Source organism: Solea senegalensis, linkage group LG4 (assembly GCF_019176455.1).
Source record: "Solea senegalensis isolate Sse05_10M linkage group LG4, IFAPA_SoseM_1, whole genome shotgun sequence".
NCBI lineage: Eukaryota > Metazoa > Chordata > Actinopteri > Pleuronectiformes > Soleidae > Solea > Solea senegalensis.
The window spans coordinates 11446829-11570700 of NC_058024.1; the positions used below are offsets into that span (position 1 = coordinate 11446829).

At 41.9% G+C, this 123872-nt stretch overlaps 1 protein-coding gene across 3 annotated transcripts; it reads left to right on the top strand.

The window, feature by feature from the left end:
* Positions 1-16948: 16948 nt before the first annotated feature.
* On the top strand, positions 16949-117880 carry pdzrn3b (PDZ domain containing RING finger 3b). Of its 3 annotated transcripts, XM_044024310.1 has the most exons (10): positions 16949-17805; positions 25569-25655; positions 27722-27829; positions 110506-110759; positions 112231-112318; positions 113694-113792; positions 113956-114018; positions 114200-114301; positions 114714-114830; positions 115444-117880. In XM_044024310.1, exons 1-10 carry the CDS (start codon positions 17092-17094, stop codon positions 116953-116955), a joined length of 3144 nt encoding a protein of 1047 aa, XP_043880245.1. In that variant the 5' UTR covers positions 16949-17091; the 3' UTR covers positions 116956-117880. The 3 variants fall into 3 exon arrangements, with proteins under 3 accessions (XP_043880245.1, XP_043880246.1, XP_043880247.1); XM_044024311.1 differs by lacking the exon at positions 25569-25655; XM_044024312.1 differs by lacking the exons at positions 16949-17805; positions 25569-25655; positions 27722-27829 and adding an exon at positions 97597-98026.
* The last annotated feature ends 5992 nt before the right edge of the window (positions 117881-123872 follow it).

Consider the following 123872-nt stretch of genomic DNA (forward strand, 5'->3'; position numbering starts at 1 on the left):
GATATGATTTGCTAAGAATCTAACTCATCACCTATTATATTCGTCAGTCATGATGATTTAATGATGTGAAAACTTTCCATCTCATATAGGCCAGATCATTCAAATTTACCACAGATGTTGCTGATTTGTTTTTTAGCACAGCAAGTGGTTCTCTGCCGCTCTACTCGAAGAACAAAGTCAACGAACTTAAGCAGATTTGTAAGGAGAAATGGGAAACTGTTCTGCTTTGTAAGAGAAAACACGTTTTATGTCAAAGCCATGCCTTTCTTGAGGTTTTCGCTGTGTTCGCATGAGCAATGACGCTGACATGGCTCTTTATAACAAACGCTCGCCTGGCCACAACACTGAGAAGCATGACATCACAGACTAATGTTGAGCTATGCTGGAGAACATCCAGATAAAAGTGGCAGGATATGCAAGCTATTTAAGCCCCATCTGGTATGCGGACTGTGTTCGCAGCCTCGGAGCTTTATTACATGTGGCATGAAAGGATTACAGCACAACGCCTTATTTAGTCTCCCTTGAAGATCACTGACTTGGACTCGCTGCATAGTCAACATTTGACCCGGAGGGCATCGGGGCAGCCAGATGGACAGCTCACACAGACCAGAAGACACATCGCTGCTGTGTATAAACTGCTAATTCTTGGCTTCCACACAGTAATATCATGTCACTTCACAGATAAAAACAAGTAAAGTTAAAAAAAAACACACATCATGAATATGAATGTGTTGGTAGCACAACTGAGATAAAAACAAAAAGAAGTCAGATGGAACTTTTAATTTCAATCAGGTGCACAGAATGCAAAGAAAAACACTCCTTAAGAGTATAGGGATTGTTTCCATCAATGATTAATATCAATCTCATTACATGCTTGTAGTTTTTCTTACAAAAACAAAACCACTGGAGTCTGTCCGCAAAGGTGTCATCTATATTAAAGTGAATATGAATAGTGTTATCGATCAAAAGACACACAAATCATTTTGAAATAGAAAAGGCTGGTTTTGATAAGCATCGCCGTGCGCGAGCTGCCATTCTCAGAGTTCCTAATGATGTCCTGATGGACCTGCGATTGTGTGAGAACACATTAGTTCTGCTTGAGTTCAACATTCAACCTGTCTCATTAAGCTGACACTCACATATCTCCACTCCCAAACAAACTTTTATTAAATGTACCACTTGTCCTTCATTTGCATAACAGTAAATCCTCAAGAATCGATTCACCCAAATTTCTAAAGAAATATTTTCACCTCGACTAGTTTCCTGTTTCAGATTTGAAGGTCCAGTGTGTTTCGGATATTCCAAAGAAAGCACTATAAACAGTTTTACTTGGACGGTTTTGTCTGGTAATTTTGGCCTACGGTATAAAAGTAGTTTTGATTCTGAGGCAATAAAAAAGCACTTTCCAACTTTTTTAAAAATGTCATTCCTCATTTTTCTTTCAGGAACACACATACAGTTTAAGTCGCATCACATCCATGTTGAAGCAGAGACACTAGTGACCCTTTTAACTTTTCACATAAGGAAATAGCCAAGAAACTAGAGAAGCATTCAACAAATCAAAAGGATGAGGAAGAAAAAACATGGTTCCTTATGATGCATACTTATTAGGTCATGGGCCAAATATCATCATTTTAAGATATGGGTCATCGCTGTTTGAAAGGATGGATGTACAATGACGTACCACATGCTTTAACTTATTCCATCATGGGTTGTATTAATGTCACCAGGATTGTGTATTATTATTATTATTGGAGTATTGAATGACTTGATTAAAACCATGCAGGGGCTATGAATGCATAATGGCATTTTTTCATGTGTTCATTGGACTAGTTCAGTCAAAAAGCTCCCTGCCCTTTGTTTAAATATCAGAAGTGCATCCAAGATAAGCAATGTGTCTATTTTGTGTTTGGATTAAACTTTAAATGTGTATTTTTACACCTTCAAGGCCAGGGATAGGTTAGGTTATTTGAAATGTCACAGTATGGCACGCTGACACATTGTCAGCTCGCTGTCACTGGAAACGTGGCTGCAAGCCAGGGACGCAATGGAAAACAGATTATAGCCATTTAGCAGAAGGCGTAGCTAATAAAATCAATACCTGTTTTATGTGACGTTTGTGAACCTCCCCCCTCTCCCAGTACCAACGTCCATAGAGAAAAACACTGTTTTTAGCTCACAGAGTCACATGAGCTGCTGGTGTACTGCTGCCTGGTTTGGTAAGTTTATACCACTTAATTAAATCCGAACAAAGGAGTTCATACACTGAAGTCACAAAATAACCCATATGATCTTACTTGTGAAGGCAGCAGTGCAGCAGCAACTTCTGTGTATACCGTGATACAAAATTGTTGATTTTCTCAATGAAATTTTGTTTGGAAGTGAATCCTTGCTACAAGCTAGCCATTGGTTTTCACCTAGATTCATGTTTTGATGAACTAACGTCTACAAACTTCTACAAAAGCTTCATGCTCATTGTGAAGGACTTCACAACTCTGTGAAGTTGAGCGAGTCAATGGGAATGAATGGAAAAGATTGCAGGCTGCTGCGAATCAATTGTGTTGCATCTCGTCACGTAATGTAAATGTTGTAATGTAATCAGGTTTAGAGTTTCACTGTTTCGTCGTGTCTTGATGAGTTCCTGTTGGTCCTTTGTGTCTCTTTATGTTGAGTTAAAGGCACTATCATGTCCAGTCTTGTCATGCACTTCCTGTTTTATTTTGTACTCATCTTTTCCCTCTGTTTTCAGATCCTGACTTCCTCCCCTGTGTGATTTTTCCCTCCATTGATTGCCAACCCTGCCCCTCATTGTTTTCACCTGTGTTCCCTTCCCTCATGTATAAATAGTCCTTGTTTCCCTTGTCTTGTGTCAGTTTGCTTTAGTCTGTCTTTCTTCACAGTCCTCCTGTCGTCCACATCACCAAGTAAAAGTTTCTGATCCTCCTTGAGAGTGAGTGTCTTTGGTTTGTGGAATAAATTGCTTCTTTTTTTTTACCCTACTTTGGAGTTGAGCATTCCTTGTTGTGTTTAAAGCCATAACAAATTTATAGATTTGACCTATTTGATGTTGTGAGACATTTGTCTCACTACTGTTCGTAAAGCACTTTGTGATATTTACATTACATGCTGTCACTGCACAGCATTTAAATGAGATGTACACTATCTACAGAGAGAAAAACTGGGATGCATGATTAACATTTCTATATTCTTCTAGTTATTCAAACCATGCTCATTTGTGTGTAACAAGTAGGTCGGAAACCAGAATGCTAAATAGGATATTTGTGTTATGTACAATGTATTAACATATTTTTGCACATAATATGCTGAACCAAAGCTGCACCGTGTTATTTTGGGCCCAGCCCACACACTGCTCCTTTGTGAAATTTATCACAGACCATGATCCACAGAAGAGCAACCAGCATCTAAAATATCCAAATAGGGAGTGGGCACATTTTTTTTTTGTTTTATGAACAGTGTTTACAGGAAGCTTGTCCTCCTGGAGTGGAGCTGTGTTTGCTTTCACATTGCTCCAGAGAACATAAGCGGTGATGTTATCTCCATTCCCAGGTAGAACAACAACAGCAGCAGCAGCAGCAGCAGCAGCATTATTGGCAGGCAAATGCTCCTCTGGACCGAATGGAGTTGAGGTATTTTCCTCTCAGGCATGTGAAGTAGGACAGTGAGAGGTGTGTGAGCGGCCCCACTAAAATGTGAGCGTGACAGGGTCTTGCACACACACACATATATATATACACGTGTGTGTGTGTGTGTGTATGTATGTATATGTATGTATATAAGTATATGTGTATGTATGTATGTGTGTGTGTGTATATATATATATATATATATATATATATATATATATACATATATACACATTTATATGTATATGTGCTTTCTTTGATGAGCATAAACAAAGGAATGACTGCTGCAACCATATGTGCCTCTGTGGTTAAGATCAGCTGATCAGCTGCTCTTAATTGTCAAAAAATCACAGATGAAGCTCAGAGGGGATCGGGCCTTTTTGTGGAATGGATTACACATTAGGCATCACTGTCAGTTTTCAGAACTCTCTTTTTAAGACTCACCTAATTCTCCTTTGCATTTGACACAGTGTGAGTCTGTTGTTCTGCATTTTCTGGGTGACATGTTGTGTCTACTCACATGCACTTTGGTCAGCTGCTGTTGTATATCGCTGTGGCAGCATGAGTCGGCTCTTCTTTCTGTTTCTTTCTTACTCACCTTTAGGGAAGTTAAAAATTGTTGTAGGGCTTCCTGCATGTTTTTGTATTGAGGGAAAAACATTATCAGGCAGTAGCGTAAGAGCAGGTGCAGTAATTCACGCGTGAACAGATGAAGCGCGCTGAGGGTTTCTAGCGTTTTAGGTGGAGATATGCCAATTATAGCTCCAGTGCATCATCAATTCCATATTTTTTTTCTGCAGTACTTTGCTTAGTTCTGTGTTCTGTCATTTACCGTCACATTATTCATCCAGATTGCATCCAGAGAACTTGGAGCTGTGTGGAGGCGTGTGAGACAGATTAGCACCCGCAGACATGTCGCCAGGCAGCAGTATCGGAAGATCAATTTCGTGGGAAGCTAAAATCGTGATTGTGATAAACAAAATAGGATTGTGAAGTCCGACTGAACTTCTGGGTAAGCTGCAGAATCCACTTCTGAAACTTGTCGTGGCCGCTAATTGGTATTTCCAGGCATATGAACCTGTCTCACTTCACGCTGTGTGCTGTTATGTTTCGTGGGAAAGTCGCCGGAGACATGAAAGCAAAACACCATTAAAATGAGAAACACAGAGAGAGGGGAGCTGACAGACTTAATCAGCATTGTGTGAACTCATTTGACAATGGTTTAAATGTAGCAGACATTTGTTTGTATAAGTTATGCACTACAGCTGTTCTAATTGAGGCAGAAGACCATGTGTGTTCCACATCGCTCATAGGAAAAGTCTTTTTGAGAAAACAGGTCTTTTAAAAATAGGGCCTTTAACGTTTAATCGCTTAGTAACTCGCTCAGTTTTTTTTTCTCAGATCCGAAAATGTTAATTGCCTCACAGCTGATCCCTCAAATCACTGCACATACACTTGCGTTAGAGACAGAGGACGGAGCAAAAAATAAAATAATAACACAATAATTAACAAAGATTTGTATTCATATAACAGACGTGACAATCCATAACATCTGAGAAGATGACAACAGTCACTTGATTATGGGGACATCTGTTCCGATGAGGGCTGCAATTAAAACATCGAGTCTAAAAATACCTCAATTCAGCAACTGTTCAAATTGAGTCAAACGCAGACCAGTGCTGTCTGTACGGGAAAGCAATAACTATGACCTCAGTCTGTTATTTTGGTAATGGCTAATTAGAGGGGGCTTGTTTCCGATTAGCTCCTAATTTTACTTACACAGACCATTGCCTTGTTTCCGTGTATATTGAGTTATCCCTCAGTGAGCCCCTCGCACTCCTGCACTGCTTGAATAACTGCTTTGGTGTTTCCAATCAGACTGTTTATTTTTTTGTCCTTGATCACATACGCTGTCATGACACTGTAGGTCCATTATTCTTGGTGGTTTTTAATCCCAGTATTTGTCACCCAATGTGTGTTTAAATAATCACTAGTGTGAACATGGACTGAGAGAAACAGCCCCGAGAAACGACTGATATTTAGAGGAATGGTTTTAATTATTCTCAGAAGACTGTCCGTCTGTGGTCACACTTGCCGACCTCGCTGAATGATGGAGTGTGTAATTTCTCTGATTTCCTCTCATCATGTTTTGTTTTATTAATAAGGATTAAAGGATACTCATTACATTCCTAGCATGATGACAGAGGACTGTTTATCAAGGATAAAAAATCAATGCAGCAGAACCAGTGATATGGATTTTTTTTCATTACATTTTCTTGGGTTCTTGATTATCCACATTGCAAACTAACATGAATTTACACCTGATGTCTTTATTGCCTTCTAGTTTTTACACCCCAACATTGCCCTCACACAGGGTCTCAGGGGCTACATTGACAACACTGTTTTTTATTTTAAAAACATGTGAAATCTGCTATGAATAAGCCTGCCTCCCACAAGATGATGGCATTTTCAAGCCCCAAAATGTGTGGATTTCTGTGTGACTGGTTCTTATTATTGCTTGCATGGATGTAGCCATAGATTCAGAGAGGCAGTACCACAGCAGAGTTCCTGGAAAGTAATCGGAGTTTTAACGATTCATGTAAGGGAATTGAATGAGACTGTCCTCCAAGGAAACGTACATATAGGTCGTATGCAGGAATTACGACCTATGTTTACGTTTTCAAAACCAGCGCAAACGACCTATATGTACGTTTCAGTTGGAGGACAGGTTGAATTGAATTCTTGTTTTGATCAGGTCCTTTCTGTGTGGAGTTTGCACATTCTCCCAGTGTGTTTTGCTTTCCTCCGAGTATACCAGGCCACGTCCAAAGTTCAAAGACAGGTAATTGGAGACTCTTAATTGATCGTAGGTGTGGATGTGAATGGTTGTATGTTCTGTGACTTGCTGGTGACTTGTCCAAGATCGTTTCAGCTTCATCCATGACCCTCAAAGAATAAGTGATAGATAATGACTGACTGTGTGAATAACTGAATGATCATTCATTGAAAAATGACTGTGTGTCTTGAACAAAACAACACACAGGCTGAAAATTATTCTGTGAATTTTATGTATCTATAGATATATATATGAGAGCCCAAACAATAATCCTGAGCTCATCTATTTTGAATATTACAAGACTAGGACATGCATGAACTGAATTAAGGCCAAAATAACCCTTTAATGCACAGTAGATATGAAATATGAAAGTGTTGCATGTGAAAGTGTTGTTATTTTTGTCTCATTGCATAGTCAAAAACAGTGTAATTCATATGATGAGTCACTTTCAGGCTTATAAATAAAACAATGGCAGAAATAACGTTGACAGTCTTCGGTCATTACATTCAGATTTTGACCATGTTTGCAGAGGAAGAGAAATTGCATGGCAGAGCTAAAAGAAAAATGGAGCATCAATGTTGTCTGCTTTACAGAGAGGATATACTGTCAAATTCATCGACAGTTGCGCTCATATGATGTGACACAAATGTAGGCAGAGTGGTCACTGAACAGCTTGTGGCAAGCGAGTGGCACAGAAATGTTACTTCCTGTGCAGTCAGATCATCTGTTTCTGTTGAGTTGCAACCTGCGCTTTCCTTCCTGCAAGAGCTCATGAAAACCTTTTCTGGGTCACTGAAGTGTGCTGCTGATAAGAATTCCACTCTCATCACAGAACACACGACAAATATGAAGATAATTGAATGCGATGTATATACCTCAACTATACCAGGATTTGTGTTTGGCGCTTAGAAACTGTGGTGTATGTTAAATGTCTATTTGATTCAAATGTCAAATGTTCCGTGTTTAGATTTTGTGTTGCCCAGCAACATTCCTGCGCTGTATACGGGGAGTGATTTGTATTAGACAGACAAAGGCAACAGCAGTATTGCACTAGTAAAGCAAGACGACTGCAAACGGGTTGGAGTATGACTGAGGTGAAAGAGGTGAATGACCAGATAAATGCCTCGCCAAAAGTGAGCATCCCCTGTCTGAAGCTGGTTCTCAGCACAGTAATGAAGAACCTCATATAACCAAAAAAGTTTCATTATTCCTTTAAGTATAAGCAATCAACTGTGGTTTGGTTGTGTTTCCAGAAGTGAAAGGACTCTAGCTCCTATCGCCCTCATGTGCAAGCCTGAACCATGGCTCTTGGATAAGCTGTCAGCACTATTGTCACAGCTTGCCGGTTCATCGCTGCTCTCATTTTCAACAAGCTTTCATCATAGCAGCTTTTATCTGCAGCTCCAATCCTGCTGTCACCCTGCTTCAGGTGTTAGACAAGAGCAAAAAAACAACTTCTCCAACACCTCAGACTGTTCACTGAAGAGGGAGAAGCTGTTCAAACAAAACACCTAATATGATGATAGAGAATCAGAGTGCGTCGTTCACTTGGATGTAAAGATCCAATTAAAGCTGCGACACCGGATTGTGTTCGGCCACGTGGGAAATCAAAAATAAGTTGTGAACAAAGCCCTGTCATATCTTTGCCTCTTAAAATTAGTTTGTGAACTTGTTAGCAAGAGGTTTTTTATTTACATATGCAGCAGCAACATTAAAATTCATTTGGAGTCACAATTTTTGCTGACTTGCAGTATATGGTTATTATTCACTCTCTGTTTAGATCTGTTCTTGCTTTCCACGAGGTTTTGTGAAAATTATTTGATTGATTAGCTGCGAAGTTCTCCAAAGTTCTGTTGTGCAGGGGTGAAAGTTGTTTTACATTCTTGCTGATTCTACTACCACAACCTTTATCGTTTCATTTTCATCAGTTTCATGCATCCATGAAAAAAAAAAGTAAATACTTGAATACTGAAAATATTAACAGCATTAAAGTTGTTCTCAACCCTTTAACACCAAGCGTAAGCGCACTTTGCATCACCGTAATTACGGGAAAAATTCCAACGGTTTTTAAAAGCTGAGGAGTTGCACACAATGTGTTTATTGCGGTAATTTCACTCATGCTGTTGCAGGAAGCTGGCGAATCAGCGTGTCTATCACAAGAGAGGAGAGCGACATTGAGGCAAAAACTCAAATGTTATTTTAAATATGTGTTCAAAATTCAAATTTAACACGCAAAATCTGGTGTTCGTGTACACCTTCCAGTGTTTGTTTTTCTCGATAAAATGTTTTTTTCTTCATTTTAAATTGTTACTTACACCATTTGCATTTGCATCATGCATTAAATTGTAAATGACTGCCAGATAGTGAAACTTATTCTGATAAATTGGCAAAAGCACTTACTCACAGGACATTTTTTGGTCCTTTTTATGGTTAAAATAAGCCAAAGGAGTCCAGAGGCTGAGGTGTTAAAGGGTTAAAATATCATTGGCTTAAACTGGCATAGTTATATGAAGTGAGCCTTTTGTTAAGTAACTAAAATGAGTATTTAAGTTGTCCATGTCCCAAACTGGATCTTGGTGCTTTTCCTATGGCCCCCTCAAACCTGGTATTAACGTCCGCCCTGAGTGATGCGGGAACATGCAGACATCAGATACAGATCCGATCACAAGAACCACATGCGGAGGTGGTTTGGGAATGTGTGTGGCCACATTCTTGAGCATGAATGAATACAATCCATCCTCGGGATGAATTAGAGACCGCCTTCTCAGCTGACGTCCTCGAACTTGCTGAAGTTTCAAAGTGAACTGATTTTTTTTTTTACACTAATCAGCGCTGTTACGTTATTTTCTGTCTGTATGTATTTGAATACAGTGCGGGTGAAGGAAAGGAAAGGGATCTTTATTGTGATTACGCAACTGAAATTGCAAGGTCAAATGGAGGGTTGATCAGAGCCGCTGCCTCTAAGCATGCCACCGCAAGGGACCAACCTGACCGAATGTGTGTCTAACATTCAAACATGATTTGATGGTGGTAGGAAACCGGAGAGCCTGGAGGAAACATGCGGGGAGAGCGTGCAAACTCCACACAGAAAGGTCCTAGACTGGGAATTTAACCTAGCGTCTTCTTGCTGTAAGGCAACAGTGCTAACCACTACTCCACCGTGAAGCCAGATCCAATCATGTGTGGTCACAGGAGGTGCATTCAGGGTGCATTTTAATGCTCGATGCTAACACTATCCACTTTTGATGGATGGATGTTACGCCAGCTCTCAATAGAGCCTCTGTGTCAACCACGCATGAAAAAAACCTGAACTATCCCTTGGCGTTGACCTTTGTGGCTAATGGGTCACATGTCTCATGCTAGTGTAACCATGAAAAACTCTCCAAACTAGTGTTGGATCATCGTCACCATTCCTGAGCCTGGCATACAGTTAAAAAAAAATAAAAAAATAAACTGAGACATACGGTGTATAAATAAAAGGTATTAAGCATGAAATGTGCCGTTTATGAATGAGGAGATGAAACACTTCCATATGGTTTATCTTTAAATGTCTCTCTCTCAACATTTTTTTACTTTAATAAGCCACAGAGATAAGATGTGCCAAGTATGGAGGTTATTTATGGAGCCAGTGAGAACAGAGCTTCTAGAAAATCAGCAGCTTCACAGGCTTCAGAGAGAAACTTTTGATTGGAGATTTTCAAGTGCCTTCCTCCCTTCCTCCATCCCTCCCTCCGTCCCCCTCCTACAGAGAGAATCATCTGTTCCTAATATTACACACTTGTGCCTTGAAAACCTCTGTAACGAATGCATTGTGCTTGTCCATCCAAAAAAAAAAGCTGAAGGCTTTGTACAAAGCTCTAAAGCACACCACAACCTGCTGTTAGTTTCAGGTAGAAACTGTTTTGTTTTGGGTTTTTTTAATCCGAGCATACGGTGTCAGACGCTGCTTATCACAGTGAGCAGTTACTCAACCATGAGCCATAGTGTTTTGGTCATAATTGTTCCATCAGGTCCATATGTTTTGTTCTTTTAAGAATAAAACGGATTTAGCTGCACTGTGGGACAGATGTGATCAATAGATTCTTCACACGGAGGGAGAAAAAAAACAAAAAACAGCGAGTCACTTTATTTATGGATGAGTCAGCTGTTGGCAAAAGTAGAAGCTTCTCCAAGAGGCTAAAGCTGTGTCATATGAACTGGGCTTTCCTGCATTTTATCATTCAAAACACATGATTATCTCCAGTAGACTTACGAAAACTCATGCAGAGTTTCAAAATAAACTATGAAATGAAACAGTTATGCTTTCCATCCAGGGGCCATACAGTGCATATAAATACGATACACATTACAAAAATAATAAGTCAGTCATTCATTATCTTATACAAATTGTTGACTGTACTTTTCTTGTTTTCATCACCGTCCTGGAAATGCCATGTGCAACATCACTTAAGTGAAACAACGATGCTGCAGTTCAGTCGGGAAGACTGATTTATGCTGTAATCATATTTTCGTTCTCGTGCTGCGAGTGCTGTGTTACTGCTGGGATCGGCTGGTCTGAACGTGCCGCAACGCACTTAACTCGTTATCCCATTGGCTCTTTGCTGTCTTTTTAATGACATATATCCCATTCGCACTGTTTAAATCAAGAACAGTTTAATCTTGATTTCAAACGCTTTCCCTAGTGTTTTAGCGGCATTCACTCCCAAGTTAGTTTTGGTTGACATGCATTAATTTTCCATCCATTAGCCATGAATGTTTAAAGCGAATTTGTAGGAGCAGTGGGGGATTGGGTGCCTTGCTCAGGGGCACACCACCCCTTGGCCCGTCCCAGGATTAAACAAGCAACCTTCTGGTTACGAGACCAATTCCTTTCCTCTAGGCCACAGGCTGACATTTTCTTCACACCTTAGAATTGTTCACTTGCGAGTTTGAATGAGGGACACAAGGAAAATATACAAACTAGTAACAGCTTCAATATTGCAACTGAGCTGATTTGTGTTGTTGTTTTGTTCTTCCTTCAAATAGTTTTGTTTGGCAACAGAATAACCAGCTGGCAATGGTGATGGTGTTAATCGCCTTTTCTGGTGGTTTCACAAAGGTTAATAAAAAAAAACCTGGATATACTGTATGTGCTAATTTCCGTGTGAACGAGGCTTTAGGCGCTTCATGACATGCTTTATTATCTCCCCTGTCATGCATGCAACACTGTTCAATTTGTTATAATTTCATTTTTAGCCACTAGTCTCTCCCGATTCAAATGACAAGTATTAAATGACCATAAATAATCCTGGGACAAATATGTGTTATGAACTATTTCACCCAAGAAAAAGGCACATTTTAAGTCGAAGTTTGAGTCAGTTGAAAAGAGGTGAACTCAATGGAAGTGTCCACCCTCCTTTGCAGCTCTTGGTTTCGTCCATTTCCTGTGGCTCTTGTGGCACTTGACCAAACTCCACCTTCAGACAAATGCATGGCCAAACCAGGAAGGAGAACTGGAATGTAGCGTAAATGGTCATGCACAGACAAAGAGATATAAATGAATACAACAAATAAAGACCAAACCCTGTGTATGGTCTCAAATGGGGCAGTAAACAAAAACTAAAACAAAAAGGCAGTCAGTGGAAAGTTGTGACTGCAGGAAAAAGAACAAAAACCTGGATATTAATGATGTCAGGGTGTGAAGCCATGAAGTGCACACAGTGTGAGGTTAAGAACAGTGAACATTCCTGTTTATTTTGTATTGTGTGGCTGTAGCTATGACCATCATACATGCAAAACCAACCACACTTACAACTAAACGGCACCTACATAATAATTAAGAACTGACAAGTTCATTCATGCATAAACCAAGAAACAAATGGCGTGACAGACAGGTTCTCTCACAATAATTATTATAATAACAGCAGCAACAGCAGCAGCAGCAGTGGTAGAACCAGCTATAAAAACTTGAAATAATGATAATTATTATTTTTCCTTTGGTCCAAAAGATCACTTCAGCCAGAGGCACGGTGTCTGCACGTCTGTACCATGAAGATTTAATTAGCTACTGGATGTGACTTGAGATTTAGGTCAAATTTTGTTTCTGAGACTTTGACTTAGTTCATTTAAAATTGGTAATTGTGCACTTTTGCTTTTGGGTAAATGCAGCTTCCAGTGACCCACATCCTGCTTCTAACCTCCACAAAAGAATCTAATGTGGGAAGTGGAAAAAAAAAAAGAAAATATTTCTTTGGCTTTTCTTCATAGAGGTTTGTGATCGTAATCTTCTTAGCAACTGCAAATATTTCTTTGCTGTGGATCTGTTTTGTGTTTTCTGAAATCGATTATCAATTGTGTTGAGCCAGACACTGCTCCCGTGGCACAGTGCGATCGAATCGGTGTGCATTTCAACAACACCGTTGATGACACCTGCATTGTGTAATCAGTACCAATTGCACTTGCATGTTCACGCCTGTGGGTATGTTGTGATGGTTGAGCTGCTGTTCTCTGTCATAACAATCTGACAAGGCCAGGGCGGCTGTTTGGATCACACCATCTGTCAGCTGTGAGGGCAAATGTGGTGCCATTGCTCGTCCATAAGGTCACGCAGAGACCTTTACCACAACAGCCTTTAAAGTTACTTGTTCATTAAAGCCGCAAATCAGCAGCACTCCCTGTGTGAAGGGCACAGTAAGTTACTGATGTTTGTAAGAAAAACAAACCGTACTATTGGCGAATAAATCATTGTTGGTCGAGACTCAGTTTTGACAATATTACTGACTCCCAAGGGACTCGCAGGCGCATGGGAAACCACAGGGAGATGGATAGTGTATTCCTTTTGTAAGTACATCATGTTTCAGCACAACATGAAAGGGCATCCCGAGGAGCAATAACTCATCTTTGCAGTTTCCCACATGGCCCTCATGTCTTTGACATATCTAAAGAAGAGTGGTGATGATTACTAAATGGCCCAACTCCAAGGCCTTATAGCCGCACAAAACGCCCTCATCACACACACTGAAACCGAGATCTCTCTGTTGCTTTACAACAAAGACTTCAAGTCTAAAGGTTCAGCAATAAAAGACACACATCACTTTGCTTTGAATACTTTCTGCTCAACTATTTAGATTTATTTTATTGTAGCATCTATAAAGTTCTCTAATTTAATAAGGTAATATACTCGACTCATAAACAAATGTCCGTTATATACAAACCACTGTCAGATGATTTCACATAATGCTGATTACGTCTATCATTTCCATCCAACTATTTCTGTGTGTTTCACTATAGCAGTGTTTAGGTCTTGCGTCACCTGGGTATATTCCCGTACTGCACAGCGGAAGTGTTTGGGTTTATGACAAGATAGATGGAGGCAACAGCAACGTTGCACGAGTCAAGTGAAACTGCTGCAACCGAAAATGACTGAAAACACAAAGAGCTGCCCATCAAAAGTTTCAGAAGTGAATCCTATTGCGCAAAAAAACCTTGTGAAGCCATATTTTTTGCATAAAATATCCCATAACACTGTGATCTGGTTGATCATAGGTAGCCTGGCTCTGTCCAAAAGTAAAACAAAAACATTATTTTTTAATCAACCTGGAATTTCGTGTGCAGTCCACACAAAAAACAACCTGCAAAGTCCAGAAAGTCCCTGCATATAAGAAGCCAATATAAATATCATATTAATATACATTACATGACGGACAGGACACACATACATTACTACATTTAAGAATGTGCCTTCAGGGTGTTTTATTCCCCCCCAAAAAAAGGAGACAGGCTAACATTCCCCTTGATTCCCTGCTTTGTGGAACAAAGCAAATGAAAAAGTGAAGGTTTATTTTAGGAATTGTGCTCCAAAATGTCAGACTTTTCCATTAAATATCAGCTGGAGCCACAAAGCCACTGGAGGCTTAAATTCTTCGATGGAAATAATCTTCAGATGTTACTTTGACCTGCCGGGCTGGTCAGAGCGTTTAAATCCTGTCTGTCTTGATCCTTCGCTCACATTTTAGGTTGGAGGAGAGGGATTAACTCTTATCTCTCCTGGGACGCTGTCTGTCTTTTTTTGCTGGACCCAACATGGACTCATCCAACCCTCTCGATCTGTTGCCACTTAACCCAGCATCATGGAAAACATACCTAAACAAACCATTCGTGTAGATACCGTATCACTTTCACTCAACGTATACTGTACCATAAACATCCAAATAAATTCACACTCATACACAGCAGCTTCCCGCTTGCTATGGCTCTCACCCAGCCTACGGAAACAACAGCTTATTCAGTCTGACTCCATTTTGAGAGTAAACATTTCTCCATCTCTGCCAGACCAAACAAGCGACTCTCATAGTAAACAGCCTTGCACAGACAGGCAGCTTGTTTGTTCTCAGACTGGAATCATAAATCACAGGCAGCAGGTTGGTCCAGAGGTCGAGAGGCTGAGTGTCCTGCAGCACTGACCACACATACTATTCCAGCGTTTAAAAAAGCAAAAACATCTAAAGTGACCTGGTATGAAAATAAAACATAAAAAGTAATCACCTCCTGGAAACTGGTAGAAACAGGTGTTCAAGCAAAACAGCAGGGCTCCCTTTCATTATATATTTGTAATTTTTTGTTTTCCTCCATCTGTCTCAGTTTCTCTTGGCACATCACATGTGTTAAGTGTGTTAAGGAAGCCATGACCTAGAGGAAGCCATGCCTGCAAGGAAGAAATATATGTAATCATACAAATCTCAGTATGAAATGGTCTCCAAACAGAACAAGGACCTTTGACGTGACTGCACTGGGAGGTTTTTATTCTTTCCACCCAAAGACATCCCATAACATCAGTATAAGATTACCCGCAAGCTCAGCTGTTCTTTGTCACACTTTGTTCATGGAGTCTTTGATAAGCCCTTGTATTTAGTTCTGGATAATGCACACATGGAAAGGTTTTATTGAGCATAGCATTGCATAAAACTTGGATTTCCGAAAGAGGAGAGCAACTGGTACTGAGGACAGGGTCAAGCCCAACGGGAGCGGGTTCTGTCTAGGGCAGAGAGCAGGAAACCATACAGTATGATTTACAATTCAAATACGTTCAACACTATAGGACCTCCTGCTGGGCCTCAAAATGTAATCAAATCAAAGTGTCTATGTTGGAAAAGAGAGTGACTGCACACTTTAGTCACATTACAAGTGAGCAGTGACAGGTACATTTTCATTTCCATGTCACACATTTGTGATCCGGTTCAATTTTCAATCAACTTTCACCTGATCAGCGTTCTGCAAAGTCTCACATGTGGTTTTGGTGCGAATGCCCCCACAAGAGTACTAAATGCTCACCTACAGTTACAATTTGTAACTTATGGCCATGTCCACTGATCAAACATTCAGGTCTATGTACTCAACTTTAGCAGTTTATCACTTGTAAATACTTCTGTGGGGTATTTAATGCACCATATCACAGTTTTGTATTGTGAAAGTATATTGTATTACTTTAAATTGTATTAAATAGACAGACCGCCTCCAGGGAAAATGCTCTGTTTTACTGAGGCAGTACATTAGTCAACAGTTTAGCACCTTCAGGCAGAGAGTGTTCCAGCTCTGCGACATTCAAAACACATCTGAAGATGTGGCCGAGGACAAGCCAGGTCTGTGGACAAGTCTGACCACAAGGTGCAATTTACACTGGCCATATACTATACCGTGACAATGTGCAATAGTGCATGTTGTTGTGTTGAAGATTTATATTACTGTGTATATTCATGTTTTTATGACTGCAGATGAAAATTATCAAGTGGCTACAATCTGGCACATTTAGATGTGAGAGGTCCCTAGAAACAAAAACAAAAAACCATAGACTGCATTCAAATCAGACTGTGCAGTTGGGAACACAGAGTCTCTAACATTGTGTCAAATTATGTCACATAAATTGAAAAAAGAAATGTTATATGTGGAGTAAAGTGCCTCCAAATCCTCAGCCAAATATCAACAATCTTACAATAAATTCACTTTATTTATTGATAAGTCTATTAACTTACTTAATTACTTAGACAGCCAACACACTACAGTCTATATTAGAAACATTTGGACAGAGTGTGCGCACTTAGTAGAGTCGTTACGGTAGCGAATCCCTTCACACTTTCGCCCAGAGGAGTGATGCCTTCACTGACCGCAAGAAATGCTGCTTTTACTCCCTTGTAGGCACGAGAAGAACAGTAACCACGAGTGCAGAAAATGATCATTAAAGAAACAGTGTATTGTATGTTGAAGCATAAATAACCACTGTCATCTTTCACTTGATGAATTAAGTTTAATAAAAGTTTACCTTGTTCCGGATTACCACTTATTTGTGTTCCAAATTTCTTTAAAAAGTCAGTTTCTACTTGAAAAGTGAATTAAAAGTAATTCTTTTAATACTTTAAAACTTTTCCCCAACTTTTTTTACGAGGCGCACCTGAAGGCACCAAGAGTCTCGGTCAATTAGTAGAGTTGAGACAGTGAAGAGAGCCTGTAGTCAGTGAGTGTGTTTGTGTGTGAGCTGTGAACGCTCCACCAATGACCAGCTGAAAACGCCCCACTGCTCCGACTCAGACCTGCGGGGGTGGGGAGCGCACAAAGTTTGGATCGGGACTTTTGAGAACCATGGGATTCGAGCTGGACCGATTTAAGGGGACCGTGGACCCGGATTTCAAATGCAACCTGTGCAATAAAGTCCTGGAGGACCCACTAACGACTCCGTGTGGCCACGTCTTCTGCTCCGGCTGCGTGTTGCCGTGGGTCGTCCAGCAGAGCAGCTGCCCCGTCAAATGTCAGCGGATCTCCACCAAAGAGCTGAACCACGTCCTGCCGCTGAAGAACCTCATCCTGAAGCTGGAGATCAAATGTGACAACCACGCGCGGGGCTGCGATGCCGTGGTGAAGTTGCAGCATCTGGCCGAGCACGCAGAGATGTGCGAGTACTCCCCGGCCAAGTGCCGCAACCGAGGATGCAGCGAGGTGCTTAGCCTGCGGGACATGGATGCTCATGTGCGGGATACGTGCGACTACAGGCCGGTGGGGATCTGCGAGAGCGGCTGCGGCTTGATGCTCAGCCACAAGGAGCAAAAGTCCAATGGCCACTGCTGCGTGAGAGCGCTGAAGGCGCACAACAGCGCGCTGCACTACAAGATCCTGAGCCTGGACAGAGAGCTGAAGACGCAGACCATTAAAGCCAACAAGAGGGAGAAGTCGCTGCTGGCGCAGCTTTCCGCCGTGCACAGTGAGCTGCAGATGACTGCGCTGAAATATCAGAAGAAATTCACTGAATACAGCGAGAGGATCGACTCTCTCACCAAAAGTGTGGCTATCTCGTGCAAGGTAAAAAAATCACTCATCAGGACGCACAAGATACTTTCACCCCCCTCCCTCCCCACTCAAAACTGATTTCTCCCTGTCACTCAAGTAGAACTTAACTAATTTACATGCAGTGTTTATAAAAAAAAAACCCAAGTGAAACCAGTAAAACTCACCCACTTTATCTCAAAATGTGTCTTGGAATAACTTTCAAAAGTTCTCTCTGGCGTGTTTTCTCTTTAAAGCTCCAGTGTGTAACATTTAAAAAAAAAAAGGAAGAAATTGGATCAACTACTCACAAGTATGTTTGTCAGTTTGAAGTACATATAATCTCATCTCATTTATACATTAAAATATGGAAAAGGTAATCTAAAAATCATCACACTTATTTCAGCCAAAATGTTTCCAACACCCTGACTTTCCTCAGCTCTGCTATAACTTTTGGAAGTTTTGGAACTCTGAATTGTCAAACACAGGTAGGAAATATTCAGTATTTTGTGTTTTTGTGTTATTGAGTGTTGCATAGTTTTATTATAGTATTTGTATAGTATAGTATTTAGTATATGTCATGACAGCTTGTTGCTGTTTTTCCATGCGTTCTGCCGCTAAAGCTCTCCGGGTAATGTAAGATAACAATTCCCATGATCCCAGTGGTGCATCCTTGACATCATCAAACTAGGTCTTTTGTTATTGTTTTGACTGAGAGACCCCTAGTGGCAGAAATGAGACTTTTATATGTACATAATCTAAAAGGTTGTGCTTTTGCACTGGCTTATTTCTACAACAGCTCGAATTGCTTCCTAAACGTAAACAAACGTTCTGCCTGGACAACCCTGTGCTCTAACCAATTTTCAACATCTTCATCTCTCGGGAACCTCATCAGCTGACTGACAACGTGGCACGCTTGTCGACAGTGATATTCTTTCTGGTATGCCAAGGCCACCATAGTTCTCTGACACCCTTGGATAAAGGGAGTAGTTTGTTGGGAACTGCAGTGTCACCTTGAGATGTCACTAATTCTTGCAGACTGGACCTTTAATCATATATCATCTCATTTTGAGTGACCCTCAGTGACACGCTGCTGTACAAATGTAAACTTCATAGGCTTTTAAAAATGTCCTGCTCTCCAGGTTTGCTTGCATTCTGGGACTTGGTATCTCTGTTTTATTGGGCCTCCATGTTGTTTTGGCCCAGGAGTTTTAACTCATCGCAGATGGAAATGGAAGTCAAACTGTTCTCTTCTTTTCCTTTTTTCTTTGTTCTGACTGTTTTCCCTCGTGGAGGAGCAACTTCTCAGGAGTTTGTTTCCTCACTGTCTGCTTTGAGACACGGATGTCAGCTGTGCCTCTGGCCAGCTGGCAGTCATTGGGGGAGGGCCAAATATTTACTGCAGTTCTGTACACAACAAGAGCCAGTTTCCACTCACTCTAATGTCCTGTTCGCAGCGTGCATGTTCGAGGAGCTCTGCCCTTGCAAGTTCACCCCTTTTTTCCCTGTGAGTGTCATAACAAATTAAAAAATGGTGGATGTAGCAATGACACCAAAGCTAATGTGGTGGAAGTATATAGACTTTCAACGGGAGCTTCAACAACGGCGTTAAGGACTTCTGAGCTGCTGAGAGGCCTTTAAAAGACAGAAGTATTCCTGATGCTTATGGCAATTTTCCACTGTACAGTTCTGGCATGACTTGGCTTGACTCCTGCTTTTCCATTAGGGATAGTACCTGGTACCTGGTGCTTTTTTTAGTACCTGCTCTGGCGAGGTTCCTAGCTTGCTGAGCCAATACTAACATGTGACCACTGATTGATCAGAGAGTGCCGTCACTGGAAGAGTCATGAGCGTGACGTCCGACACAGAAATCAAACTGTGGAACTGTAGATCAGTTAAAATGACTTAAAAATACTTAGTTTAGTTCAGTGTCGGACGGAGTCTGTGCTCCCCGGTCAAGCAGGAAGTACTGAACTCATCTTTTTAATTGACTGACTGATAACTGCTTTGCTTGTCACTATAGTTTGTCTGTTTTTTTTTTTATGTCACGTATAAAACAATGTCACAGTAGTTTCTTGTTGTCGTGCTATGACGACGACGCCCACGTTGAGGAGGTACTAGAGTAATGGAAAACTATGTGACATTAAAAACATTCAAATAAGCAAAAGCACACAGCTGGAACTTTTGTCACTCCTGTTACTTATGTCCTTAACTGATAAAGTTGAAGCAAGATACATTTTTAATGTTTGTTACCTTCTCTTTTAAGGGATTTATAGAAATCTCCATTAAAAAAAAGTACCAACATCAGGTAATGATACAATCCTATGCTTAGGAAAACATGCCAATAAGTTGAATGGTGCAAATAACAAAGCCTAATGACCAGTTATTAACATCGTTGAGAATACAGGGGTTCATAAGTCAGGCATACAGTTGCACTGCTGCTGTGATCAGGAAAGGGGAGTGGTCAGGTCAGAGTCACTTAAACTCAGTTATTTAAGAACAGGAGGAGGAGGGGCTCTCAGTTCACTACAAATTGCACTGATTGAACACACACTGCTGACAGTGAAAGATGAAAGGTACCCGCTGAGCCACATAATCAGTCCACACCGTAAACCTGTGGATGAAGGGGAACTTTTCTCGGGCTCATTTAATTTCACACATTTTTGCCAGTGAAATGTCTAAATTGGTTTCAGAAACTCAAAGGACTTCGCTCTCTTCTCAGTTATCTCTTTTTTATGCCAGGTGATTTGGTTTGTTCATCATATGTGGCTCTACTCCCTGCAAAAAATGTGTTTTCCAGTAGACTGGGGAATTGCGCAACAGAGAGCGCTGGTGTGGGGAAATGGTGAAATTGCTCACGTTGGTATGAAGAGGTTTGCTGAAGTCTCGAGGACAGCTGGTTGTAATTGTTCATTTGACTGTGGCATGGAGGTTATTGCACTGAATATATATACACTGAGTACATTATTCCCAGTGAAATCCAATGTAAACAGAAAGAATGGAGTTCTCTCTGCGGGCACACCTTTAACATACTGTACGTAGAAAACAAAGGACATCATAACGGAAGAGGAAGAGCAGGTTTGGGGGAGAAGAAATAACATTTGGTGAATGATGAGGTCAGTTTAGAAGCTTTTTCCTACTGGGTCCAGTCAAGCAGTGGATGGATTATTTAGAGGGAGAATCTCAAAGCACACATGGCAATATGAAACGGAGCGTCTCGAGTGAGATTAGCTGTGGGAGGCAGGCAACTCACAGACTGCCACTGAAACTCTCTCAGAGCGCACAGCTGGAGTTCCACTCCTTCCTCAATCGTCTGGGGCTTTCTTACATATGTAGGCTCCAAGGTTATGCCATAAAAATAGCTGGTTAGTCCGTGGCATCGATGAACATAGTAACCATGTAGGGACTAAAACATCTCTGATTGAGAGCTTGTGTTTTCATGTTAACATGTTTCTGATATCGATGAAGTTTAAAGAATATGAATGAGGCAAAATGTTGACACAATATACAGAGGTTACTTGTAAACTGGCACCAAATATTGGTATTAAACTTAAATGATTTGATCACTGGTGCTACAGATAAGGTTTGTTTTTAAAAAGCGGTTCCTCTGTAGACTACATTCTCCATGAAGTGACAAATCAAAATGCAAAAAAAATGGAGGAAAATGTCGAACGTTGTTTCCCAAACCTCAAAATGATGATGTCCGGAAATGTTTGTCGACCGCAAACCAAATGTAATATTCACTTAACTGTCATAGAGAAGCAAAGAATCCAGAACAGTTCACATTTAGGAAGCTGAAATCAGAGAAGTTGTTGTGTAAATCTCATACGGAACAATAAGTCGATCATAAAAATAGTTGTCTACTTATTTAGTAATTCATTAAGCGGGGCACTACTTTATGACTTCATGACTCCTTGTGGTGGCACTTAATCAAAGCACTAAGGGTAGGAAGTAGGCAACAAGTAGGCACTTCCTGCACTTACTATTTAGTTGGACATATTATGTTATAATGTATCATTATATGGTCTGACAATGTGCCACAGAATCCCTCCATATCCTGCTGTGAGGCACTGTGCAATTCCCACGTCTAATGAGGAAATAAATGTTTTGCTCACTATCATCAAAGCTTTGTATGAATAATTGAACATAAACATAGCTATTACAACACAACTGAGTTCTGCAATGTATTAACAATACACAGTTTGTGGCTCCAATTCTACAAATCAGTAAGTTGCAGAGTTGGAGAATTAAGGTTTGATATTAACATCCATCCTCATCCATCACAAAAAAACACCTTTGCTTGTGTTAAGGAGACACATGTGACACTTTATTCTTTTGCATACATGAACGCAGTCCATCCTCAGCCACCTCCTCAGCTGACATCTTTTGACCTGCTGGAGTTTCCCAGTATTTTTACACGTCTCAGAGCCCATATGTCAATGTTAGTATTGATAAACACAGGAATTCATGTCCTAATAATTCAAATAATACTTATTTATGTTATAGCAACATGAGTATAGCTTTGATTCACTCACCTTGACACACACACACACCTTGACAGTGGACACATTTGTCCGGTCAGACGTGTTCTCACGAACATGACATCCATGTTTATTTGCATATCGGGTGGGAACATAAACTCCAGTCACATGTGGTCACAGGAGACGTTATTGGTGTGAACACTCATCCTTCACACCGTCTACTTTTGATCGGATCTCTCTGGACGGATGTTGATGCCTGTGTGTGTGTGTGTGTGTGTGTGTGTGTGTAGTTCAGTAAGAACAAAACACACAGTTATTGCAGGGCATACAGGACACCATACAGCCCGATCATGTGTGTGACACAGGCGTTTAGTGTTGCTCTGCTGATGTAAATGTGTGAAATCTGACCCTCCAATAATAAATCAAAACCTATGATATCCCCACTGACACCTCCTATTGACGATGAATCCAGGTCAGATTAGATTAAATTAATGACCTATTTAACCACATTGACATTGATCATGGCATTCTTGAAAGGCACAGTGCAGGAACAACTGAACAACGTGCATCCCTGCCCTGCTGTGTTTCATTGTACAAAATATCTTTGGTGAGAGGGATCTCCGGCAGATTTGCTGTGACACATTTGTTCCTCGAATCACTGTCAAAGAGGGAACACAAACCCGTCATTTCATGCGACATTTGATGGGTAACCTACTTTAGTTTGTTTTTGAATCTCTTCAGTTTCTCTTCAGCTTATGCTTCGCCTGACATATGGAGATATTTTTTTTAAACTACAAACTATTAAAATGAGGCAGAGACAGTGAGTGGGGGGATCAATATGGCCCTAGCTATGTGGGATAACTGACTGAAGTTTCCAATTATAGTCCTGAAGTAATTTTAACCTTCTTCAGTGAGCATGGAATAGCAGTAAACCAAACAAGAACGCTCAGATCTCACTCTGGTTCACTTCAAGGCTGCTAGAATTGCTATCACACTTTCCATTTAGTGATTCTGTCTTCTTCTGTCTTCTTTTTCTGGTGTAGAGCGTCTATCAAAGTCACAAGATGTCAAGAACGCACTGAAGCTCCATTGAATTTGATCTGAGCAATGAGGGGTTCAGACTAATTAGGCTAATTGTGGGCTCATTTTAAAGCATGGACGCTATGAGATACTTTAATGGATTTATGTGCTCCATTACTTCACACTCATGCATGGGTGTCAATTGGATATGACAGAGATCACATGAGTAAACACAGCTTAGGTGTCAAACAAACCAATCCTTCCATGTTCTACCATATCCTCCTGCCTGCGCCCAAATGTCCAAGATGACCAGGTCACTGAGTTTTTCGCTTCTTGCTCACAGACCAAAAGCTCTTGAATCAATATTTCCCTTTTTCGCTCTACATTAAAGTATCCGACGCTGTAATTAGGCACACTATGTTAAGAAGAAGTGAAGCCAGTGGGGAAGGCAGCTTGACGGAGGGCAGACTCGGAAACTGTGACTGGACCTGAGGTAGAGGATCACGGCGAGTGTGCCAAGTCACCAGAGAGCAGAAGTCCACTGCTTTCTTTCTTTACTCAGCTGCCCCCTTTGTATACTTTTTTCCAGTAAGGTTAATGTTAAACATTTGTCTCCTTAGTGTTTGTCACCAAAGGATGGCTATTGACAATGATTGCCATTTGTGTCGGTTTTATAGACATACCTAATGTTTTAGGAAATGCACAGCCTCCTGAAGGATTCACTTTATTTTTCATGGATCAAGTGTTTGCAGATGTGTGTGTGCGTGTGTGTGTGTGTGTGGAGGGGGATCTCTGCTTAATTACTTCTTAGTTCATTGTAATGACTCTCACAGATGAAATGTTAAAAAACACCTTTAAAACTCTAACCGACTTGTTTTAAGAGTTTTGAGATTCTGTATCGCCCGCATGAAAGGAGCGGCCTTCCATGCTTTGTTTTTGCCAAATCCTCAGTAATATTCTACTCAACGTTTTCACTAAATGGCCAACTGTCTTCCTGTCAACAATAACGGGTGCAGGCGCCGTAATTCGGAAGAATGTGTCACTAACGTGGCCATGACAGGGTGCAGGAGTGAACATTCCAGCATGGCCTGACACGCACATGAGGGTCATTTTAGCCTATATGGCAGTCGGGCTACTGTACATGCCAATAATATCTGCTTTATATTTAGTCCCACCATGCTGCAGCATACTGGAGTGGCAGCTGAAATTATGTTGCCTCATAACTTCCCTCTAAGTCCTGCTTTAAAAAAACAGATTAAGAGCTGACTCTGCGATTCTCCCAGAGTTCCCCATGTCATGTTGCTACTGAGTAAGTGGTCCACTGGTGTATTCATTTACATAGGACAACGGTTTGTGAGAGGGAAGGGCTGAAAATGCTTCTTTGAACTGGTCACTTGTGCTTCGTGGATGAACTAATTATAATTTAAGACCACTTGCTTGCTGCAGTTGCCTTTTATTGTGGAGGAAATCCACAGCTGTCGTTAAATCTTTAATATCCTGCAGCTAATGGGTCATTCTTAATGGTGCAAGTTAAAATGTTAGCCCTCAGCTTAAAGCGGTGGTTTGTAATGTGTTTCTGAAGTGTAGTTTTATGTTTATGTGTAGTGGATCGACAAATATATTAAGTCATCTGAGTAAAAACAGGAAAAAGTCTCACGTTGCAGGAGAGTGGAAAAGGTTGCAATAGCAGCGCCGAACATCGCACCGTCTCCTGTCTGCTGTCATCAAAGCTCCACCCTCAAAACACAATATGAACCTTGCCAGTCGACATGACAGTTTGTGACACATATGCCAGTGAATCAATCTCTTTGAAGTGACATACTGTGACGGCTTCGGACGCCACACGGGATGGATGGATTTTATCAGGGACATGAAGAGGATTTCAACAGCTTTACATACACAGTGATTTAGAAGCTGATGGACTAAAGTTGCCGTCTTTTGAGAAGCAGATTTGCTCTGAAATAGATCAGCTGTTTTGGGCCTAATGAAGATGTGAAAAAAGAGGTGTCATTAGGCCTCTAATCTCTTAACTTACACTTTCCCATCACTCCTTAATGTGAAGGGAATTGCATCATTAACTTCCTCCTGCCCCGACACCTTGCTCCATTTGTATTTTTACGTTTTTCTGCCCCTCAGTTATCTGCTAACACGAATATATTTGTCTCTGATCTGTTCTTCCTCTCTACATAACCAGCTCAATCATTCTGCCACTCACCGGGAGTCGTTGATAGATTATCATCATGAATAACCTCCTGCCCTGTCTTTGTTCACGTGTCTCTCCTCTGTCTGTCTGTATAGGAAGGTGAGACTAAAAGCACGACGGTTGTCCTTCTCCGCGAGGGTGGATCTCTGGGTTTTAACATCGTAGGAGGAAGGCCATGCGTGGTAGGTTAAAAACCGAGAGTCTCAGAGAGGTTTCATCTTCCCCGGTGATCAGCCAAGTGTCATATGGCAACTCAGGAATGACTAGCACTTACTTAAAGCACCACAGGCTCTCTCTGTACTGACTGACACAGTTTAAGACAGTGAAGCATGTGTTTTCGACTCTGTGGATAGATGGACCGCATCTATCAAGTTTTATTGTGTTTATATATTGGTCTGGTTTAGTGGATTTGGCATGACAGATTAAAAAAACTGTAATTAGTTTTATGAGAGTTAAATCTGGGATTATGGCTTTGACCGCAGTTGTTTTGTCTCTAATTGAGGGGATTTTGGTGGTGAGGTAAACACAGAGAAGGGAAAGGGTCTTTTATCGTGCCCAACCTTTCACAGCCATCATGTTTCCTGCCTCGAGGCCCCGCAACGAAAGTCATTAATGATGCCTCTTGTTCTACTGAGTGAAGGGTTGAAAATATCTCAACGCCGGTTGCAATTCACTCTTCCGTACATGGATTGTCATTCTGCAGGTCCCATTGAAACAGGACTGTGTTCAACTGTTGCAGGGTTCTTTCTTACAGCCACAGTCACATGCTTTTCCATATATTATCACAATAAAAAAAAAAAAAAATCGGTTGCTGGAAAATTTGGAAAAGTCTTTTGGTAGCTGACCTCATGATCTTGCAAATTTGCAACCTTTCTCGCTGTTGTGACAGAACCCATGTATCAAACTCAACCATAAGAACGCAGAGATAATACTTGGCTTTTCCTTTGCCCGCGAACCTCAGATCAACAGTCTGTGTTAGAAGCCATTCATTAAAATAGAAATAGCTAATATCCCTGTAGTTTTTGACACACATGTTTCATGTGGCTGTTATTTTGGCATGGCTTGGCAAGAGCAATCAGCAGCCAGGGTTTGCGGTCTGGAGAATGAGCACTTTGTCCACAGCTCTCAAGATTGGCATAATTGTAAGGCAGAGTAGTGATCTTATTGAAGCATCGCTAATTCACTGTAGACGATGGCCCTGAGAGAGGAAGCAGGCCAGAAATTATTAATTAGAATCAGCACTGTGACTGAAGTTTCTTTAAGGATCCAATTTAGTTGCTGCTCTGTAGCGTTGTCCCTGGTCTGTTTTCATACCACTTGGATTTAGTGATAAAAAAGTGAATTAACTTGTTTTGTCTCTTCAAAATAGCTTCATTCTATTTATTCAAATGTCTAGTTACTCTACTCTTCCCGGGTTCCACATTTAACATTGAAACAATACAATACAGTACAATAAATCCACAATACCTCATAACATAAGAAATGATATAATGAACTGTCTTTTCTTGGCATCAGTGGTGGGCAATCCTCTGGCTTTATGTCATGAATTTGTATTATTTGATGATAAAAGTCATCATTAGCCTTAAATGTGGAGATCATGACTTTTCGTGCTGCTCCCCTCATAGCAATGAGCCATGTTATGCCAAGAACTTGATGTCAGATATAGCTTATGTATGAGTTTTACAGGGAAAGGAGTTTTACAGGAGTTTTTCACTCAGTTTGTTTCAACTCTTACAGCTATTTCTGTCTCCCTAAGTCCCAAAACATAAACAGTTACCAGTGCTCACTTCAATTCAGTGATGGAGCCAATCTACAATTATTGCTCTACTAGAGTTTTCTGTACTTTTGTGTAAAAAGCGGTCGTGTTATGTATTGATGTCTTTGTTTTATGTAACAGCTTTGTTAAAAATGTTAAAAATGCAATATTCCATCAGCAACTGTCGCAATAGTGTGTCGTAAATGGTGTAAATAGATAGTAGACAGTCAGTTCACAGACTTGGTTGAGTTTGGATATCCTTGACAGTAAATGTCAGCACTGGAAGCAAAGGTGACAATTCAAGTGGCAACTGTGAGTCAAAAAGATTGCGCTGATTATTTTTAGAAGATCGCCCACCCTTTGAAACCGTGCTAAATTTAGTGCTGACATCAAAGCAGTTGTCAAAAATGATTCTCCACTGCTCCTGTCCTCAGCAGTCTAAACACTGGGCTGTGATTATTTTGGAGCTAATAACTGCCATTTGTTCCACAGGATGATAATGACGGCACTTCAAATGAAGGAATCTTCGTATCCAAGATCATTGAGAGCGGTCCAGCAGACAAAGAAGGTGGCCTTCAAATCCAGGACAGAATAATAGAGGTACGTGGCCTTCCTCAAAGTGTTTCCAAAAGAAACAGAAGCTGATGTGCATGTACATGTGGAACTTGGCTTATATGACAGCTGCTGCCTGGCCCCCGGTGAGATGATGAGCGCGCAACGTTTCTGTTCCAGTGACCCTTGTAAATGGCACTCCAACTGAAAATAGCAAAAGTGACAAATCAAATGAGCATTTTACATGATGAGGCTTTTATTTCAGCTCAAGGATGTAACTTGTTTCCAGACATACAGTACTTCTACCAATCGCCAGTCAGCGAAAGGCTTTATAGTCGGTTGAGCTAAACCTGAGGGGAGGATGTCTGCCTTTGATTTTGCTGACTGAGATCATGGCCCTGTGTTCTTTTACTGTAAATCCCCTATGACAGAGCTGCAGCGCGGTATCCTCCTCTCGCCTTAAAACAGAATCTTGTGTGGAAAAGCCAACTCACCCTAAGGTCAACTGGAGGGATGATTTGAGAAACTCAACAACACAAAGGTTGCTTTTAGGGAACGGTTGTCCGCGACAAACTTGCACAATGGCTGCATTGAACACAGAGGTTTGTGTGGATTACAAGTGTGTATTACCACGTGCCGCGTGATGACAAATATGGTTTGTTGCTGGGTTTATTGTCAAACCTCAGCGAAATTGCTTCGGAGCTTTATGAGCAGCGCATTGCACACAGAGATGTTTGTGGAAAATGTTTACAAGTAAAGATGACTCCGACATCTGGACTGTGTTGATCACTACATTTATGTTGATTCGCTAACAACATAGTGCCACAAGTCCGCTGGCACATGCCTCGCCCCGGAGTTTGAAGTAGTATTGTATATACGGCGAACACCGTGACTAGGACGTGACATAGTAGTCCTCATTCATTCCTCCGTCTTCAAGTAACACAATCAAGGGTCTGGAAGCTCACTGCAACTTGAGATTTGTCATGAGATCCCTTAACAAAGGACAGGTTGAACCAGCAATACACTTGGATCATGGGGGTTTGAGGTCAAAAGAGTCTGCAAGTGGGCCACAAGCTAGAGGCCACGAGCTTGATGACGAAGTGGAAGTGTATCTTTGCGCTCATCTTTGCAGTGTCTGTTTTTATGAGCTTGCGTGCATGTGTGAGCACAAGACAGTCGGGGAGTCATGTTAATGGGCCAGATGTTGCCGTTACTTGAGATGATATCTTGTGTAGGATTTAGTGTTGCGATTGCCACTCGCAGCCATTTATTATGAGTCGGCTATATAGCTCGGGGATCATTTTGCACTTATGTTCGTCTTGTTGTCGAGCTATTGTAAATGAAGTCACGAAATCTTCCGAACAAGAACATATGAGCAGAGAGGACGTGAAGAGCCCGAGGAGGTCGCGAAGCACCCTATTAAGTGACCTGCTCTTTTCAGGAGATGACGGATTACACGACAATACCCAAACAAAATAAATCATTCAGCCATTGAGACAAAAATGTATAGAAAATGCAGAGTAGTGTTTTACATTTGTGCTTTTCAGTGGATAGGAAACCTGATAGTGAAGGTGGTTCATATTTCTAAGACTCTTTGTTGGGTGGTTTCAGCAAAAAAAAAAGGTTTTTTTAGACCACGATATGAAATGTAATGTTTGTTGTTGAGCAGGTTGCATGTTTAACCTCAGGTGATTGGATGTATATAGTCATTTATCAAGGGAATTTAATCCCAAGCAACCGAAGGCAGTTTCATCCACATGCTTTGAGCTTGTGGGATCAAACTAACAGTTTGTGACTTCAGCCAAGGGAGCATCCTATGCGGGGTGCAGTGCTTTAGAAAAACAGATGTCTTCAAATCAGGTTTCACATCACAAACCTCAGGAATGTCTTTGCAGACAAATACTGCCTGACCTCACACAGAGACGCATAGGCAATAAGAAATGTATTATTATTATTATTCAATACATTGATTTCTACCCCGCCTTTTGCCCTATGTTAGCTTGGATTGGCACAAACACCGCCCTGCAACCCTCATGTGCAGGTTAAGATAAAGCGGTAGGAGATGGATATTGATGATTTGTTCAAATAACATTTGACAACAGCAATTATCTAGAAATTAAACCAGTCATTTTATTTTATTGATGAGTCACTTCGTTGGTTCAGCAGGACTTAGCAATGTGATGGCGTAATTTCCCCCCAGTTGTCACATTTTTGCCAGTTAAACTTTTAAAATTTACCACTTTGTGATTCTCAATGAGTGAGTTACTATTTGACCAGTTTCACATTCCATTCTTTACTGTTGACTAGGGCTGCAACTATCAATTATTTTCATAACTGAGTAATCTGGTGATTGTTTTCTAAATTAACTGACTTGTTCGGTTCGTAAAATGTCAGCAAATTGTGGTGTTCTGGAACGTCTTGTTTTGTCCACAAATGAAAATGATTCAGTCTTAATGATTTATTTGTGATATGAAGCAAATATATATGTTCACTTTTAAGAAGCTGCAAAATCAGAAATCTTGTTTTAGTTCTTGAAAACAAAAAAAACTTGATTGATGGATCAAAATGTAGTTATCGATCCATAACAGATCAATCACTTCAGCAATACTGTTGACATAAAGATATTGATGAGTGCTGCGTTAGAATTGTCAATGTGTCATTCGTTGCGTCACTGCCGTCATTTTCCGTGACGGTGAAATGGAAAAGGTTTGTGTTCATGTGGAACACGTGAAACGTGGCTCACAAAAACGTACCGGGGTGAACATTTTGACAGCCTAGCATAATGTTGTTATGGGGATCAACCTCTTTGTAAAAGGACAATCATATTACACGGAGAAGTGAAAAGTGTTTCCACCTAAGCAGACAGAAAAACCACAGCTTTGACAACCACTACAGAGCTGTTTTCTCTTCCTGTAGTCGAGGTGTTAGTTCCACTAAGTCTACATGGAGGTAACATGTACATGGTGATCCACAGCTAGTCCTTCTATAACAGGCTCTTAGCGGGGGAGTGTGATAGCAGATGGCTGTCCTCTAACTGAGCTACAGACTGGTATAATTCAGCACATGAATGCCTCCTTGTTCAATCCAGACATTTTTCTCATAAAAACCTTTGAGCCGTGTTTGCTTTTGCTCCGCATGTTAAAACGTCTTAGCACTCTTGGTCAGGATCTGTCCACTAAGGTTTGATAAATATGTTCGGATTCATCAGAGGTTCTTGTCCAGAATGGATAACTTTCTTTGTATGTAATCACGTACTCTATCATTTTTTATTTTTGTTTTTTTTGTCCACTGAATATATGGAAGCAGTTTGTCTTCTCTCCTGTCTCACACCAAGCACTGCTAGACGTGCGGCAAAAGTTTGTTGCTTAGTATATTCCCATAGAAATGACTTTCCTCAATCTTTTTGCTTGTGCGATATGACTAAGCCGGTGTTGCAATCTCAGAATGTTCATGTCTGAGCTCTCGGGAAGAAAGTAATGCTTCTGTCTGCGTAGACTTCTGAGTTTGAAAATAGGAAGAGAATGGAGACGCCAGGCTGCCGTTGTAAATGTCGCCTTGTAAATCCTCCGCAAACATTTTTAGGTCGCAGAAGGTGACCAACAACAAGTGCTTTAAAATAAACTGACATTGGTAGATGTTTTTGGCTTGGACAGGGACCAGCCAGTAGGAAAGTGTCCTCGCTATGATGATGTTCACATCAATTTATAAACTGGATGTCATTTGATTTAAGAAGTGGGACTTGAGTACTGATTTTATTCAGTGTCTTAAACTTGGGCCAAAAATAGCAGTAATGTTTGTGCTGGCACAGTTCTGTCGCAGATGATGCAAGTCGAATTCACTTACAGTTACATCTGTTCATTTAACCTGTTTGAGATGCATAACGTTTTTTTGCTTGATTGCATTAAGGGACAGCAGGAGGAATGTAGTGGAAAACAGTTGGGGGTCACAATTAAACGTGTCTGCAATGCAAAATAAGCTGCTCTAAATACAGGGACTTCATTGGCAGGAAGCATTATAAGTCCCTATAGCCCAAGTTAACTGTGGTTGATAAAGTACTGTGTGGCTTAAATTATTGACATTGTTCAAGCTTTACACTTTGAGAAGAGGGAGATTACTTATTATATCAGAGATGGACGTACTCAAGGCAGCACATCTGTAGTTTCTTTCTTGCCATTAGCTGTGTGAGTTGCGAGGTGACCCACAGTGAGCCACTAAACACCTCAAACCTCCCTGCAGTTACTCATGTATCAAATCACCAGGCCTGAGACGGCTCAAAAGCCAGTGAGACAGCACTTAGCAGTGAGTGACAGACAGGCAAAGTGAGCTCTGTTGGAGGTGGGTCTGGAGTGTGCATGTTAATGAGCCTTTATCCCGTCTTTGGTGTCAGACTCTCCATCCAAGGTGAGAAAGAATGAGGTATTTGAAGAATTTTATGAGAAACGTTAAAGACAAAGCTGATAATTATTTCAAGATTTTTTTTTCCCCTCATGCATTCCTGATGATTGGAAGGCTGTTGGGTCAAAAAAGGCAGTTTAATCAGCCATTTAAAAAAAAACAAAGCAATCAGCATTGGCTAACGTTTTTGTTTTTGGGTAACTTTCACTAAATCCCACGCAGTCATTGGAACTTAATTTATCATCAACAAATTCATTTTACAAAGTTGTTGGTTTTTTGATAACCTGAATAATTATTATTATTATTATTTTTTTTTTATTATTATTATTTTTATTCATAATATGCAAGTGCACTGCAGTGAGGCACAACATCCAGATTGAAGAGACACATCATACATGCTGTTTAAGAGAGGTTTAAGTAGAGCATTTTTTTGATTCATATGTTTTTAATTAAACTGTTGTATTTTATCGGATGAAGGGGGAAAAAAACTAACTTTTTTTCCACCATCCTCTGTACTGGTTTCCAAAGATCGACATTGACCAGAGAAAAACCTGTTACTGTTGACCTCTAGTTAAATGGTAAATTCAATAAGAAATCAGGAATAAAATTGACAGTTACACAACAACTTTCTAACTGTGTATCTAGTGTTCCATCAGACGTCCTGGATTTAAAAAAAAAAGAAAGAAGAGGAGAATGGTGTGATTGACTCAGTGTCACGAATAACATAGCACATGGCACCCTCATTATGACATGTGCCAAAAGTTTCCCAGGTGTTATTTCTGACCCAGAGGGCGATGAGGACAGTTGTTACCCTAAGGGGGATCACATGTTGTTTGGCATTTCTGAGGCAAAAAGCAGATCTTTGTTAGGCTCTTTATTAAATTTTCGGCCCCGTGTGCAGGCAGTGTGTTTTTCCCTCGCACAATGTGGCCCTGCTCTGCTGCTCCTTGTCTGACCAAAGACAGGATGAATCCACCAGCCAATCCTTTCAAGCAAGCCACATTCCTGTGCCCCGTGGTCCAGCCGAGGCAGGAACGGGACATTAACAACAAATCTTAACTTTAAAAGAGTCTGTAATCAGCTTCTGGTGGAAGCTGCTGCCCTTTGCAGAGTTTGTTGTAAGAAGTGAGGACAAGTACATCTTTGTTTTGCAGCACTCCACATGAGGAGACGGGGAGTTTTTAAGATGTGGAGTCGTCTCAGTCGAGAGATGGTGTGAGGTGAACTTACACTTCACTCCAGCCAAAAATTTGCTTTTGTCTCACTCCCTCACCACACACACAGAATATTGTATTTTCCACTCAGGTTTAAACAGCTTGCGTCCTCAAAGCCGTGCCGATGCCTGATGATTTTTGTGGAGACGCACAGTCTGGGCCTACTGTAAATGTGTTTGCTCAGCTCCAACACGGTCTCTGCCGGCTCCTTGTTCGTTGGAGCTTGTGGCTTAATTTATGGCTTTTAAAAGGTTTTTGAAGGGGAGCAGAAATAGACAGGTGTAATTAAGGCTAATTTTCCTGCCAATCAATCACAGGCCTTGTGTAAATGGATCAGCAACAATCGGCTCAGGTTGCTCCGCCAGCTGCTCCTTGTGTCAGCTCCTGACCCCCAAGCACAGACTGCCCACTGACTCCTAATTAACTACCCTCAATTAAACCCTAATAGGCTGATTAACAGACCTTTAGTTGTGCTGTAATGGCCCGTCGTTTCCTCCCAGTGCCCCTCTGAAATGCATCCTGACTGCAGCATGTTAATCACCGCCCACTCTCTCTTTCTCTCTCTATCGCTCTCTATCACTCTCCATCGCTCTCCCCAACACTCTGTCCCTACCAATGTCTCCCTCCATCTCTCTGTCTACCGGGGCAGAGACTGGGCTTCGCACACTTGAATTCCTGAGACAGAAAGTCAGGCGCCATTTAAACAGATAAACAGACTGACAGGCAGATAAAGTGAAAATAAATAAATAAATAAGAAGTGCCTGTAACTCTATCGCTTTAAGCTTTTCAACACACTTTCTAACAAAAGTATGACAAGTGCCTGGGAATTTGAACTTACTATTAGGACAAACAGTAACATAGCCTCGTAACCAAGCAAAAGTACACGTTAGTGCAGTTTTACTAGCCAAAACATCCTCTAGCATGTGGAGTTGAGCTTTAAAGTTCCTTCTTTACCTTGGAAGCAGCATTTGGCACAAGAGTCTTATATCCTCCTCCGTTCGGTAGCTTTCAGTCCTATCTCAATTTTCAGCTTTCAGGAACTCCAGAACAGCTATTAAATCAACAGTCCCTAGTCTGCTACAGAGCTCTTAACTTCTTAACTTGTTTGTGGTTTTCTTTGTCATGTGTGCATGTTTTTTTTAGAGATGCAAATATTTGACAACCACTAAAAATGACATTTTCAACTAGTGTTTTACTGGTTTGTAATTATAGATGTCAGTCAAGCACGCATACCAAAGTATTTTCTGGGTCCAGCTTCTCAAATGTGAACATGTAATGCTTTTCTTTGTCACATGGTAGAAACCTGTACACCTTTTGACTTTGGAAAACAAATAATTGGCAGTTGATAAAAAAATAATCAGTATTTTCAGCCAAAATATAACCCATAAAACTCTGCACACGAGATATGTTTTGCCAAACTGACAGCAAAGAAATCTGTTAATATTCTATTCTCTCTGTCTATTAATTTTATGATCACAGCCTGTATCTCACAGGGGATCCCAACAGAAATGAGAGACAGTGGCACAGTCCTAAAACCATCGGCTTTTCATTAGAGTTATCCTTCTGTTGCGTCGGCCACAGTTTAAAATGAGTCTTGATCTAAGAAGTTGTAAATCTTTGCTTTCTGCTGCAGACGAGACAAAGCTCACTCATCTGTACATGAGGGACAGAAATGGCACTAGACAGTAAAATACTGTGACATTCGATCAAATGAACAGCACTCGACATTAAGCCTGTATGGAGAAAGTTTGCTGTATTCCTGTTAGAGTTGATGGCAAACATTAAAATTAAACTGGGACTGGTGATAGAGAAAATGCGCCTTGCAGAGAAATTAATTAGGTGGAGAAACCGCATAAATCACCAAATGCTGACAAGCATGCATCTTTGTCTTTTTTTCCCTGTTTGGACTGTTACATAAACTTATTTGTGTATAATTTCAGCCGAACAAGGCGCACACTTAAATGTCATCTGACTCAACAACTGGATTCTTGTGAGACTTGTTTTATGACCAGTGCCAACATCATGAGGATACACGGAGGGACTTTCCTGTTTTACTGCACAGATTCTGTCTCTGACTTGTTGGCAACAGTTTTTTTTTTTTGAAATGTCTAAAGGCCGACAGCAAACGAAACTGGGCTTGTGAGGCACTGTGTGAACCAGCATCAGCCCTTCAGTAGATTATAGGTTATGGATTTTGTTCATCTATCAAAATGCCAGTGTACGCTTGTCTCCCTCTCATATGGAACCACTACAGTCGCTGCTCCGTTGTGATGATGAAGTGGACCTCGTTTCTTTTCCCACTGCTTTGTAGGACTTTAATCCCAACTCAACGTTAATCATGTACAGTAGGTTCCAACTCTTTTTTTTTTCCTGTGACATAAACAGTCAAACATAAAAGGTTTATGAAATCTGATTCCAGCTCTGAGCTTTAACTCATGTCTGCCCTTAAAATCTCAATAAATCCCACTCTGAAGCACTTTGTCTAAACTTCTAAACTCATTAAACTTCCTCGCAAGTTAACAAAAAAAAGTGCAAGGCTGGCCATCTACAAGGGCAGTGGGGTGATTTACATGAGTACAGGGTCAGAGTTAATTATTTTAGCATTAATGCTTCGAGCTTACTTGAATTACTTACTTTACATTCTCAGGGAGGTGAAGGGACGTGCTTCAGGTTGCTGCCCTTGCTTCTGGGGGCAGACAGTGTCACGGTGTGATGAATGTGGTGAATTATATGTTACACATGTGCGTTCAGCAGTCCTCTGCGCTAAAGCTCAGCTAAATGTAAATGCGTAGGAGCAGCACAGTGCACTTGACCCCTGATATGGACATTCTGCCTCCTGTTATGGTGGTGGGGAATCTTAAAAGCCCATTTTACTTCAGCATACACAGCCTAGAAGTGCACCCCCATGTCTGAAGTAATGGCCCAGCAAAGGGTGCTGTGAGGGCAGCTTGGCTTCAGATCCATTTTGAATGCCAATCAGAAAAAAAGGGGGCTATATTATGTTGTGAAAATATAGGACACAAGTAACACAAAGTTTTTAAAACTTCACTAATGTTTAGCTGTATTCACTGACAGCGAAATGTGAAACATATGTTCAGCTTGTAGTTATTTAAATATGGACGAAATATTCGAATAAATAGATGTTCTGAACATCACTAACATCTTCTGGTATCTTTTATTTACTGAAACATTTCATAATTTAGTGGTGCATGACTTAGCCTCATATGAATAAGTAGAGTACTGGCACTTGTTTTTTTCCCTACTTCACACATTGCACCAAAGCATCTGAAAAGAGCCGTGTGCTAGTATCACGAGATATCCAAGACGGATGTTTCACCTCACATCAGCAATAGTAAATGACATCATCATGTTTGTGTGTGTGTGTGTGTGTGGGCGGGGAGAATAACTGAACGTCTTTAAAGAGTCACGTAATATTTGATCTTGAAAAAGCATCAGTGCTGTTCCTTGTACCTAGACAGTATGAACTGCCTGTGGAAATCTTTTGAAAGTTTTGGCACTAACATTTGCTTCAACTCATGGAAGAGTTTTGGAAATGATTATTTTTGATGGTCCAACATCAAGGTCAACCTGACCTCAGAAATCACCTATTTTGCCTTGTTATTGTGACGCCCCAGGATCAAAATGAGAGAATTTCATGACCTTTGGTATGAACATTCACGTTTACTTGGATTAAGAGATAAACTGAATAGATTTGTGTGGTCAAAGTAGATTTAAGTAGACGTCACATACCTTTAATGGCTTGCCAATGTGCTGTTTTAAGAATACAAAGAGCACACAAGCACATGTTAATTGAGTCTGAATTGCATGCATTGCTGAACTGAACTGAACTGAACTTTCACTTCAATAAAAAACTAAATCTCTGTACATTCAGAACAATAGCATGACAAAACTGTATCACCCTCTCACATCCAAAGCACCAGCCTGACCTTCAGAGCAAGTGTGAAAATATTCAGAACACTAATCAGGCTGCAACTCTGAGGTCATATCCGACACTGTTGCCAACAGATGTTAGATTTTATTTGGGCTTAACAGATGCAAAGCACACTGACATCACTGTACATAATTGTCCCTCCTCTACGTGACAGATGTTCACTAATATCTAAGCTAATTGGACCTCAGGAACTCTTCTATAACACAAATTTCCTTATTTAGTTCTGCAGTGTGAAATGGATACAAACACCTGCTGTCTTTTTTCCTCTGCTTTTTTCTTTGCTGACTAATGCTGATGACACACCACGCTGTAGAATTGCCAGTGCTCCCAGCTTCTCATGAGAAGGTCTGCAGCTCCCCTCCATTCAACAGCCATGTAGTGGAACCGTCCGCCGCTGCGCTGCCCTTTCTCATGCAAATGTGTGCAAATAGAAAACATTGTTCATAAGCGTGGTTCTCTGTCTGTTACGCCACCCTGTGTTGGCCTTTCTCTTGTTCCCCTGGGAGAGATGTTTCTTTTTCAACTGTTACCTCTTTGTCTCATTCAAGACTTCCTCTTCCTATAAAAAAAAAGAAAAAAGAAAACACATCCTGGAGGAATGGCCGGAGCTGGCTCATTGAGCAAGCTTTTCAGGGAGTGGGAGAGAAAAAAAAAAAAGAGAGACGTTCTCCAGGCGCCTCCCACAGACATCCTATCCTCAGAGGATGAGTTATTCTGTAGTGGGAAGTGAAGTGTTCTCTCTCCCTTTTACTCCCCTCTCTCTGAGAATATACAGTGCATGTGCTCTCATTGAGGACACTTTCCACTTTGCTTCTTTGTCACATGGAAATCACAGCTTTTTCTGAATCATCTTTCTGTATTTGTGGATATACTGTGCCAACTTGCCATGCATCATTTTGATAAGATCATGCAATGTCACAACATTTGCCAAGATTTTGGGGTAATGATTGAGTCTTCTCCAGCACATCCAAAGATTCTCATTGGGGCTCAGGACTGGACTCTAATAACTACAGGTATCCTGAACCATTCGTGTACACTTGGAGCCTGATAAATCCTGACATTTTGGGGCGCATGACTTTGCTGAACCTAGACCTGACCAACTGAAGCAACCCCATATCCTAACACTGCTCTGCAGGCTTCTACCTCGGCACTTACCCAAATATCACAAACAGATGTGACTTTATGTATAATTTGAAAGAAGCTGCCATGACTTTGAATCTCACTATTCAATACCCACTTGTGAATAGGTGTTCAGTTTTGTAGTAAAAACATGGAATACACTACTGCGTTTGAGCATGAGCTTGGTTTTAATAAAGGCACATGTTTAATAACTTGTCCCCTCTATTTGCTCTGATCTGCTCTGCATTTTGTCCTGCCACTTCGTACCTGGGGTTTAAGAGGTTGTGTCCACACATTCCTGTAGATTAGTACGGTAGTGCTTAGGCAGAGAAAATAACTGGCAGGCTCAGGAGAAGCCCAGGACCACCGGCCGAGAGCACAGAGCCCCGTGCCAAGGGCAACGCCAAGGTGTCAATAAAGGTACCTGTGCTCCCCGCTAACAGAGGGGTGCATTGATCACAACCTCAGCAAGAAGACACTATGTAGCTTTTAATCAGCAAGTAATGCCAGCGGACACAAAATGTCTGCCATTTTGCTGCGTCTTGGAGTGAAAGCCACAACGATTCCCCCCCCCACCCTTCTCCCCTCTGTGTTCCAGCCTACCACTTGGCCAAATGTGTGATTGATATGTGCAGGTGGTAAAGGATATCCCCCTGAGGAAGAAGTTCAAGCTAACTTAAAAGAGAATATTTTCCCTCCTCGCCATCTTATGAAAACAGTAGTCTGCAAGCTAAAGTCAGAGAAGGCCAGGGGAAAAAAAAGAGTGTAATTTAATGTCTAATGTCTCTCACGTCATGCCTGTCCTGGCCGGACAATAGGCCTTTGTAAGTCCTTTGAAGGCGCTTTTTTTAAAAAAAAACACACTCATAACACCATAAGCCCAGCTGCCTTGGGCTCACTTTTAAATACAGGGAAATTAAGCCTTTTGTCATTCGAGTTTCCACACTCCCCTCTACTGTGACAGTTGAAAATAAATGGAAGGAGGGTGCCAATGCCAAGAGAGAAGATGGAAAATTGTTTTGCAGTGTAAAGCAGGGAGCTTTTTCTTGTGCAGCGTGCACATAAGCTGGGAAGAAAACTTGGAGTTGAAATACAATCATGTAGCATACCTGGCGTAAAGATTACGTTTTAAGCTCCAGGTATGGTCCAAAAGGAAGCAGAATTGGCTTGTGAAAATGTTTAGGTTTTGTCCACAGAGGACCTATCCTATTGTATTTGGACAATTTGTCTGTAGCATTAGGGTTAACACACGTCTTGAAATTTTGATTGCTGCTCTGTCTGTATCTTTACTCTAGGTCACCACCATCCCTCAGACACAACCCAGATTTACACCAGATACCTATTTTCTCTTTTGTTTTCATATCCTATGCCATCACCGAGACTTATTCTGCCAGGACATGCACTTGTGGTGATAACACACAAAAAGGCATATTATGAAAAAAAAAAGAGAGCTCAGGAATCCTGCTACCTTAAGCAGGCTCAATGCAGATGAAGGGGAATTTGGCCACAAGAAGTTGGAAATGGCATGCTCACTTTTGCCTTGAAATCCCTTCAGTAGATGCTTTATTTTACAAATATGTACCAAAGAATCTGGAAGAATGGGAATCTAATTATCTTTTTTTTCTTAGCCATTATGAAAGGAGACAGCCTGTGGACTCTCTTTGAGAGGGAGGGAGCTTGTGAAAGAACAAGGTTGATTTTAACACTGTGGCCTCTCTGCTCCGTAGCCATGCTATAACAAGCCAACAGCTGCTGTCTCTCAGTAAAGGCATGCTGACTGCCGGGGCTTGGTTTCCACACTCCGTGGATCTTACACAAGGCCCTTTATTTTTGGGCTTATGACTTCGAGAAAGCACACATACGCACAGCTCTGCCTCTACCAGTTTTTATTGGTGATAGAGATAAAACGGTTTATTCATGTCTGACGTGAAACCTTTAGTGCCCGGATTGGCTATAATGTTGGCCGTGCTGCATTGCTGCTGTCTCAGTCTGGAGTGGGAGATTTTCAAACAAGGTATCTCAGGTAAAGGGTATGCGTTGTGCTCCACTACTCAAATTCCTTGAATTGGAGCCAAAGAAATGTAAGACCTCTCCCAGCTGTCCCCTGGCACATCCAGACAAGGCCTTTATCTGATTTCTTGTGCAGTTTCAGCAGCATTGTTGCAGGTTGGGTCTGTGCACAGACAGCAGAGAATGGAAGCTACTGGAATGTCAACTAGGAACATAGTCCCCTGCTTTTTATACAATAGGTAAGGGCCTTTATATGTAACCACTTGATAAAAGCTACTAAATTTGATGGTTGCAATCATACACTGACTGGTCAAAAAAGGGGATTAAGGAGTTAAGGTCTGGACTCTGAGGTGGCCAGTCCATGACTCATGCTCCCCGACTCATTCTTTCACAATTTTATTTGTCATCATGGAAAACCTGAAAAACCCACTCATTCATCATGTCAGTTGACCTTATTTCTTGTGGTCACATAACGTTGCTGAATCGAGACCTGACCAACTGAAACAACCCCACATCATAACCATGCCCCTACAAGCTTGTATGGTAGGCACTTAGCCAAATATTATGAGTATGTGACCTTTTTTTTTGGCAGGGTGTATTTTCAAACATTATCACCATGTGTTAAACTTAAAAAATAAGAACCACATGCTTGGTTGATTTCTGTTCATATATATATACATATAGGCTTAGCAAAACTGAAAGCCTGTCTGTCTCATCTGGACCTCCACCTAGTCCCTTACCGCCAAGTAGCCACTTCGCGACTGCAGACACATGCCACTTCTGCACAGTAGAATACTGACTCACTCTCCTGCCCCCAGAAAAGAAAAACCTTCCTTCTCCAGCAACAAAGATTTCCACTTCCAGAATTCACATAATTCAGACACTGATAAGGAAATGCTCTTGGCACCGACTAACCGCTAAGTTCATGATTCAGGTCGGGGTTGGAGAGAGAAGTGGTTCCAGACTGTTAATTTCTGTCACAGCAGAGTCAGAGCCCTCTGATTATTTTGGTGCAAAGGTCTAAATAAACCCAATGTGGGTCATAACCTCACTGATCTGAACCAAATGTGCACCACTTTGTGACCTTTGTTGAAAGACTTACCATGCTAAGTGGCTGGATATGAGGTGCTATAGACTTTTTTTTCCCCCCCCTTGTTCTGCCATCACCGTCTTGTAAACTCTCTGGTAACAACATTCCAACAGTAAGAACAGAGCTGTGCACAAACTGGCCTGTTTCTGCACTCAGGTTTATTTACACAACATCATTTGTCAAGGAGCCATCAGGCAGGTTTTTAGACAAATACACAAATCCTCACTTGAGCCAACCTTTGAAGGCTCCCTTAAAATGTGTCTAGACCAATGTGTTTCTGGTGAACGCCTGTCCCTTTGCAACCATCCTTTTGGTTTTCATTTCCTCTGTAGCTCCATTGAAACCATGGACATCAGCATGTACAGTATGTCACATACGTCATTCAAGTATGCAAACACAGTTCATTATCATGGGATTCCTCTGAAGGCTGAGTGATTCATCAAGTGATGAAAGTTAACACTTTCAAACATGTTCAAAGCCAAAAGGACTCTGTCAAGTGTGCCATAGCCACCTCTCTGCCTTTCTTCCGCAGGAACAATTTACATGGCCCTTCAAATTCAGTCAATATTTATGTAAGCGTGTACACGCGGGACTTGTTGAAAGAGTATGGATCAGACGTCTCTTTGATCCGTGGCTTTCTTCTGACTTGACTCATAGAAGCTTCTATCCAGGCTGGGGTTAATCAGATGTCAGGCTGGGTGTTCATGGGTGCAGCTTCATACATGGAAGCCAAGGCCATAGCTTACTTTGTCCAGTTAAATTCCTTTTGGTGTACAGATACTAACAAGGAATTGAGGATGGGACAGGAATGGGAGGATGGGAGCACGACTCCCTATCAAGAACACATGAGTCTACACAGATGCTTTGCAGCTTATTTCTAAACGGCCTCAAAATGCTTCTAAATCAGTTATTCATATAGATCATGTGCTGCCTTTTGACGCGAGTTAGCTTGAATCCTTTTCCACCCTCCTGTAACTGTAACAATCCATTTATGTGCCATAACGTCACCGAGAATAGCCAAGACGTGGCTCTGCTGGTTTGAAAAAACAAATCTTCACCTTCTTGTTCGGAGAAGAACATGCCAACACGTTGAGGTCAAGGCCTATAAAAAGGGCCACCACTGGTTCTGCAATGGCGAGGCCCAACTTGAAGATCTCACAGCGAGCTCATATTCTAGTGCTTAATATTTACAGACTAGAAAGGGGATTAGCTTCCCCCCTACAATAACTGGAAATGTTTTCTCAGATGTTTTTGCACTCATTTGTCTGGCAGTAAAAGCACAAAATCACCGTCATTCATAAATGGCGGCTGTGGTTGTGTGTCTCCGCCTCTCTCTGCTGTGTTTTGCAGCCCATGAATTAAATTACATGATGCAGAAACTCTAGGGGGCCAGACTGGAGACTCCACTCACTCAGCAGTGAGGGGTGGTGAAATAACACTCCTGCTTTGCCTTTTCCAAGAGCATTCTCTGCCATCTTGCTGAAATGACAAGTTGCTGCCTTTGAAAGCCTCTCTCTCACACACACACACACGCACACACAAACTCCCTCTCACTCTCTGTCCTCAGTGTCTCTTGCACTGTTTGCTCAGATGGTTCTCTCCTCATCTTGACTGCACATTTATTCCCTTTATTCTCCAAACCTCTGATTAATCAAGTATGACTCTCTGAGGAAAAAATGCAACTCGGTGGTTTTGATGCTCCGTTTCTTGTCAGTGTTTCCAAATATGGAATGTTTGGAGCTAAATATTAAGTCTAGATTTTTTGGAGGGAGGAAAAGCCAATGTCATTCTGTTGGTGCGTCCAACATGAACGGTGTCAATGTAATGTCTTATGCACTTATGATTCAGAGTAGATTCAGTCAATCCAATTGGGTCGACACATGACATGGAAGTTTAAAGGTATGTCTTGTTAATGAAGTGTAGCGCAGTGTGATTTTCCCAGCATGTGTCTTGTGGGCAAACACCTCAGGACTCTCCATAAAGTTTGCAGTTTAACATATTGTGGGAAAGGAAAGACAACTTTTCATGTGGGAGGTTGAAGTGCCAAAAGAGAGGGTTCATGTGAGGAGAAGCAACACTTGGCTGCATATTATTTACATCTCTTAAACGGGTTTTCACTAATGTTCAACCTAATGCACCTGGTAGTAGTGTGACCCAGCTGCTGCTTTTGTCACATGTAGTGTGGAAGATGTTACACAGGCTTTCACAGCTGACTGAGCAGTTTATCCAGCTCCTACACAAGAGTGAAAGTCAACACCGAGAGTAAAACGGCACTCCTCATCACCGGAACAAAAATCATTCAGGCGAAACCAGTGGAGGAACACTCGCCCACAAACACATGATTCACTTTACTTTGTGAGCTTGTTTGTTCAGAAAAGGTTTTTTTTTACCTCCTCTGTAGAAAAAAAATTATTAGTGCTGTTCATTCCGGAGCTTAATCTATAAATAGTCAACAAGCGTGTCGTATGGGAGAGGCGCTATGCCCTAACAAAGGAATGAGGCTGTCGACATGTCAGGAGAAAGTGATCAAGACTGCTCAAAGCTCAAGAGGATGAAACTTGGAGCTGAGAACCAGCAGCACCTGAGATGAATTATAAATTATTCAGAGTTGAGTCAATGATAAAAACAAAAAAAAACTTTTTTTCTTTCCCTCATAGCCACATCCCATTTATAGCTCTGCACCATGTTGCCATAAGCCTTGGACTGTGTATATTAAATCAAGGTTCTGCTTTGTTGCCAAGTAAAGGAAAACATCTTTGCATGTCAAGCTTAATAACTCGTGTGTCCACGTCTCGAACCTTATGGAAATAGTCTGACGAGGCATGCCCGAGGAATGCATCATTTACGTATTTGGTTTTTACGAAACTATAAAGACGTCTGTGTGCTCGGCTCAGGTTTTTAGGATTCAGTGAAAGGAGAGGATTCGGTTTTAGGGGCTTTTCATATGTAGTATCTTAAAATGCACGTTGTTTTTTTTACCCGGGTGCTTTCGGGGTTGTGTTTCTGTAGCATTCGATTTTACTAAGCATCCAAAAGATGGGAGTTGCTGATACCGCAAAGTTGCTGAAGCCTCACAGAATTAACAAATGAAAAAATAAAGAGAGTGCATATCTGGCATTGCGGTCCTACATCTAAAAAAAATATAATGGGGTTGGGTCAAGGGCTGGGGTGCCCCTGAGCAAGACATCCTATCCCCTATGCCCTCCAGGTGCAAATAAGTGCTGCCCACTGCTCCATGTTGACTAATGGCTTGTAAAAAGGATGGGTTAAATGTAGAGGTCAAATTTGCCATCACTAATTGGTGTGTTTGCAAATTTAAATAATTCTACTTCACTGCAGCTTTTCTGCTCCATTTTTGTGTTTCTACATTTAAAATCCAAAATTAGGGGGATATTTAAATGATTGAAGTTGGGGAAACACCAGTCAACATTTTTCAAATTTGGCTGACCTTGTCTGACCTTGTTTTTATGTGCCAAACAAATACTCTTAATCGGCAATATAATGGGTAGATGAATCGCTTAGGAAAATAACAATGATTTATGGCAATAGTTCCAGATAGGACACGTCTGCTTCTGGATCGGTCCGTCTATAAGTGACTTGGAATCGAGATGACGAGAGGTCCAAAGAGTATTTCCCTCGCCCTAATTTTAACCCCCAACTCAAAATATAAAATGTGAGTGCATGTGAACAGCCCCCTAAAAAGGCACAAGGGTGGGAGAAATAGCAAAAAGCTGATTTGTTTGAAACAAATTGTCAACAAGTTCTTTGTGAACACATTCAAAGAATGCTGAAGTCTTTGACACCGGTAAATGGAAACAAAGTGAGATGTTACAGATTTCTGGCTCAAGATGTTGGCTGTTTGTCAACAGCAACATGTTTTTTTTTTTCTTATAGGTGCAACAGACAAGTTTTATGTTGATTATCAAATGTGACCACGCCATTTTGTCAAGTCTGCACAAAAGGTCACGTTGAGGCACTGAAAGGAGCTTTGCATACTGTAAAACAAGCAGAGACAAAGGCGCTGGATAGTGTATGTCTGGTCTCCTTAAAGAAAGCCTGAGAAAACATCCCTGTACAGTTTCCCATGTGGTGCACAGGGAGACAAAAGCTCACACAACCATATTGGTGAAATAAAATATGGCGGAGGAAAAAGGCAGGGCTTGAATTAAAACAGGATCTCACTATTCCTGCTGGTTAATTCAAAACCTGTAGTTCCTGGACGGCTCTCTGTAGGCTGCCTGTCTGCTGCATCGCTCTAACAGGCAGATCCCCCCAGTTCTGCTTATCTAAGCACATCCAGTCTGGTCCAGTTTTAAACCCACTGCTCACTTTCAGCCCCAATGTTTCCTCCTTTTGAGCTGGATGTGTGGTCCATTGTGAGTGTGGTATAGGGCTGGCAGCACAGGGACCACCAGAGTGAAGAAAACGTTCAGTGGGCTCCATCAGCAAGGGGGGCATCAGTGTGGCCTGTACCAAAGATCGTAGTGGCCTGTTTTGAAAATCATAGTTAATACCATTAATGCACTGAATAATTAAATGTAGCAGTGGAGTTTCTTTTTTTAGGAACTGCCTCCCACAGAAATACTGTATATTATACATAAGTCACACAATCCTGGGCTGCTGAGCTACCAAAATGAGATATTGCTTTTTAAACCACCTACCAATGCTCCATAAGAAGCCTAGGACAAGAAAGGTGTATATTATATGTGGCACTGTCAAAAGTATTGCTTCAATCATTGTGGTGAATTTCAAAATTCATGGCACCATACAATCCACAGAAGAAGCAGCCACCAAACCCACCCTGGGCAGAGATGGATGTGAACAATAACAGCATTCTAAACTATTTTAAACTTAAATATGTTTAAGTTTAAAATATGTTTATGTTTGTTTTTATGTTTATGCTGTTACAAGCATGAGTATCACGATGAGAAGATGTCACAACTAAATAATTAGTTATTTGGATCAGTGATCCATATTTGGGAACATGTAAAAGAATGTCTTTTTAAATGCACCTGGGGCTTATCCAAGTGTAAACAGCACTTGTTTGTGGATCTTTGGCTTCTATAAATCATACCAAATGGATTTAATTCCTCATATAAAAGCCAATTTTTGTCATTTTTGTTTACATGAATCTTCAGGTCTTTTTGCTTTGCTTTGCTGTAAACTCACACGTGAGGTGGCAGAGTTAATGAAATTGCAAAAAATAGTAGTGTATGTTCACTGAAGTCACTACAGGTTCACTACAGGTTGTCCTCCCATCCACACAATACACAGTAAATCTAACAGTGTTAAAGTAACACCAAAAGACTACATGTCATTCTTTACATTTATAGTTATTAATATTTGGGAAATACAGACACAGTTGTATTACATTGTTCTAAGGATTTGTATACACAGTAAAGCAGTCAAGCAGTGTTAAAGTAACACTAACATACTCAATTGAACTCATTATGTTTGAATCTTAGTGTTATGTTAACGCTAAATTAAGTCTCCCCAATCAGAAATGGTGTGATATTGACACTTTAGGTGTGACTTTAAAAAACATACCATGTCGAGGAAGGCAGAGGAATGATCACATCATCTCATTTGAGGTGTAACGGGTGATGTTCCCACATGTTGAAATATCACAATCGCTCTCAGTGTTTAGCTTCTAGTTACCATAGAAAATGCTGGTTCTGCCTCGTTAGTTTCCTTTTACATGACTGATTTGATGTGAAAAAAGCTGAAACGAAGAAGATTCCAAAAATCGAATACAATTATATCGATTTTTAAGCTCATATTTAATTGATAGAAAGTTGCATACATAGAAATACTTTTGTGAAACAGCGGAACTGCATCCTTTGCCTAACTTGCACCAGTCATTTCAAAAGCGTAATCTTCCAACAGATATTCTGCTCCCATAAAGAAGAAATCAACAGCTGGTTTATTTTTGTTTACCAATATTGGATACCGATGAGTATCTGAGTACCGTACCAGCTCATTTCCAGTGTTGTAATGTAAGTGTAAGTACAAATACTTTGTTACTGTTCTTCAGTACAAAATTCACGTACCTGTGCCAAACCCCAACTCAAAATTAAAAACTAATTTGTTATTTGTTATTTTTACTCCATTACATTGTATATTTGTTACTTGTTACTACCAAATAAAATCAGAGGAACAATAGTTGGTAATGGTCTGTATTTATATAAAGCTTTTCTAGTCTTGAGCTGCTTTACACTACAGTTTTGCCATTCACATGCTTCAACATGGGGTTAAGTGTCTTGCTCAAGGATACATGTAGACTAGGAGGGGCAGAAATCTTACCCACAACCTTCCAGTTTGAAAGACGACTCGCCCCACCTCTGAGCTGCCATGGCTCAATCCTAACTCCTCACTTATTTCATACTTTTACTTCTAAAAGTCCTTTTTATATCATAAAATTACTTTTGATACTTCAGTACAGTAGATGTCATATACTTTAAGACTTTTACTTCAGTAATATTTTTAAAAGTGACTCCGACTTGTACCAAAGTTATTTTCTGGTAAGATACTTCATACAAGACTGCTCATTTCATATTATTTAAATTTTGTGGCGGTCACGACGTGCAACAGATCGAGAAATGAGGCTCAGATGTCACTTGACGGCACATTAAGCGTCACAGTGTTAACATATGTGCGCAGTTCGGTGTCCCCGCTGTGTTGGTCATCTTTCACAAAGACACAGTACAGGGGATAAAACAAGCAACTACAGTATGTGTGACATCCTTTCTTGTTCTTGACGCCCAACATCTGTCATAGCTGATGTCATGTAGTGCGATTCTGGCATCAGATGTTTCTCAAAGCTAACTTTATCTTTGGTCCAAATTTTCCGCTTCCTTCTTTCCGTCCTTTGAAATAAACGTCAGTGCAAATCACACTGGGGTCTGTTGGAAAAGTCACATCCCTGCTAATGAAAATATGCAGATAAGTTATGCCACATCATGTTTAATTCCACAGCCTGAAACTGTCTACACTTGATTTCCATGATAATGTCGATGCTTGTAGATTTTGGCGATTACTGAATCTTAACATGTCAGCAGAGAACTTGGCAGTGACCCCCCCCCCACCCACTCCCCCAAACCCCCCCGCGCGCGCTGTACAACAGATCTGCAGCCATACTCGCTTTCTTCCAACTTGTAGGAAGACTCATCCAGCCTCCACAGCTTGAGACGGGAACAGCTGGGAGGCTCGCATGTCACAAACACATTATTAATGTGTATGAGCAGAGCATCACTAACATTGCCAGAAGAATTCTTGCTCTTCACTGTGTCCATATCAGGGCTGTCAGGGTTTTTTTTGTATGTTTTGCTTATCTTAAATTCACATATCTGCTTGAACCCAGGAGGAGAAAGTTTAAACTTGAACCTAAAAAAAAAATGTACAGCCTAGACGCCCATCACCTCATCTGAAGTAATTTGTGCATCGTCCAAAAGAGGACACAGTGAGTGCAGCTTGGCCTCAGATGCACTTAAATAAATAAAAAGTAATTGAAATAAATTACAATTACTTTGTTCTAAAGACTGTGGTCAACTGGGGTTCCTGTGGGAAATGGAGGACACGCACAAACTAAACAAAGTAATCTAAATACCGCCACAGGAATAAAGTGTGTAATGTTGGTTCAAACTGGATTGACAGCCTGTGTCTTTTGAATAATAGGGAAAGAAAATGTCATGACCTGTTGTCTTTCAAGCAACATTTTTCAAGCTATATAAGCGGCTATGTTTCACAAGTTTGATGTCAGTGTTTCTTGTTAAGATCACATGAAACTGTGATCCGGAATTTAATTTTCTATCTGTTTGGAAAAGGAAACACCTTGGCTTAAAGTGAAAGGAATTGTTTTTACAAGTTTCTTCAAAAGAGAGCTGTCCCATTTTGTTCCACTCCAACGGTATCGTTTCCCTGAGCTTTTCGAGCAACATCAGTGCTTTGGTCACATTAGAACAGCTGCACGCAAGATGCAGCATTGTTTTCAGTTTTCCATTGAGGATTTACAAGTGTCCCAATTAAACTAATCATTTAGCTTTGTTTTATTTCAGTCGTCGGTATTTTTTCACACCATGAAAGAGACTTAATCAAAGACAAAGTTGTTGGTGAGTCGGCATGCGCTCCTAAATCAAGTCATCAGCCTCCGAACGCGGTGATGACACAGGCCCATATGACACCATACCACGCTCTGATATGCTTTTTGTCCACAGAACAAGAGAGTGTCATTCCACACATTCTTTAGCAGAGCCTCTGTTCTCTCAGGATGACCTTCAACTTATCTCTCCATCAGAGCATGTCTGGGAGAGAGGAGGAGGAGGAGGACAAGAGAAGGGGGTTGGGGTGAAGGGAATGATCACACACACACTAAACTGGTCTAGCTCGTCGGCAAACTAAACCCCAGAGAGCTTGTTCATGTTATTCTTTTTGTGAGTCTACTATGACTGCAAGGAATAAAATCTCTGTGTGTGGTTTGCGAGTGTGTTCTTGGGTTTTAATCTTTGCTAAAGCCCATTTAAAGCGTACGAACTTTGGAGTCTGGAAGTTTTGTAAAGTGAAGTATTTTTTTTGGCTGGTTCTTCCACCTCTCTGAGGTTCTATTTTTGGAGTTAGCCTTGGGTTTAGGGCTTCATTTACAAGTAGGTGTACGAGAGAATATGGAATCAATTTAATTATTATTGAGTTTCACAGTTGTTGAGGTTAACATCAGACTAGACAAGCAAACGCTCACACTATGATGTAAGATTGAGGTCATGAAATGGCTGATGTTGCTCCTGTGGACGACTGGCTCAACTTTCATTTCGGTCTCTCTGGTTTCTCCAGGCTTCCCACAAAGGAAGCCGACTTGAGAATTTGGAAATGCCTGCCAAGCTTGTCTCCACAGTGATTTTACCACTCAGTTACCCCCCAAGTAGAAGAGGGTCCTGAATAGTGCTGAACTATTTGGGTAAAATATCTAATTGCAATTTTTCTGCTATATGCTGCTATTACGATTTGATTATTACCTCTGCCAAGGATTTTTTTTTGCTTGTTAGAAGGCAGCATACATCAAAAAGCAAAAAACGGACAGATTTTTGGCAGATGTATTTTATGGCCATAGACTGTGTATGAAAGAATGGATGGAGTCCTTTGGTATCCTGGGAAGAATATATGAGTGAACACTAGTGTGATTCACAGCTGGTATCATAAATTTGAGCATGGTTGCAGGTGATGCCGCTGAACTCAAGCTCAAATGATCAAGAATCTGGAGGCTTAAAAACGGGAGTTCAGAATATGTTGGGTCATTCCATGGCCAATTTGGTTGTAGCCCAAGGTAGAAATGATTAGATTGTGGTGGAAATGTGGGAAAGCTGCTTTGTGCTCTCTGAGGGCATTCTCTGGTTTGTGATATCATTTGTAAAGTCAAGCTTCACTTTGGTTTTCACTGTGTTGTCAATTTTAAATTCAATAGAGCATTACTACAATGCGTCGTCTGAATATTAGCTAATATACTATAAATCAAGGACACAAACTAAAAGATACAAATTGTCAAAGTATGTGTTTTATTCCTGCATTATTATATGTAAGAACTGAGTTGCTGAGTTTGTGTTCAGCCCCTGTCTTGACACTTGCTTCATGTACTGTTGTAGATCAGGTTCTGGTGGTTTCTGCTTCTCCAATCACTCACGATTACATCCGACTGGATATAGGAAACGGTTCAGGATTTTCTGCTCCAACTTTCTCTATTTCATGCTTCCACTTTCATAGTCAAAATGTCAGTCTCACTTTATTAAGTCATTTCAGCTCTGTTGCCTTCAAGAGCAGCACTAAACCTGTCACTCGTGCATTATGCAGGCCAAGGATGCACAGAGTTCTGTTGCTAGAATATTACCTCCTGCCTCACAGTTATGGGGTCCTTTTTGAGGAAGTGAATCTAGGTGGCCACTGGCCTCACTGCCTTGTGAAGTTTGACTCGCGGATCTGCCATCATGTAGTAAATACTTTAACTGACTTGATATTAACACATGCTTTACTGCTACGGCATTATATCAGAACAGAGGAGAGTTACAAAATATGAAATGTTGCACCTAGATATGAGGTACCATTACATGGAAGCCTCCCTATATGGCAAGTTTAGAAATTGTTTTTAAATAATGTTCCTGAAATTGTAACTGTCTACAGATCCTACATCCTCCAAATCTGTTTTTTATTTTTTAGTTATGCTGCATACAGACAGACAAGCGAACAGAGAAACATGGCTGAGAACATCAAACCTTTGCCACTGGTAATTAACGTCAAAACACAAGGCAAAGCAAAACCAAGGGAAACATCGAATCCAAGACGGAATCAAAGAGCAAAGGAAAACTTGAGTCTAACTGAATTATAACACATCAAAAGTCAGGTTTCAGGGTCCAGTGAGCATGACATGATCAACACATTGACACATTTCTGAAGCTCTTTGTGTTTGCAGCCTAGTTTGAAGAGGGTTTGGCAAGAATGGGTTGATTATTATTGTAATGTTTAACATATTTCTATAACCAACGAAAAAGAAAGAAAAAGGAAAACAAAAAGGCAGTTGAAGCAGTAAAGCAGTGGATTGAGGTGACGCTAACATGGGTGTTCATGTTGTTTCACACCCACCACCACCCTGACTGACAGATTGAATAGCTTCACGCTCCCAATAACAGCTCAGAATTACCCAAGAATGGTTCATATTTTGTTTGTGCAGAAGGATAATAGTCGTGCGGTGAGCAGTCATGAAACAAACCAATCATTGTGCAGCTTGATTCTGAAAAAAATATACATTTCATATATATATGAAATTGCAATATTACCTAGAATATTGTGACGGGAAAATGTACAGTCACCATTGTTATCTTCTGGAGGTGGGGGGTGGGGGGCAGTTAACTAAAGCCTTGTAGGCTTTTCACATAACTCCCTCTTATTGCCCCGTAAAGCCTGATAGGCAAACGCCACAGGACTAATTGGAGAATGTGTGACTCTGTACTTGCCTACAGCCAAGGTCGCGGGGTGTCATAACCCAGCTAATCAACATCAACTGCTGGCAAATTACCAACACATGCTGCCTAGTTAGAGTAGAGGGAGGAGGGTGTGGGCCTGGGGTTGGTGCAGCAGGTGGTGACTGACTGACTGACTGACTGATGCACCTTCAGGGGCCGTACATGCAAAAATGGGTTCGTATTGGCTTTTTATTCACAAATTTTTGGAAAAACCTGTCCCAGAGTGGAACAATCTGCAAACACCTCCCATGCATTATTGATTTATATCTGTAGCAGCTTTTTAATGCCACGTACAGGCCTGGTATGCACTACAGCCCTTAGAGTCATATTGGGGAATCTGTGTGGATGAGGACATTTCTTGAAATTATGCCATGTTTATGGAAAAGAATGAACAAATAAACAAAAAAGAAAAGGATCATAAAGGAAAAGTTCTGTTTCCTTGTGGCTAAGGCCTTAGATTACATTTTGTGACGACATTTGGTTGTCAGCGCTGCTCTTATTTTCATACTTTTTTTTTTCATTGAAGACGCAGACTGTAATACAGTTGGTCACAGGATATTTTCCCTCTGAAGATCAGTGGACTTGAAAGACCTTGTTTTTTTGTTTTTTTTCGCAGGACCTGCTGCAGTGCAGATTTAAACAGTCATCCTTGCCTTGCAGTCGAATAGCAGAGCTAAGAATAAGCAGAGGCCATTATGCATGGATGAGTCCCAGAGCACATTATACATTTGTCAAAGCCATGAACAGCTAGTTGCCCTGCGCTTCCTGTGCAGTGCTCTGCCTGCTGAAAGCTGCCCAGACGACCGCTTGACTGTCACCAGAAAATCTGAGTTGGAGATGACTCAGCACTCAAGTTCCAGACGAAGCTCAGTGCCCATGTGACACTGCTGCGATCCATGGCAGAGAGAGGCTTGTTGTTTGTGGCGACAGGCCTACTGAAAACTGCACAGTCCCCAGACTTGCTCTCCACTGCACTTGTAATTAGCTTCTCGTCGTTTCAGTCGTGATTTAGACCTGGAACCAAAAACCCCGCTGCCCCAACAGAGACCATAAATCTGGCTAAAGCCAGCCCAGTCAGAGCGCAAAGCGGCCTGCCGAGCACCGTGAACTAAAGCGGCGTTCATGTCCACACAGATGAGCCATTCTTACTTCATTAGTACGCTACACACACACTCACTCTCTCTCTCTCCCTCCCCCTCCTCCCGTCCACCGATCTGGCTGAAAACATGCAAATGAAATATAACATCTCCTCAGGAGCACAGTTGATTTAGAGTGGTTCTGATTGAGGAACTGTAGCAGGCAGTCATGTTAGACTTGGCAGTGTGGGTCTGTGCCGGGCTGTGCTGGGCCAGGGAAGTGGCTGACTGAGTTAAAGCTTGCCTCAGCATCCAGCTGGAGCCGAGCTCGTCTCTTTGGTTTGACTCAGGCCTGAGTGAAGCAGCAGATGATGTGTGTGTGGGATTGGCCCAGGCGGAGGTGTATTTACATCATTAATATCTCCCTGCCCTGCGCGGTCACATTGTTGCAGTTGGACATCATCGGTTAGATCAGGAAGAGCGATGTTTAGTGGCTCCGGTAATGACCCAAATTTCTTTTGGTGTTTTCAAAACTGTCCGAATAAATTACGGTCCCGACTGCAAACAACATTTCAGCATGCTTGGTTTTGCTGCCTATTTTTTGGATTTGAATTGCAACTCGTTTGTTAAAACTAACTTGTTTAAATGTCACTTTTTTTAATCAGCATGTTAATATCAGTGACAGGCTCCTGGACTGTTTTCGTGCGTCTGTCTGGAGAATAATTTTGTCTGACAGCACAAAGTAGACCTGCTCGATTTTGGGTATAAACGTCTCACAAATAGGAGAGAGAGAAGTCGACTTCTCCAACTAAAGAGGAAACAAATCTAAGCGAGAGCTGTGTCAATATGGGTAAGCTTTCCGGAGATGGAGAGTTTGCCTTGGATCATTGTGTTGCATATGAAGTCAGTGCATCTGTCCGCGCTCATGATGAGACTCAACAGTCTGTTTCTTCAGCAGTCCTGCCCGCAGCAGCTTAAGGATTTGGATTGTTAATCACATCAGGAATTACGCAGCACAAAGACAATGACATAGTATCACCTTGAAAGATCAACCATAGAAAACTGTGTGTGATTAGCTTGCATGTGCAGTTACTGCACTGGCAGGAACTTTCGAGTCCAAAAGAGCTGCCGGCTGCTTCTGTTGGAGGTTCATGACCGTCGAGCATCTGGACTGGAAAACCAAAACATTGAAAGCACCGTTTATATTAGACAGTCATTAGACCCTCTGTTGGTAGAAAAAAAATGGTTAAGAGATTCGAGAGCTGAATTTAGACCTCTTAAGCAAGTTCTTTTTAATGTACTTTTTTTTTTTGCTGACACTGGTGATTTTAACACAGTGAAGCACTTGCAAAAGTAGAGGCTAGAAACATTACAAACCAGTTTATTACCATTAGCCATCATAAGTTACTGTGTGTATGGCCGTAGCAGCAAACCCCGTGAGTATACTGAACTGAGCAGCAGTTGTTTTTATTCCTGTGTGAAAAGGACTGCAGGTAAATAAAACATTTTGTATAAATAAGTAACCAACATAACTACTATTTTACCATAATAAAGTGAAAGTCATGGTATTTGAATTATATCTTAGGGTTTTACATACAGTCGAGACCTAATATACAATAATATCAGGTGTTGCTGCATCTGGTTTGGGATTTGATTAGAGTAAGATTAAAGGGAAAAATCCAAAAGTTTGAATTGGCATTTAGCAGTCTCTCAGCATTCTTAAGTCCAGGAATGGCTGAGTTTCTACACTTAAAAAAGTGACATGACATACATCACACTCTGATGTCTGGTCTGTTTTTGGTGGGACAACACCCTCTTCTATGGTGCCCACCCACTAACAGGTGCCACTGCTATTCTCAGTGTGTGTCGCTCCATCGCGATCGCTCTTGCATGTTAACGCACAGTGCTGGGGTCTGTGCCTGGGTGTGTTTTTTAGCATTTCCCGATGTCAGTTATCTTCTGCAGATCCCTGAAATTGCCAGACTGCGGCTTGTTCACACGCTCGCAGCCTGGCACTGAAACCTCGCCTTGAAAGAAGAGCTGTATATCAGCCCTTAATTTGGCACGAACACGGCCGATCTGTTTTGTCGCCACGCTTGGACGGCACGTAGTGTCAAAGCAATCAGCGTCGGTGGAAACTAATAGCACAGATGAACACACGGCCGTGAAACTTCATCTCCGTCCTGTACATGCCTTCGAGTGGATTTACCCTGATAACCACATGCATAAACTAGTGCTGAGTACATTAAAAAAATATATCCAAGAAGCAGTGTGACGGCTCGTAAACAGTCTTTATTAATAGCCAGCGCGTTCAGATGTCTGAGTTCCCTTTGCACGGCAAGCAACCAGGAGGTATTTTTGCCTCCTAAAACACTAGCATGCTGTTCACTCCGTCCCGTAGACACATAAACCTTCTCTCCTGCCCAGTTTCATGTTTATACTGGATTAGGTCATTTGTATCCTTGCACCTTAAAGCCCTGCTTTTAGCAGCAAAAACTGAGGGCTCTGTCTAAACGTCTGAAGCTTTTTCTCCTCTCGATTGTTCTCGGGTGAAAGACGCGGTGTGCGGTTTGCTCCCTCTCCCATCTCGGCTCAAGCTCTACTTGTGAATTGTTTGTTTATGCGATAGTCGCGAGTGGCATGTCGCTCACATCCAAACATCCTGCATGGGGGTTTTAAGCTAGAAAAAGTCGTAGCTGCCTTTTAGTGTGTGTTTTCCAACTGTGCCTGTGCCTGTGTGTGTGTGTGTGTGTGTGTGTGTGTGTGTGTGTGTGTGGTTTACTCTTGAAGGTCCACATTCATCCACTGAGGCCTAGTGGTGGCCAGAAAGCTCAGCGAGTGTACAACAGAGCGGCTGTTGTGTGAACGCTATGAAGCTGCGTCAGCTCCTTTGGGAGATATGTAAAATATTAAAAAAAAAAATTGCCTCAGTCAAGAATCCATTTTCTGTATTCAACATTAAGTCCTCTTTAATCCTGGACTGTGGGCCGACTGAATCAGCCGAGCACATTTTTGAAGAACAGACTCAGGCCCCGTTCAGGCCTGGTATGAAAATCTGCCCTGTGCGATCTGATCGCATGTGAATAGCATGTTGTACTGCTGTTCATTTAAATACAGTCTGGACATGTGAGGCTATGGCAAAAGATAGATAAATACCACGTAACCTAGTACTGTAGAAAAAAGTTGAGACAGCTCTGTTTGTGTCACTGCCTCTTTCTCTCTGTGTGTGACTGGGGTCAAACTAGGTCAAATCAGGCCCGCAGTGTTGTGTCAATTACTCCGAGGTCCACAGGGGGGGCAATAGCTATTCCACACTGGACCTTTAAGAAGACACATTTGTTAGTGCAGCAGAGATGTTTTGTCGTCAGCACTTGCCATGTTGTCAAATGTAAAGCTGAAAGTTTATCAGGGCGACATGAATAACATGCACGCCCAAGGAAAATCAAGGAGATGCAGCCGAATGCGAGGTGTTTTTAATCAGGCTGTGTTTATACTGATGATAACCTCACATAGATTAAAGCACCAACATGACAATCACTGTAATTGCCTTGAAAATGAAGTACATAACTACTCTCTAATTCTAGGGAAAAGTTGTTCTCCTGTAAACATCACACCATGGCGCGCGGCATCATAAACCAAGCACTTTTTTCAGCCCTGAAAAGTTAGGTTTACTTAGAAGTCAAGAGAGCGTCTCTGTCAACAGGAACACCCCTCTCACCAGACTCGGTTTACGAGCTCTAAGTGAAGAAAAACACAGAGATAAAATAATGAATGTTTATGTATTTATTGGTTTATTTAGCTGTTGTTGTTTTCCGGTCCGGAGCTATTCTCTTCCACAGAAGCCAGCGTATATAACTTTAGTTCAAACACATTCTGCCGTGTCAGTCTGCTGCTGTGTCAAGTTAGTTTGCTCAGATTAAAAAAAAAAGACGGCTGAACTCTGAGGCAGGGAAGACAGGGAGCAGCAGGGGAGAGTGATGGACAAAGGCAAAGGGGAAAATAAACAGAGGGAGAAGGAACAGTTACAAGCCAGTGCGACTCGCCACTGCTAATGTGTAAAACCTCATTTGTCTGCCTTCAGAGGTCACATCCTCCAAACGTTCCTCCTATAGAAAATCATTTTAAAAGTGACATTTTCTTAATAGTCGTGAAGCCATATGCCTTCCTCTGCCTTTGTTCCCTTGCTGCTAGAAAATCCATGAAATATATGGCGGCACCTTGGACATTGGGGAATTATCTGACCATTTTCATCGCTTTCAAAGTCAAATCCTGTAACGAACCAAAAACAAAGAATGTGAGAACTCTGCATATTGTGTTGTTATTTCCGCCAACACAGATGCATTATTCATAAAAATGTGGTCCCACTCTTTAATCAGATTAACATCAAATGAGTTGATGTTATACGCGATGGCTCCCAGTTTGTGGCTCCTCCAGTTTTGTTTTTTTTCCCCGTCTCTGTTGCTATTTTCACAAGAGCAGACGCTTTTTTTTCTCCTCCTCATTCTTCTTCCCTCCAGGTCCCTGTAGGTTTGATTTGTATTATATCTCTTAAATCCGCAGTTCGCTACGATAGCATAACTCTTCATGATGGCGGGATTTGGGTTAAAGCTGCTGTCAGAACAGGATATCTTGCTAATGGGTTCAGCAGGCCTTGTCTTGGCACAGGAGAGGACACGAGACAGAGACGGAGGGAGAGAGGGGAAGCGAGAAAGTGGCAAACGAGAACAGAGGGCTAGAATTTGGAAACGCACTGATAAAGTCTTTATTGGGCTTAAATTGACAGGAGCGTGGAAGATGAATTTGTGCAAGACGACGGTGCTCTGTTCTAAGTAGATTGTTCCAGGACAGTAGACCCCTCTCTCTACCACTCATCCTCTTTCTGTCCACCTTTCTTGCTCTCTTCCTGAGCGAGGGAATGAGCTGGCCTGACAACCATGCACAGCTGCGCCCACAGCTGTGCATCAGCCCACAGCAGACCCTGTGCTTTATCAGCTTGATTGGTCACATCTGGCATCATTGTTCTACCTTTATGTTGTCCAGCTTGGAGCAACAGGCTGAAGGGGGAGGGTGGAGAGGCAGGGTATTAGTGGACATGGATGGGTTGTGTTGTGGAGTGGGGTTCCTGGGGGGCAGTGGTACTGGAGGCTTTAGCAACAAAAAAGCAGCATGGCTGCGTGTTTCATATGACATTTGTTTTTGTTCTCCGTGTCCCTGAGGTCGTCCAGCACACGGGGACAAAACACTGTCTCCACTGCAACACTATTTCTTCACTCAGACGTGTCCCGTTCCGGGGGTCGCGTGCACAGTGTGGGAAAGAAGTTGCCGTTGGACTTTTTAGGTGATGAAAGCACTGAGGCAGAAAAATGTCCTTTTGCAATATTCGATGGCATTCCTGGTAGCTATAGGGCTGGGCATCATACAGTATCAGCACGATATTAACAGAATGTCACGAAAACAACCAAATCATAATGAATTTGCATATGTATCATGCAATTAACTGATTAGTACAAAAAAGGGTGTGTTTACAGAAATATCGAATGAAGTCCGATTTCGTCCACTTTGGTGATCACAGTTCTCATGTAGAGGTGGGAATTTTGGTCTGATGGCATTTGACAGGAGTGACCTTATGTACAACTTAATCACTAAGTTAGTTTCAGTTGCACTTTTCATTTACTTTACTGCCTCAGTTAAGTATGAAAGTGCTTGGAAATCTTTGACTTATTTTTGGATTTTTTCCCCTGGGTTTATATTTAGTAAAGACAGGTTTATTTTTTTGGCCTGTGCAGCACCACTTTGTGTATACCGGGTTGCAGGATAAAGTTTTGAAACTCTGACATTACGAGTTAAACTTTAAATGCCTAACAGTGTCTCAGATTGCAATATTTTTACAGTCCTGATTTAAGTCCCCGTCACGCTGACTTTTTTTCTACGTTGCTGTATTCATGACTTAGACACCAAAATTGATATTTGAGGGTTTTCCATACTTCTAAAAGTTAGCCTATAATCAATTCTGATTTTAACTTTTTGCTGGTGCAGTTTTTTTTTATATATAATTTAGTTTCAGAGTGTGAGAAATTTATAACCGCTCTCGAGGTTGTGGCAACTTTCTGTGGGGCAACTGGGAAAATGTACATGAAATAGGGTGCAAGAATAACAAAAGCAAGTGACTACTTGCTTTGTTTATGTTGGAAATTACTTTCCTTTGACACAAGCCTCTGACACGGGCTCCTCTCATCTTTCCTCACACAAGAATTTCTTCATTCCCAGACACAAAACCTCACACCCTTTGAGGCACAGACCCTTTATTTTCCATCGGCTTCATTTCCTGCTTTCCCTCTTTTTTACCACTCATAGTTGAAGTTGGCCACCTCGTTCAAGCTGCGTGCTGCTACCGCAGAACGCAGTGGAAGTGGCTTTCACTGTGAGATGCCTAGAAGCAGTAAAAACAAAGCCAGTAGTGACAAATAAGATCAGGACTGTTGTACACATGCAAAGCAGCGTGTTACATGGAGGCTAAGTAACAAAGGGGTTTTTAAGCCTCTGAACGCTGCGTAGTCGGAGCTAATTCTCTGCACATGTGCTGAGTAGTATCCCTCCGGCTCTCCAGTTGTGGAGTCGTGATCCAGATGCAGATACATGGCTCTGAACTGAGCTGACCTCTCCATGGCACAAGGATCTGCATCGGGGACTCGTGCCCGTCTGATGACATCGTCTGATGACGTGGTCTGCAAGTGAAAAATACGCACGCCGGCACAGACTGCGACTATATGTGAGCCATAGCTGCACGGACGAGTGTTGAGTGAGGAGGACAATTGTTCTGTCTGTACATTTCTTTTTTTCTCTCTCTCCAAGTACATGAAGTGTAAACCTCCAGCCCCCCCCTTACCCCCCAAGAGGAACCAGCTTCCTGCCATGCCTCCATGGCTGAAATCAGATCCCAGCTCTGCTCAGGCCTTGTTTTTCTTGGCAAGGGCCGCACACAGACACTCACACAGAACTGAGTCTCCCGACCGTTTCCACCCACCACCCCGACCTCTGTATTTTTCCCACTTGCTCCTTCAGACTCGCTCGTCTTCATAAAAATCACATGGAAACAAGGCCTTTATCTGCTTTCACATCACCCAGAGAGTGCAAATGTTTTGCTGACAAAAGCTGTGTGAGCGCCGGGTCTGGCTGTCTGTTGAAAAACAGAAAAAAAAAAAAAAACCTGTGATGAGGCAAGATGCTATAGACTCTGCTTGTTTCTCCAGCCATTTTTGGGCTGTAATCTGAGCCCAGCCCATTCAGCCAGCACATATTTTAATGACATTTAAACATCTCCAGATGTAATTTGAAAAGGATCCAAACTAATGCGCCATGAGACGTTTGAGATATTTTCTCTCTCTGTTGCAGACTGATGCAACATGTTTTACAGATAAGTTTTACAGTATGTTTTCCATCCTCCTTTGACACCTAAAAACCTCCTCAAAGGCTTGTGTTTTGTCTCGTTCACACTAAATTTAACTGTGTAACTGTAATTTGTAAATCCCAGATAACCAGTCTACAAAAGGTGATTGACACCATCCCCATTGCCAGTGGATGGTCTCATCTTTTCTACCCATCCTTCATAACAGTGTTTTGTATCCTTTATTTCTGTCCCTCTTTCGATCCATCGTTCACTTGATTTAATTGATGTAATAAAAAGTATTTAGCACTGTCACAAGTTGTAAAAAGTCTTGTAAAAAAAAGAAATTAGCATGTTCACTTGGGTATTTTGTTCCTATTGATGCTGATTGGAGTCAATCACGGGTGCATTGCAGAGTCAATTGAGTGAATGTCAAAAACTATATAACTATAAAAAAAAAATAGATTATTTGTCAAGCAGGGCGGTATTCCACAAGGTTCACACTTGGGATTATTTGTTTTTATTTTATTTTTTTTTGGAGCTTTAGTATCCCCTTGTCTTGGCCTAAGTGCAGCTAACTTGACAGAATATGAGCGATGCAAAGTAAGCGCATTGTTTTCCAGCGCAGCTCTGTGGCTTGTGGGAACGAGGCCGTAAAGAGGCTCTGAATGACAGAAGCGTGCACTCTGGTCAGTCTGCTCATTGTCGTCTGGTGTTTACATGCCTTTGGCCCTCGTACCACAGCCATTGCCCTGGGGCAGTTAAAACTGCAAGCCCGTGAGTTAGTGCTGTCTGTTGAAAAGGTGCTCTGTCTCAGGATCCCAGTGGTGCAGAGGAGTGCTGAATGTGTGTGTGTGTTTGTGTGTTCGTGTGTGTGTGTGCTTTTTCATGGCTGGGCGGCTACACAAAGCTCACATTCCCACTGCCTGTCTGCTTGTGTTTGTGTAGTTCTATGTGTATATATACATATGGAGGGGAAGGGGGTGTACTACAGCAACAAACTGGACTCATCAGTGACATTAAACAGTCCCATATTTCAGGCGGGGAAAGGCAAAGGCAACTGTCTGTCTCTCTGCATTTTCATTTATTTTATTCCAAGTGCATGCAAGTGCAATTTGGTTTTAGCACTTGAAGGAAGCTCCCGCGCCACAAGCACATTAAATCCCGAATCAAACTCATTGTTGCAAGTTTTAGTTATCTCAGGCTATTAACTCCAACAGCTCCCGCTGTGCATCTCTACCCCCCTCTTACCTACAGCAGAGCACAAATGAAACCCATATGCCAGTCGCACAGTTACTGAATCAAAAAATGACCCTATGCTTGGATTTCCATCTATTTGTCAAGTGATGTTTTCCACTGAGGTTCAAGCGAGCTCTATAAAGAGCGAGGACGGGATATCGAGAAAGAGAAAGGAGTCTCATCCCCACTCTTCTTACCCAGCCAATGACGTTATCGCACAATTATGGCTGTTTTAAATACATAAACGCGTTATGTTGTTATGTAGTCGATGTACACTGACCACAGGCCGCCGTCCTCACCGCCTCACTGGAGCTGTCACATGTCTCTGTCCCCCTGTTCATTATGCAGGGACACAGCTGAGACTCTTTTTCCACTTCTCCTAATTTGATTTCATGCTCAGCTAATTTTGCAGCTTGATTTGCACCGTCACTGTTAGAGGTACACTAAGTAATTAGTATGTCTGATTAATAGGGCCAATTTGATTAAATAATAATCAGCTGATTCTCAACTGTGTAGGTTGAAGTTGTGCATTTTTGTTTTCAGAAACTTTATAAATGCTGCTAATTGCACTAAAACTTTATTTTTCTTACAAGAGTTTATTAGACCGAGTTTATTTATTTTTTTTACCTTTTTTATGTATTTAATTTATATAATATTTTATTCAAGATCTATTAGCGCACTACAGAGGAGACACCAAATGCTTTTTGTAACGCAAGACCTTATTATTTGTCAATAAATGTTTGTTCAAGTTAAACATTTGTAAAGTAATTGTTATTATCTAAAGTAATCGTTGACCAAATATGTTTGGGGGGTTTTCCATGGCTCATGCCAATGCAGAGCTTTAGAAATCGGTGCAGCCAGTGGCAGATGTATGATGCCAGATTTTCTGTGGGGTTTCTTGAAGTGTTAAGGAAGTTACGACCAGAGACGGAGCTCATTCCTCATAGGAGAAGAAGACGACAGGGCTTAATGTGTCTGTGTTGTGTTTTGAGAGGCTGGCACTTTTTAAATGGATGCAATTAAATTGGTTTTGAAAAAGTGTCATTCAAGAATCGGGATCTAATTCCAGATAATGACAGCAATACTTTATTGAAAATTTCAATCATCATCATCATCATCATCATCATAAATACCCAGCCCTAGGCCTGACCTATTAGTCGGTTGTCAGCATCATAAATTGGCCATCGACTGCATTGATTTCTTTCTACATCAGCAGTGGCCAAAGCCCCAAAAAGGTGAACCCAATAATCACAGGATGTTGTTGTTGTTGTTGTTGTTGCGTGGTGTACAATGTTGTTGTTTTCCCAGCTTTCCCATGACTAGTAATCAAAGGCATGCGATGATCTAGCAGGAGGTGGGGAGATACGGTTGGTGTGGAGGTGATGGAGGGGATGAGGCAGGGGGCTGTCTTCTCCTCAGTCCACCCCTCCCGCTGTGTGTGTGTGTGTGTGTGTCTCCAGCAGAGGCCAAATTAAAAGCCTGTGCAGCTCACATTCACATTCAATTAAAAGCTCCCCCTCTGCGGCCAGAGAGAAACAGCTGCAGAGACTCCATGCTGTCTGTTCTCCTCAGTTGTTGTCGAGAAGGTTGTGGCTCGTCTCCCATCGGAGGATTACACCCCCTTGACAGACACACACACACACACACACACACACACACACACATACATACGCACTCCCACCCACACACACATTAGACACTGAGAGTGAACAGTAAAGATAACGTGAGCCAAAATGACATCCAAATGTTGACACAAGCGCCGGTGTCCCTGTTTCATCGTTCCCTTATCACACTGGCATAATAAGGCGCAATTACAGAACAGATAGCACAACGTGGAACACAAGCTGGTTAGAAAGGGAAGTGAGTAATAGCTTGTAAACAGATACTCTCTGGGTCGTATTCTTTGATGGAAAAAGATGTGTACCTCAAAGACCTGAATGAGCCCGTCCACAATTATGCATTATTTACTGATTTGAATGCCAGTCAGGCTTTCCACATCAGAAGCTCTGATAGGACATCTCGCCCATTATCAGTACCCCGGCATGAACCATTGTTTGCTCGCTGCAGAATTGTTCATTGTGTTGTGCGTCTTCTTCTGCATTTTCAGAGTGAACACAAAGGAGAAACTGGCAGTGAAAGCATCATGTGTCTGCTTATGTATACAGTGGAAATTCAGCTGGTGGTCTAGAACGTAAGAGCGTAATGTATACAGTGTGTTGAGATTTTGATTTGTAAGTGGGAAGTGCACGCTCAGTTTTAAACGGCGATGACTCAAAATGACACAGGAGAGTTAAACAGTGCAAATGTCTTCAAACACATATTCCTCAGAGGTAAACGGTCACTAAAGTTCAGGTAACGCTTTTCCCGTGAATTCACTACGGCACCGCTTATGAAGTCCGGACGTTTTTGGGTTTTTTTTCGTGCATCACTTCAAGTTTAATGTTAGGTGGCTATGTCTGAGCCACACATATAGGATGGGAGAGATGATGAGTGCGGTCAGTCATGGCTTCCACAAGGTACACGCCAGTTGGCTGTGAGGGCGAAAGCCAAAGTTTCACGTCTGATGCAGCCTAAATTTAAACCTGTGGACAGACGAGTCTAGCCAACGGCCTCATTCCAGCCGCTGATCATCCCCAGCTTGGAGGGAAGAAACAGAGAGAGAGAGAGAGACGGCTCTGGGCCTTTTAAGTCTGCCCTCCTACTCCCAACACTCCCTCCTCTGCTCTCCTTCTCTTTCCTCATCTGTTTTCTCCGTCACTTCTTCTTTAAACGTTCGCTTTGAAATGATACGTAAAAACGTATGTTCTCTGGCCTTCAGACTCAGCAGAAGTGCTTGGAAACTCTGTATATGTTACAGAGTACTGCTCGAATTGTTGAGGTGAAATATAGGGCTCCAGTGGGGACTCTTTATTTCCAAAGCCTTTCATGGTGTCTTTTAGCTGTGAAAAATGTTGTCATTTTTTTATTTTTTTTTACTAATTACCCACAACATTTCCCCCTAAGAAAATGCAGTACATCTGGCTTCTTTTAGCTTCTGAACACAAAAGATAGTTTTGAGCATAAAAGTTGTTTTCATTCATTATTTTGAACTCATAGGAGGAACGTTTCTAAAAGAAAGAGACAAATCCTCGGGCGCATGGGAAAAGATGTGTTTTATAGATTTAACTGGAGCCCAGTTGGTTTGTTTTCTCTAAACCAGTTCTTAAAATGTGAAGGAACAAAGAGGTACAGATAGACATGATAATGGACTAAAAAGAACATAGTATACTGAGAACAAAGCACAGCAGTTTTGAGCTCTTCTGGCGACTTGTGTTGTTCATGTTGTTTTTATTCTGCCTTTTATTCAGTTTGGTCACTGTGAACAGAATTGATACGAATTATTTGATATTACATTGCTTTGTCACTGCTGAAGGAGTAGAATTCACGTCCGAAACGTTCATATTGAATCTGTTCGCAGTTGCTGTTGCTTTACTGCATAATGCTGCCGTTAAAATAAATCACTTCCCCGGGAATGTCGCCTGACGACATGAGCTCTAAACACTGCTGTACTGAGAAACACAGAGCGAGTCTTGTGGAGCGAATACGTTTCATCACCATTGTGTGAAATAATGCTTCAAATTATTGGCCGCTTGATTTTGATGACTTCCAGTGAATAGAGGGTAGCCAGACACGATGCGCTGGACATACTTGTTTGGGGTTATAATAATAGGAGTGTTTCGTTCTGGAAAATGTTGGCTTCGACCTCCCTGATGTACTTGAGCCTCTCCTTATCTCCCCTCTGAATACTTTGGCTCCTCAAATCATGTAATAGATGGGCTAATTTAGACAGTCTCAGTGTAGGATTGGAAAAAGTTCAAAAACCACTGACAGATGTTCACAGAAACAGCACCACTATTATGCTGCATTCGTCTGCTTGGTTTTCATTGGCGCTCGGAGAGTCCGCCTGCCATTTACGTGACAATGGAAAAAGAGCTTTAACCCTGTTAGAGCGTGTGTGTGCCTCATACACCTCAAATGCAGCAGATTTGAGCAGAGTCCCACATGGCTTATGTCTTGAAGTAGCATCAGCTGGGAGCTCAACAGACCTCCAAGTCAGACAGCTCAGACACAGACGAGATATGTTTCCATTCTGGCTCTGTCCACCTTCCTTCCTTTCCTCTCTTCTTTCATCCCTGTATTTCCATTCTGTCTGCTCTCTCTCTCTCCCTCTCTTGCACTATTCTTCTCCTCCCTGTAATCATGGCTCTTTGAAGTGGGCCACAGAGATGGATTAGAGTGAGACCTGCGGGGTCTTTGACCTGGGGTGAGCAGGGGACGAGTAATTAGACGGGGAATTAAGCGGAAGCCCAGCCCCTCTCTGTCTCTCTCATGAATTGTATGCTTCTTTATCCAAACTATTACTTTGCAGAGCTTTAATGTTAGTTATTTGTAGAATGGTTTATTGCAGCAGCATAAGTGCTTTTTATATTTTTTTTTCTCAAAACAATGCGTGTACAGTGGGAAATGTGATTAAGACGTGGTGCCCCATGGGGCAAGGGCCCCCTGCAGCAACCCAAGTTAAATTATGGTACTTTGCTGTGTGTATCCCCCCGCACACTTATCTGTCCTATTTAATGAAGGTGAAAAAAAGAAAAACATGACCTCATTTTGACGTGCAGTTTCCATGTGGTTTACAAGTTATTTTACAGCTTAGTGGCATCAGGAATCAACCTAAGCCACGTATAGATTACTGGCCCACATTGTTTAAATCTGATTAATGTTACAGATGAGATGTGAGTGTCTTGCACCTGAATGTGACTATCTGACTTAAAATGTGTTTCTGGTATTGAATTGGAAGATACTGTAGATATGATGAGATAAGATGTACCTTTATTGTTCCCCCACAGGGGAAATTCAAAAACGGAAGCTACCGTGGTAAATTTATGTGTGAGATTAAACTCTTGACGATGACAAGCTCCTCCATTTTTTCATAGACTTTGCTGCGAGTGGTAGTTGGTGTTAGTTGCATGGATTATCATGTGACTGTAACTCTGCATTTCTACCCCAAGTAAAGCCCCATTAGAGTCTTCAGCTGAGCTTGAAGAACATGCTTACTATTAATGAAGTAGCTGACAGCTGGAGCTTGTTGAAGGATTTTCAGCTGGAGTAAATTACCAAATTGGGGGGATGGGGGAGATTGATCTCTAGTCAATTAAAAACAATGTCCAGATTGGCTCCCGTCCGATACTTGACATCAGGATTGGGACATCCCTAGTAGATACAAAGCTGTGATATTGGTAATGGGACATGACAATTATAGTGTCAAGCCATCTGTATTTATATCCTTCAACTTAAAGATAATTGTGTTCATTACCATGACAGCAAAAGTCATCTAACCTTCCTGAAGGAGGAGATATTGGAAAGGGAGGACAGATGAAGTTAAAAAAAAAAAAGTTGTCAGTTGTCATCCTTGTTAGTTTGTCATGGCAGTTTATATTACATTTACTTAAAAAAAAGTCAGTGGTGTTATATTTATACCAGCTTTACCCGTTGCTCATGCTTGAGTAAAATGCAGATAGTTGGCAAAAGATAACTGAGTTAACTGTGGAGAGAGAGAGAGAGAGAGAGAGAGAGAGAGAGAGAGAGGAGCAGTACCCAACAGCCCAACCAGCTGAGACGAGCCACCGTCATTAAACACAGACCGTCTAGCGCCCACACTTCCAAATATGGCTATTGAGACACCATCTCTGTCTCTTTAGGGGAGAGAAGAATGAACCCAAATCAACCCAGAGACAAGTGACATGAATACCCTGTGCTCAAACTCATTTTAAATTCTGCATCTCTGTGTTCTCTTCTTTTTTTTTGTTCTGCAGGTAAGAAAGAAATTCCAGTGGTAGAAAACCTGTGATCGCACATGTAAGTACTGTCACAGTTGTGGGCTTCCTGATACGACTGTGTGTGGGTGTGTACTTGTATCTTTGTGAGATACAAAAAAAAACGTACCAACCTATCCTTGTGGGGACATTTTGTCAGTTCCCCACAACTTTAATGTGCTTTTTTTAGGGTTAAGACCTGGTTTTAGGTATGAGGTGTCCTCACTAAGCTATAAAAAGAAGTTTGTGTGTGTGTACCCCCAAGGTACCTGTTGTTGTGACAGGCTCTTGACTCCAGCAGTGTTAGAAGACGGTGTGTAAATTGTCGCATGGAAGCTCCCATTCCTTAACCTGTGTCTTCCTAATAATGCTGCATGTCAGTCAGAGCTGGCCACTCATTACAGACACAAGCTGAGGCCTCCTCTCTTTCTATTGTGCACATGCCACAAAAGGAGTCATTTACCGGTGGTAATTTAGTGCCAGGAGGCAAGTATTGGCTGTGCGATAGTAGAGACTTAACCTGTATTGACTTACTTGTTTGCATAATCCTTAGGCTAGTGCCGGAGAGTTACTTTGAATTGGAATCTTGTGATTGTGACAGGTTAATAGCACAGGTGAGTGACACCGGCTGTAATCCATACTAAAGCTGGAAAATAAATAAGAGAGAACACTTTTCAGTTTCATATTGGCTATGTTTACATAGATTATAGAAGAAGAAGAGATTATAGAACATTTTCTGATTACCTTAACCAGTACAGGGCCCTATTAAACATACACAGTAATCAGATTGAAGCTATATTAAAGCTGTCAATACCTGTGTACATTTTGTATATGACATGGCATTACAACGTCCTATTCCAGCAGCATTTTCCAGTCGCTACTCAGGTGAACTCCATTGTCAAAGTAATATCTCCTTATGGGCCCTGTTAGAGCAAGCGTGTGCCTTTTCTTTTCCTGTTATTCCACTCGTTTCTCAAACCACTGTTTGAGCTCCAGAAATGTAATTGTACACAAGAGGTGGACTGGATAAAAGTGTCAAACTGTGTCTGTGTCTGTCTAGAGAGGACAAGGAGGTGTAGAAGGTTCATATAGATGTAAAGAAAAGCACAACAAACGGCACCGGCAAAGTTCATCCATCACGACAAAACAAACACACACAGACAAACACAAACCCATAACTCTTGCTTACATGACCCGCCTGTCTTTCCCCCCCGACCTCAACCACATCCAGGGAGCAGAGGAGGGGTAGATGACAAGGGACTGTTGAAGATAAGAATGTTTACTTTAACATTGTGGGGAAGTTGTAGACGTCCTTATCATGAACAATGAACACAGTCAACAACGGAATGAGCTTAATTTACGGTTGTCTGCAACTGTTTTCAAGAATCTGACAGGAACACATACAAAGACATTAAAAGGGAAGATGTCAGATGATTAAAACAACGCTTATGGAATATATGAAGCTTCTCCTCGATTAAGGTCTGTTTACTGCTGTGTTATATCAGTGCTGGATACGAGACAGAAGCCTTTTTTATTCCATATTGGCAAATAAAGTGTTTGCACAGTAGCATGGCTGGTCAAGAGGCAAGAATGACGTAGTGGTGTTTCACAGTCGGAGCGGTAAATCCTGATGTTCCATCTATGCTCAACCACAAGAACAGAAGCGGCAATTACTGCGCTACCATAACCAGGACTTTTTTTTCGTTTCATTCAAACTGAGGTGCCAAGTGCAAGAGTAATAGAAATGCACTCTCACTGTGATGAAGCCTTTTAAGACTTGACCTTTTGTCCCTCTGATGTCACTGCATTTCAAACCCAGGGACTTTCATTCATGACTGGATTATATCCCCGTATTGCCTGTGATGGGTGACATCATCACTGCTTTACCCGTGATGTTTGCGTCTCTTGAGAAGAAACAGCTGCGTCGCCTCAAAGACCATGTTGAGGGTGTATTTCGGTTCCTTGGGTTAATCAGATCATTTGAACTCTTTTCTCTATAGAGGACCTGCCAACCCGACGGCTGGGTTTCGGGGGTGCAGAGCGTGTTATGCAGGCTCACATTCAAACTCATTTCCCTTCCAAACCTTTATCCACTTTGGCCAGACCACACATCCTTTAACGTTGATAGTTGTGCTGGCTCGCTCATATTCTGCCTTACACACAACCACGCAGTTATGACCTCAGATAGGGATCACATTCAGCCTTGCTTTGCTGCTAACTAACCCCAATTGCAGTGAGGGTTTACAGCCGTGCTGAGATTGAGGTACCCCTCAGTATTTATAAACAGTTATGATCGCATTTGCGAAATGATGTGAAATTAGTATTTTTTTCTGTTGGATCAACAAAAACATGGCTGTCAAGCCAACCAAATTTGCACTGCATTTTCCAAGTTCAGGCAGTTAAAGCGGTTTCCTGCTGGCATGGCTGCCAGTGAAATGCACAGTGGATGGGTTGAGCAGAAGGTTACAAAGGGCTGCAGCAGTCATGAAAAAACCTCATGTGGGCAGCTGGTAAAGAGCATAGCCGGGCGCTTGTAATGAGTAATAAATCCAGGCCTGTTTTGGACGGCTTTGTGCGCTGAATAGCGAGGTTTTGGTAGGATCAGTTTACAGGGATCCTGCTATGAAAGTTGTGTATCTTAAAATGAAGTTGCACCTTGTGCTAGGGCCATGCGAAGACAAAAACAGATGGGTGAATCAATTGTCAGAGGAGCTCACAAAATTCTGAGACGGGCAATTTTGAAATATCCTGCCTCGTAATATTCAGACATCTACAATGAATTCTCGAGGGGCCAAATCCGATTGCAAGAATGAATTGTTGTCTTTCTAATTGGTGTGGGCAGAAGAGCCAGTCATATGGGGGTCAAGGCTCTGCCCTGTGCTAAAGCTGAGAGGCAGTGCTGGGGTGGGAGGAATGTGCTGTTATCAGACAGAAAGTGAGAGGTACGGGTGGTGATGGAGGATGTAGGGTTGATGTGCCATGTGATGCAGAGAGAGGTGATAATGAGCCTTATCTTATGGTTCCACATTCACTTTCACACTATCAATGCCATCTGCTTAGATTGTGCTTCACCTACACTACCAGTGACTAACTGGCTGCCAGTACGTATTTCTTTTTTCTTTTTCTGTTAAAATCCCCGAAATGAGTGCACAGTCAAATGTAGACACCAGTGGTTGGCATTTGCTGATCAGCTGATTCTAAAGAAAAATGATTACAGCTCTGGTTCTGGATGCTCATCAGCTCACCATCCTTATCTGGGTGAATTATGGCAGCACTTTGGCGGGTGAAATGACAGCTTGGTGTAAGTGGCTGGCAGCATTACTGTCAGATCTGGCTCAGATGCCATGTTACCCTTTAAATGTGTGAAACCCCAGTTACGAGAGTCAAAAAAAAAAAAAAAACATCATTAGCTTAAGTCGTTTGGAAATGAATACAAGGTCGGTGACGTTCATCATGGGAAAAGAGCATTTGAAAAGGAGCCAGGCAGTTGTTACTAAGAAATCCTGAGTTTAACAAGAGTGCCAACACATCGAGCTGTGTACCATGGCTGTTAATTTAACCTCAGTGGACTGAAGCACAGCTGGAAGGAGCCTTGTTTGGTGGATACAAATCCTCTGTTACAGCAATGCCTAACCTCCCCCCCCTGTCAAAGCAACTGGATACATTCTTCATACTCAGGACATGGATTGGTTACTGAGTCCCTCGCCCTATTTAAAACCTCCATCTAGCAACCAAACCATTATTTGATCCAGGAAGGAGTTGCTCAGAGAGTAAAAATGCATGTGGTTTTTGAAGACCAGAGGTACTTACAAAATAAATTTAAAAAAAAATTATAAACAAAAACTAATTCAAAAAGAATAAAGGCCTTTCCAGACCACATTGCTCTTGGGGCTTTTTTGGTTTGTGTCTTGTGTCATACAAGTTTGATTCAAGTATTGTTTGTATTTCTCTTTGGCTTAAAATTGAAGTAGGTTTAACAATAAAACCTTGGTTTGGATGTCCAAAGGCTTTTTTCATCAATTTATGGTTAAACTTTCAAAAGGGAACTCAAAAGAGCGACAACAAATTGCAACCCATGTGATTGCGAACTGGTGTTTTGAAGCCTTGAGTTTCTGAGTTTGGTCAGTGCCATCGTGGTTTATTAAAACAAGGAGAAAACCGGGGTTGTTTTAAGCGAGGGATAATGTGCAACAGGAAGATATTACTGAGAGTGCGAGAACAGCAGGCCATTGTGCCTTACTTCTGCTGTCAATCACACCCCAGCCACACCCTAAAGCATCCCCTGCTTTATTGTCAGATTTACTCTAAATGTCGTCATAACTTAGAAACTGGATATGTTGCATATGTTGCACCCATAATGTTGCATTACTGCTTCCCTCTTCTCTTTCTCTTTCTGATCATGTGTAAGCCTCCTACTGTACGGACTTAAGTCCAAAGTGAGTGCTATCGAAATCAGTGGTGAACTCTGTCAAAAACAATGAAGACAAAAACAAAACAAACTTTTTACAGCATAAAAATATATGAGCAGAGCAGAGGAAATGAAGACAATGGAAGGGATTTGAAAGGATGAAAATCTTAGGGTCTGATAGTGGAATCTAGAATGTGTTTTGGATTAAGAGATGATGATGGTCATGAATGTGCTGCAGCGTGTACGCGTGTGCTGTGCAATGCACAGGCTGCTTGTTAGTCCAATGTCAAACATGTCCATCAGTGACATCCCTCACTGTTCTGCAGGCGAGCCCCCCCCCCTGCAGCTCTGACGCACATTTCACCTTTTCTTCCTGTGTTTACCTCCTCAACCTCCTGTTTCTCGGCCTCTGTGCTTGTGGCTTCTTCTTCTCAATTACCTTCTGAGTTTCTCATTTTAAAAACCCTCCCCTCTTGGCCCATGCCTTTGCAGCAACTGCAAGTACAATTTGATTATTAAGCATCACTGGGAATAACTGACTCTATACATGGTGTTGTTGTTTTTTTTTAATAGTCATGCAGCAGCAGCATTTGTCCTGACCTCTTTCTTCCACCTTTGATCATCAATCTGTACAGTCTGTATCTCACTCTCATGCACAGTTTCAGCACAGACTGGAAAACTCTGTGTGGAAAGAAAAGAAGACTAGTACCATTGTCACCTCTGGCTGCGACTGAGGCTTTTGCTCCAAATCAAATTCACTTAAAGGGTGCAGGGTTAAAAAGACAGTACATGGCTGAGGGAAAGGGAAAGACCCACGAAAACTCAAGGGTCACATGGGTCTAATCCCGATCCTCCTTATCAGGTTTGACCTGTGGGCGGCTGTGTGTTGATATTGACCCTGCGGGGGCGCTTTTGAGGTTGAATCGCCTTTACTCCCCCCCATTTGATCGTACTTCAAAGGTGGCGCAGGGAGTGACAGCCACCCTTTCTTTCATTACCAGGAGCTTTACGCTAATCTTTAAGGGGGCCAACCTGAAGCCCCTCCCTCCCTGCATCCCAAAGAAACCCACACATCCTCCCCTCCTTGTCTTTACGTCACGGGGGGCTAAATGCTGTGTAATCTAGGTATAAAAGAGGCTTAATCTTGAGCAGTCCGCTCATGTTCTTGTCCACACCACTACCTGAAGCCTGAGCTTGTGAATTTGTTAATCAGAGCCAGGTTGCTGGGAAGACCCAGCAGGGTATGAGTTAAAGAAGTTGTTCGTAAAAGTACCTCTGACTAACGTCGTGTAAGATAAATAGAGAGGCATACATACAGTGGATTTCCATCAGAGATTGATCAACAGAGGTTGTCCTATGGTTGATAAGGATGCTGATCATAAGAAAGCAGGGCAGCAGATTGCTGACACTGTCAATATTCTGGCCGTTTTTATTTCTTTTCTCCATTTGATCAAATATGACAGTTTAATCATAACAAATGACAGACAATTGCTTGAAAAAAACATTCATTTAACAGCACATATGGGTGATCATACTGATCAGCATTGAACTTACTTTGAAATAACTTAAAATAATGCACCAACTACTGTGAGTATGAAACGCATGAAACAGTTGATCAATAAACTAACTGTCAAATAAACATTTGGTAGAAAAATTAAAGTCTTGAGGCAATCAGTAGCGTTTATCAATAGTCTGAGAACAAAAATGTGTTTGCTTACATTACAAGCTGTAATCAGCTAATTAATTAAATAGTAAATGGTCTGTGCTGATGATTAAAAATGTCAAAAATGAGTCAATCAGCAACATTACCTCCAGTGTTCATTGGCCTGTTTTCATGCGCCTTCCACAATTCACTGCACTGGAAAAATAGAGCGTAAGTGTGGACTGATATGGAAACATTTTCTCGACGTATATTTAAAAAAGCAAATATTTTGGAAAAAAAAAAAGACGGAAGCAGCAAACGATCTTGTTTTTGCGCCACCTACTGCTTATTAGTTGGACTACATTTGAATGGAAACCAAACTATTTCAGTTTTGGACTATTAATTATCAACTGTAGCCTTAACATGAATACACCAGTTCTTGAGATGTTTGTGTCCCAGTCTTTAAATCACTCAAACGTGAGACATGTTTGCCAAAGGGGCTCTTGTATTCTTCACACGGAAGTTGTAACTTGTCACTCAAAGTTAAAGAGTAACCTCTGATCAGCAGCTGTAGATTAATAGATTAAATAGAGTTTTTTTTGTTTTTACAATATCAGTTTTCAAAAGACGCCACTAATTAGCAGACATTGTCAAAAGACCTTTGTAATATGAAGAAATGAACAAGTAGAAACATATTAACTACAAAATAACTGACACATTTAGAATCACAAACTGTTCAGTTTTCTTCAAGGGCTGCGTAGTTTTTGTCACATGCACATAAAAACCAGTTCTATTTTTCCTTACTGCAAGTAACCGACAAGAGGATTTTCACTAACTTCATTTTCAACACTCAGACTCTCAGCAGCATGAGAGCTGATTTGCCAAGGGCCTCTGGAAGAGAACAAGAAGTGCTTGGCTTCAGAGTGCAGCACTGGTGTGAACTGCACTACTTACCCCAGGCCTGTTCTCTCTATAATTCCTTCCCTGGGACTCTGTGATAGATAAAGATCGATGTGAGGAATGGAACCATGGCCCCTTGCTCCAACCCTTTGCTTCAGCCCTAATGCCCCTTGTTTCATCCTGATCATCTGCTTCTTCCCTTACTCTAAATCCCAATTCATCTTCTTATGACTTGCGGTAATTACAGCAGCTCCTCAGCTTCGCCATCAGAATAAGCTGTTTACATTGGACCACTTGCCCCTGGCTGCTGTGGCCTGGCCTCTCATCCCCTTGGTGAACCCAGGAGGAGCAAGGAAGCCGATCAGTCCCACCCCGGTGTCCACCCGGCCCGTTGTGCTTTGCCCCAAAAGCTCACAGAACAACCATGATTTAATGAATATAACTAGGGCTGCAATGGAAGAATACGATATAACAACAAAAACAATAATAATAATAATAATAATAATAACAATAATAATGAAGAAAACAGCTTCAACCCACAGATCATCAATCATCATCAATTTCTTGGCTGTTTCTGCAATTGTATACATATATACATATATACAATATTCAAATGAGGCTTATTAATTATTTTACTAGTGGCAGCTCGGTGTAGTTTGGATTTGGAAAACACAGGTTTATTCATCGTCGGTAGGTCTTAGTGTAAAAGCCTGGCAGTGGTACCACATGCTGTTTTCAATGCCTGAGGGTTGAAAGAGAATGAAAAAGTGTACTACTCTCCCTTGGTACTGCCATGGAGAGCGGAGTTATGTTTGTTTACACACAGGCAGCCAGGGAGTGCTGTTTAGAGCTGCAAAAGACCCCTCTACTCGAGCTGATGATGTGTTGCGTTGGGTGGGGTCACCCCCCCGCCCCCACCCCAAATCATTTATCGGCCCTCGGACCCAGGTGCTTCCTGTCTGCCTGCTGGAAAAGTACGAAAGCAGCCCATGATGGGCCAAGTCAACCATGAGCTTTGTGCCGTTGCTGCTCCTGTACGGCCCTGTGGGACCAGCAAATGGATATTAAACCGCCAAACCAAAAAAAAATCTCTCTATTTTCCTGCTTTTCCCCATCCCACGCTATTTGCTGTTCACTTTCAGTTCAAAAGATACAATTCTAAAAACATCTGCAGAAATAGAGAGAGAGGGTTAACTCTTATGTATTTTATTTTTCTCCCTCCCTCCCTCACCTCAGGTATGGCCCGTTACCCTGGTAAAACAAGCATATTTTATACTTAAGTTCTAAATTAGCCTGACGGTGTGTTGTGCTGTGTTTGCTTTATGTTATTTTTTTTTCATTGTTCCCTGGAGGAATGCTGGAGTTGCGCTCCAGTGGTAATAATTCCAAGACAAAGGAATATTTCTGGCCAATATTCTCACAAATGAGAAGGGATTTATACGTTTTAGTGCCAGCTGTGGCAGTTCCATAAATTATGTATACGCTCCCTTAAAATATGTATTTAATATGGAACTGGTGCTGTTGTCTTTTTTAAAGAACACAGATCAACCTGGCTGTGCCTTATGTTTGTGTGTGTGTGTGTGTGTGTATAGGGGCTCAGTTCCGTGAAGCTCATTCTTGAGTCATGTCCAGCTGGCTTTGCCCTCATCTGCAAAAAAACACAAAACTGGAGGGAGGGACTGACCCCTGGTGGCCACAGTGTACACTTACAATTTCACAGTCAATTCACTGCTTTTAGCAGCCTGTAACAAATGGTAAAGTCCCATAGTGAAAAGAGCATGTCACTTTTAGTTGTTGTGGATTTTCTCTTTGAAGCCTCTTCACCACAGTCACATTCATCCCCTTCAATTTACAAGCTGACTCACCTCTCCCCACCTGCCATGCTTATGTTTTATGTCTGACACAAAAGCATTTAACCAACAAGCCATTGATTTATGGCTCGTCTGAAAGGTGTAATTTGAGGTTTCTGGTGGAAGCTCCGAAGGAATAAAACCTGGGTGTCTCTTTGCTGTCAAATCACGCAGCGACCAGACGCCGGTGTGATCATCATTCGCACCTTTTTTCCCTTCCCACAAAAAAAAAAACCCTGCAAAGGTTTAGGCTTCTCTCTGCCTACAGGAAAGTGGAGAGGTGACAGAATATATTAGTAACACCTCTTGTTCTTCTCCTCCTCCCTCTCCCGCTCTATAGCTCGAGTCACCACAGGAGTGTGTGTGAGAGGAGTAAGTGAACGACAGCAATAACGGACAACCATGACAAGCAGGGGAGTATATTAGCTGCTCGTAAAAAGAGCTGATGGCACTCGCTGGCATGCTGCTCCTCCATTGTCGGATGTTTCATTGCCCGCCCCCCCCGAGGATATCTCCTTGGTGATGGGTGTAGTTAAGGTGATGTTAATTTCCAGGTACGACCGTCAGACTCGTCAGACGCCAGTTGTCTGCGTCTGCTGATAAGGCCGAGACTGGCTGGAAACTCAAGGTTAATACCTGCACAGTCTGGGAGACGTTTGCTTTTGCCTCGGGCTAAAGTTGTGCAACCGAAACTTTGTTTTCCATTTGTCCAGTACAACCGAAAAGCAAAGGACTGAATTTCTTCACAGTCTTGTGAGGTAGTTAACAGCCTCTACTGCAACAAGTCATAAAAGTCGAGTAACGAACTATACATTGCGTTATTACGTGGTTTTTTTTCCTCTTAAACAACCATATTTTAGGGCTGGGCAATAAGTCAGTAATACATTAGGTTACTCAAAGGCAAAAATAAGTCATATTAATGTTTTTAAAAATATGTTCTGCCAATGGCTAATAAATAATGGGCTCATCTTACATCTGATTGAGTAAACAGTGTATAAATAACTGTTTTTTTTACAAAATGTCCTAACTCAAAGACACATTTATGGAACAATTAGGGTCTGTCTCTTTGATTTGCAATTTGTGTCTGCCCTGCGGTATATCTATTAGTTTTAAATAAGAAATACAGGTCATTAGAAATCTGAATAAAAAAAAAGTAACTAACCAGCATTCAGCAAGAACAAAATTGTGTAAATTTAGAATAGATATCTGTTGTCATTGCATATTCACACTGTATAAAATATACCTTTAATCATGTGATTTGAAAATGTTAATTGTGAAGACCTCATTGTCCTGCCCTATCAAATTTCCCTTGCATTTATTAGAGAATCTAAATGTTTTTTTGTTTTTTTTATGTTGGAGCCACATAATGCAGCCATTGCTTTCTAAAAACAGTACTTTAAGGTCAGTGGGGGTCACAGCCATTGTGACCCTGAGAGTCAACCCCACACCTCTGTGTGAGCAGTGACCTGAGCAGTGACTTGCCAAGGTCAGTCACTGTCCACGTTTGTCCCTGTCCTCCTCACCACCTCCCACAAATGACACTCACTTACTTTGACCTGCAGACCTTCAGCCAGTTCCAGTGGTGTCTTTGTGAGTGCATGAGCCGGTGAATAATTACAGTTTGCATGGAGGCAGGAGGGAGCGGTGACCCACTTTTTAAAGTTTGGCCTGAATACCATAACTGACGTATGTGTGACATAGTGCAGAATACATTGACATTTAGGACTTTTCATTTTCCACTTGAATGAGTTGAGGGATTTTTTTTTTTAATTTATTTACTTGGTTCGGCGCCGGGTCTAGATGTGCTGATAGACAGGTAGAACCCTCCTGGAGCTGGCTGTGGAAACACAAGATAGAGAGTGAGGAAGTGGAAGGGATTTGTTGGTGTGCGGGATCTGCACAGCTCTGCTAAGATGGAAGTTTTCATTTCCTCAGGATAGCACTGGCTGTTTGAACAGGTGGGCCATTCACCCCGCCACACCACCACCACCACAGGGCTGTAAATGCTCCAGGCTCTTTCATGTTGTCCAGTTTGTGCTCTCTCTTTCTTTCTCTCTCTCCCGGGCGTTGCATTTTTTCCAGTGGACGGCACAGCAGAGGTGCTCGTGCTGGGATGCCGACTAATCTTTGTTCCCAGCTTTCTCTGTATGATCCGTAGTGTGAATATTGAGATTTTGGATATTGTCATATCATCTTATGGCATCTGTGATGTCTTTTCCTCCTTTAAAGGTTTTGTCCAAAAGTAAATATAATTTATTTAAGCATAAAATCCCAAGGAAATACACTAGCTATTATTTCAAGTTGTATTTTGTTTGTAGTTTTCACGGTATTATTTGTTTTATTTTTTTGAGAATATACGTGTCCAGCTTTTAATTGAGTTGTATCTGCATATATTTGGAAATCTTCAACATGTAATTTATAAGACATATTTCCCAGGTCAGACTCGACTCTTATTCCCCCGTCACTGCTGTTGTTAGAGCTCCAAGCAGCCGGGCTGAGAGACACGGAGAATCCTTGTTAAAGGGGGGAAAGTGAGCATCTAAACACTGTGATAACAGAGCAGCAGTGAGGAGGAGAAGTGTGTGTTTTTGCGCGGTGTTTTGTGTGTTTTCCCCAGGGGCATGGATTCACCCAGACTGAGTCACGCTCGACTGGAGCCGCGGCTCTGGCTTGCTATGCTCCTATTCCCTGTTTTTCCTCTTTCCTCTCCTCCCACCGCCGACATAACCAGCTGGGCTTCTGAAACATCCAAACAGACAAACACACACACATACACATACACTTGATGGGAGAGCCAGAGGGAGGGAGGGAGGGAGGGAGGGAGGAGTGATGAAATGCCAAAAGTAGTAAGGGCAGGCGGTATGAGGCCCACATTGAGATTGATGCGCTGCTGTAGAATCTAGCAGGTAAACACTAGTGTGCCCGCCTCCCTCCCCCACATGACAGCTCTCTGAGACTACACCACTTGTTGAAGCCGTTTCCACAAATTCTCAGTTTGCTAAAAGCTACACGCCCCCTCTTACTCTTACTTCATGTTTGTGTGTTTTTCTTTCTTCCACTTACCTTTTCCCTCCTCACCGTCCCCTCTTCTGCGCTCTTCTACTCCTGCGACAGTCATTGCACATTTTTTCCGAGAGTGTTTTGAGGCTGCACAGTGTTAAGGTGTTCATTTACTGTATCACCAGTAGGTGGTGATATGACTCTTTAGAAGCTGTGTCAGCGCTGTCTATGAGAAACCTCTCTTGCTTCTTCCTTATTATTTCCTTATTACTCTCTTTCTCTCTCTTTTGTACTGTCTGTCTTCTTGTAATCAGACAGACGAATATGCATTTGGCTGTAGACACTGTAGAGCACACGTAGAATGCCATGGGCTCTGGGGGAGCATGTGAGGATAAAAGAGAGTTTCCTGTTCACGAGAGAGCCACAGAAGAAGAGACACACTGCAAGGGTGTTGACTAATGACCTGTTGTATCAATAATACACTGAAAAAAGAAAAGGGTTTTTACAAAATTGTCTGAATTGCATCCAAGTTGGAATGAACTAGTTTGTCAAACGTAGGGTACAGGCACATTCACTTGTGGGTAAACTGCAATATTTCAGCTATAGCACAGGTCATTATATTCTAAACAGTTCAAGCTGTGTGAGCATTATAAACGTTTTTTCTGAGAAGAAGAAGAAGAAGCTCTTTGACTCCTTGGAGAACCAATGTAGTGTTTGTTTTTTTGTTTTCTTCGTGGAAGGTGATAACCCGGTATCTGTCTGAAAAAGAGTTATTTTGAAGGATGAAGTAGAAACACGGGGAGAGTAGAGGGGAAATTAGATGACAAATGTCAGGTGACTGTGTCACAGAGCGGGCTGTTCATCATTATTCAAGTCTCTTTCTCCTTTTTCTTGTTGTCTCTGAATAGTCTGACCTTGTGGATATAACCTGAAGGATATAACCTCTCGCCTGAGTGAGAGAAGATGAAGCGATTGCAGAGGGTTTTTCATTAGTTGTACAACAGACCAAAACCTAAACAGTGAAACTCCTAGCCATTGGGGTGTATATACATATTTTAACTTTAAAATATGTATGTGTTTTAAATATTGTCATTGATTACTGTTGTGCTCAAAACAACGCTGGCAATAAAACTCCCTTGAATGGATGCTCTAATAGTGATAAAGATATTTATGTTTCTTTTCTTGTGTGGATTCTACAACCCTGATCACAGCGTTCAACACTGTATATTGGTGGAGGTCCGAGACTTGGGGCAGATTTGGGATGTAATCGGGAGTTAATCTCTGCCCGTTTTGATGGCCGATCAGCTCCTCGGAGGCAATCAACCCCGGCATGCATGTTAGCCTCCCACCGCAAACACGTACATATCTGCAACGCTGCCATCCTTCAGCCGCCCTAACTCCCATTTGAACCAATAATCTCATTACCAAAGTGAGCAGGCCGTGAGAACAAAAGCCCCGGTTCACCTGAGCCCTCGTCTCGTTTTCATTACACATCAAGAGCAGCATTAGTGCCTGTTGGACGGAGTAAATCATATTCTTGGCCTGGCGTGGGTTTCATTACATGACTGTGTGCGTAAATGAGCTGCTTGAGCGGCCAACATTTGGACACCCGACCCGTTGATATAGTTGAACTCCAATGCAAGAGGAATGATTTCATGATTTGCTGGCGTTTCTTGGCACACTGTCCGATTATTTCAGCATTCAAATTCTTCCCTTGCTAATCGGAAAAGATTATCTGAGATTGTTAAAGAGTTGAAAGGGTAGAGTGACCTCAGAGGGCTGTTTGCACAATATTTAATCGTGGAAATTTCCACACAAAATCTCATTGATTCAAGAATTTAACTGGAATTATAGCATCGTTTTAATTTGAGGCCCACTGAGGTGGACAGAGTGAAATCTTTAACAGTAGGACATTATTCCTCCAAGAGAGCCCTTGACACTTTTGGGATGCAGGTTGCCATGGTGATGTTGAGAAACAGGCTTTGTTTCCTTGGTGACTACACAGGTCTTGCCCAATGTGTGCATGAGATTCATTGTTGTTAGTTGCTGCCCTATCTTTGTGTGTCTCACAGGTCTGCATTAGGATTATTTGTCCGGTTTAAACCGAAAATAAAACATATTAAAATATAATTTTATGGAAAAGAATCTTTGTCTACATCTTCATCTATTATTCTGAGCTATGGTCTCATTAAGAAGACACTGGTTAATGGTTTTCTTTTTTTTCCCTGTTCACCTGTGTATTAGGAAGCCTCGGTGCAGTGAGGCGCACGGGGAAACAAACGGCATCAAAGCACGTGGGGGGGGGTTATTGAGACGTTAGTGAGACATGTTAACCTGTAGATCTCAATTAGGAGCAGGGGGAGTTATTCCCCCAGAATGGGCTAATGCAATGACCTACTGGGACATGAGAAAGGGGGAGGGAAGCTGCATTTGGCGAGGTTAGGAGATAAATTATGTCATTTTTTTACCCCCCACCAGTTCAGTTGAGTTGAGTTTTAGGCTTTTTGTTGTCTCTGATGCACTTCCTCTCTGTGTTTCTTCACCTAGTGAATATACACACACACACACACACACACACACACACTCTGTCTCAGAAAGCTGTTGGCACTTAAACAATTAAAGATGATTTCATTGTGAAGTCTCAAAAGGATTGTTCTCGGCAACAAGAATACAATAAGTCACAGAGAGGAAGGAAAAACGGGACTGGTGCAACGTTTTTCCTTGGTGTACACGTCGTATAAAGGCGATCCTGAACTCGTAGCTTTCAGAAGACTGAGGAATTAACCGGTTGTGAATATGATGTGTTCACATGTACTCGTCTAATGAACACAGAAATGAAACCCAGTTGAATGCAGCATGCTGTTTACAAACAGGATCCAGCAGTTGCAATGCAACAGTTCACTTACAATATTGAGAACATGTGCTGGTCTATTGTCCATGGTTTAAGGTTAGATCTTGTCATTGTGTTATCGACATACAAGTCTGAGTTCTGTTCAGCTCTCACATGGGAATAATCTCAGTCCTTTTGTCTCCAGTCAGTGTTTCCTTAGATTTTCTAATTTAATTTTACAATAGCTTGTGTATTCAATGTTGAGACCCAGGTTTATTCGTGTTACCCAGCAGCCATTCGCTCCGGCTGCCAGCACAGTCAACTGTGACTGGTGCATAATACCAACTCACCTCCACCATCCAGCGGAAAATATATTGATTTTTTTTTTTTTTTCCTGACTGAGGCACATCCACTAGCTCGGAAGCAGTTTAAATGATTGGTGCATTTGCAGAGAGCGTTAGCAGGGAGTGTTAGACAAAGCATTAGTCAGCGCTCGACTGAGTTCTTCATCGGGAAAAGCTTTGACAGAGACGGATGAGGCTAAAAGAGTTTGGAGTGTGAAGCTGAGTGAAAGAAAAACTCACACCCTGACAAATAGGCGAGAGCTGGTTTAAGAACAAAGGTAATTGCTATTGCATTATGGACTATGTCGCCGACACTGGACTGGACACTTGTAGAACATCTCTTATTATGGACTTGCAGCTTCACGAGTATTTCCAGCTTGAGACACGGATGCTCACTCTCACTGGAAACATTTTTGACAGTGAGGACACAATGAGAAATTGATTTTTGCTACTCAATAAATGGCTCACACAATAAAACCTGCTTGAGTCTCGAACATCTTATAAATATGTTTGTCGCTTTATTTTCGCATTTGACAGCTTTATGTGAAGTGGCCAAAGTCTGTATTTCTCTGTCCCTGCGGTGCAGCCGTGTTTTCAGCGAGAGCAGGCATTTGACAACAAACACTTAAACTGAGAAACATTTCACACCTCTGAGGTAATATAATTCACAGTCATTGTGTTTGTGTGATGCATAAACATCAAGTACAGAAAATAAGATTGTGATAATTATGGTTTTGCCAAGAGCTGCAGACATGGATGTATATTGTCATATAATGTGCATTTGATTCTGAAAACAAGAGATGTGCTATGACATAAAGTTGCTCAGTAAACAATAATAAGACACGTTTAAACACAACTGAAGGTTTCTAAGGATGCATGGTGCGTGTGTGTGTCCCGCACACGTCTTCTTTGCTGCAGCCGCCAGCTGCTCTGTCCTGTCCTTTGTTCAGGGAAGTTTTCAAGGGGTGGGGGTCACCTGCTGATGGGCGGTCAAGGACCTCTCACCTCGCCTGCTTCTAAGAGTGCCCCGTCCCCCGTCCCCCGTCCAACGAAACGCTGCTTGTGTCACAGCTTGACTGACAGCTACAGAGTAACAACTGTGTGCACCGAGGCCCTAAACTCACCCCTGTCACTCAGCTGTCCCAGCACAATGCCGGGTTGTCCCATCCAGCCCAGCCAGACTCTTTGTGTCCTCATTGAATTACAGAACCAGTTGTTTCTGTGCACTCCTGGAGTAATTGAAAGCATGTGATTTTTAAAACAAAAATAATAAAATAAATGGGTGGATGTGCACCAGTGAACATGACTTCAACCAACAGAAGCAGTAGGGGCAAATGGAGCCTGTGAAAGATGATATTGGCATGTGGCATCCTCATTACGGGGACTTAAATGTTCCCTTTGTAGGTGTTGAACGTGTAGTCAGGACTTTGAAGTTATTTGAAAGATTTTGTCGAGTTCGAGATGAAATGTTCTGCAGCAGACAGACCGTAGCCTTTTAACATGGCCTTGTCTGGTCGCCTGCTGGGACACTGACGGGCTGTTCTACTGTACCTCTGGTCCCTGCGGCACAGACTGAAATATGATTAAATAGTCTGCCTCCTCTGCCTCTTTTTATTTATTTAAGATTTCTTTGGTATAACTTTATTACTTTTTTATTGTATGCCTATTTGAAAATCCATAATCCAAACTAAACCCAACACATCACAGACAGTGTTCCGGTCGTGTTTCAGGATTATCTCAGGCGACGCCCACACTGCTACATTGGAATACAAATAAGATCTGTGTTTTTAGACACGTCATTTTTATTGGCATGGCACCTCCACAGGGCAGATTACTTCATGTAAAATAAATGAAATGGTCTGTTAGCTTTAATAATGTACTATCATTTTTGGATATTTTAAGTCAGAAATGTTACATAATCATATCTTTAATATGCAAATGAAAGTCACAAAACATCAAATTTGATGGTTTTGACTATATGATACAAACAAAGCAACAGAAAAGCAGCAAATCGTCCCGTCTCAGTGGATGGAATTTGCAAAAGTCAGAGGAGCTGTTCATTTTGTACGTCTCAGATTTCCACTTTCGGATAATTCAGTCCTGTCACCTTGGATTGAAGTGACGTCTCTACCAGTGGAAACACACGTAAGTGGGACAAAGGCTAGGTATTCCATTAACGGGGGGGCTGGGGTGATCCTGCGGCACGTACACACAGCTATATCTGTCTCTGCAGTGGCCCCCTTCTGTCACACTGAAGAAAAAAACGCCACAGACAAAAGATGGTGTGTAGGTTACAGGCTCATGCACTCAGTAGGGGAGATGGGGGTAAGGTGCCTAATTATTGCTTTTTGGGGGTGTCCAGGCTCATCAAAGTGTCCTCTGTTCTCATTAAGGCCCTTGATTACCTTAATCCTCTGTCTCCACTTAGGCCTGTCATACACACCGAAGGATCTGAGAGGTCAGAGATCAAACCATCCCCCTTGCTCACGCCAATAAAATCTGTGTCTCCTCATAACACCACAACCATCTCTCTGTCTGTCACTTTGGGGAGGGGGTTGATTGATTTGGGGAAAAATCTACTTTTGATCATTCTGACAGAGACTGCAAATTGCTATTTCATTTGCATTATCAAAAGCCTCAGTGTTAGATTTAACACAACAATTGACACATGAGAAGCCCTCAAATCACAGTTATGCAAGGATTTGATGAAGATCACAGCCTTTGCTAATATGGACATAGTCTTCTTATTTTGAAGCCTCAAAATTTGGGATTTGACCATCAGCTCGACAGGAAATTCACAGATATAACCTGCAATCAGACACGCCTGTCAATCACGCTGGTGTCTCCTCACATGTGTCGTACTTTATTGTCTAGTTTCCTCTACATTGTGACATAATTCACAAGATGTATCATTGTGGTATACTGGCAAAGACCTGAAACAAGCAATTTACACCATGAACTCATCAGGAAAATGTTTACATGTGTTGTAAATTAAAGGGAAAGAAGCCCATATTCCCATAGAGTTTACATTTTGTCGGCTGCTTTTTTGTTTTTTCGATCTCCGTTTGCTTTTCTTTAAATTTGAAGAGCCGTTTTAGCATCACCACATGATCACTGTGCTCTTAAAGGCAGCATTTGCAGGTTACTTGCTAAGTAAAAGCTGCATCTTGGAGAAAATGACAGTCATTGGTTCCTTGAAAGCCCAAGTCTGTTTTTCTCCTATTCCATTTGGAAGGGAATGGTGTGCAAAGCAAAAGAAGTGCTAGAGGCACTTATTCCTATTGCCATTCAAACAACTCTCTCTCTGAATCCATGTTGGTGGGAACAGTGCTTGAGAAACTATATTTGGGTTAATGGTGTTGCTCGGAGCATCAAAGCAAAAAAACTGCACTTTAGGGCAATTTTCCAATTCCCCGTTTGATGTGAAATACACTGAGCCCACTGGCTGAATCAGATGTGAAATGTTTTCAACCTGTACCGTCTCATATGCACTAAAATTAGCATTTCTTGGCAGCCAACTGTGTCTGTAATCAGTGTATATAATGTCTTCCATTTGGAAAGATGTGCACGCTAAAACAAAAATGGCAGTCATATGGTAAACGTCTGGTTTATCTGAAAGAAAAAAAACATGGAGAAATCATGATATATGAACCCTTATTTGCAATTTTTATTCACATTATGTTCATATTATATTATATACAGCTTTTGTGGGGTTGATGTAGTATAACCCTAAATGTTTCTATTTGCATCTAGGTTGCATCAAATCTATTGATGTATGTCACCAATTTATTCCCATTCAGACTAATGGAATTAGCGTTGACTGTGTTAAAATCCTCGCTGTTTTAGGCAAACAGGACATTTTCTTCCCCTGGATTCTACTGGTAGTTGATGATTCAATTTGCTTCGGGCAAACCTGGTTTGTATTGTCACGGACAGATGTGTCACGGAAGCATTTGAGAGGAGTTTATTGACAAAATCGAATTCATTACAGACTGCTCATGAACGTAAAGCTTTAAAACTGCTTTTGTAGCAGTGGAACCCTCCTTCTTGATTCTGTCGTATCTCTTGTTGCCGTCTCCGGAGCTGTGGACCAATTTGGAGCTTAATGAGCAACATCCTATGTTGGACAGATGAGCAAGGAGAGATGAGCTGGAGTTGTCATATTGGTCTCAAAGTGTCATTGGATGTTGTGTTTGAATGTCTGCTAAATACACAAGAGTGGTTTACAGACCGTTTGCAGTGTTACAGTGTTACAGTGTTACAGCAATTACATGAATTTTACAGGCATCTAATAACTGGATGTACAATATGTTGGTGGGTTTTACTCCACCTGGGAGATGTATTGTAGTTTTCAAAAGTTCAGACATGAAATAATCTCAAATATGTATTATTTCTCTACTCCCTTTTACACAAATTACCTCGATGGACACATTAAGTGTTGAATGTTGTCATCAAGCAGCCTCGGGAGCCTGAAACGTGAAGAGTAGTGCACATCTTGCTTTGATATTGCTCACTGGCTCAGCTAAAACAACAGGGAGGCTCTGAATGTGGTCTCCATTGGCCATAAGGCCTGTGAGGTCATTGCATCACCCAGACTAATGGGTCACAGGTCGTGTAGCCGGGAGATTTACTGACTGGCCAAGACGTCCAGTTAGCACCGCTACCAATTTCATCAACTTTCCTGTTGAGTGCTGAGGACAGGAACTCCCTCTCCAGGGCAGTGGGTTCATTTATCACCACTGACTTTGGGCAGTTAAGCGCAGCCATTCGTCCGAGGATTGAGACATCTGAGTGATTTCCACCCACATGTCAGTCACTTACCTCCCAGTGACCTCCCCTCTCACTCAGAGCTTTTCATTTGGAGGAGCACTGTGATGTAATGAGATTGAGCATCAAACGACGACCTTTGACTTGAACCCACTCTTTGGAACCTTTCACTCGCAACAGGTGGACGTGTTTCCTCTTTCTGCAACAAGAACTGGACCCAACTTACTGCAGCGTGGAGAAGATGCCAGGGAGTCGGCCACTATATCACTTCCACTTCCAGTATTTTCCTTGCTCAACCTTTTATATTTCAGCCCTGCTCAGGAGGTGATCATACATTTCAGGTGGTTTCTGTGTGTGCAAGCTGTGCTGTCATTTGTGATTGGTGAAGCGACGGTGCCAAAAGCACATCGGGATGAAGCTAGGTACTCCAACATTGAAAGCAGTGTCAACACCTGCATCTAAACAAGTCTTTTGGTTTCATATCAGCAGTAATCCCCATGGATACTACCATATCCAGAGCAGAGGGTTTTAAACAAAAGTAGTGTAGTAATGTGGGTGTAGCCTAAGACATAAGAGATCTACCTAAGCTACCATTTTTCACCATACACCAATAAAATAGAAATCTTCACTTCAGCCTGCCAGTTGCATAAATATGCTGATAGTTGGACTTGTGCACGTTCCAAGATGTTTTCTTTACATTGCTGAGCCTACGAGATGGTGTGAAGACAGTCATTTTAATTAAGTAAGCCTAAGAGGATGATTGCATTATAATCTTCCACTTTTGAAGTGGCAAAGGAGTTTATATATGTAGGAGCCTTATTTGATTGCACACACAATCCAATCCACTGTTATTGTATTCATTAAGTGCTTTAAAGACAACATGTTTAGCCAATGCTCTGCACAGTCATTAAAAAGCTTCCGTTATCTCTCCTGCTCTTTTTTCACTCAAGTTTATCGACTCGAAAAGAACCAGCCGCCCCTGCATTTAAGACCAGAGCATAATTAGACGCCTCACTACAGCTGTGCTCACCTGACACTGTCCCTGCCCGACCAACAAAACAAGCCACGTTATTTCCCTGTCATTCAGAAATGTAGCTGTACGTGAAGAAAGTGTACAGTTCCCGAGGATTCTGCAGCAAGTGTCCTGGGGTTATAAAGTACAAACAGAAATCCAGAGAAGAGCACGCTGCCAAAGAATCATAACCTCTGAGAAGCTATGGTTATGAAAGTATAATGGGGCTCAGAACACTTCAAACAATAAAGTGCATGTCTGATTATTGAACAGCATCCAAAACTCTCTGCTTGAGCTTTTTCCTTGACGTTAGAGCTTGGAGTCTGTCTGACGAGTTTTAATTTGTAACTTGCGCAAAGTTGACAGTCCACCAAGCACAGTCGCTCGCAGCAGTCGGCGACGTTTGTGGAGAGGAAAGCGTCAACAGTCTGTCCCTCGTTCTTCTCAGACTGATTTGTCTCAAGATTACGAAGACGCAAAAGAAAGGGAGGAAATATTGTCACCACCTGCCTTATACTTAATATTGCCATCTAATAGCCATGCCCTGCGTGTTTTAAGTTTAACTAAAGAATGTTCACGGTTTTATAGACCAGAGGGAAGACTTGTAATTCTTTAAAGACATAGAACCTGAACTCTGTATCACTCATACGATGACTCGTGATGTGGCTGCTAACTTTAATGTGTCGTGACTTTACAGTACCCCCTCGCATGATTGGTCAGTCTGCTCTTCTTGTGATGTAGGGCAACATTAGTTGTATTAGACGAGCCAAAAGGATGAATGATCACAGGCCCGTATTGTGTGAAGGCACCTGGCATCACTCAGGTGTGTCGCATCAGTTGCTAATCTCTGCACCGGCTCTCCCTCTCTTGTGTAACATCAGCTCTGAACCTCCAATCTCCTCCTGACACACGGCCAAACCAAAATATTTTGCACAAGTGAATACCTCATGTATTTTCTTTTATCCCTGATTAAGCAAAATGACTGAATTTAAATTAAATCCCGAGCACATGCTCTCACAAATATGTGGCTGTCAGCTACGATGCAAAGCACAGGGGTTGTCCAAAGTGGCATAACTGAGGATTTATGTCTTTCTCATGGACACTTTGGCATGAGGACACGGTTGAACAACTAACAATGCATTTCATAAACGCTCCGCTCCGTCTTCTCATCCAGAGTTCAAATCTGGTGACAGATTTGAGTGACAACTTTAAATTGAAATTTTAATAAAACCTAGACAACTGTTGTGACAAGAGCCAGAAAATACAGTAGAAAAAAAAGGACTCTTTATGATTACCACATGTAACAGAACCTATAAAGAGTGTAAACTGATCTTACAGTAAAGATGCATATATTAAAAAAGGACAAACACAAGAAACTTAAACTTAAAGTCTACACCATAAACTGTGGATGTAAGGTCTGCCAGGAACTAAATTGCCACCAGGGGCAACTCTGTTTGAACTCACCAGATATACAATGTCAGTAAACATTTTCCTGAGAAGTCTCATTTGGTAGTTTCAGGTCAGTTGAGTATGATGTCTTCTTTAGTTTTTAGTAAATTATGCTCTTAATTTGGCGGAAATAAAGCAATAAAGCATGCACGCATTAGTGGAAACCAGTGTGTTTGGCAGACGGCATCATTCACAAATCAAATCACCAACCTCAAGGCTTCAAAACAGGACTTCAGATTCTCCTCTTACAAAGTAGAATGCTATTACTGCTGTTGGACCTGTCCAGCTTGCCTTATGACAGTGATGGCACCACCATATTTGTCTATTAGGTGTTACTGGATACATTTATAATCAATAAATAAAGCAAAATAAAATATTATCTTTTAAAGTGTTGAAATGTCTTTATCCAGTTCAAGTATAAGCTACCTGTTCTGCCTGCTGTCTCTGCAGTGTGTGCACACTGGCTCCATCACCCAGTGTAGCTGGAGGTTGTTGTTTGGTGACTTTGGCTGCCAACATGCTGTGGCAGCCAGGAGTGATGAAGGCATGGGGGAATAAGCTGGTGACAGGAACTCTGTGTGGATGCCAGTGTTGGCAGAGTTTTATGCAGAGCCATATATTGCACTGAGACCTGCTCTCAGGTCTAGGAGATGTGGTGAAATATGGACTTTTTTTCTTTTTTTTTAATAAACCAAGAACTGTGTTGACAAGCACCACACGTTACCTTCTGCGGGAATGTTGTGGCCGTAGGATCATTAGCTGTGAATAGTTGCTATAAAAACATTTTTATAGCAAGGGCTTGGTGATGATTTTACAAACCCTGTTATTGTTCATTCTTATGCAGTGTCTAAAAATGCTTCAAAACACATCCAGGGACGTTTTTAACCAAGGCGTTTGTGGGGCTGTGCTTCTGTCATGTCCACCGTTACTAAGCAACCAAAACCAGGGACCTGCTGATTTGGTGCACCAACTAATTTGAGCTACTTCAGAGACAGTATGTAAAGGCGGTGTGAAAGTGGTCACCGAATATGAAAAAGGGGAGGTATTCTCATCTCAACGTGACACAGAGCAATGGTGTTGCTCTCATTTGTGGATATAATTCATTTTTGTGCCCCAAAGACACTGCATGTTAACTCCCCCTCATGGAGCTAAATACAGATTTACTATTCTTTACACAGGCACATACTCTCATGGTTGATGGTAGGTTTCCGTACAGTGCAGTCAGCTGAGATGCAGGAGCGAGACAGTCTTCACTGAAACCGACTCTTTTACACATAATCCACCCCTGCGTCCACTTGACACTGTTCGTGGCTCATTCACAAAGCGGGAACGTTGTCGTCTGTCCTCTTTTGTGAGTGAAGTGCATTTTAAAGTGGAGAAGTTTTCAGGTTCTGGCAGAGGGACAGTGATGCCACTCTGGAAAACAACTATTGCTTTTCCGTGATGCACCTCGGTGACTTCACCTCAGTGCCTGGAGCTGTTTTCGTATGCAAACGTCCAAAGAAATAAACATTTTATTTTTTATTTTTTTGGTAGCCCAAAACTAAATTTATGTGTGTTTAACTGCCAGACAGTTGATGCCGGGGAACGTCCTTTGGGAGCTTGTAAAAAACCGCGCAGGTTTTCACATTTACATCTCCTGTACAACTAAACAGGTACATTATCCCCCAAAATATCCAGTTACACTGGGACTGTATCTTAGCGTCTGAGTATATCAGTCTTGTTAAATATTTCCCCACACTTAAGTCATTTATTGGAAATTATAGTGATGGGATTATTAGTCGCTTCAGTCTCCAATTAGACAGTTTTGGTGGCTGTCATTGCTGCTGGCTGTGGTCTCTGTTGGCTCAGGATCTGGCTCACAGAGTAAATAGGAGTACAAAGCTGACAGCTGTCTTATAAATTATGCACAGCCCAGTGTTTCAGAGGTAGATCCACACAGGCACGCACACACGCACGCACCCACACACACACTCACACAGCGCTCCTCGAGAGCGCTGGTCCCAGTAGTACAGTTGAGAGAAACTGGAGACTCATTAAACTCCTCCACACATTTAGTTTCCGTCTCTGCCCCGTTCGGTCCTCTGTGGGTCCCGTGTGTATCTTGTATCTGTCTTCTTCACACCGTCTTTTAACATCCCCGGCTGTGTCTGCTCTCGTTCCCTCGTGCCGATACTGTTTGCTCAAAAAGCGTTCACATTACACTTGGAATTTGAAAGCAAATATTCTGAAGTTAGATCCTTCACTGGTTAAGATGAAACCATTAGCATCGTCAGTGCCGACGAAAGAGCTCATGAATGAATCTTGTTAGATGCAGGGAACATGTTACACCGAGCCAGCAAAGATTCAGGGACAACATAAAAAATGATAAATAAAGCTGAATTAAACAGTAAATGTAGCACAGACGGAATTTTTTTCAAATCAGTAGGAGGAGGCACAGATTTGTGTCGTAGGGTCGGTGCGATCCTCATTCGTACCAAATATTTATGTTATGTTCATTGTACACTTGAAAATCCTCATTTGGGCACACATGAGCCTCGGGTGCCTAAAGACTGTAAAGTTGCAATGCATTGTTTAGACATTTGCATGACTTAATTAAGACATTTTCCATTTTTCTATATGAGAGTGCCTTGGAAGCCTTTCTTTTGCACTGCCGCTTCAACTTACGGACTTTCTCTCACTCTTTCGTTGATCTTTGGAATCGACAATTGCTCTTATCCTTTGCCAATATTTGGCATTTTTGACCCAGTGCAGCTCTCTCCTTTGTTTTTCTTGTTGTTACTGCATAGTGTCATACAGGCGTATTCAGTATTTTAGAGGACAGCGGGTCTCGGAGCCCCTCTTCCTTTTCCGACCTCTAGTCACTTGATGTAAAATGACAGTAATCCTCTCTGCTGCTGCACAAACCAATCACACTCTATACATCGGACAGGCCCCACAACCACATTTTCCTCATGGATTAACAATATGTAGCCAGATAAGTTCTCTTCCTCTCACTCAATCGCTTCACGTCTTACTAGCTTACTCCCCCACGCTTGCCCCCTCATCCTGTCGTCTGGACAGTGCATTAGAGTCGTGTGAGGGAGACCTGAAAATCATGCGTTTTCCTTGTGTTATCACTCAGTCATCAGTGTCCCGTTTCTTCACGTGTTGCCACGTCGTCACCTTCGGCAGACTCTGTCTCCTAACCTGGTTAAAATCTTTCTTAAGCCCCCTCCTCCACTGTGATCGCTTAAGATCTGGCTTCCCATGATGTGGAGATAACGACGTAGCTTATAACATTTTGCCACATGTGGCAGGCTGAACTTATGTTGGAATCTTCACACTATCATTTTAAAGTCTAGGTTTACATTAATTGGGGTTTGGTTTTGTCTGAGGCTGAAAATTTTTTTGTCATTTGAGCCAAGGCCAAAATATAACACCCAATTATCTATAGATTTTTGTTTTAAGAGGATCTGTGCACTCAATCTGTGTACTTCAGCTGAATCTTTGAATCGAAGGTTTAGGGACCTGAGTTTATATATAGTGTGTCGATAGTGTATCATATGGAAATTCTGTACTGTTTATAATCGGAATGTAGATGATTGTGTTTCTAGTTTCGTCATTTATCGTATGCAGGAATGATTTGAGGCATTTTCTGTTTTATATCAGTAGATTTTGATTATCTTTCACAGGGAGGTTATCGATGCATTCTGTGCTTGTGTGTTTGCAGTACTATGCAAAAAAAACTCCTGAATATATTGTTTAAAAAACTCGGTATGTGTGGTATGAGCCCGAAAGGAACCCATTAAATATTTGGAGCAGCTCAACTAGGGTGGATACAGGAATGTTTTTGTCTCTTCTGTAACATTGCAAGGATTGGAATTTTTTAAAACCTTTGTGGATAATGCAGAGCTCTCTTGTGGTCTACTGGTTACATTCGGTGTGGATGATGATCTGAATGTAGCATTGGTGATGAGTGTGTTTTTACACTTTTGGACATATTATGGTCAGACAAGAGAAGCAGCCGCCCAGATTGTAACTGTAAGCTTTGTCCATGATGTGAGGAGCACAAAGAGATCAGAGGCAGTCGGAGGACGACATGTTAGAGAGTTGTAAACCATAGGAACAATGCTTGAAGTATAGCCAGCGCCACCTGATCCCTGCTGCACTGGCTCTAGTTAAAGCCATGACTTAAACTGGGCCCAGTGGGACGCAGACACAACACCAGGCAGTGGCTATGAATAAGAATGCTCCAACCAAGCATAGATCAAACACACAGGACCCAAGCAGCACATTGCTAATTGGGAGTGGAATTTAGTATCCCCCAACTCTCTTGTCTCTATTAAAAAGAGAAAGGAAAAACAAAGAAATGCTGGTGTTTATTATGACAAAGTGCATTGCATTATTATTCCTCGGTCTTACTCCCCTCTGAGATTAAACCTGTGTCTAAATCAGTAATGAATAAAAGTGTGTTTGTGTGTGTCTGTTTGTCTCTCTGAACAAAGGTGTAACCAGTTGGATTTTTTTTAATTATTTTGCCTCTGTTTGGTCTTCATCAACAGAAAGGGAGCGTTTGTGTGTGTATACAGAGGCAGCGCAGGGTCGGGGTTGTAGTAAATCCACTTCCAACTGCACTGTATGGGTGTGTTTGTGCAACTTTGATCAATTTAATTCAGTACAATTTCAGTCCGACTAACGCAACCATTTGTGTCTCTTTAATATCCTTTGACAATGGTTTGAAAATAGTTAGGAACGACAGCTTCTCCTGAATAAAGGACAGACACTTCAGCTCCTCCCGGTTGACTTCTCCGCTCCTTGTCCATACTTCTGCTTAATACTTACTTCTTTTTTTTCTTGCCACAGCTGCCATAACCTTCAGTGCAGCTGTTCATATCTGAGGGCTGTCTCCGTTTTGACTTAGTGAATAGGATAATCTCAGTGTGAAAGAAAGATTAGTCGAGCAAGAGCACCGGCTAAAAAAAAAATTCTCCACTGATCGCTGCCCCAGGCACAACAGCTCGACTAATGTGAGCGGAGAATTAGTTTCCATGCTACAGTGGATGAAAGTCTGAGCCTAAAAACCCAGACAAGCAAAGCCCACAGCAGTGATTATGGATGACTGTTAAGTTCGCACAGGTACGTTTGTAGCTTGCCCCGAGGCAACTTTCTGCCACCATCACTGCGTCTTCTTCTTTAAGAATCTGATCTTTCTCGCTTTTTTTTCCATATTGTCCAGGATTATGTGCAGTTTATGTTGTGGGAAAAGGTGAGAGTTTATTTGAAGTCGGCGAAGACTTGTTAGATATCGGCTGCACAGGACCAAAACATAGATTAAATGATTAAATGAGAAAAAGTGAAATTGTATTAGCCAAATTCCTCTGCTGAAGTGAATTAAAGTCAACAGTAAAGTCGAATCAAATTCTCACAAACATGCCACGGAGACAGGAGGGAGTTCTGCCAATATTTAAATGATGCTACAAGTGCATTTGTACAAAAGATTAGTTTGTGAAACATCATGCCTATTTCACTAGTAAAATATGGCCAACGTTGAGTTCAGGTTATTTAGGATTTCTTATACTTGACCTTTACTCCGGATGTTATTGTTTTTCGGTGGCATTTGAAAGCACTGACATTTGACTTTAAAACCTTGTGCTAATAATGCTGAAGCAGCCGGAAACTGTGGAGTTGCTGATAGATAGGGATCAGTGGACACATCTGGCAAGAGGAAAATTCACTATCAATAGCAAGTCAGCAGTTCTCCCACTAGACTCCCACTCCCCCTCTGCCGTGAAATCTATCCAGGTATGTAGCTTATCCTTCGTATTTCACCATGGGGTCACATATGTCCTGCACAGAGAGGAACCAGCTCTGTAAGATTTATAGAGCTGCTCCACAGCAGGCCAGCAGACTCAGTGAAGGACACGGAGAACCTCACTGTATTACCAGAACTTGCAGTCATAGGGCTCAGCGTGCATCTTCCTCCTAAACTCTTCACTTTGGTCACGGCACCTGCACTTGTCTTCGTCCTGGCAAATCGGGGTCATCACTCTTATGTCCTTGTGCATCAACTTGCACAGCATGGCTTGACTTCCAGCCTTTTATTGATTTTGTTCGCCGGGCGTCTTTGTCTGACACAGGAACACTGGAGGTGTCGTGTATTTCTTTGGGGCCCCGACTCATTTCGTGCTTCACTTGCTGTGTCTCCTTGGAGTGGTCACATGACATCATCACATCTGTAAACTTCATTAAGTCTCGTCTCTGGCATCAAACAAACAGTCGAGGAAAAAACATGATCCTGAAGTGCAACCTCACCCACACAGACATGTGTTGGACAACCATTGTGCAGCAGAAACTGATACAGTGCTATTTTGTTTACGGTCCACTCTATTTTCATATTATTGTCCAAGCCTACTGTCACTAGTCACTACAACATGTTCTCAGTTTGAGGTCAAACATAAATATGTATCGTGTTTGTGTATTTGTACAGAAACACATGAGAAAAAGATACTCGGCGTCTTTTCTGCTGGATTAGTTTACCTGAGGTTTAACCAGGACATTCTGTAGATGGGCAACAATGAACACATATTTGCACAAATATTAAAGGTCCAGTGTGTAATAATCAGTGTCATTTAATGTTGAGAAAAACAAAGGACTCCCCACTCACTCCTCCCTGTCCACTTTTGCACTGTTTCTTCCATTATCTTCTTCTTCTACGTTGGTTTATGCATTGGATTTAGGTTAGAGCCCAGTTTCCTAATTATTCCTGGCTTGAGCAATAAGCATCTACTTCATAACGGCACATCAAGACAAATGACCTTTGGACAACTGAGTGTCTTGTCTGACCAGTAGGGGGTGAGACAAGTGACAAATATTTTGGAAATGATTCAGTCGGGGGTGGGCCATATGAACTAACGGTGATATCACAACATTCTATCATGATATCGCAATGATAGATAGTTATAGATAGTTAGTTATATAGTTATAGTAACAGAATTTCTGTTTCTATTAGTGATGCAACACTAATCTATTTCTAAAAAAAAAGATGGATTGAAATGGATTGGAGGGCCACATGTGAGACTTCTGCTCTAAGGCTACACAATATTAAATTATTAATTAATAAACCCAAGGAGGAACAAATCACATTATCAGGTAAAAAGCTGTTTCCATCATTTAGTTTTAGCTGTGCTACACAAATCTAATGATGCTTATTGATCAACAAGACTTCATCTTGCATGATGTCAGCCTACCCCATTTACCAGTTGCCTTCATGAATGATCAATGAGAGGCTGCTTAATAAACATGAGGGGGTGTTTGGGTGGGTTATATAGCCGAGCTCCAGCATCAGCCTCCATGAGCTCAGCAGAAGGCTGGAACCAAGAGGGAGAGAGCATGTGAGGCGAGGAGGAGAGTGGGGGGAAAGAGTGTGTGTATAGGAAAGAGAGAGAGAGAGAGAGTGGAGAGATACAGCCACATGCTGGAGAGGGAAGTCTATCCTGTCAGCCAAAGTCGCTGTGTGGCAGTGGTGGAAAGACAGTGAGCTGACAGAAGAAAGGAGTTCAGAAAGAAAGAGAAAAGGGGGAAAATATCTGCCTCTTGTCTTCCTCTCTCTTCCTGCCTGAAGTGGCTGGAGGTAGAGCCTGGATGGTGTGATCTCCTCCACCATGGGATGCAGCCTCTGTTCCCTGCAGAAGCCTCAGGAGCAATATAAACTACTCTATGAAGTCTGCCAGGTACTGTGACCAAGCTTGAGGAGGAGTTTTCACACAGAAAACTTCCCCCTCAGTTGTTTGTTTGATTATGTTTTCTTTCTGTCTTTCTTTCTTCCTTTCTTTCTTTCTTTCTTTCTTTCTTTCTCGTAGCTTGCTTTTGTATGTCATGGGTTGTTTTCCGACTTGTTAAAATGTAGCTGGAGTTTGCTTGCGCTGACATCTCAGAGGGTGGGGGGTCGGCGCTGGTTAGGAGTGGAGTTGAAAAAAAATGTGGAGTGCAGTGTTTGCTGGCTGGAGCTGGTGCAGCTGAGCAGCCTGAACTCTTGGCGGCAGGGGTCAGTGAGAGGTGGTGTGCTGTGCTTAAAGGAGGAGGGGTGGGGGGGGTGATGAAGAGGTGACAGCTCTCTCAATGCGTCTGCTAGTGTGTGTGTTTGTGTGAGCCGACCACTGCCCACCTCCTCATTGTCAGCTGAATGCTGACTCGGAGCTTTCCGAGCTTTAACCCCTGTTTGATTTTCACCAAAGTTTATATTTAACATCCTCCTGCCTGTTAAGCACTTTCTTTGAGCAGGCATGTTATAGATGCACCATTAACAAGTAGAGGGAAGATTGTCTTCGTGGGACAGGATTTGCCATACCTTTACTCTTTACATTTTCTTAACCCTGATTATTGCAAAAAAAAATATGTAGAATTTTAAATAGTCTCTGTAAAAATTTGGGTACCTCAATTTTTTACATTTTTTTAAAAAAAAATTTAACTTTAGATACCTTATTAATCCCCTTGGGGAAATTATTCTCTGCATTTTGACCCATCCTAGAATTAGGAGCAGTGGGCTTCCACACTGAGTAGCGCCAGGGGTACCCCAGCCCTTTCGACCTGGTGGGGACCTGAACCGGCGACCTTCCGGTTACAAGCCATGTATGAAAAGGCTCAATACAAGTTAAACCTATTATTATTATTGACTTCACATTTTGAATTTTTTGTGATTTGCCAACAACAGATTAATACAAAACTTAGTCATGGATTGCTGACGTGTTTTTGCTTCGGCCTCTTTGCCTATAGAAGCTGTTCATTATTTCAAAGAAATGAACCATCATCCACCTTCTCTGTCTGGATCCTCTCTGCCCTCAGATGAACTCAGCGTGAACCTTGTGCAGCTCTCGAGATCATCCATCACTGTCGACTCTAACATAAAAAGAAAACATGTTTTATATTAAAGTCAGGTATGAAGTCTTATGTATTCCATCCGTTGAGAAGATTTTGGTGAATCGTTTGCTCTGTGAGTGACACGCGGTGCCCCCAGAACCCTTTCTTCTGTTCCTCTCCAGGCTTTGCCACGTTGTCAGCCTTAATTGAGACAACACACTCACTGAGCACTGCTTTATTCGTGTGTGTGTGTGTGTGTGTGTGTGTGTGTGTGGATTCAAAGGCCAGTCCAGTTTAATGAGTGAAAACAGTGACCTGTTTGACAGTAGAGCAGAGCGTATCACTCTGACACACTGTGCTGCATGTCTTTGAAGACTGATTTCTGTAATGTGCTCAAATGTGATTATTATTTTTTTTATTTTTTTTCATAGTCTCCATCTTTTCATCCATAATGGAACCTGGCCAAGTGTTATCGTCCTGTCACACCAAATTACCTCTCCTCTTTGCTGCAGAGGCTGCAGCGTGGCTAGTTGCTGGTTCGGATGAATGTAATGATCACGCTCTCTGTGTATATCACTCATTATTCTCCACTGAAAAACACGCCCCCCTCCCCCTAATTGGGGGGAAGATAACAGGGGGTGTCTGTCATCGTGCCTCTAAAGAATTGGGCTTTGATTTTCATGGGCAGAGGAAAAAAAAAAGACTTAAGGGTTTTGGCTTGTCTCAAAGTAAAGATGGCTGTTATGCAGTGGCATAATAAATGGATTATGGGTGCTAACACTGAGGTCACAAAGCCCACCGCTCCTTCACCCTCCAACTGGCCACTAACAGCAAAAACATGGTGTTTGGAAGAGAACTGTCACTTTCTTTTGTTGTGCCGTCTCTCTCCGGTCACGGTGTCATCCCGCCTGTCAATTACCCTGGATCCTGTGACCCCTTCTTCTGTCCGGCTTCTGTTTCATCTTACAGCGGCTGGCTGCTTCGTCTGACACTGTCAAGAAAATGTCTGCGCGCAGGTTTTTTACTTCACAAGTCGTTTGTCATTGCGCTGCCCTCAGACAGGCCAATCAGCTTGAGCAACTGGCGATTATTTCTGGTGTAACATTTCACCCTGCATTTTATCGCAAAAACTCAGTGATGTTTGTACTCGTGGAAGGATGGTCAAAAGGTTTCTATCGTTCTGATTGTCATTAGTGGTCGTGAAAGATACAGGGGAATGGTGTTCATGGCCTTTGTCGCTAAGGTTAGAAAATGTCATTAAACATTGCAAATTGATCGCAGCTACTCTCGGAGTAGTTGGTAAACATTCCTTGAACAGTTTGTCTATTAAACCAGTTTTATGTGAAACTGTAGATTTTTTCCACGCCCTCTGGACAATCATTATATAGGCCCTACGAGAATGTGCAGCCATAGCCTTTAACTACCATGACCATCACTGGTTAATGATGGCCAAGTTCACACTTGTGTTGCCTGTGCGTTCATCCAGCACAGACAGTACATATATACATATACACAGGTTTAGCAGGTATTGTCAATGACTGGGAATGCAGTGGATTTGAAGCAGATCTTAAGCCTAAATTTATACTTTCTTGCTTAGGACTCACACATGTTTTGGTGGGTTCAACTTAACTTCTTCTGGGGCAGCGTCTCGTGTTGCTGGATTGCTGTGTGGACCTGTTGCTTCACTTTCCCTTTTCGCTGAGTATGGTGGAATTTGAGAAGATGTCATATTTCCGAGGTGTTGTTCCAAGGTCACCAGCCAATGAAATCCCGCTGTGCAAATACTCAGTTGCAAGAATTGTCCAATCAAATCACATGCATGCATCAATGCTCAAAGAAAAAGACACTGTCCACATGGAGCTTTTGGACACAGTAGTAGTTTTTTCCCCTTTGCCATGTTTTTTGTCCAGTGCCATCATCAATGGCAGACACCTCATTGCTTTTTGAGTTTTTTGCCAAGCATAAACAATTACAATTCTCTGCTCTCATGACAACAGCACCAGCACTGGGCGTCACGAATACCCACCATCAAGCATTAAAACAGCACATTATGTGTAGGATACTTGACCTGGTCACATACTGACATACTGCACTCATACAGACTGCTTAACGTATGAAGTCTGTATGATCCTATTTTTCCCAGCAGGGGTGGTGTTAATTCTCCTCGCTGATAATACAAGCATATGATGAGAGAGTCTGGCACGGTGCCCTCTCTGCTCCTCACCTCATCCCGTTCAGGAATTAATAATCCATGACCACTTGAAATCTTTCCAGGTCATTAAACACAGCAGCTCTATAACTCCCATGTTGGATGCATGTAAAAATGTGGTTTTGCACTGTTTTATACAAGTCAACAGACTGCACAGCCTTTTTTTCAGTTTGGAAGCATTTAATCAGAGCTGACAGAATCACATGAAACACTTGGTTGACTTCAGCAGTTCGTTTGAATAGAGGTAATTAGGAGCTTTGCTATCTGCATACATTTCTTTCTTGAAGGAAGTGTGCGCATATTAATTGTTTTCTTGACACCGCTGAATGTAAATATAGCCATACTGGAGATAAGGAAAATTCATATGCTGTGCTTAATGGATAGTTAAATGGGTTGGAAAAAAAAAAGCTGCTTGTGACGGCCTGTCCTTCACTCCAGCTACAGAGAACGGACTTCTTCTGTGAATGGCGTTAGTATTTTTCCTTGATGTGCGCCCTGGTATCAAACTTGACTACACAGTATGTGAGTTGCAAAGAAATGAAAACAAAAGAAAACAGACCCCGTCATTTCATTTCTTTATAATAATACAGTAAACCAACTCATGAACATCCCGACTGGATATCAAACATTCATCATTCGTATTAAATGCACAGTATGTCGTTTCTGCAGATATAGCAGTCAAAAAAACAAAAATGACCTTGATTGATGTCATCGAAAAAGCAGCATAGGATCATGGGAATTGTTGTCTTGTTGTCTCATTTGTATCCCCTGTGTGTTTGTGCTTTAAAATGAGAATAGAAAGCCTTTATTGTCATTGTACAAGACAATGATATAAGTAGCAGATTCTTCTAAAAATGGGTTTAGGGAGAGCTTTGGCAGCAGAACATGTAGCAAACGTCAAAGAGTATTCATGATCTATTAGTGAGAAATATGCACTAAAATAAAAAAACAAAAGACAACACACTGGCTAACTAGTAGTACAGACTATTTTCTTCCTCCCTCTGACATTTGGTATTTGGTTTATCCCAGAAGTTATGACAGAGACGTATGCAACCTATGACAAATGAGACCAAAACAAAACGGCCCATTACCTTGAATTGGATTACCTTGACATTTCAATGCATAAATATAACATATTATATCTTTAGACACAGCCAACGCAGCATTTCCTGACAAGCGTTGGCCCCTTTCACTGTAATTATTTCAGGCCTGAGCTGTACTGGCCTCGGTGCTCTCTTTTAAACTTGACCCTTCTGACAGCAGTGAACCCCTCGGCCTTTTCTTCAAAGCGAAAGGTAAGCGCCATGTGGAGATGTAAGCTCAGCTGCTTTTGTCACAGACTTTAAGGTAGATGCCTTGGAAACTCTGTTTGACAGTCCTATAGGGCTCTTAATCTCTCCACAAGTACTCTGTAATGGCTCTGGCGCCATGCTGCGGCTCTTACAAGAGCCAGAGTTTAATTAGAGCCTCAGCACAAGCTTGCTATTGAGGGACTGATCCATGCCGAACTGATCAGGCACTGGTCTCTCACTCTCTCTCTCTCTCCCTCCCTTTCCCTGTATCTGTCTTTCTCTGTCTATTTTCCTCTCTCTCTGTTTCCTGCAGTGGAGCAAGAAACATTTGATCTGCTGAGTTTAAGAAATTTACAAATGAGCCCACTGGAACTTTTCTGGATCCGAGGCTTTACCAGTGCCAAAGCCTAATTAATCATGTTTCTGATTGAAGGCTGCAAAGATGTCATCTGCAGCTCGGGAAACCATGCTGTCATCGAGGCAGATGGTCTCAGTGTGAAACTGTCTGGACAAGACCGAGAGATGAGATGTAAATATTTGTACAAGAGAGTTCCTCACGAGCCAAACTCCTCCTCACCCTACTGTGAGAAAGTGGTGTCTTCAAAGAGGCTGCCCAAAAAAAAAAAAGGATGCCACTCCAGTTGATCCCAACCCCCTGCAATGAGGCTCGACACAGGCTACGTATAAGCAGGCATCACCGCTGGCCACCGTAGCCTGACACCGTGTGTTTTTAATAACGGCTGAGACCGGCCCTGGTCTGCCGTCACATCTGTTAAACACTGGAGCAGGTGGCGAGCTGCCACAGGGGAAAACTGCTGCGTGCCCGTGTACTAACTGTTGTTAGTACACAGCAAATGACAGGGAGGGATCACAGCGACAGCACACATTAAGAGCACAAACTGATATGAAAGAGAAAAGATTATGAACATTTTATTTGCGAAATGTGTCCACTGAATAATTCAGTGTATTTATTACATATATTGAATAAGTCGAAAATCGAAATGTTCCGTTAAAAATGCCGTCGCCATGGCCACAGTGAATGAATGACTTGTGCACCGCTCACTAACCAAACCCTAAAATAAAGAGTGGTGTTGGATTGTGACACTGAAAATGTTTGTGTGCATTGTGGGCTCACATTTATTTAAAAAAAAAAGGATAAGTCAGCACATCTCTGACCCATATTGAAGTCACAGATGTTATTTTTGTAATGTGCTGCACAGGCAAGGCGTTCTGATCTTTTTACAAGGATGGATGAGCAGGATGATTTCAGCTTTGTGCATCTGGAGACCAAAACCAAACGTTTAAATGACATATAAACACGGTAGCCTGACTGAAACGGTGATTGGAGATTCTCAAAGTCCGACCAACCCATCAAGAAAATACGATGAGGAGTCAAATTTACATTCAGTCGGACAAGATTCGGACTCTAGGGGCTCTTGCAAATTGCCAGATAATCAGGCTTTAGTTCACTATGGAAAGCAGAATGGAGTGTTTCCACATTATAACCGACAATTCCATGCACACTTTAATTTAATTCAAACTATTTGTTCCCAAAACATTTGTGTCACGGAGCAGCAGTGCAGACATTACAGAACATTTAGAAAGCCATTTTAAAAAAGGATAAAAACAATACGTCCAACATGGATGTGTGATTTTTTTGTACTATTTAAATTGTAGTTGTAGTTGTAAATATTAAAAAACACTCAAACTAATCGTTTATCAAACAAAAGTGATGTTTGATTGACAAAATAACGATTACTCGTTGCAGGCCCAAGAACAATGAAAGTGCAGCCATGGCAATTTGCTCTTTATATTGTTTGAAATGACTAGTTTGGTTATCTATTCAATATTCTTCAGTCCTAATTGGATCCACAAAATGTGGACTTTTAAAGATGATGGTTATTAGTGGAACCGATGTGTAAGCATGACAGCGTAAAACAAGGGATGGATGGAGAAACCTTTAGTGGAAAATCCAAATTGCATTTGTATTAATGATGATCATTTGCAGCTGATGAGTTTTCCTAAGAAATCCTTGACACAGAAGAACCATCTCATCCATTTGAGTTTTACGATCAAACTAGGTGATAATTTAAGAGTTGTGATCGCGTAGTATCGTATCGTAAGTCAAATGAAGTTCAACAGCATGCTCAGACACACTTCATGCGTTCTGTTAGGCTCATTAGGCATCCAATGGATAGTGTAATGGAAGACATTTGAATTCTTATCTGATCAGATCTGGATATGCCCACATGAGATTAGGTGAAAGCTGTGTCTTTTTCAGCAGGTGTTACGTTTTAGCCAGATGTTTTCTTATCCTCAGTAAGCTCACACACTGCAGTAAATGAAGACTGCTGTGTTTTCAAGACACAGATTTCTGTCTGCTCAAGTAAAAGAACAGTACACATCCATACACACACACACACACATTGGCAGGTCCCTCAGTTTTATCTCTTTCTTATGAAAATGTCTTCAAAGTGAAATAAAAGAGGGATTAACTGTGTTTTCAAGTAGAGCGACCCATATTCAAACTGCCTCTCAAACTTTATACACGGGCCCTCTGAAAATAAGCCGTCCAACTCTTCATGCTCTCAATCACGTCAGCGCTCCTCTCCGCTCCAAGATCCTGACTTTGAAGAACGCGTCTTAAGGTTTAGCCGAGCAGAACGAGTCGGCGAGCGCGCTGTAAAGAGAGGTTTCCGGGGTTTCCTCTGCCTGGCAGTGTTTCCACTCTGTTCACCTCAGTGCATTTCCCTGAGGAACAGAAACAGTGGCTCTGTAATGATGTTCTCCTCTTTATTAAAGGGATTATGTGGTGAGGAAATGACCGAATTACAGGCTAATTTCATACAACGCAGCCAGTGAATCGACTTGATATCCTTCAAAGACCTGTCTGCATAATAATGATAAGGAGTGTGAGTTGTGCTATAGTTTTACAGTTAGACTTTTTATTGTCACCTTGACTTCCTGTCATAACTTCCTGCTGACATTTTCAATCTGTTCTGCAAATTGTTTTTTATTATTTATGTGTTGTGTTGTGTTGTAGGCCAGTAAGTAAACTGCTTACCATGGATGCATAACAAGTGGTCAGAAAACTCAGCTTTGTCACATGATTGTTTGAATGGAAACAACGTTTTAGTGAATTTGCAGCTTTTATCAAGTTTCTGAGAACAAAACTGGCAAAAAAATATATACTTTTAAGCAGCTGACCATCAGTCAGACACTGCTTTACAGCATGTGTCTCTGGGTTCTCATGAATACGAAGGCTCAGTTTCAGTGAGGAAGAGATAATAAAATAGATAAATAAATAATGCCGGCAGCAGCAGCAGCGCCACATCTACCGTAATATGGTGAGAGATTGAGTCTCCTGCTTGACACATGAGCATTTTTGGCAGCAGGTTAGCAATCACTGAGCCCACACACACTCACACACACTCTGGTTCGTTCAGCTACCCTCTTGAGGTCTCGCATTGCCTTCCATTAATTTGAACAGCCTAAACAAATCCCTAACCTTAACCAGTTAATGCCTAACCCTAACCCTTTACCGAACCACAATTCAAATCTTAACCAGTTGCTCAGAAATCAGGTTATGCCTCATTAGGACCAGAGAGGCTCTTTGGTCTCCATGAGGATTACTGGTCCTGACAAGTCAGTGTTTATGCAAGAAAGGGTCATATAGGGGCAACACATACAAGAACACACACACACACACACACACTCACACTCCCATGTCAACATCTCAATCCAGATGGATTTGCGCTTCAGCGATGAAACCAGCACGCTGCGCCTCGCAGCACCAGTGACCCTTGCTGCCCCTAATTATTACCCAAAGGGCTGAAGACTGACATAACGTAACCATGTGAGACATCGAGGAAAGCTGAAATCCCTGATTGCTCTGAAAGAGCTTTCAATGAATTGTCCGCAGGGATACGGCAGGTTTCCACTGGGGTCCACTGTTGCTCTCAAGGTCAAATGTGACATTTTAATTGGAGAAGATATGCCATGAAAAACAACAGCCGCAGCTGTGTGAATTCCAGACTCGCGGTACGTTGACGTGGCGTTTGAAATGATCAAATATTGTATTAGTCTGAAATAGAACAAGACTTTGAAGTACACGTAAGCATGTGTAATTTTACTAAATTCAACATCTCAAAGTCAGATTATACCAACAGATAATAACTGGACCTAAACTCACCTCTGGACTTTGACCTGGAAGTTATAGAAGAAGCTGGTGCACAGTAGAAGAAGACAACTATGAGGAAAAACATGGCAAAATCCAAAATGCTAAATTTTTTGAGTGACAAAAAGCTCCAGTGCGGAACCTCTATCATCCACCCTGTGCCATTGTCAGTATCATCCAACTGTATGTAGCCGCCTATAGCAATCAAAATAGATGTACGTTGTTTTGGTCTGTAACGTAATCAAGTGTAGTGGAGTCGGACACACTTCATTCAATAACTTGAACTTGTGTTCGTATAGGACAGTAGTCCAATTAAGTGCTGTATTTGTAGCTCGCATGGAAACGTAGCAACTGAAGTACGGCGTCTCTGTTCTCCTGCCATTAAAATGGATTTGACAGATGAACACCAGAGGTTGACAGAGTCATTTCACCATCGCCGTGGTGTGTCAACATTAACAACAGCCCAAGTGCTTTGTATTCGCACGGGCGAACCTTGTCTCTGATGACACTTGACGACGTATCCGTTCACGTCTCAGTCCTGTCGCCGTCGTCTGCTTCTGCCACAAGCGGCTGAGCTGCCGTTTTGTCGAGGCGGAGGGTTAACCTGGCATAGTTGGAGAGCTCAGTGGTGGCAAGGCATTGTGAATTGTGTCGTGGGGAGTGTTGTGTGTTTTCTCTCAATGTGCTGCAAAGGGCTGATCTGTGTCAGAGGTGAGCACAGTGAATGGGGGCCATGGGAGCCCTCCAAAGCTGGGTGGAGACCCCACACACACACACACATACCATTGAGAGTGATGGGGGTTTAAAGGCTTTGTCTTTGGTTCAGTGCCTTCAAGTGGCTCTGGGATTCCCGGCAACCAGGTTTGACTGCTGGAGCCTGCACGCAGAGAGAGGAGAAGCACAAAGGCGCTTGTTTTTCACAGCTGATGTGCAACATGTCGGCTCGCTGTGGGAAACAAACATGGTCAGAGATGTTAGGAAGCCTTATTGTTCTTACCAGTAATACCAAATTATGGCCTAATAATTGTCAGTTAATCATTGTTGTGTTTTGTATCTTAATTTCCAGCTTTTGGTACAAGTTGTGAATGATGATCATTGGCACTTTGATATTAAAGATCATTTAGAATTATATCAGTGGTGATGCACAGCTTCTGAATGAATGTGGAGGGCAACACTCGTCGGGGATAGTTTTTCCATTTCTTCTTGGGCCAGTGGTCTTAAATCTCAAAGCTCTTTTATAAGGATTTCTACTTTTTATTATCCTGCAATATGAAAACCCACTTTTCTCAGTGTCAAATTATTCGACGCAAACCGCAAATAGATGAGCTATTAATTTTTTTGGCCAACATTTGATGTGGAAGACGTAGAAGTTTGAGTCCACTGAGATGATCCAATTATCCCGCTGGCCCGGGATTAGCATTAATCTGCTCTGGTTATTATCTTTTGACTTCTACATTAACTTCCAACTTTTTCCACCCTTCCTTGTCCTTCCTCTGTCCTTCTGTGTACACACACACACACACACACACACACAGAGTGCCTCTAGCCTCTATATGTATGCCTTTATAGAAATATGTTCTCAGATGTTAATGTGTCTATCTCAAAGTCAGTTTTTGTGTGTGTGTATGTATATATATATATATATATATATATATATATATATATATATATATATATATATATATATATATATATATATATATATATATATATGAATGTATGTATGAACAACCCTAATTCCCTGGAGGTGTTGTAGTAATATTGCTGCTACTCTTGATGTGCAGCACCACAGTTAAATCTAAGAACCATCGCATGAATTGGAATGAGGCAGCCATAAGCCGGAGGCAGGTGCAGCATTCGGCCACATGTTTATCAGAAAATGGACTTGCACGTGCTGTATGTTAGATGTCGGAGGAAGGGAGACGGGATGCTGAAGATACAGTATGTGACCTGCAATGCTATATGTAGCACTGGTGCGGGAAAGTGGTTTTATTCCTGGAAGTCAGTGAGAAGAGCCCCAGGCTGAGATCCTGTCAAAGCTCTCAACATATCCAGGAATCACAAACAAACAAAAGCTTCCGTATGATGTTGTGACTGAAAGGGAAGCAGCAGATTTTTTTTTAAATCCTCATAAAGCAAATGCAACATGTGTGCACTTGACTGTTCATGAAGTTCATTAAGCTGCTGCTTATTATTTTACATTCCCATCTTTTTTTTTTGTTCCCACCGTTGCTGTTTTGTGAATTTCCAGCAACACATACCGTAAAATCCTTTGTGTCCACTTAAGTCTCCTTTTATATAAATTTAGTCTCTTAAATATCCAGTGTTTAGGATTATAGTGACATATAGCGACACTGCAGAATGGAGCGAACAGAATGAATGTCTTATTAGCAGCTACGTTGTAGGTAAATATTTGTTCTGTTGAATACAAAAGTGGCAGCAGTATCTTAAAATACACTTCTGCCAATAACTCTCACTGACTAAATGTCACACACTGGACCTTTAACTCTCTTTGGATCCTCTGATAGGTTCTATGGAGAGCACGGACTTGAGAGGACCAGCCCTCATCTTTCATCAGCACACAAAGGCCTTAAGGGCCTTAACCAAGACTAATTAGCCTCTTCTCTGCAACACGCCATGGCTTTTTGCTGAAATTAATCTTCACAGGCTAACGTATACCGCACGCGATCAACTGTCTCTGATGGGGAGGTCATATTCGTCTTCCGCCGAGAATTAGTTTGCTAAATGAGGGCTCCTCCCCCTGCGCAGCCTCAATTAATGACCTTGATTAATTAAGGAGAGACTGGAGCTAATGAAGGTCTTAGTCGGGTTTGGTCCGACTGTGACCCTGTAAACAATCAGAGGCAGTGATGAGTCGTTTCTCTGCTTCGTTTGTTGTGGGCACAGCTCTTCATGTGAGAGCTTCATCCTGATGCCAATTACAGCGGTTTGGTGAAATGAATATCCTCTCGAGTCCAACAAATCAAAATGGAGAAAATAATATGTCTTCATCTTTTGCGTCAGTATAATGATTTCATTCCTGTTCAACCAAATACACAAACTCATCAATGAAAATGGCTTATTCTGTCCTAATGTTCCAGTATCAGACTGGACACATGGCTAACATGATCTCATGAAGATGTCACTTAATCATTTTTCTTTAATTCCAGCTAAGTGCCTTATTTCTCATTTTAACGTCACATACAATATACTTGCGCTGATTGCTACAGTGATAACTTGTTTAGGATGTCTCCATAGGACATATTTGATCAAATGAAAAAACATTAACACAAGAAAATGTGGTGCTGTCACATAGGTAATCTCAACTACTTTCAAAGTCAACTTCAGCATTTGACTAAATGTGAGGCTAGAGCACTGCTGAGATAGCAGCATTTCCAAAAGCTATGTAAACATTTTGCAGAAGCATCTACAAATATATACATTTAAATCATACAACTATGAATAATAGTGCCTCAAAGGCGTGTACGTGCCAGAGCTCCACTAAAGGAAAGTGCTAAACTGCTCAACCATGCAGCAAATAACATACGTGAGTGAGTGAAATTGTCTGTTGTCGTATCGTAATGGTTAACACGGTTACTACGTGACTACCCGAATTTGTGCGAATTACCAGCACATGGCTAATCCCTTCCCTTCTGTTTCTCATTCATCCTCCAGGTTAATGGCAAAGACTTGTCCAAGGCCACACACGACCAGGCAGTGGAGGCCTTCCGCACTGCCAAGGAGCCCATCATGGTCCAGGTCCTGCGCCGGGCTCCTCTCCCCAAACTGGTCAGCCCCACCGCTGACACCCAGGTGTCGGACACCAGCACTCAGACCGACATCACCCTCCAGCACATTATGGCACTCACCAAGCTGCCCCCTGCTTCGCCCCCCATGACGGAGCTGGAGGAGTATCTGCTTACAGATGAGTGAGTACCAGCTCGGTTCATAAAACACAGAGAGAAACCCCCTGTAGAGATGGCCAGGGCCGTGACTTGCAGCTTACCACAAGTCGGAATGATTTTTTTGACCGATATCTCTTGCAGAAAGTCTGCATTTATGGAACGATGGTAGATTTCAAGTGCAAGTCCAGTTTCTCATGATTCAATGACTTTTTGAGAATGAGAATCTACACTGACATCAGTAAAACATTATAAAGATCAAGTTCATGTGTTTGATTTGCATCCACAAGATTGCAGAAAAGCTAATGACATAGCAAATGTACAGGCTCAGTTCCTACAACTGACTGTCAGCATGTCATGTTTTTCCACCAGGAGGAACTCCAGACTGGAGCGTCTTGTCTCTGAACAATGTTGAGTCCAAATAAATAGATATAATAGTAATGGATTCAGGAGAGGTTGTTATTAGGATTCAGATTGTTTGTGGAAAAGGCAAAGAACATGCTCTCTTGCCATGATAGCTGATGTTGTATTTCTTTTAGGGTTCCGTCTTGTCACTGTCCTGCAATTTGGTGTCACTGATTCGTCTCGATATTTAGCCTTCTATAAGTCTAGTCTGAGGTCAGAACATGTCAGTGATTGTACGTAGTTGCATATTTGAAGAGTTAATACAGACAGTGGACCTTTGTTGCTCCACTTCCAAAATGTTTTGGCAAGTGGAACACTTGCTGGCATCCTGCATGGAAGAACGGAGAATTCTACTTGAGAATGACTGACCTGAAAATTGTTTAAGGAAATTGTTGAAGAAAAGTGATGGAGCATCGTCCTGCACCTGAGACTTTTAGCTCCAGAAACTTCACTTTAAATGAGATGAAACTGTTGAAAATCTTGGGTGTCAAACCTCAGCTGTGCTGGAAAGGTCACGTTTCTCTCAGACACATTTCGACCTTTTGCCATAATAGTTAATTAAGAGAGTGACACCTTATCTTCGTCTCCAGACCGCACTGCCACTGTCGGTATCACACCAGCTCTGTCCCTGTCACTTGTGGGAGATGACAGCTCCTGCGAGGCACAGCCACATTAAAAATATGTTTCCTTTCATTTGTATTCACAACTATTCTCTCTCTTTCTCCTTCCTTCCTCCCTCTCTGTCTGTCTGTGTGTGTGTGTGTGTGTTAGGCCCTGGAGCTTGGGGAGTCTGTCTCCATTTTACAATTTGTGGTAGTAGCAGCTGCCCTTTAATGAATAATCATGATTTCTATAATTGATTTCAGAGTCAAATTAATCACGCAGCATGTTAATTTGTGATTAGCCTCGGGGTGTAGCCTCGATATATCTGATTCAAGACTGATTCCTACATTGACTTCCTCGCTAATTCTCATTTATTTTTTTAACTCTGGGGCAAAATTAAATGCAGATTGACAAATGTGTCGGTTGTCTCAGTTTTTTCATGTGTGAATTTTCGCTCTTTTCCAATTACCCTCTCTTTCTCTTGTCGCAGGAATCCTCCGGGACATGCGTACTTTGACCCAAATGACTTCCTGGAGGGAATACAGCAGGACATAGAACGCGAGGAGCTGGAATATGAGGTAAACATTGTCTCCACTGTCTTCTCAATGAATGGTTTTCATTCATTCAGACAGCAACTGCATTATTAATCCATAAGCAGACCTGAGGTCACCTCTGTGTCTCCACTCCAGCAGCCCTGCTGCTGACCACAACTCCTGATATATGGTCGTTATTGACGGATTATTGTACCTACATGCAGACACTGACATGACTGGCTTGTTCCAGCAGATGGAAAACAGCGACATTGTCGCTTATTAGTGACATATAGCTCTTTTCTTGGCTGCGGCGCAGATAATAGGCTGGCAGTGATGAATCTTATGTTGCACGCTAACAATGCCACGATGAGGCATTGATCAAGCCTCTGTTTTGCTCCCTCTGTGACCTTCGACCCCATATACCCCCCTCCCAGTGAACACCAGCCTGCCAACTGCTTAATTTTAATAATATCCACTGTGGCAGAGAGTCAAGGGGCTCAATCATATGTCTTGTAAATGATCTAGTTTGGCCGTGTTTGTGTCAGATCATTTTTATTTAATGTCACACCTCAGTGGCTTGTCACTGAGTTAACAGTGTGGATCATAATGTTTATTTAAAGATCAAAAATAAATTGGCATATTGATAGAAATAGATGTTGATGTGTGTGAGACAACCAGTAGCAAACATGGCCAAAGCAATTGGGTGATGCTTATGAACCAATTTACCTGTTTTTACTGAGCAAAATGTTCACAATTATAAAGTAAATCACTAGTTTGCAGTGTCTTTGTGGTCAGTAAGCACCTCAGAAGATTTTTGATTTCCTAAAACTTTAGATTGAACTAATAAACATGACACAAGAGAGCTTTAAATGTGTCTAGTATTTTGTATTAGCCTGACCAGCTTCTGGTTGCAGGTTCAAATTCACCATTCACACACACACACACACACACACACACAGTGGCAGTGGTGTGGATCGTCTCATCAAACTCTCTGCAAGACACCACATGAAGTTATTTCATAAACTGTCAAACGATTCATTTTCTTCCGAGACAACTCGTTCTTTATGAATCCTCTCGGAGCTCGGCCTCTGGCCTCAAAGAACACCGTCGCTCGTATCTTCATCTGTATCTGTGAGATTACAGGTGCTGACAAGTGAAAGACGGGACTCTGCCCGTCTGCTGTTTGCCGCGTCGTCTGTCATCCTGTCAGTGGGCCTCTGAAAAAGCCAATGGCTTCCATGAGTCCACCTGAAAGTTTCATTACAGTGATTGATGGATCGCTGTTGCTCTGTGATCCCATTACTTAGTCAATATATTCAATCTGTCCAGAAAAAAAACACATTATCCTCTCAATTTTGACAAAGAAAACAAAATGATTTCAGAGGTGTGGGATATTAATTTGTGCAATTTGTCTCACCAGGAGGTGGATTTGTACCGAGCCAATATCCAGGACAAGCTCGGCCTGACCATCTGTTATAGGACTGATGATGAAGATGAAGCTGGGATCTACATCAGTGAGGTATGCGAGACAGGGAAACTCTCAAATCTATTTATCAACAGTGAGTATAGTATGATGTGTATAGTATGATAATGTCGATTATAAAGCATGATTGTACAAAAGGTAAAGTTTAAAATGTAAGACAGATGGAGTTTTTGAATGCTTTATTCTCTGTTTTCTTTAGGTTGATCCAAACAGCATTGCTGCAAAGGACGGCAGGATTAGAGAAGGGGACAAAATCATCCAGGTAATGTCTCAATGTAATATAATTTTTTAATGCTTTTTTAATGGTTTTTTTAATGCCTTACTTGCATCTAAATTAATCTCAAACATAGCAATGAAGTGGTTGACTTCACAATTACTGTGGGAATTTTGCTGAAAAGTACAAAAGTATGTTTTTTTCAATTGTTCTTTCTTTACCTGTCAAGATCAACGGTGTTGAGATCCAGAATAGGGAGGATGCTGTAGTACTGCTGACCAGTGAGAGCAACCAGAATATCTCCCTGCTCGTGGCCAGACCAGAGATGCAGGTAATTAGAAAATGTTTTCACACATGGACTCCAAAAATGTTTGGGGAATTGGGTCTGGACATTGTCTGGACCTTGCAGTTCATAGAGAGGGCATATGCACGACGCATAGCGTGGATAGCATACTTCTCCTGCTGTTATTTTCACTTAGGCTCGTCCTCACACTCATTATCCAGAGTTTTGACTTTGAGTTGCTGGCAGGAGAAGGTCCAGAGAATATTCGCGTTTCCAGCCCTTTCAGGCAATCTCTGGCATGTTTGTCCTTCAAGAGAAGCTTGGGATTATCATGGATGTGAAGTCTGTAAAAGTTTATAACAAGACAGTGCCCTTTTTTAATGTAAAGTATGCTGTGTGTTTCTTTTAAATGTGAATATTTGCACCTAATGAGGCGTCTCTTCTCTCCGCCGCATCTCAGCTGGATGAAGGTTGGATGGATGACGACAGGAACGACTTCCTGGATGACCTCCATATGGACATGCTGGAGCAGCAGCACCATCAGGCCATGCAGTTCACTGCCAGCATGCTTCAGCAGGTAAAAATAAATGACTTTGCTTCATGCTACATAAATTAGGAAACATTTGTGTTGTATATACATATGTAAAATCCTATCACTACAACGGAAATGAGAAAAATGTTGTTATCGTTAGTCACTGTTACATTTTTATTTAAAATATGCAATCAATGCAATATCAATTAAATTCAGCCTTTATTGTTATTCTGCATACAATATATACAGTACGTCTGAATGAAAGGTTTTTTTCACATTATCCAAGGTACACAGTACAAGGCTGACAGGCAAATACAGACAATAGTCTCAAACAGTCTCAAAGAAAACCCACACATTCAATGCTGCAAATCACATTAGTACTTGCAAACACGGCAGACCAGAGCAGCATGGAACATGTCAGTTGTTGCTGGTTGCAGGTGATGCCTGTAGACCTTCAGTCAAACCTTAAACCAAGGCTTTGTTCTGCAACTGGAAGACTACGCCTTTTTTCATACTCGTGTCTATAAATGTCCCTGGAATTGTTTAATTTGGTTACAGGGAGGTGATTTTGGGTGGCATCAGGTTATGTACGGCCCTAACAGCTCCTGACATCCATATCTCCACTGTCTCTGAGCTATTTCGTTGTCTCTGTTTACAGAAGAAGCACGAAGAGGACGGAGGCACCACCGACACAGCCACGCTGCTGTCCAACCACCACGAGAAGGATAGCGGAGTCGGCCGCACGGATGAGAGCACACGGAATGACGAGAGCTCAGAGCAGGAGAACGTTGGTGATGACCAGACCACAGCCTCCAACACGCTGGGTAGCTGCAGAAAGCTGACCTACAGCCAGGACACGCTCGGCAGCACCGACCTGCCCTTTAGCAGTGAGTCATTCATCTCTGCAGACTACACCGACACAGACTTCCTGGGCATCCCGGCCGACGACTGTGAGCGCTTCAGGGAACTGCTGGAGCTGAAGTGCCAGATGAGGAGCAGCGCAGCTCAGGGTCTTTTCTACCAGAGCGGAGGAGCGGGAGGTCAAGACCAAGAGGTCGTGGATAAGGAGCTGGAGCTGCTCAACGAGGAGTTGCGCACCATCGAGCTTGAGTGCCTCAATATCGTTCGCGCTCACAAGATGCAGCAACTGCGGGAGCAGTGCCGTGAGTCCTGGATGCTCCACGACAGCGGCTTCCACAACTACAACACGAGCATCGATGCTCGCCGCCATGAGCTCTCAGACATCACAGAGCTTCCAGAGAAATCAGACAAAGACAGCTCCAGTGCTTATAACACTGGTGAGAGCTGCCGCAGCACCCCACTGACACTGGAGCTGTCTCCAGACAACTCGCTCCGTCGAGGAGCAGAGAACGAGGGTCAGGCTGGAGCATCCAGCTCCAACAGCAGGATCCCCAAGCCCCTCCTGTCTCCTGTGCAGGAAGTCTGTGGCCCTAGCCGGAGCAGAGGCTCCTCCAAGGATCAAGATGGTGCACTACAGGCAGAAAGCAAAGAGAGGAAGTCGGGAGAGTCCAGCAAGTCTGGTCGGAGCTGCTCCCATCCACATTCACCTTATAAACACGCTCACATCCCCGCTCATGCCCAGCACTACCAGAGCTACATGCAGCTGATCCAGCAGAAGTCAGCAGTGGAGTACGCCCAGAGCCAGATGAGTCTGGTCAGCATGTGCCGGGACCCCATCTCCCCAGGTGACCTGGAACCCAAGATGGAGTGGAAGGTGAAGATCCGCAGCGACGGCACGCGCTACATCACCAAGCGCCCCGTCAGAGACAAGCTGCTGAGGGAGCGCGCCTTGCGGATTCATGAGGAGCGCAGCGGCATGACCACAGACGACGACGCCATAAGCGAGCTGAAGATGGGCCGCTACTGGAGCAAGGAGGAGAGGAAACAGCACGCTGTCCGTGCCAAGGAGCAGAGACAGCGCCGCGAGTTCATGAAGCAGAGCCGGGCCGACTGTCTGAGAGAGCAGAGTGGTGCCGAGGATAAAAAGGAGCCCAACATCATTGAACTCAGCCACAAAAAGATGATGAAAAAGAGGAATAAGAAAATATTTGACAACTGGATGACGATCCAGGAACTGCTGACCCACGGTACCAAGTCGCCAGATGGCACCAGGGTTTACAACTCAATCCTGTCTGTGACCACAGTCTAAGTCCTAGTTTGAGTTCAGCGACGGGGCAACTACAGAGGAGGACAGTACTGACTGTACATAGAACACTACCAGTTTGGGGTAGAGATTCCTGCCTCGTTCAATGTGGCAACATTTTGTAAATAAGAAATAAGGAAAGCATTTTCTGGACGTTTTCCACCCTTGCAGTGAAGAGAAGGTCCTGTAGATGATGGTTCGACTTGGTGACATTTACTCCACACGGCTACGAGGATGATTTTTGGAAGCTTTTTTTTTTTTCAGATTCTCTCAATAATTTTTTTCTACCTTTGTGCTTGCTCTTTTGCATAAGTTTGGACATAAAAACACAATATTTGGCTTTTTTGGAAGTTTTCAGAAGTGTGTGTAAAAAAAAAAAACTGTCTGCCAGAGATAGAAACAACCAGCATTTACACTATTTTACATTATTTTTGTTTGTACTATATATCTCTTATCAGTATTTTACTGTTATGCATACGTAAGGCTTTTATGGAGACAATGCTATTTTCCTGAAGGTAGAATACATGATCCTTTTTAAAAGGACTTTTGTAAATTAAAAAAATAAAATAAAATTTTGTAACAAATCCACTTTTTTTAGTTTGAATTTTCTCTCTATTGGTGCTGATCTGCCAAAGTTGACACCACCAGCGATAAACCATCTGTTACATCATGAAGAGAACAGCATAACGTGATTATCATTGTGTTTGTACTTTGTTGTTTAGAGAGGTGTTTTCTCACATTGTTGATACTGAAATATGTCTGTTTGTTAACACACACACACACACACAGTGTAGCCGCTTTTGCTCTCTTAGGGTTGTCATGTATTGAACATAATAACAGCTTAACAAATCCTTAGTTAGCCACACAATTTGATGTCTTGTAAAATGAGAGAAATAATAAATTATTGTTTTGTATATGATGAGCTTTCAAATGGTGTTGGGTTTTGTCTTTTTTTAAAAACAAAGTTGTAGGACTGTCTTTGATTAAACTGCACAGGAAAAACACAAATATACCATACAAAAAAATGGATTTAAATTAAAAAAAAAAAAACATGTCAAATTAAAGTTGAAATGGACGCTTGTTGTGACTGAAAACATTTCCTTGAGACCTTTTCCTACCTGAAACTGAAGTGTGTAAACCGCTCATGTTCCCTCACCAAAGTCCATAGAGAAATCTGTGTCAAATGAGTGAAAACCAAATTAAGGTCACTGAATTTACAAAAATAACACATTTGAAATTATTGCTGGAGGCAGCAGTGGATCAATGTGCTGTGATGTAAAAAAATTTGATTCTCTCTATGGACTTTGGTGTGGGGAGTGAGCAATTTACGAGGCAACTGAATCTTCCATTTCCACTTGTCACACTGGCCATTCACGCAATAGCTGCCGGACACCACGCAAGAAAAAGGTTCAGCCCAGATGATGATGTGTCAAGAAAAAGCTGCAAGAATTACGTACCGGCCTTTAACGTGACATCGAGTCAGCCCAGACCAGTGTTTCCCAGCCCTGGCCCTCGGGGGAACCCTGCTCCAACACACCTGATTCAAATGCTCGTCATCAAGCCTGATAACGAGGCATCATTTGAAACAGGTGTGTCATGGCAGGTTGGGAAACGCTGAACTGTCACTTTAGTGGTAGTAGCAGAATTCTGTTGATGAAGATTCACATCTTTGGTTGTTGTTTGTTTTTTTACTGTCATCATGACAGCATCTATGGCTGACCATCATCTCTCTTGGCACTTGGTTGGGATCTGACAGCACACTGCGTGGTTGGATTTTGAAACCAAAGAGTGAACACAGCATGAGGCGCTCCCTTACACAGCAGATCTCTCCTCACTGAGCTCCTCGTCTGTTTATCTGACTCCACACTGCTGCCATCTGTTCGAGGGACCCCGCGCCCTCAGTCCCATATGATCCTCCGACAAGCAGTTTAGTAGCTCATTACTGCAACTTTTGTCATCTGACCATACAACAGTCACATCTTTTTGTTTTTAATGAGGCGACAACAGTCAGGGCGGTGACTCATTTATTTCATTATTCACACTCGAGTTCAGGAGCATGATCTGTGTGTTATACGGATACTTGCTATGATCACTTTGCCAGCCTGAGACTGAGCTACAAAATATTTATCTCTATTTATCTAAATAAACGTGTGTAATGTGAAGAGGCTGGCTGTTGAAACATCCACTGAGAATTACTTATTTCCTCTCAGCTCAAACAAGAGGATCTTTCAGTTGATGGATGCCAAATCTGCATTATAACTTATCATTGTTGGATTTGCAGCCGACTCTGAAGCCAAACAAGACAATTAATATTGTTTAAAAAAACATTTTTTTAAAAAGGCTTGACTGCCTGTTAGTGTGTTAAGCCCCAAAATCTTAATGCATCCAAGTTCTGAATCACACATTTCTTTAGTTTTTTTTAAAAGAGATGACCCCATTCAATATTTAACATTGCATCACTGCAGTACTGGTCAGAATCATTGGATATCAGAGAAAAACTGAGTCAAGCAAAACATTTCTATTCAGTTGGAGCATTATGATTTTGAAATGGTTGCTGTGGCTTGGTGTCAAAGCATCAGCCCAACTGGGTGTAACAATTAACTATAGTTTAACAGATATTTATAACAAAAAAAGAACTGTACCAGACTGATACCTGTATGAGTAAGTACTCAAATGTGTGATATCAGTATTGGGCAAAAAATGTTTAAAAAAATTTAACACGGACCTAAAAGATGTCAAATATATTTCCCCATTTGGAGTCCCAAGCACTTTTTGTTTGGTCACAGCTGTGTCACAATAAACAACTCTTGAGTGTAAATATCAAGTGAATGTTAACCTCTGCAGTGTTTTTAGAATGAATATCGCACTTCCTTTATATCATAAATCGATTCTGTTTTTCCATGAAAGGCCTGTCTTAATACACAAGAGAAAGGAACATGTAGTTTCATTTTGACTTCATTCAGACTGTCTTGTATTCTATTATTGCTGCTGTTTCAGTTTTTCTGTTTGTTTTGCCGACTGTGCCTTTGACTCTTGTTTCATTTCGTTTTTAATGTCCTGTGTTTGTCCTCTTTTCCCTCCATCATTGATTGTCTGCCACACCCTGATGTGTTTCACCTGTGTGTAATTATCTCTGCCTTGTGTCTGGTCAGTCTCTTTGTTGTTGTGCCATGCTCCGATTCACATGTTTCTGTTGCAAGTGTAAGTATTTTCTGGTTTTATGTAAACCTTCCCACCTTGCCTTTGATTGTTTTTGTTGAGTTTCTCTTAGTTTCAGTGTTATTAAAGATTTGTTTTCAATGTTTAAACAAGATCCTGCATTTGGGTCCTATTTTGCAAATCATATTTTTTGATATACACTATAAATGAATAAGGTTAATACGCAGCCCAGTATTACATATAAATCTTGAATGATGACGACTCATGATCACTAACCTCCCGATTGTTCATTTCTGGCGTGTTTGGGAAAGGGAGGGGTGAGTGGAGGAGTCCTTTGTTTATTCAGTCACACTTTTCAGGTATCGCATGAATTCATCCCTCGTCATATATCTGTGTCTGCACCTCTTAAGTGAACATGATAACGACAGCAGCTTTTTCTTCTTCTGTCTGTTTGAGTGTCATTGATAGCTCCTTAAGTGTGACTGAACCCACGCCTTGTTATTTATGCTTTGGTAGTCTTTACACATTCCTTTTATTGAGAGATAACAGTATGGCATGCAAAGCAAACGAACGCTCCCGCAATCAAATTTCTTGGATGTCCCTCTGCCACCACAGGTGATTAGTCCATCACATACTTGGCTTTACTGTCCTCGCGTGTTTTTATTATCTTTGGCATAAAAGCGTTGGTCTCCTCCCGCAGGTCTGGCATTCCTGCGTCTGAGCTGTAGCAGAACTCATCAGTTTAAATGTCAGCGCCAATAACAGGCCAACATTCAAGTGGACTCAGCCAGCAACTGATAAGGAGGCTTCTCTGGTGCCTGCACATATTCCTGATTCTGATTCTGATGCTGTCTCACAGTGGAGACAGCGATGCACAGAAGGGCACATACCTGCTCTACAAAGCAGAGACCGAGGACAACTGGAGGTTCAAGACCCATTGCTTGAGGCTCCTTGGATTAGGAGTGAATACACACAGACTTAGGCCTCACTGGGCAGGACAATGAGTGAGGACATTTCAGCTGTGACTTCAGTTAAACACACAGTGAGTATTTTTTGCTCTCAATGAAAACTATAACAAAATATCTACTTTGTTGATGCTGGGAAGCAGCGTGGGATCATGGGAAGGCTTGTTGTCTCATTTGGTTCTCCTTCATGGTGAGAGCTTTGGCGGCAGAACCCAGAGAAGACATGATGGTCAATAATTATGAACCATTAATAACAAATACGCACATTAAAATGAAATAGTTTTTACGTGGCATGATAAACCTCGGAGTGCTCCAGTGAGTTTAGCAGGTGCGGAGATGGCGTTGACATTTCACAGCTCAGAAACAGCGTTGGAGTGGAACAGTGTAAAACGCTCCGAGATGGTCCGTAAGTGATTCTCAAATGTCTTGAATAACTTTATTTTCCATGCAGCCTACATTACTGTCAAATGCAATGTGTCTGAGCATCTGATATGGGTTTTTTTTGTTGTTCTTTTAAAGCGACAACTGCATTGTGTCTTTGCACTATTTTATTACTCTTATTTCAATCCAGAACAATGTGTTTGTTGCAGAATCATATGTGACAGGCGAGATAAATGAGCGGGTCTCCAGACGTAACTAAATATATCACGTATATAAAATCCATAATAAAATTCACCAGCTACTCTGATTTAGCACGAGTACAAGACGGAACATGACCGAAACATTAAAATGATTAATGGCTGGGGAAGAAACATTGTGTTTAACTGAGGACAATATGATAAAAATGTGCACAGGCCTGGATCACATGCTCAAACCCGTCAGGTACAATGTAATATATATAATAAATCAGAGTTGAAAATATTGATTACAGTCATTTTGATACACTCGCCGCCACCCTGTAAAGGCAAGCAATCACAGTTTACATGTCAAATACTATTTTACTGTAATAACACTCTGTTTCTGCATATCATCTTTCACAATAACACACAGAAGAATATTTTGTTACGGCTAAGGGAGGAGAGTCTACTGATACTCCCCTGCAGAACATAACCCCCCCACTACAACAGCCCATGTGCAACTGAAGTATATTGTCCATCAGTGAAAAGTATAAGTGTTCCACCATCCAGAAGCAGAGGCAAAGAGGCCAAAGAAGGAAACATGACATGAAAGTTAAAATTCCCCTCATAACTCTAAGTGACCTTTTGGATCAAGTGTATGGTGGCACTGTGATTATCAGAAGCAGGCCTGTGTGTGTGTGTGTGTGTTGCCACTGCTTCTGTCTTTGAGTTGTTTCTTTGCACTTTGACTCAAAGGTCAGGACAGGCAGTAAGGCCACAAGTACGCTGTCAGCTGCAGGAGCAGCTATGTCACGTTAACCTTCCAAACCTTTGTAGGTGGGTTCCATCTAAAATAACTAAAACAGAAGTAAAATGTTTCTCTGCAGATGCAGCGGATGAGAGGAGGAATGTGTGGACTGATGACACTTGATTTACAACATCAGGTTGTGCCTTGCTTTCCTTGTGTATTGATACAAACATCTGCACCACCCGCTCTTTAGTTCAAGCGACTAACTTCCAAACTTTCACCGAACAGTATGTGATGGAAACACAGATAAATTAGCATTTTGTCACAGGTTTGGGTTACTGGTGTTAACCCTAACACCAGTGATTGATGACATTATGAACAAAACATAAAGCACCCTACATTTTTATATTAGACGTTGTTTTGGGTATTCGATGTGTCACCATTTTGGAAGTGAGATATGTTGGTATGTCACATTTAACTTTCTCTGGCATCCTTACTTATTAGAACCTACATTTCTGTCTCATCTGCTGACATTTTTCTCCATCAGATGCATAATGAAAGACAACTCTTTGAATGCCAAAGACATAAACATCTCTAAGTACCTATTTGACCCTTGCATGGTCTTGTTAGCTTCAAAGGCCCCTTTGCTTGTGTTTTGTTTATGGCCCAGTGGAGCCATAACTCACTCGTGGTCCGTCCCCCACAGCTCGTCCCTCTCTGCTTAACTATTCTCACCGCGCAGCTTCCTGGGTCAGATCGCATGAACCTCCATGGTTCCCCTCCTGCAGATTTATTGGCTGACAGCTAATTTATCCATTATACGTTCCAAATTATAGGCTTCGGTCAGCAGGATGGCGGCAAGAGAACAAGGAAAAAGAGAAAAGGAGAATGAGAGGGAAAGACATGCTGTCCTTCCCCTGTACCACCACATCTCTCAATGGATCCAAGGGATTGATCTCTCACGCTTGTGCAGGAGTGCTTGTGTTCAAAGAGTCTGGGAGTGAGGGCAACACCTACATCATGAAGTGTTAAGTACAGCACTGTCACAACAGGCTGACTGCAGGAGAGGAGGAAAAGCCAAGTCAGATTTTGAGTTTTAGCCACTGAGACTCGACAGTCTTAGAAATAAAATGAGAGCTGTTGTCAGTGTGGGAGTAGAATTAAGATTGTCAGGGTTGGAAAATACCACAGGAATACCCTTAAATACTGAAAGTGCTTCCTGCTTCCTGAAAATCATCTTTAGATGAGGCAACCTGACTACAATCTGGTGATATTGCCCACCCACTGCTCTTGATATCAACAATTCAAATTCTCTGTACTAGAAGTCCTTCAATTTAATCATGGATTTTGATCCACACTACTATTCTGACTAATCGCTGGCTACAGATTGCTATGGAACACTGTATCAGCATTCATTCAACCAAAATCCACTTGCTACATTGCCAGGAAATGGGCCCACAGCATTACACATTCCTGGAGGATTTGGTTTGTTAA

Coding starts and splice junctions, on each gene's coding strand:
- pdzrn3b (XM_044024310.1), top strand. CDS start 17,092: ATGGGATTCGAGCTGGACCGATTTAAGGGGACCGTGGACCCGGATTTC. Junction 27,830..110,505: donor TCCAGGACAGAATAATAGAG/GTACGTGGCCTT, acceptor TTCATCCTCCAG/GTTAATGGCAAAGACTTGTC. Junction 114,019..114,199: donor AAGGGGACAAAATCATCCAG/GTAATGTCTCAA, acceptor TTACCTGTCAAG/ATCAACGGTGTTGAGATCCA.